The sequence below is a fragment of the Lynx rufus genome, unplaced genomic scaffold, assembly GCF_022079265.1.
Source record: "Lynx rufus isolate CCGP_SWC_20201006 ecotype Redwood Valley unplaced genomic scaffold, mLynRuf1.p SCAF_2, whole genome shotgun sequence".
Lineage (NCBI taxonomy): Eukaryota > Metazoa > Chordata > Mammalia > Carnivora > Felidae > Lynx > Lynx rufus.
The window spans coordinates 38511291-38651308 of NW_025814834.1; the positions used below are offsets into that span (position 1 = coordinate 38511291).

A 140018-nucleotide genomic window follows, 5' to 3' on the forward strand; every position below is an offset into this window, starting at 1 on the left:
ATCTTCCCAGCAATCGCCAGGGTAGAATTATTCTTCCTATTTTGAAGTTAAGGAAACAGAGACTCAAAGAAATTAAATAATTCCCCAAATCATAAAAATAAAGGTAAAACTGAAACAGGTCTTCCTATATTATACTATTAGTTGAGAAAAGTTCAGTTTGGAGTTGGAACTCCTTGGAAACTCACTCTGCTTTTCACCAAGTCATAAATAATTCAACATTAAAAAGTTAATCAATGGAAATAAGATGTCTACAATTCTTTCTAGATATGTCAATTTCCTTCTACCATCATCCCTCTTTTACTGAGATTGTGTCTCAAATAGACATTTGTCCCTCAATTATGATAGAAACCTTCTGCTAACCCTATTTTTAGCATTAAAAAAGTTTAAACCTAATGTGTTTTTCTTTAGTGGCCTAGCACCAGGATTAGGGAAGATATACATTGATAATTTTGTAGATGAGACACTCATATGATAATAAAGGCAACTGTGGAATGTTGTGCAGACTTGGCCTTCTGGTACCACTCTATAAATGTCCTAACATATGAGTAACTATTACTTTGGTCCTGTAGCCCTTTAAGAGGAAACTAAAGATTCTTAAAAATTAACAAAATTCCCCCAAACAAACATCAAACAAAAATTAATGAAATTTATTTTGCCTTAAAGTTCTTACAGATATTTCCTATATCCCTATATGTTTGAATATGCTTAATAAAATATATTAGTTATTTAAAATGGATCTGTTAATAAAATTAGCCATAATACTACGTCAGACGGTGTCACAATATTTCATATGTATGTACAGTGACAGAATTCTAGTTAAAGTGACACACATTTAGCTAAAGTTTGCATTACACTAAAAGCCCAAGTTTTCTGCTATCTCACCATTAATCATACTTCTTGACCAATGTCTAATGAGTTTGGAAAATCAGAGAATCCATGTTGGCTAATGTTACCATTCATAGGTACAGAATTTGAATGTGGAATATTGAATAAAGGATTTCCTATTCCAGGGGTAAGCAAACAATAGATAACAGGTCGAATCTGGCCTGTTGTCTATTTTCATAAATAATGTTTTATTGTTTACCTTGTTTACCTATTGTCTATAGTGCCTTTCACATTACAACAGCAGAGTTGAGTAGTTGTAACAGAGACCATATGCCCCACAAAGCTGAAATATTTATTATCTGGTCCTTTACAGAAAGTTTGCTAACTCCTCATTTAGTTCAATCTTCCCAATATGTAGATAAGGACATATATCTAGATCCTTTGGTAATATTTTCATAGATCTCAATAAACATCATGCTCTGCCTAAATATATGAACATGTTCTTTAGCCAACACTCACTATCTTTTCCCACATGTCTTACCATTCTCAAGACAAGTACATATTTGTGTCACATATTGTTGTATTCTTTTTTAACGGTTCCAGACCACCACAATAAAGCAAATATTGCAGTTAAGCAAGTCACATGAATTTTTTGGCTTCCTGGTGCATATAAAAGTTATGTTTACACCATACTGTGGTATATTAAGTGTGCAATAGCATTACATCTAAATATATGCATACCCTAATTTTAAAATATTGCTAAAAAATGCTAAGCATCATCTGAGCTTTCAGCGAGTCATAATGTTTTTGCTGGTGGAAGGCCTTGCCCTGATGTTGATGGCTGCTGACTGATCAGGGTGGTAGTTGCTGCAGGTTTGGTGGCTGTTGCAGTTTCTTAAAATAAGACAGAAATGAACTTTATCACATCAATTGACTTTTCCATTCATGAACGACTTCTCTACAGCATGTGATGCTATTTGATAGCATTTTACCCACTTCTCAAGTTTTATCATGAGATTGCAGCAACTCAGTCACATCTTCAGACTCTACTTCTAATTCTAGTTCTCTTGCTATATCTACCACATTGGCAGTAACTTCCTCTACTGAAGTCTTGAACTCCTCAATGTCATCCATGAGGGATGGAATCAACTTCTTCCAACTTCCTGTGAATGATGATATTTTGACCTGTTCCCATGAATCACAAATATTCTTAATGGCATCTCGAATGGTGCATCCTTTCCAGAAGGTTTTCAATTTACTTTGCCCAGCTGCATCAGAGAAAACACTATCTATGGCAGCTATAGCCTTATGAAATGTATTTCCTTGACCTGTGGGCTGCAGAATGGATGTGTTAGCAGGCATGAAAACAACATTAATCTTATTGTACGTCTCTACCAGAGCTCTTGGGTGACGAGGTGCATTGTCAATGAGCAGTAATATTTTGAAAGGAGTATTTTTTTCTGAGCAGTAGATTTCAACAGTGGGCTTAAAATATTCAGTAAGCCATGTTGTGAACAGATGTACTGTCATCCAGGCCTTTTTGTTCCATTTATAGAGCACAGGCAGAGTATATCTGATTAATTCTTAAAGATCCTCAGATTTTCAAAATGTTCAATGAGCTTTGACTTCAACTTAAAGTCACCAGTTGCATTAGCCTCTAACAAGAGAGTTAGACTGTCCTCCAAAGATTTAAAGCCAGGCATTGACTTCTACTATATAGCTATGAAAGTCCCAGATGGTATCTTCTTTCTATAGCGTGCTGTTTGGTCTACATGGAAAATCTGTTGTTTAGTGTAGCCACCTTGATCAATTATCTTAGCTAGATCTGGAAAATTTGCACAGTTTCTATATTAGCTCCTGCTCCTTCACCTTGCATTTTTATGTGCTATAGATGGCTTTTTCCCTAAAACCTCATGAAGTAAACTCTGCTAGCTTCAAACTTCTTGTTCAGCTTCCTTACCTCTCTCAGACTTCATAGCATTGAAGAGAGTTAGGGTTTTGTTCTAGATTAGGCTTTGGCTTAAACCTTGTTCTAGATTAGTTTGTAGCTGGTTTGATCTTCTGCCCAGACCACTAAAACTTTGTCTATATCAGCAGTAGGTCTATTTTTCTTTCTTATCATTTGTGTGTTCACTGGAGTAGTACTTTTCATTTCCTTCAAGAACTTTTCCTTTGGGTTCACAATTTGGTTAACCAGTGCAAGAGGTTTAACTTTTAGCCTACCTCACTTTTGACATGCCTTCTTTAGGAAGCTTAATCATTTCTAACTTTTGACCTAAAGTGAAAGACAAAAGACATGTGACTCTTCCTTTCAGTTGAACACTTAGAGGCCATTTTAGGGTTATTAACAGGCCTAATTTAAATATTGTTGTGTCTCAGGGAATAGGAAGCCCTGAGGGGGAAATGCACAGGAATGGCTGATTTGTAAAGCAGTCAGAACATGCACATTTATCAGTTAGGTTTGCCATCTCATATGGGTGTGGTTTGTGGTGCCCCAAAACAATTACAATAGTAACATCAAAGATCACTAATCACAGATCACTATAACAAATATAATAATGGAAAAGTTTGAAATACTGCGAGAATTACCAAAATGTGACACAGAGACATGAAGTTAGCAAATGTTTGGAAAAATGGTAGTAATAGTCATGCGTGATGCAGGGTTGCTACAAACCTTGAATTTGCAAAGAACAGAGTGTATGTGAAGTGAGATAAAGTGAAGCATAATAAAACATGTATGCCAGTATTAAATAAATAAAAAACATTATTCAAAAACACTTTTCAAATACCTCTAATTACAAGGTCCTGTACTGAGCCCAGGTATTAAAAATGACCGAGACCCTCTTACAGCTCATGCCTTTGAAAAGCTAAAGTCCTTTGGAGGAAAATAGACATACAAGCAGAAAAACTGATATAAGGAAGATCCCAAATAATGATTACCTTGATCATTCTTCCCATTAGTGTTATCTGAGTTTCGGTATTCATTAACTGAACATATTAATATGCCATCTAAAGCTTCTTAAACTGTACTTCCATTAAAGCAAATTTCTATTGCACACTTCACCCTGAAGGGGATCCTCTGGCTTTAACTACATTTTTAAAATACAGGAATACTGGTTTTTTTTCCAGCTTTATTGAAATATAATTGACCCATAACATTTTGTAAGTTTATGGTATACAGTGTGTTGATTTGAGAGAAATACTGCTTTTATAAAACACATAGTATCACTAAGTAATATAATAATGCTAAAGCAAGCTTTTGTTATCTGTAGTTATTATCAGGATCATGATTTTATTTATTTTAGACAACAATCTGTAGGAAAAAACAACTATATTACAAATGGCATTTTTCTCTATTGAATAGAAAGAAATCCAATTATTTTCTCCTTGACTTCTATTTTTTCATCCTGTCCCCTCTCTCCTTATTTCTTTAAATAAAACATTTCCTTCTAAAATTTTTAAAAATTAAAAAAAAATGTTTATTTATTTTTGAGAGAGAAAGAGCATGAGTGGGGGAGGAGCAGAGAGAGAGGGAAACACAGGATCTGAAGCAGGCTCCAGACTCTGAGCTGTCAGCACAGAGCCTGATGCGGGGCTCAAACTCATCAACTGTGAGATCATGAGTGGAGCCAAAGTTGGATGCTTAACCGACTGAGACACCCAGGTGCCCCTAAAACATTTCATTCTAGAAGTCTTTTTATTATAATATCCCATTATTATATCATTCCCAAGAAATGTTAAATCTGAGATTCAGTAATTTAAACACTTGACCTAGTAGGTCAATAACATACTAGAGTATTCAGCAAATGTACATAGTGCTTTATATTCAAAACATTTTCTTTATTCTTCTGAATGAACTTTTTAAATTTTCTCTATAAGAAAACCAATATAACCCAAAATGTTAAAATTTTTTGCCTGATTTTAATGGTGAGAGACAGCACAAATGTAATTAAAAATATGGATTGCAAGGCTGAGGTTCTGTTGTCTTTCATTTTGCAGTAACGGAGAATGAAGTGGTGAAAAAAAGGATAATCAGGCTGAAAATCCATATTTTGTTTTTGATGATCTACTCTCAGTTTCCTTGGAAACAGAACTGACAGCCACAGAATTGCTGGCATTATGTTTTCTTTTCTTTTTAAGCTTTAAAGCACCCAAGCAAAGGCAAGGTTTTATGGCTATAATCTGTAGACTCTGACTTATTTTCAAACAAATTAAAAACAAGTATTTATTGAATGCCTATTACATATAAGGTACTATGAGGTAAAATTAACAAGTATGAGAGAGGGCTTTAAACCAACTAAGTGGAATAAATTTTAGTTTCTAACAGCCAATCTATTATATTTTGGGGTTTTGTTTTGTTTTGTTAAGAAAAGGAGAGAGGAAATAGGCTTTATCTAAAAAAAAAAAAAACCTATAGAGTGAGCATAGTACATTGAAACTAGTGTAGTTTAGTGAAATTAATTTAATTTAATTAATTTATTTATTTTTAAATATGAAATTTATGGTCAAATTGGTTTGCATACAACACCCAGTGCTCATCCTAACAGGTGCCCTCCTCAATACCCATCACCCCCCCCCCACCCCCCATCAACCCTCTGTTCTCAGTTTTTAAGAGTCTCTTATGCTTTGGCTCTCTCCCTCTCTAACCTCTTTTTTTTTTTTCCTTCCCCTCCCCCATGGTCTTCTGTTAAGTTTCTCAGGATCCACATAAGAGTGAAAACATATGGTATCTGTCTTTCTCTGTATGACTTAGTGAAATTAATTTTAGAAAACAACTAGATTCCTACACAAGACAGCATGATTCCATCTTCCTGTATGCAAAAACTGGGGAATATGTGGGTCGTTACTATGTGTTGAGGAAACAGTTTTTGCTTCCAAGAAATAAAACAAAAACTAAAGCGAGCTTAAATAGTTTAAACCTAAAATGTTTTCTGAGAAACTGATATATTAATGAATTTGCTAAATATTTCAGTTGAGGGGTTACTGTCAAATGACTATAATATAATCTTTTCCTTTATGAAAACTTGCATTCATTTAAGTTTTAAGAGACTTAATTCAATTAAAATATCATAAAGTTTCAGAAATCATTTGTCAAATATCTTCATTTTACCTACGAAAAAACTGAGGCCTAAGGAAATGGAGACACTCGCCCTAAATGATACCTGGGTGGCAGAACTAGAAGTGCTAAAACTGAGATTTCTTGATTACCAGTGTTCTTTAGTGCTCTATTAGTAATAAAGTTCATTGAGGTTTCATTTTGCAAATATTTTAATTTTACACAATTCTTAGCAACTCTTCTATTGTTTAAAAACAAGATACAATAAGAAATAAAAATACTTTATGAACATGTATCCAAATGAAAGAACCAACAAATGTAGCTTTAATAGGCACATTTAAGTTCTGAGTGAACTATGAAGCTGTATGCTTTTCAGAAAGTGTCAGAAGTAAACATCAGAATGATCAAAAAGCCTCTCATTACTGTGAATTGTGGGAAGCTCACCTTCTTAATTCTTCCAATAGTAGCATCTATCTATCAACTCAATCACTCAGTAATTCAAGGAGCACTCTTTGAACCCCTGTTACATTATGTATATAAATCATTTTTCTCTGGGATCCCTTTCCCCCTAACCAGTTAAATACTTCCTCTCTTGTGCTCCAATACCCCTTGTTCATATCTCTATTCTAACACTTACCATACTATAGTGCAGTTATGTTATGTACTTACCTTAGATTCCTTGACATCAATGACTCATTTATCTCTTATAAATCAGACTCAGTGGTCTCATTTCTCTTTTTCCTAATCTCTGTTATGGAGCTTGGCACATAATAGTCAATTAAATGTCTCATCACTACATAATATCTATTTTTGGTTTTCCCTTGATGAGAGAGCTACAGGAAAGCAAGAGATCTATGTTAGCTGAGAAGACCAGGAAAATTGCAGAGCAAGAGTATGGAACACTGTTGACTAGGTCCTCACTATTGATCACCTCTGGCTGACTGCCAAGTTCATTTCTTAAAATGGTAATTCCCAAGTATTTCCACTCCCTTTGAGCATTAACCCTTCCTTCAATCCCTTATTTCCACCCAATGGGTTTTATTCCTACATAAACATTAAGTTTATCCAGTGAAATTTTCCTCATCTTAATCTTCTCCATCTCAATATTTTCTTTCTTCTCAGGTTTCTGAAAAAGATAGATTTCTCCTCCTTCTCCTTTTCATTTAAGATCGTTCTTTACTAGCTCCTATTTAACTGCTTAAAAATGTATTTTGGTGAACTTTTAGCCTAGAAAAAAGTTTAGTGAACCTACTACTTAAACTGCTTTCATATATTCACGAAAAGGAGGGTAGAACTGCTTATATTTACAGCTTCCATTTTCTTAGACTTATTTGTTTCTTAAAACACTGTAATCTGCATTTTCTCCTCACTGCTCAAATGAAATAACATTCTTTATTATTATTATTATTATTATTATTATTTTAGAGAGAGTGTGGCCAAAGGGGGAGAGTACCTATTAGGGAGAGAGAAAGAGAATCTTAACCAGGCTCCCCGCTCAGAGCAGACCCCAACACAGGGCTCAGTCCTATGATGCTGGGATCATTACCTGAGCCAAAATCAAAAGAGGCTCAACCAACGGAGCCACACAGGTGCCCCTGAAATAACATCCTTGAAGCGACTTTTCCTTTATGATTTAAAATTTGTGCAAGAAGTGCTAGATACTACCAAAAGAACTAATTTATTTTTTAAATGTTATTTATTAATTTTTGAGAGGGGGGATGGGCAGAGAGGGGCAGAACCTCAAGCCCCTCCGATGTGGGGCTTGAAGGCACAAACTGTGAGATCACAACCTGAGCTGAAATCAAGAGTCAGATGCTCAACTGACTGAGCCACCCAGCCCCTCCCCTCAAAAAACTAACTTAAAAGAAACTTGTCACATACATCCTTTATCTGTTCTCATTCTAAACACACAGAACTTCTAGACTTTTTTTTTACTTCATTACTGAATGCTATAGAAAGAAATAAAAATCTTTAAGTTCCATAGAGAGAATTCCATAACAGTATGGAATCTCTTGCTCATAGTGATCATTGACTAGGATTGAAAATAAAAAAACAGCATCCCAGACCACATAATTTGTGGAGGTGATCCCAATTATGCATACTGCTTTCATTATGCAGAAACTAAAAAAAAAAAAAAAAAAAAAAAGCCAAGAAATTAATATAAGTGGGCCCAGCCAAAGAAAATCTCTACAACCTAGGAGAGGTGCAGGACCCTGACGTATGTAATTCATCTTGAAGATGAGTTTACAAACCAAAATTACAAAGCAGTTGAGGAAATCTGACATCATGAGAGATAGCATGGATAGCATCATGAGAGATACGTATGGGAGAAATAACAACGAGGAATTCTAGATAACACATAAATGATCTTTAGAATGAAGGTGTTTAAAATATTTTTAAAGAGATTTAAAAAGAAATTTTTAATGGTTGTTTTTTATTTATTTTGAGAGAAAGAGATAGAGAGCAAGCAGGGGAGAGGCAGAGAGAGAAGGAGACAGAATCCCAAGCAGGCTCCACACCATCAGTACAGAGCCCGATGCAGGTCTTGAACCCACAAACTGTGAGATCATGACCTGAGCTGAAATCAAGAGTGGGGCACTTAACCAACTGAGCCACAAAAGGGCCCCAAAGAGATTTTTAAATACCAATGAACTCCATAAGGTAAGAGTAGAATCTTATGAGAGACCAAGGACAGATGAATTTGAATAAAAAAAGAGAAATTTTAGACATAAAAAAATAGTCATTGAAATAGGACAACTTCTCAGCATATAGGATAAATAATAAACATTTAAGACCATGAATTGGGTGAACTAGATCACATGGGATAAAGACTGAGAAGCCAAAGGAGTAGGAGAAAACCCAGTGGAAAATGGTATTAAGACAACAGAGGACAATGTTTTAAGGAAGTGGCAGAAAGATCAAGTTTGACTGAAAAGTGTCATTTGGATTTGGTAATTTGGTCAGTGGGTACCTTTGCCAGAACAGGTTCCTTGGAGTGATAGTGGGGGAGACAAAAATTATGGTGTGTTGAGGCACGGATGGGAGGTGAGGAATTGGAGATAAGTATTGGCACACCTTTAGGAACCTTGACTGAAATAAGAAGGCAAGAGCTACAGGTGATAATTGCAGGGAGGATTATTCTCTTTTGAAATGAATAAGATTTAAGCATATTAATATGCTTTGGGGGAGGGAAGATAGACGGCAAGTGATTGACAGAGACTTTAACTTGATAGAACTAATTTCCCAAAGAGAAAGGAGGAGGGGATGGAACTAAAACACAACTAAAGGGATTTGCTTTTGATGTCCTCTGAGGAACAGCAAAGTACCATAATAATGCTTACTTCATGCCAGGTATTGTTCCAAGCATTTTAGATATATTAACTGAACTGGATGGAAATGATGAACTTGAGAGTGAAAAATGAATGTTTATCTGAAAATCAAAATGATCTTTTTTTTTAAATTTTTTTTAACGTTTATTTATTTTTGAGACAGAGAGAGACAGAGCATGAACGGGGGAGGGTCAGAGAGAGGGAGACACAGAATCTGAAACAGACTCCAGGCTCTGAGCCATCAGCACAGAGCCTGACGCAGGGCTTGAACTCACGAACTGCGAGATCATGACCTGAGCTTAAGTCGGACGCTTAACCGACTGAGCCACCCAGGCGCCCCAAAAATCAAAATGATCTTTAGAAATACGGAGATAAAACTGTGTAGTAATAATTTCTAAAAGAGAAGGAAGAAGAGATGGTGAAGTGGTGGTTTGATGAACAGGAGAGGAAGTTGACCAGAAACATAAAAGTATTTCAGAATAGTAATGCAAATGATTGTGTCACTTTCTCCTATAGTGCTCAGATATACTAGTGTCAGAGCTCAGACACAGACTGTAATGACCCATGGCTGGAAGTCTGTAAGCAGCCTAGGATGGCGAGACAGAGTTCAGGAAGTTGACAGCACTGGCAGAGGGTGGTTAATTGAGGCTCACTGGGGTTAGGTTAGATATGAAAGGAGGTGAGGCCAGGAGGGGGATAATAATGGATAGGAAAAAAGAAAGTAAAAGAGTTGAAACAGAAAGATTACAAACGTAAAAAGTCCATTAACTCTCTATCCGACGACTCCTTTCTCAGGCATCAGGTTGCCACAAGCCGTGAAGGCCACCAGAAGAGTATGCTATGTCATCTTCAAGTTCAGGGTTTTCTCCATGTAGCATTATAGTCCACTGACCAGCGTTACTGGCATCACCAAGGAGCTTGTTAGAAATGCAGAATCTTGGGGCACCTGGGGGGGCTCAGTTGGTTAAGTGTCTGACTTCAGCTCAGGTCGTCATCTCACAGTCAGTGAGTTTGAGCCCCGCATCGGGTTCTGCGCTGTCAGCACAGGATCCTCTGTCTCCCTGTCTCTGCCCCTTCCCCCACTCACTCTCGCTTTCAAAAATAAACATTAAAAAAAAAGGAAAGAAATGCAGAATCTGAAGCCCCACTCCAGAAATACTGAAGCAGAATCTGCTTAACAGAATCTCCAAGTGATTCATACCACATTAAATTTAAGAGGCACTGGGGTAGAGAGTGTAGATTCACCCTCGGTTTGTATGTGCTGCTCATGATATGCTAGAAGAAACAAGGGGCAGACATTCTGTGATGCTCTTGAGCTCCCAGACTTTATTACCTATTTTGTATTCATTATTTATATTGTATTTTGTACTTATTACCTATTTTATGTATAACTTAAATCGTTTTCCAAATGATTTGTCATCCTGTACACTAACTCCTCCCTAATTCCATCCCACAAAACTGAAATGAAGTGAAATGAAATTTAGTGTCAAAATTAATTCTAGGGAAAAATTTGCAATTAGCCACACACACGCATCTGTTCTTCCTTCAACTTTAAAGAGTGATACTGTGTCTTCGCATAACATTCTAGCGTAATGAAGTCACTATTCATGATTACGAATGGTTTTTGAACTGCTTTTCACCCCCTTCTTTGTGCAAAACCAAACTGAAATTCTTCTAAATTTGAAGTAAGTCACTTGAGAGTCTGAGTGGAAGCTCGAGCGAAATTGTCTCTTCACATTAATTTGTAACCGAATTCCGAAGAGGTGAAGATCCTGGGGAGCAAAGCAAGACAGCGTCCAACTGGTCACGCTGACAACTGTTGGAAGCTCAGTGTTCATGGAAATTTTAATACCGTTTCCTAAAGACTCGCAATGCTTTTTGTGATTCAGGCTTTCATCTTACACCAAGAACTGAGTCTTGTCGACCTGCTGGCTGTTATTTATGTGCTGGTGCTTTTAAGTGCTGTTCCCCACTGGGCCAAGGTCTCTGGTCAAAGAGCGGGAAAAAACCATTTGTTCCCTTCTCAAGCTAACTGGTCCTGAGAGCTGTGAACGTGCCCCACCATCACTGGGAGAACCGAAATTGCGGAGGCCTGAGGCATTTCAAAAGCGAATGTGGCTTTCAAACTGCGCAGGGCTAGAGAGGTTTGCGACGTGACAGCTGACGGTCCCCTTCCCCCCGCGGGGTCAGCTCCCTACCAGTAAGCGTCTCTCCCTCTCCAGGTTAACTCACCACACACCCACGCCCCCCCACCCCCTCCCCCCGCCAGCCCTTCCCCCTCCTCGCCTCCTAGGTTCCCGCCCCCTCCTCTTCATTCCCTCAGCCAGCCTCTCATAGCCTTTCGCGCCCCCTTCCTCCTTTTCCCTCTCATTGTTCCCTCCCTTTTTTCCCTTCGGTCTCTCGCCCTGCCCACCCCGCTTTCATCCCTTCTTTTTTCCCCTTGGATTCGCGCTCGCGCCGCAAACGCCGCCTCCTCTCTCCACCAGAAGCAGCCCGGCGGGAGACGCAGCAGGCCGACTTCGCGCAGGCGCACTGTGGGGCGGGCGTAAGGGCAGGCTGGGCGTCCGCGCAGGCGCTCGCTGTCCGGGCTTCGCTCAGGCGCTGGCTGCTAGGCGTTCTTCGCGGCTCTTGGTCGGGGTTTGGGGCCGCGCGCCGGCGGCGGCAGCATGTTTCTTCATTTAGTCAATCTCTGGAACCTGGCGTTTTATGCCCTTATGGTCTTCATGGCGACCCTGGGGCTGTGGGACGTCTTCTTCGGCTTCGAGGAGAACAAGTGCAGTATGAGCTATATGTTTGAGTACCCGGAGTATCAGGTGAGGTTCGGCTCTCTCCTCACCTGGGCGCTCTGAGACTCGGGCCCCTCCTGTGGGTTTCTCCTGCTTTGGCTCCCCGCGCCTCTGTGGCACCCGTATGCTAACCTCGTCTGTTTTTGGTTTTTTTTTTTTCCTCCCAGAAGACTTCCGACCACCCGCCCTCCCTGCTCACCTCACCTACCCTTTGTGTCCTCTCTTTTTTTCTTTCTTTCTTTCTTTCTTTCTTTCTTTCTTTCTTTCTTTTTAAGATTTTTACTTTTGGGGGATCTCTACACACGATATGGGTCTGGGACTTATAACCCCAACATCAAGAGTCTATGCTCCTCCCACGAGCCAGCCGGGCACCCCACCTTTGTGTCCTCCCTTAAAGTGGGGTGTTAGGTAGACGGTTCCTTGAGCATCCTCCCCGCCCCCCATAGTTGCTCCCCTGTCTCCCGCCCCCTTCCCGGTCCCAAATCCCAGGCACTGGTTGTTTTGACTGCCCGGGCCCACCCCGCCTCATTCCCAGAGACGCAAACTCAGCGCCTCTCCCTAAACCTAAACCCCATTTTCCCTGCGTTCCTGCCTTCACAGGTGCCCCTGGACCCTCCTTGGCTTTCCACGCACCTAATTCTTCCCCATCCCGCGCAGTGATTTGCACGTCAGCTTTCGCTTTTCTGGAAAGGGACTGAGCTTCCGCAGAGTTTGTGTTGGCTAGATCCCAAGACTGCCTTTGAGACTCCAGGGTCTTACCTCTGTGTGAAAGGCTAACCTGGGGAGGAATTAAATGGAAAACTGTTGAGGTTCCGTCCTGTAAAGTTTTGCAGAACCTCCGGTTTTGTAGGTTACCGGCCCGTGCGTGTGCATGCAAGCCTGTGTTTATGCTTGTCGCCTCTTAGCAGTTGTAGACAAAATCTATTTCATAGTGTTGTTTTTGTTTTCTCGCTGTGTTTGCAATTTAGGAGAGACCCGGCCCTTCTGTCTCGAGAGCGTGCGCGCCGTCCCCCACCTCTTACGTTCCATTTTGAGATTTTTCTATCACAACTGCTTCATCAGTTCAGCTTAGGAGAATTTGGAATTTCATTCATGACCAGCTGTGGTGACAAATTACACAACTGTCCAAAAAAATTTCTCTCGAATATGATTGTTTTATTTCTAAACGCATCTCCTAATTATGGAATACATGTTATAATGGTAACCCATCATAGGAAGTATGTGTACTATAATACATTACTGATAAAACGCATTCTTCGTATATTTTTAAAACCATAGCAGATTTTTTTTTTTTTTAAGGTGTAGAATGCAGATCGTGATTGCCTCTGCCCAGGGCATTGTGGATTAGCATATTATTTGATTAATGCTGCTATTATTTAGATCGTAAAAATACCTAAGGTTTAAATTGTTGAAGAACATCTTTTCCCGTGGGCAAAATTCTAATTTAGATTTCATTTGCTTTGAGATCCTTATCTTGGTTTTGCATCAGTGCTTATAAAGGAGTGGAAGAACTTGATACCAGATGCTACTGAAGGAGAAGATATTAATGTGTTACTGTTGTCTCAGTTTCTAAGCACGTATGCCGGTTTATGTTTATCAGAGTCTATACATAGTTAAATAGTGGGCTTTTAAGGTTTTTTTTAAACCGAAAATAGAGCCCTTATAATCTTTCATTTTTCTATGGTGTAATAATTGAGAAACTCAATAGTCACTTTAGTTTTCTACTTCATTGAAGAGTTTGATTAAAACAAAATTATCTGTAACAATACAGAACTAATTCCCATTTATTTTGAGATTGCCCACAATTATTGAAGCTACTTTAATATCTGCAGTAGTGGAAATTGCTTAGTGTTGGGAACAAAGCATATGGACCTCACAGATGCATTTCTTGCCTCATAAAATTAACTGGCAAGACAGCAAATTAGCTAATGCAAAAGAGCTGTTTGGGTTTTTTTGTTGTTGAGTAGTCTATTTAGCTCTTTTGATTCAAATTACTTTTTTGTGGTTTTACTGTTCCGTTACTGTTAATATTATTTGTCAGTACAGTAATAATTACAGTGGCAGGAGTTTCTGATTCACATTTTCAGTAGATATTTATTTTTATGATGTAAAAAGAGGCTGTGTTAATTCACTACAGTATTATATTCGATTCTTGTATCTTACATTGTGTACACCAGGTCATGTTATTTTAGAAATATAGTTAAAGCCTGTCTATAGAATTGAGTCATCTTGAATATAGTGAGATTTCTGGATAACTGAGATCGTTCTATTAAGAACCAGTGGTTTTTAATGAATAAAAGTATTCTAAATACGTCCATCATATGTATTGTTTACTTCTAGTTATATCTCGTAGTAAGCTTTCTAATTGTTCACAGGTTGATATCTGCATATAAGCTGACATATTCGTTGGCTTTTCAGCTTCTTGACACTTTTCTTCTTTTTTACTGTTAGTTTGCATATTTGTTAGCTGAATTTTAGAAAAAATGATAGTTGAAACACACTCTATTTTATTCTTCATTTAAAAAATAAAAGGTGGGACAGGAATTTGAACCTATTTGTAAGAATGAAGTTTTGAATTTAAAATTGAGTATTCATTTTCTACCTTTGGTTTTCGTAGATTCACTTACTCAGAGTTAACTGGACATCTCACAGACCTACCAGGCAAAATACACATTATCCCTTAAAGCTTCTTGCTTTATTATGATAGCAAGGCACAGCTTTTATTTGGTAGCAAACAGTTTTAGGCAAATTGTAGAATTCAAGAAGAAACATCTGTGTTGTTTTTCTCCCATATAGTAATTTATTTAACCGTCTTCAGATAAGTGACCTAGCAGTTGCTATCTGAAGAAAATGTTGATATTGGAAAATACAAATGATAGCATTTTGTTATTAATGTGATGTTCATTTGGCAAATAATTTATTGAATAACTACTCTGTGTCCAGTATATTCTAGATACAAGGTATGGGTAAGAAGGAATTAGAGATGAATCAGACTTTGCCTTTATGTCTTTATAGTACAGTGGGGGAGACAGGAATGTAATGGATGGTTAAAATGTACTAAATGTTATAGTTTCTTTTTTTTTTTTTTTTTTTAATTTTTTTTCAACGTTTATTTATTTATTTTTGGGACAGAGAGAGACAGAGCATGAACGGGGGAGCGGAAGAGAGAGAGGGAGACACAGAATCGGAAACAGGCTCCAGGCTCCGAGCCATCAGCCCAGAGCCTGACGCGGGGCTCGAACTCATGGACCGCGAGATCGTGACCTGGCTGAAGTCGGACGCTTAACCGACTGCGCCACCCAGGCGCCCCGTAAATGTTATAGTTTCACTGTAAGAGCGCATATGAGGTTCTTCACAGAAGACAGTGTCCAAGTTCATCTTCAGTAGTCAAAGGCTGTAGCCAAGTTGTAGTGAATTAGAGGATATATGTGTGTGTGTGTGTGTGTGTGTGTGTGTGTGTGTGTGTGTATATAGTTTACATTGCAGGAATAGGGGTGCCTGGGTAGCTCAGTTGGTTAAGCATCCAACTTTGGCTCAGGTCATGATCTCACTGTTCGTGAGTTTGAGCCCCATGTTGGGCTCTTGTATTGTGTCTCCCTCTCTCTCTGTCCTTCCTCTGCTTGTACTCTGTCTCTCAAAAAATGAATAAATGTTAAAAAAAATTTTTTTAAAGAAAATTGCAGGAATAAAGAATAGCATTTGTGAAGGTGGGAAGGCACCAGGACACATTGTATAAGCAGTATGTATATATATAAACTGCTAACACTGATTGCCTTCTGGGTGCAAACTACTAGGTGGCTAAAGGACTAGTGGTGGAAGAGAGCCTTTCAATGTACATTCTATTGAATCTTGAATTTTGAAGCATATTAAAAATAAATTTTAAAACATGGCATATGTAAGTTGTAAGAAAGGTAAGAATAATTAGAGCCAAATATTAGAGGACCACTGTCTTAAGCCTTTATAAATGCAGTCAGGAAACACAGAAGTTGTATGTTTTAACAAGGTATTTCTTGACACCACTATGGACTCTGGATTGTAGCAGGGAGGTTATGACAGGGAGAAAGACCAACCAGTCTAAAAGATTCAGTTGTCCCTAGGTGTTTTTATTAAGCTGGAGTTTTTAGGGGTGGGATGAACAAAGAGCCAAGAGCTCTTTGTAAGATCTTTTAAACTGCATTGTGATCAAAATCTCTTTTTTCTCCTTTTTTTCTTAATTATGGAGCTCAAATTTGAATTTTCCAGTTTTGATTTACAAGTAAAAGATATGTGTCATAAAAAAAGACATTTGTGTCTTGAATTGGTATTTTTCTAGTACTTGGGAACTTATTAGAATTTTTGTCTTTTGAAAGAGTTTGGGGTTTAGAGATTAGAAGGACCTGTACTAAGGCAGAGTCAAGAAGGGATGGACAGCAGGGGCAGGATTGTGGACATGTTATTTAAGTATAAGTGTAATTTGTTTTGATTGAAGGTCTGTTTTTGGGAAGGTGTGCTCATTTAAAATAATATATGCAAAATAATTTAAAATATATGGGACTCTTGTTACTATAAAAGTTTTCTTTTAAATCCCTTGACCCTCATCTTTTTCTTCATCAGCATCCTTTTCATAGGCCTATAATTTTCTGTCTTTAATCTGGTCAGAACCCTTTCTTTCTCTTCCTGCCACTCCCAACTTGAACTTGTTTTTCTATCTCTAGAGAATTAAATATTTCTTTTTCAATATATTGATAGTTTCCTATTCTTCTGAGTTAAGTTTCAGCTAGTTCAAAACTTAATGTACTAAAAAGAATGATCTAGGGGCGCCTGGGTGGCTTGGTCGGTTAAGCGTCTGACTTCGGCTCAGGTCATGATCTCGCGGTCCGTGAGTTCGAGCCCCACGTCGGGCTCTGTGCTGACAGCTCAGAGTCTGGATCCTGTTTCAAATTCTGTGTCTCTCTCTCTCTCTCTGACCCTCCCCCGTTCATGCTCTGTCTCTCTCTGTCTCAAAAATAAATAAACGTTAAAAAAAAAATTAAAAAAAAAAGAAAAAATAAAATAAAAATAAAAAGAATGATCTAATATTCATGTACTGTCACATCAAAAGATGTACTAAATTGGGAGAAGTTTAGATTAACATTTTCTTGTTCTCTCATGTTTCCTTTTTGCTTAATGTATACTTAATCAAAATATTGCATCATTTTAGTTTATTATACATTGTGCATAGTCAGTATTGGGGCTAATTTGAGTTGAAGCCCATATATATATAAAGTGAATTGCAGGATTAGTATTTCTGCATTTTGGGTATTGGAGGAGATAAAATTGCTAATATTTTAAGCAATAAGTGCACAGTCTCTAAAGATGTTTTCAGGTGTTATTAACACAGATTGTTTATGGTAATATTTTTAAAAGAATCTTGAATGTGCATGAATAATCAGAATTCTGCTTCTTAGAACAGTGAGGTTTTTCAGTGTCATTACCATTTATAGGCTTTAAAATTCATTCAGTAGTTAAAATTTTTATCAAGCACATGTACAGCACTGCTAGATCATTAAATCTATTGATGTCTACTTAAAATCTATTCAATGTAACTGATTTCATTTTTAATGGTTCTATACTCAAAAAAGGGGCAGAAGAAGAGAAGAAGAGCTTATACTTTACCATCACATTCATAGATGCTTATGTTTTGGGGATGACATTAAGACCTAACTTCTGTTTTGTTGGAAAAAAAAATTGCGTGAATTACTGGCTCATTTGTTATACAAAGTATGAATTGCAGAGTAATTTAAGGCTTGCTGACAAACCATACACCTGGTCCGTGAAAACTGAAACAGATGCTAATTCATTGGCATGTTTATGGTGAGAAAAGTGTACATGTCTTGACCAAGACATGGCTGTAAGGTTCAGATTAATGTGTTAAGCACATTGCAGATCAAAGCATATTAAGTTGAGAGGTCAGAAAGCTGTATTACAAAACAAGCTTACTTTGTTTTGAATGGTATAACAGCTGGAATATATAGTTGGGCCTGAAAAAAAGGAGAGACATTACAAAATAGTTTAAAATAGCAAAAAAGAATTGATTTGATAATGGAAAGCCTTTATCATTTCTAAGTATAATTGATACTGATACTATATTAAGAGCATTCCCAATTATATTAACATGTAACTTGCTGACATACCTCAGTGTTTTTCTTTAGTCAGTGGCTACTTTGAGTAATTTGCATTCATTAGAATTTCAGGTGGTTCCATTTTATGCGTTCTTGAAAACTGCATGGTTCAAAACTCACATAATTCAAGACTAATTCTGCATTCTACGTATGAATAGGCTAAAAGTAAAATTTGTTTGGAACATTAAGTGCAGTTTTATCATTAGTAGTATTTTTATGCTATGCTGTTTCAAATGTGTGTAATACAGAAATGGACACAGTAGGCTGAATTGTATTAATACAACTAATTAAAGTGAAATTGCTTTTTTTTTCTTTTTGCTGTAGAAAATAGAACTTCCAAAGAAACTGGCAAAACGCTATCCTGCATATGAATTATATCTTTATGGAGAAGGATCCTATGCTGAAGAACACAAAATTCTCCCTTTGACGGGTATTCCAGTTCTCTTTCTTCCTGGTAATGCTGGAAGTTATAAGCAAGGTAAGTCTTGGGGTTTGGGAGTGAGTCAAATGAGTGAAGGGAGCCAGCTGTATGTTGATGGATAGTAAATAAGTTTGTGGTGATGATCACTTTGTAGTATATACAGATGTTGAATTATAAAACTGTACACCTAAAGCTTATATAATAAAAAAGGAATGAATTAACTGATAACATGAATTACATGGTGCAATGTGGATAAATCTTAAAAACATAAGTGAAAGAAGCCAGTCATATAAAAACACGTATGTGATCCCATTTATAGAAATGTCCAGAATAAGCAAGTCCATGGGACAGAAAGTAAATTAGTAGTTTCCAGAAATTAGAAGGAGACGAGGAATGAGAAGTGACTACTAATGAGTACAGGGTTTTCTTTTTGGGGTAATTAAAAATGTCTAACATTAGATTAGAGAAATGATTTTAGAACTCGATGAATATACTAAAAGTGATTGAATTGTACACTTTACATAGTGAGTTGAATAATATGTGAATTACGTATGTTAAAAAAATGGAATGGCACATAGGTATTTTGTTTGTTAAACCATACACTGCAATTTTTAATGCCAGTTAAGGCAATCAGTTCACAAATTCTGTGGAGTTAGCAGAACAAAACCTGAAACAGTGATGGAAGCAGATAGACCAATGAGGAAACTATTAGAGTAGTTAAGGCAAGAGATGATGGTGCTTACATTAGGAAGACAGTAGTGGAAATGATGAGAATTGTTGATTGGGGGATATGTTTGGAAAGTAGAGTATGATAAGATTTACTGATGGATTGGATATCATGTGTAAGAAAAAGACAAATCAAGCATAGGTATCTGAACCAAGTGAGGAGCATATTATTTCTTGTAGGGATTTTCTCATTCTTAAAATCCTCAAGCGTGACTCATACAGATGACTAACATTTCTTACTCTTCAAAGAAATCTTCCCCTCCCTTTTAGCTGTTGTCCCTATTGAAGTGGAAGCAGGTAAAGAATGAATGACCTGTTTACTTTCTATTTAACTTAAATTTAAAAAACATTTAGGGCACAAGACATACAGGGCACAAACAATGGTTTGTTCTTCTGAATTGATAACTGTTGAAGGATGTCACCCTGAAGTAGGTTGTTTATACTTGGGAGTGTGGGATAAAGTTATTTGTTAAGAGACTTTGAAGCAACTTTTGAAAATTTTGTTTGGGGCACCTGGGTAGCTCAGTCAGCTAAGTGTCCGACTTTGGCTCAGGTCATGATCTCATGGTTCATTGGTTCAAGCTTCACGTTGGGCTCTGTGCTGACAACTCAGAGCCTGGAGCCTGCTTCAGATTCTGTGTCTCCCTCTCTCTCTGTCCTTCCCCCACTCGTGCTGTCTCTCTCAGAAATAAATAAAACGTTAAAAATGTTGTTTAATGTGCACATTGTATTTTCCTCTGCAGTCCGTTCTGTTGGCTCTATTGCACTTAGAAAAGCAGAAGACATTGACTTCAAATACCACTTTGACTTCTTTAGTGTGAATTTCAATGAAGAACTCGTGGCACTGTATGGTGGAAGTCTTCAGAAACAGACCAAGTTTGTACATGAATGCATTAAAACAATTCTCAAACTCTATAAGGTAGGAGATAAGCATGCAAATTAATAGTGATCACCTATTAACATCTTTTTTTTAAGACATTCAGCATATTTTAAATCATGTATTTGTTTATATGGAAGTTACAGATGGCACAAAGGTTTGTTTTTTGTTTTGGTGGGAGTCTTATTTTGCACTCCGTGGTTTTGAAATTTGAATTGGATTTATAAGGGGCGCCTGGGTGGCTCAGTCAGTTGAGCGTCCGACTTTGGCTCAGGTCATGATCTCACGGTCTTTGAGTTCGAGCCCCACATCAGGTTCTCTGCTGTTAGCATAGAGCCAGCTTCGGATCCTCTGTCCCCCTCTCTCTCTCTGTCCCTTCCCCGCTTGGGCTCTCTGTCTCTCTCAAAATAAATAAATAAACTTAAAAAAAAATAAGAGAAAAAAAAATAAATTGAATTTATAAGAAATGTCTCTTGTGAATTTAAGGGAAAAAAAATTTTTTTTAACTTTATAAATCAGAAGTGCATTGAGTTTCCTAAAGATCATTAGTATGGATTTCTGCTTCTAGTTATGAATAACTTGTACTAGGGTAGACCACTTCCGTATGTAAGCAACTATAAAGCTAGCCAGAATATTGAAATACATGTTTTTAAGTGTTGGCCAAGGACCTTGATCCCTGAAAGAAGGAAAACATGTGAGGTGAGCTTCATGATTGCCCTGATTTTCTGCCTGAAAGCATTTCCCAGACCATGGGACAAGTGGGTAAAGATCAAGCAGAGCACATTTATATAATTGAACTGAAGAAGGCAGAGATTGGAATTTGGGGCTACTGGAGTGGTTAAATCTGTGGGCATGGTATTAGAAAGAAGAGAGTCAGGCAGAAATAGAAGCTCTAGAAATTTGCATTTTCAACTTCGAATGCAGTGCTGAATATGCACAGGGCAAGAAGCTACAGGGCAATGGTATACCGAGGAGGAAGTGATGGGATGTATCTATCTCAAGTTCAAGGAATAAGGAGCAAGATATATCTTTAGAGAAATTTGGAAGAGTGGTAAAACAGTCTAAAAATCATTCTGTGCCAACACTTCTAAACAATGTCAGGGATAAAATACTACTGCCTACTGAGGTGGAGCCACTGCCTCCCATAGTATGCCACAATGAAACTCCTGGCCAAAAAAAAAAAAAAAAAACAAAAAAACTACCGAAGGAATTATGACCTGAATTGAGATTCCAGAGGTCACATGGTGCTAGGAAATAGGAGTTCTGATCAGCTGGAGCAGGAAGACCTATTTGAACACTCTGGGCATTGTTGAGATCCCAGAAAGGATGCTATTTAGGCATAAGACTATTCTATATTCTAGGTCTAAAGTAAGAGCTATTCTAGGATCCACCTTAATGCTTAAATAGAAGCCTCAAAAATACTCAAGGGTAAGGGGTTAAGTAAGGTAAGGTAAGTATGTATAACAAGAGAACAGATGAGGAGTCTCAGCAAAGACATGGAAACTATTAAAAAAGAAGAACAAAAAGGAAAATATAGAACTGAAGCAATACATACCAGAAATGAAAATTTCAGTACATAGGCTTTAAGCCGATTGAATACTACAGAATAAGAGATCATTGAATTTGAAGGTACGACAATAGAAACTATCCCAAAATGAAACACCGGACCAAAGAATGAAAAAGAAAGAGCCTCAGGAACCTGTGGGACAATACTAAGTAATCTAAGATTGATATAATTGGAACTCTAGAAGAGAAAGAAATTGGAAAGGAAAAAATATTTAAAGAACTAATGGTCCCCAGTTGGTCAATTTTGATTAAAAATTTTCAACCCACAGGTCCAAGAAGATCAGTGAGTGTTAAGCAGGAGAAATACAAAATCACACTTATATGTATCATAGTCAAATTGTTGAAAACTAAAGAGAAAAATCTTAAAAGCAGCCAAAAGAAAAAGATCCTTTACCTAACATACAGAGTAAACATACAGAGTAAAAATTACCAGTGCTTTTACATAAGAAATAGTGAAAGCCAAAAAACAACAAGATAACATCTTAAAGATCTTGGAGATGAGGTTAGGAAGGGTACTCTTCAACCTAAAATTGCATACCCAGCAAAAATATCATTCAAAAGTGAGGGCAAAATAAAGATATTTTCAGAGTTACAAAAACTGGCAGTTTGTCATTAGTAGACAAAGGGAAATAAAAGATTAGCATTAGGTGAACAGTACAGTAATACTTGCTGTAGACAAGATGAATGCTAATTAATGGGTGAAAGTTTGAGGAGAAAAAGGATATTTACATGATCTCAAAGAATCTTTTCTGAAATATTCATTAACAACAAAGGGGAAGAATAACTTTACAGTGGAGAAACCTGGCAGATACCATCTTAACCAAGATTAACATCACCAGTAATAACACATATTGATAGAAACCTCCTTGACATGTGTAATAAGACATATTGATATAAATCTCCTTGACGTGATGCATTGAGAAGGTTGCAGCATAATTTCTGTGGCATTGTCAACCTCACGTTAATCATGAGAAAATGGCAGGAAAACCCAAATTGAGAGTCATACTACAAAATAATCAGTACTGTTTAAAAGTATCACGATCATAAAAAAATGAACACTGAAGAACTGTCACAGGTTAGAGGAAACTAAGGAGAAATAACAATGCGAGGTAGGATGTTGGATGAAATCCTGAAATAGAAAAAAGTACATTTGTGAGAAAATGGATGAAATTTATATTAGGTCTACAGTTTAGTTAATAACAGTTGAGCTGAAGTTAAAATGTTAATTTTTTTAAGTTTTATTTATTGTGAGAGAGAGAGAGAGAGAAAGCATGCATGGCAGGGGAGGGTCAGAGACAAGATAGACAATTTCAAGCAGGCTCCACACCATCAGTGCAGAGCCTGATGTGAGGATAGAACTCATTAATTGTGACATCAAAACCTGAGCTGAAACCAAGAGTAGGACACTTACCTGACTGAGCCATCCAGGCACCCCACCGACATTAATTTCTTTGTTTTGATAATTGTCCTATGGCTATGTAAATGTTAATAATAAATGAAGTTGGATGAGAGGCATAGGAGAACTCTCTTGTGCTATTTTTGCAACATTTCTTTAATTTGTTCAAAATAAAAAGGTTAACAATTTGTTTACAGCAAAAAAAAAAAACCCATAGTATGAGGTTTATAACTTATTTAGAAGAAAAGTATATAATAATGGTGAAAAGGATGGGGAGAGGAATGTATAGAATTAATCCTTTGCATTAAGTAAGTGGTATAATATTAATTCAGAGTAGACCAATATGGTTGCATATTGTAATTTCTAGAATACCAGCAACAAAAGGGAGATATAGTAAAAGAGTAAAGAGTAAATGGAGAAGAAATAGAAGGAAAGAAGAAAGAAATAAGCTGGGACAAATAGGAGACAAGAAACGAATGACAAAATGATAGAGTTAAACCCAACTATATCAATAATTACATTAATTACAGATGGATTAATCACTCCAGTTAAAAGGAAGACATTGTCAGACTGTATAAGAAAGGCAAGACCAACCCAATTATATGCTAATCTATCTACTAGAAAGTAAAAGCCACTTTAAATGGAAAGATCCTGATAGATTACTTTTATTTTATTTTATTTTTTTTAATTTTTTTTTTAACGTTTATTTATTTTTGAGACAGAGAGAGACAGCATGAACGGGAGAGGGTCAGAGAGAGGGAGACACAGAATCCGAAACAGGCTCCAGGCTCCGAGCTGTCAGCACAGAGCCCGATGTGGGGCTCGAACTCACAGACTGTGAGATCGTGACCTGAGCCGAAGTCGGCCGCTCAACCAACTGAGCCACCCAGGCGCCCCCTGATAGATTACTTTTAAAAGAACGGGAAAAAATATACGTACACAGATCATTGGAAAGCTGGCATGGCTGTCTTAATATCAATTAAATAGATTCTAGAACAAAAGATATTAGAGTTAAAGGACGTTTTACAATGATAGAGTTCATCAAGAAGGCAAAACAATCTCAAGTGAGTATGTACCTAATAACAAAGTTTCTAAATTCATGAAGCAGAAACTAACAACACAGAGAAAGAAATAGGTAAATCCATGATTAGATTTGGTAATTTCAGCAATCTTATCTCCATAATTCATAAAATAGACAAAATCAGTAAGGTATGGAAGATTTGAACAGTATTAACCAGCTTAACCTGTTGAAATTTATAGTATACTACATCCAACAACTGTAGAAACTTTTGTTACCTTTATTTTTTTAATTTGTTTTTTTGCTTTTAAAATTTTCTTCCTCGCATTTGTATTTAAATTCAAGTTAGTTGGGGCGCCTGGGTGGCTCAGTCAGTTAAGTGTCCGACTTCAGCTCAGGTCACGATCTCGCGGTCCGCGAGTTCGAGCCCCGCGTCGGGCTCTGGGCTGATGGCTCAGAGCCTGGAGCCTGCTTCCGATTCTGTGCCTCCCTCTCTCTCTGCCCCTCCCCTGTTCATGCTCTGTCTCTCTCTGTCTCAAAAATAAATAAACGTTAAAAAAAAATTAAAAAAACAATTCAAGTTAGTTAACATACAGTGTAATAGTAATTTCAGGTGTAGAATTTGACAATTCATCACTTACATACAACACGAGTTCTCATCCACAGCAAGTGCCCTCCTTAGTACCCATCACCTATTTGACCTATTCACCTCCCTTACGTTTATTTGTTTTTTCTTTTTTTTTTTTTTAATATTTATTTATTTTGAGAAAGAAAGCTCATGTTCATGTGAGCAGTGGAAGGGAGAGAGAGAATCCCAAGCTGACGGTGCAGAGTCCGACTTGAGGTTCAGTCTCACAGAACTGCGAGATCATGACTATGGCCAAAAATCGAGCCGATGTTTAACCGATTGAGCCACACAAGCACCCCCATTTGTTTTGTTTCTTAAATTCCATGTATGAGTGAAATCATATGGCATTAGTCTTTCTCTGACTTATTTCACTTAGCATAATAACTCTCTAGCTCCATCCATGTTGTTTCAAATGGAAAGATTTTTTTTTTTAATTTTTTTTTAACATTTATTTATTTTTGAGAGAAAGAGACAGTGCAAGCAGGGGAGAGGCAGAGAGAGAGGGAGACACAGAATCCAAAGCAGCACAGAGCCCGACATGGAACTTGAACCCATGGACCGCGAGATCATGACCTGAGCTGAAGTTGGATGCCCGACTGACTGAGCCACCAGGTGCCCCAAAATGGAAAGATTTTGTTCTTTTTTAATGGCTAAATAATACTCCACTGTGGGGTGTGTGTGTGTGTGTGCGCACACGCGCGCGTGTGTGTACATACACACATATATACACCACATGTTCTCTATTCATTTATCAGTCAGTGGACATTTGGGCTCTTTCAATAATTTTGTTATTTATAATGCTGCTATAAACATTGGGGTGCATGTGCCCCTTAGAGTCAGTATTTTTTATCCTTTGGGTAAATACCTAGTAGTGCAATTGTTATATTGTAGGGTAGTTCTATTTTTAACTTTTTTTTTTTTTCCATTTAAACAGTCCACTGTAGTTGTGAATTTATTTCATATCATTTGAGGGAGGTGGAATTTGGAGTTGATTACTACACAGTCTTCAACTACCTGGATATCCACCATAATATGTCTATTTAAAAATTTTTTTTTAATTTTATTTTTTTAATTTACATCCAAGTTAGTTAGCATATAGTGCAACAGTGATTTCAGGGATAGATTCATTGACACCTTTTTTACTCATTTAGCCCATCCCCCTCCCACAACCCCTCCAGTAACCCTCTGTTTGTTCTCCTTATTTAAGGGTCTCTTATGTTTTGTCCCCCTCCCTGTTTTTGTATTATTTTTGCTTCCCTTCCCTTGTGTTCATCTGTTCTGTATCTTAAAATCTGCACATGAGTGAAGGAAATCATATGATATTTGTCTTTCTCTGACTAATTTTGCTTAGCATAATACCCTCTAGTTCCATCCACATAGTTGCAAATAGCAAGATTTCATTCTTTTTGATTGTCGAGTAATACTCCATTGTATATATATATATATATATATATATATATATATATATACCACGTCTTCTTTATCCATTCATCCATCGATGGACATTTGGGCTCTTTCCATACTTTGGCTATTGTTGATAGTGCTGCTATAAATGTTGGGGTGCACGTGTCCCTTCGAAACAGCACACCTGTATCCCTTGGATAAATACCTAGTAGTGCAATTGCTGGGTCATAGGGTAGTTCTATTTTTAATTTTTTAAGGAACCTCCATACTGTTTCCCAGAGTGGCTGAACCAGCTTGCATTCGCACCAGCTTGCATTCCCACCAACAATGCATAAGAGATCCTCTTTCTCCACATCCTTGCCAACATCTGTTGTTGCCTGAGTTGTTAATGTTAGCCATTCTGACAGGTGTAAGGTGGTATCTCATTGTGGTTTTGATTTGTATTTCCCTGATGATGAGTGATGTTGACCATGTTTTCATGTGTCGGTTGGCCATCTGGATGTCTTCTTTAGACAAGTGTCTATTCATGTCTTTTGCCCATTTCTTCAGTGGATTATTTGTTTTTTGGGTGTTGAGTTTGATAAGTTCTTTATAGATTTTGGATACTAACCCTTAATCTGATATGTCGTTTGCAAATATCTTCTCCCATTCCGTCAGTTGCCTTTTAGTTTTGCTGATTGTTTCCTTCGCCGTGCAAAAGCTTTTTATTTTGATGAGGTCCCAATAGTTCATTTTTGCTTTTGTTTCCCTTGCCTCTGGAGATGTGTTGAGTAAGAAGTTGCTGCGGCCATATTTTTAACTTTTTGAGGAGCCTCCATACTGTTTTCCAGAGTGGCTTGCACCAGTTTGCATTCCCAGCAACAGTGGAAATGGATTCCCCTTTCTCCACATCCTCGCTAACACTTACTGTTTCCTGTGTTGTTAATTTTAGCCATTCTGACTGCTGTGAAGTGATACCTAGTTTATTTTTGCTTTTGTTCCCTTGCCTCAGGAGATGTATCTAGTATGAAGTTGTTATGGCTGATGTCCAAGTGGTTACTATCTATGTTTTCCTCTAGGATTTTGATGGCTTCCTGTCTTATGTTAGGTCTTTTATCCATTTTGAATTTATTTTTGTGTATGGTATAAAACAGTGGTCCAGGGGCACCTGGGTGGCTCAGTTGTCTGACTTTGGCTCAGGTCATGACTCGGAGTCTGTGAGTTCAAGCCCTGCGTCAGGCTCTGTGCTGACAGCTCAGAACCTGGAGCCTGCTTCAGATTCTGTGTCTCCCTCTCTCTCTGTACCTCCCCTGCTCACATTCTGTCTGTCTCTCTCTCTCAGAAGTAAATAAACATTGAAAAAATTTAAAAAGAAAGGAAGGAAGGAGGGGGGGAGGGAGGGAGGGAGGAAGGAAGGAAGGAAGGAAGGAAGGAAGGAAGAGGTCCAGTATCACTCTTTTGCATGTTGCTATCCAGTTTTCCGAACACTATTTGTTGAAGAGACTACCTTTTTTACATTAGATACTTTCTCTGCCTTAAAAAAAAATTTTTTTTAATGTTTATTTATTTTTGAGAGAGAGAGAAAGAGAGACAGAGCACAAGCAGGGGAGGGGCAGAGAGAGAGGGAGACACAGAAACTGAAGCAGGCTCCAGGCTCTGAGCTGTCAGCACAGAACCCGACACGGGGCTCGAACTCATGAACTGTGACATCATGACCTGAGCTGAAGTCAGACGCTTAACCAACTGAGCCACCCAGGCGCCCCTTTTTCTCCCTTCTTGAAGATTAGTTGGCCATATAGTTGTAGGTCCATTTCTGGGTTTTCTATTCTGTTGCTTTGATCTATGTGTCTGTTTTTGTGCCAGTACTGTCTTAATGACTACAGTTTGTGATATAGCTTGAAGTCTGGAATTATGATGCCCCCAGCTTTTCTTTTCTTTTTCAAGTTTGCTTTGGCTCTTCAAGTGTTTTGTGGTTCCATACAAATTTTAGGATTGTTCTAGCTGTCAAAAATGCTGGGGGTATGTTGATAGGGATTGTATTAAATGTGTATATTGCTTTGGGTAGTATAGACATTTTAACAATATTTGTTCTTCCAATCCATGAGCATGGAATATTTTATGTTTTTTTGCTCATCTTCAATTCTTTTCATCAGTGTTTTATAGTTTTCAGAGTACATTATCCTTCTTTAGTTAGGTTTATTCCTGGTTATCTTACGGTTTTTGGTGCAGTTGTAAATGGGACTGATTCCTTGATTTTTCTTTCTGCTGCGTCATTATTGATGTATAGAAATGCAACAGATTTCTGTATATTTTGTATCCTGCAACTTTACTGAATTTGTGTGTCAGCTCTAGCAGTTTTTTGCTGGAATCTTTGGGTTTTCTACATAAAGTATCATGTTGTCTGCAAATAGTGAAAATTTGACTTCTTTCTTGCTGATTTGGATGCCTTTTATTTCTTTTTGTTGTCTGAATGCTGAGGCTAGGACTTCCAGTACTATGTTAAATAACAATGGTGAGTGTGGACATCCCTGTCTTGTTTCTGACTGAAGAGAAAAAGCTCTCAGTTTTCCCCCATTGAGGGTGATACTAGTTGTGGGTTTTTTGTATATGGCTTTTATTATGTTGAAGGGTTTTACATGAATGGATGTTGTACTTTGTCAAATGCTTTTTCTGAATCTAGTGAAAGGATCATATGGTTTGTCCCATTTTATTATGTGGTGTTTCATATTTACTGATTTGTGAATATTGAACCACCGTTGCAGCCCAGGAATAAATCCTACTTGATCATGGTGAATGATTCTTTTAATGTACTGTTGGATTCAATTTCCTAGTATTTTGTTGAGAATTTTTGCATCCATGTTCATCAGGGATATTGGCCTGTAGTTTTCTCTTTTTTAGTGGAGTCTTTCTGGTTTTGGAATGAGTTTGGAAGATTTCCTTCCATTTCCTTTTTTTTTTTTTTTTGGAACTGTTTGAGAAAAATAGGTATTACCTCTTCTTTAAATGTTTGATAGAATTTGCCTGTGAAGCCATCTATTCCTGAACTTTTGTTTGTTGGGAGTTTTTTGATTACTGATTCACTTTCTTTACTGGTTATCGGTCTGTTCAAGTTTTTTATTCCTTTTTCAGTTTTGGTAATTTATATTTTCTAGGAGTTTATCCATTTCTTCTAGGTTGTCCAATTTGTTAGGATATACTTTTCCATAATATTCTCTTATAATTGTTGTATTTTTGTAGTGTTGTTTGTGATCTCTCTCAGTCGTGATTTTATTTATTGGTGTCCTTTTTCTTTTCTTTTTGATAAGTCTGCTAGAGATTTATCAATTTTATTAATTTTTTCCACAGAACCAGCTCCCAGTTTCATTAATCTGTTCTACCATTTTTTAGTTCCTGTGTCATTTATTTCTGCTCTCATCTTTACTATTTCCCTTCTCTCTTTAGCCTTCGTTTGTTTATCTCTTTCAGCCTCCTTTAGGTATAAAGTTAGGTTGTTTAATTGAGATTTTTCTTGCAACTTGAGGTAGGCCTGTGTTGATATATACTTTCTTCTTTGTGATGCTTTTGCTTCATCACAAAGGTTTCAGACCGTTATGTTCTCATTTTCATTTGTTTCTATCTATTTTTAAAATTTCTTCTTTGATTTCCTGTTTGACCCATTCATTCTTTAGTAGCATGTTGTTTAACCTCCATGTATTTGTGGTCTTTCCAAATTTTTTGTTGTGGTTTACTTCCAGTTTCATAGCATTGTGGTCAGAAAATATGCATGGTATGATTTGTGTTTTTGTGCTTGTTGAGGCCTGATTAGTGACCTAATATATGATCTATTCTGGAGAGTGTCCCATGTGCACTTGAAAAGAATGTTTATTCTGCTGTGTTAGGATGAAATATTCTGAATATATCTGTTAAGTTCATCTGGTTCAGTGTGTCATTCATTTTTTTTTTATGTTGACTAAACCTAATTTTATTTTATTTTTTTTGACTCAGTAAATATTTTATTTTTTGCCCTTTTTTATATTAAATATAATTTATTGTCAAATTGGTTTCCATACAACACCCAGGGCTCATCCCAACAGATGCCCTCCTCAATGCCCATCACCCACTTTCCCCTGTCCCCCACCCCCCATCAACCCTGTTTGTTCTCAGTATTTAAGAGTCTCTTATGGCTTGCCCCCTTCCCCTCCCCCATGGACTTCTGTTAAGTTTCTCAGGATCCACATATGAGTGAAAACATATGATATCTGTCTTTTTCTGCCTGACTTATTTCACTTAGCATCATACTCTCCATTTCCATCCACATTGCTACAAATGGCCAGATTTCATTCTTTCTCATTGCCAAGTAGTATTCCACTGTATATATAAACCACATCTTCTTTATTCATTCGTCAGTTGATGGACATTTAGGCTCTTTCCACAATTTGGCTATTGTTGAAAGTGCTGCTATAAACATTGGGGTACAAGTGCCCCTATGCATCAGCACTTCTGTATCCCTTGGGTAAATTCTTAGCAGTGCTATTGCTGGGTCATAGGGCAGATCTATTTTTAATTTTTTGAGGAACCTCCACACTGTTTTCCAGAGTGGCTGCACCAGTTTGCATTCCCACCAACGGTGCAAGAGGGTTCCCATCTCTCCACATCCTCTCCAGCATCTATAGTCTCCTGATTTGTTCATTTTAGCCACTCTGACCAGTGTGAGGTGGTATCTCCGTGTGGCTTTGATTTGTATTTCCTGGATGATGAGTGATGTTGAGCATCTTTTCATGTGCCTGTTGGCCATCTGGATGTCTTCTTTAGAAAACTGTCTATTCATGTCTTCTGCCCATTTCTTCATTGGATTATTTGTTTTTCGGATGTGGAGTTTGGGGAGTTCTTTATATCAGTGTGTCATTCAAAATCATTGTTTCCTTGTTGCTTTTCTGCCTAGATGATCTGTCCATTGATGTAAGTGGGGTGTTAAAGTCCCCTAGTATTATTGTATTATTATCTTGAGTTCTTTTATGTTTGTTATTGATTGTTTTATGTATTTGGGTACTCCAGTATTGAAGGCATAAATATTTATAGTTATTAGATCTTTTTGTTGGATAATCTCCTTTATTATGATATAGTATCCTTCTTCATCTCTTATTACAGTCTTTGGTTTAAAATCTACCTTGTGTGAAACTGTGCAGCCACTCTGGGGAACAGTATGGAAGTTCCTCAAAACAAGTAAAAATAGAACTACCATATGATCCAGCAATTGCACTGTTAGGTATTTACCCAAAGGATACAAAAATACAGATTTGAAGGGGTACGTTCACCCCAATGTTTATAGAAGCATTATCAGCAATGGCCAAACTATGGAGAGAGCCTAAATGTCCATCAACTGATAAATGGATAAAGAAGATATAGTGTATACACACAGACACACATACACACACCCTGGAATATTACTAAGCCATCAACAAGAATGAAATCTTGCCATTTGCAGTGACGTGGGTGGAGTTAGAATGTATTATGCTGAGTGAAATAAGTCAGTCAGAGAAAGACAAATTCCATATGATTTCATTCATATGTGGAATTTAAGAAACAAAACAGATGAACATATGGGTAGGGGGGTGGAAAAGGAGAAGAAAGGGTAACAAACTACGAGAGACTCTTAATGATAAAGAACAAACTGGGTTGGTGGAGGGAGGTCGGTGGGAGATGGGCTAGATGAGTGATGGGTACTAAGGAGGTCACTTGTTTTGATGAGGACTGAGTGTTGTATATAAGTGATGAATCACTGAATTTTACTCCTGAATCCAATATTGTACTGTATGTTAACTAAAATTTAAATTAAAAATACAATAAAATAAAATCTAGCTTGTCTGATGTAAGTATTGCTACAGTGTCTTTCTTTTGACTTCCTTTGCATGATAAATATTTCTACATCCCCTCACTTTCAATCTGTGGGTGTCTTTTGGTCTAAAATGAGCCTCTTATAGGCAGCATATAGCTGGGTCTTAGGTTTTTATCCATTCTGACACCCTCTATCTTTTGATTGAAGTGTTCAATCCACTTACATTCAGAGTAACTATTGATAGATATGTATTTAGTGCCATTTTATTACTTGTTGTGACTTCTGGAGATTTTCTCTTCCTTCTTTGTCACTCTTGGTCTTTCCTTCCCACTCAAAGAATCCCTTTTAATATTTCTTGCAGCGCTGAGTTAGTGGTCATGGACTCCTTTAGTTTTTATTTGGGCAATCCTTTGTCTCCTTCTGTTGTGAATGATAGCCTCGCTGGGTAGAGTATTCTTGGCTACAGATTTTTCCCATTCAGCACATTGAATAAATTATACCACTCCCATCTGGCCTGCCAAGTTTCTGTGGAGAGGTCTGCAGCTAGCTTTATGGGTTTTCCCTTGTAAAGTTAGGGACTTCTTCTGTCTTGCTGCTTTTAGGACTTTTTCTTTATCACTATTTTTGCAAATTTAACTACAATTTGTCTTGATGTTTGCCTGATTTTAATGGGAGTTCCCTGTGCCTCCTGGATTTGGATGTATGTTTCCTTCCTCAGATTAAGGAAATTTTCAGCTATATTTCCTCAAATAAATCTTCTTCTTTTTCTCTCTCTCTCTCTCTCTCTCTCTGTCTCTGTCTCTCTCTCTCTCTGTCTCTCTCTCCTTCTGGAACTCTTATGATACAAATGTTACTACATTTAATGGAGTAATGGAGTTCCCGAAGTCTATTCTTGTGATCCATAATTCTTTCTCTCTTTTGTTCAGCTTCATTATTTTCCGTTATTCTGTCTTCTATATCACTTATTCATTCCTCTGCTTCTATTCTTGTGGATTAGTATTATCCAGTCTGTTTCGAATTTCAGTTATTGCCGTTTTCACTTCTGATTGTTTTTTTAATTCTTTTATCTTAGCAGCCAGGGTCACTCTGATGTCTTCTATGCTTTTCTCAAGTCAGTGAATGTCCTTATGATCATTACTTTAAGGTCTCCATCAGGCATACTACTTATGTCTGTTTTGATTAGATCTCTGACCATGCGATCTTTTCTTGTTCTTTCCTTTGGTATGATTTCCTCCATCTTGGCATTTTGTCTAAGTCTCGGTCTTCTTCTCTGTGTTGGAAAAGCCTGTTGTTTTTCCTGCTCGTGAGAGTAATGGCTTTATGGGGGAGAGGTCATTTAGTGTCCAGGGACTGGTGCTTCCGGGAATGTTTCTGGTGTGTGCTGCCTGCATACTGCTGCTGTGTTTTGGCTGCTCTATCCTTCAGGCCAGTGGTCTACAGAGGCTCTCCTTGCTTGCAGTGGGCAGTTTTTGGACTTTGGCCAGAGTGTGGTAAGTTTTAACTAGGTGTGTTCTGATCTGTTTATTGAATCAGACCTGATACTACTTCCACAAGTACTGAAGCCTTGCAGAACTCTCTGGTTGGTAGACCTCATATGTGTCGGGTTTGTGCTGATCTTTGGGGAATGGGCCCACTCTGCTGGTACCGGGCGGGTGTTGGTGTAAGCAGGTTAGGCAGCCAGTGTTGGTGCTGTGCTGTTTACTATAGGTGGTTCTGTGCTTATGCTAAGTGGGGGGAGGGAAAGGGAAATGGTACCAGCCAGCTCCTTTGTCCCTGGAGACCCCTCTCCTGCGCTTGCTGTGCTTTCAGGGAAGCACTTTCAAGGACAAACAATTTCCCCTTGTTTTTCCCAGGTGTTTTTCATGCTGTCTGCCTCGGGTTGCTTGCCTGCCTAGACAAGTGCAGTGCACTTTGGGCTCTATCCCAGCCAAGCCTGCTGACTTTTGAAACATCAGATTTTAGGGATGTGCTGTGGCAGGGGCCTGTGCTGGTCTTTTGAGGTAGAGTTTCACTGTGCTGGGATAGGTACAGGTTTGACTTAGAAGGGCAGTTGTACACAGAGCACAGGGATATGGGATTAGGAGCAAAGCAGGCTAAACAGCCAGTGTCCGATTTAGCTGCCCTTAGCAGGTGTCTCTGTGCCTATATGAGGGGCAGGGGAAGGAAATGGCACCTGCCAGCTGTTTTGTCCCCAGAGAGGCATCTCTCTGAATGCCCCCTCCCACAGATGCCCTCCTAGAAGAACAAATAGTTTCTCCCCCTGTGCCTTAAGTGATCTGTAGATCGTGTCTTCTACCCTGGGGTTGTTTGCCTTCTTTCCAGGTTTATGGCAGTGCATTCAGGGGTCTCTCCCAGCCAAGCCTACAGACCTTTAAAACTCTGGTCTTTGAGCCCTGCTAACTTGCAAAACTCATGAAAATCAGCCCCTCTCGTTTTCTCAGCCAATGGCTCCAGTGTTCTCCTTGTGTGTATCCCTGTATGCTCCACCCTCTCTTGCCTTGCTCCAGGACCAGGGCTCCCTTCTCTCTGTAGCACCAGCGATTGCTTTCTCCCCCAAACCATGTTTCTGTACTTCCTATCTTTCTTCCTTCCTCGATGTGGCCTCATTTCTCCCTCTATTGTGCAGTGTGTTCTGTCAGTCCTCAGGTCGATTTCTTGGGTATTCAGAATGATTTGATAGTTATCTAGTTGTATTCGAGGGACGAGACAAGCTTAAGGTCCTCCTACTGTGCTGTCATCTTAGCTCCCCCACTAGCTATGTTCTCTTTAAATGCAAAAGGAACATTTACAAAAAATTTCATATGCTAGGCCATGAAATAAGTCAACATAAATTTCAAAGGATTCAAATCATACAGGGTATATTTTCTGAACATAGCAGAATTAAAATTAAAATTAACAAAAACATATCTGGAAAATCAGCAAATATTTAGAGATTACTTCTAGACAACTCAGGTCAAAAAGAAACTAACAGGTGAAATTTGAAGATGTTTTGAACCTAATTAAAATGAAAACACATCAGAATTTATAAAATTAAAGTAGTGGTTAGAAGACATACTGTAGTCTTAAATGCTTATGTTAGAAAAGAACAAGGTTTAAAAACAGTGATCCAACTTTCAACTTAAACTATAGAAAGAACAAAGTAAAACTCAAAGTAAAAGGAAGGAAACAATAAGGAATAGAAATCAAGGAAACAGAAAATAGACAAAATTATACCAATGGCTCATTCTTCTAAGAGATCTAAGAATTGATAAACCCTTATCTAGACTGATGAAAAAAAATACAAATTAACAATATTGGGAATGAAAGAAGGGACATCTCTACAGAGCCTACAGGTAGTAAGAAGCTATTAAAGGATTATTATGAACAACATTACACCAATAAATTTGACAACTTGGTTGAAATTCTCAAATCTCTTGAAACAAATTACAAAACAGACACAAGAGAAAGAATCTCTGACTAGCCCTATATGTTTAACATTTTTTACATTTGTAACTAAAAATCTTACTGCCAAGAAAACCCTAGAGTTAAATGACTTCAGTGGTAAAATCCATGACACATTTAAGAAAGAAATAATCCCATCTCATACAAGCTGAGAAAATAGAGGAAGAGACAATACTTATAGTTCATTTTAAGAAACATGCAAACCTTATCAAAATCAGACATTAATATTGTTTGGAAAAAAAATAGAGAGTATTCCTCATGAACATAGATGTAATATTCTCAACAAAAAATTAGGCTATCAAATCCAGCAATATTTTAAAGTACAGTATGACTAGATAGGATTTATCCCAAGAATGCAAAGTTGGTTTAATATTTAAGTATCAATCAGTGTAATTCATCGTAGGATCATCTTAATAGATGAAGAAAATCATTTGGTTACATTCAGTACCCATTCATGATGTAAGGAAAACCCACAAAATTCAGTGCATTAGGAACAGATGCAAACTTTCTCAACCCAAGGAAATTAAGTATTATGCATTACAGGAGGAAACAAGCTATTAGGTTAAGAACTATTTCTGTATGTGATAAAGGTGTTTATTGGATGAGATAAATAAGATGTGATCACAAGATGACAGAAATATACAGAAACATTTAAAGATGATACAAATATACAGAAACATTTAAAGGAATTTACAGAGAATTATAATTCATGAGTGAATTTAACAATTTCTCAGGGCAAATGGTCAGTCTTCAAAAATCACTGAACAAATGGAAGGGGAAATTTTAAAGTGCATTTTCAATAATATAAAAATACAATTCTTATGGATAAATTTAATGAGAGATATACAGTATCTGTACACTGCAACCTGTAAAACTTGCTGAGGGAAAGGAATCCAAATAAATGAACCAACTTTAAGGATTAGAAGACTTAAAATTAAGAGATAAGTTCTCTCCAAATTAAGCAGTAGAGTTAATGCAATACAAATGAAAATACCAGGAGGTGTTTTTGTAAAAATTTACAAACTTATGTGGAAATGCAAGGTACCCAAAAAAGCCAAACCGTCTTGAAAAAGAATAACGTTGGAGAACTTGCACTGCCTAATTTGAAGACTTAACTATATAGCTATAGTAAAATTCAAGCAGTATGATATTCTTATGCATCTTAAGAATGAAATTTAGGGGCGCCTGGGTGGCGCAGTCGGTTAAGCGTCCGACTTCAGCCAGGTCACGATCTCGCGGTCCGGGAGTTCGAGCCCCGCGTCAGGCTCTGGGCTGATGGCTCAGAGCCTGGAGCCTGTTTCTGATTCTGTGTCTCCCTCTCTCTCTGCCCCTCCCCCATTCATGCTCTGTCTCTCTCTGTCCCAAAAATAAATAAACATTGAAAAAAAAAATTAAAAAAAAAAAAAAAAAGAATGAAATTTAGACTTCATGGTTCTTTGCGTTAGCCAGCATTTTAAAGTTACTTCAATAGCAAGTGTTTTTTAAACTTAAATCTGTACTGGATAATATAGGAGGAGACAAGCAAAATTAGGTGCAGGACCTTTTAAGTATTTGATATATATTGGGTAAGATAAATATGTTTTTACAGAATGAGATTTATCTCCATAAATGTCATTCACAATAAATAAGTGTATATTTAATGTGTTATGCTAGGTAGTTTTTCCCTTCTGTATTTTTGTTTTCATATTTTCCCTAATGACTACATATTAAATTTATAATAGAGCTAATAAACTCGCTTTTAAATTGAGGCTTTTAGAACATAAGATTCGTTTTACAACCAGGTGCTGTAGGAGTTCGAGACAACTGAATTTTGTTGAATGGACAGGATTTGAGTGTGAGAAAGTGAGAGGACATTACACATGGAAGAAACCTCATTTATTCAGCACCTGAATCTACATGCAGTTATAGCAGTGAATAAAACAGAAATCCAAGCCCTCATGGACCTTATGTTCTAGTCAGGAGAGGCAGATAATAAATATAAATAATAAAAATATATACTATCTTACAGAGTGATAAATGCCAAGAAGTAAAATAAAACAGGAAAGGGACATAGGGAGCAAAGGGTAGAGGACTACAATTACAAATAAGGGTCCCCAGCAAAGGTCTCTATTGAGAAGCAGACAGTTTATTATAAATTAGAGGGCATGAGGGTATTTAGGAGGAAAGTATTTCAGATAGAGGAAACAAGTAAAATATTTGAGGCCAGCACATGTGAGCTGTATTAGAAGAAAAACAGGGAGACTGGTATGGCTGGAGTAGATAGAATAAGTTAATAAAGGAAAATTTGGCAGGGGGAGACAAATGATAGAGCCTTGTAGGCAATTTTAAGAATATTACCTTTTATTTGAAATGATAGGGAAAGACATTGCTGAGATTTTTGAGCAAAGGAGTGACATGTCCTGATTTAGGTTTTAATATTATTCTGTGGATGGTTTCAAGGATAAATGAAGGGATGTGAGAGAAGTAAAGAGACCAGTTAGGAGCTCATTGCAGTAATTCAGGCATGAATAATGGTGGCTTAAATCAAGTTGGTAACATTGGAGGTGATAAGAAATAGATTGGTATAAATCTTAAAGGAAACAAGATTTGCTGGCAGATCAGATATGGAGGGGCAGTGTGAAACAAAAAGAGTTGAGAATGACCCAGAGTTTTTGGCTGAACAACTAGAAGGATTGAAATGCCGTTATCTAAGATGGGGGAAAAGGTAAGAAGAATATATTTGGAGGAGATTAATAATTTAGTTTTAGACAGGTTTGATTTAAGATGCATGTTAGATATCCCAAGTATAGTTAGGATGCGATTGGATTTTAAGTTTAGAGTTCAAGAGAAAGAGGTCCAGTCTGGAGATAATAACTTGAGGTTTGCCAGTATATGGATGTATTTAAAGCCATGAGATTGGATGAGATCACTATGGAGTCAAGATATGAAAGAAGAGACCTAAGGACTGAGGCCTGAGTCACTACCTTATTGAGATGGGGGGTGGGGTGCCTGGGTTTTTTAAGCATCTGACTTTAGCTCAGGTAATGATCTGCTCATGAGTTCAAGTCCTGTGCTGGGCTCTGTGCTGACAGCTAGGAGCCTGGAGCCTGCTTTGGATTCTGTGTCTCCCTCTCTCTGCCCCTTTCCTGCTCACACTCTGCCTCTGTCTCTCTCTCAAAAATAAAGTAAACATTAAAAAAAAAAAAAAGACATGGGGGAGATGAGAAGGAAACAGCAGGAGACTAAAAAGAAGTAGCCAGTGAGGTAAGAGGAGAACCAGGATAATACGTTGTCAAGGAATCCGAACAAATCATTTCAAAGAGGAAGAAGTGATCTATGTCAAATCCTGTTGATAGTTCATATAAGATGAGGATTGAGAATTGGCCATTAGATTCCTTGGTGACTTGATAATTTTGGAGGAGTGTTGAAGTGAAAGTGTGATTGGAGTGGGTGTAAGAGTGTATGGAAGTTGAGAAATTGGAGACAGCAAGTACTGTATAGGCAGTTGATTTTAGTGAGTTACACTATAGAAATGTAGAGAAAGATGTGCTCACTAAGGGTAAAGTTGGTGTCAAAAGAGTAGTTTTTATTTTTTAAGGGATAATAATATATTTTTATACTAGCAAGAATAATCTGGTAGAGAGCGAGAAACAACAATGCAAGAAAAAAGTGAGTAGAATTGCTGGAGTGATGTACTTGAGAAGGCAGAAGGGGATGGGTTTCAGAGCACAAATGGAGAGTTTGGCTTTTTTTTAAGATCAGCTCTGTGTTGGGAATCACCAAGACCATCCCCAGGCTTGATAATTGTCCAGAAGGATTCATAGGATTCAGCATGTACTTGTACTCATGGTTATGATTTATTACAATGAAAGAATACAAAGCAAAATCAATAAAGAAAAGGTGCATGGGGTGAAGTCCAGAGGAAGCCAGGTACAAGCCTCCAAATGTCCTTAAAGGGGAGTTACACTGGATCCATTTAATTCATACAGCAATGAATTGTGATGTGTGAAGTGTTGTCTGTGAGAGAAGCTCATGAGAAGTTCAGTGTCCATAGTATTTACTGGGGGCTGGTCATGTAGAGACCCTGTGCCTAGCGTGTACTAAAATCCCAACCAGAAGGACAGCAGGTATGCAGTATAAACTGTATTATTTGCAAAACAGTTTCAGCATAGTGAGCCATTCTTCCATTTAGGAAATTATGGGAAAATCCAGGAATCTAAGGTTCCAGACTGTATCCCAGAGCCAACTTATATGCAGTCCATTATAAGGATAACAGTCTCAGGCTTACTGTGTTAATTCTTTTCTGTAAAAAGCCCAATTTATTCATAGTTATGAGAGAAGGCATAGATGAAGGATTAGTGTGGAGAGTGATAAGCAAAAGTTTGGCAGTGAAACTAAGGATACTATATGGAGACAAAAGATTTTTGTAAAAGCAATACTTATTTTAAAAATAAAATATGTAATTGTCAGTGAATAAATATTTTGGAATGCTGGTTTCTTTTTCAACCCAGGTGCACAATAGAGAAGTAACTTGATAAGATATATCAATATGATGAGGTATCATGTTGTTATGGCAACCATAATTGTTCTGAATTTTTGTGATGTTTTCAGTTTCAAATAAATGATCTGACTTCTATGCTATAAAATCTAATATTTTGGAATAAACCAAATATAATTACACCTTTTACATCCAGTGTAACATATGGTAAGACATAATATGGTAGACAAAGAGTTCTGATTTTGGTTCAGAAAACCAAAGCATAGCCATTAAAAATATTAGGCAGGATACAAAATGGTAGCATATACCAATTATAAGTAAATGAAAATATATTTCTGTATCTTATGCAAGTTTATGTAAGTAGTTTAATTTTCTTTTTTTCTATAAAATTGCTCATATAGAGAGGTAAGTATTTGGAATTTTTGTTATGATAAGCCTTCATTATGCCTTGGTGATTTTTTTTTTTTATAGGGTCAAGAATTTGCTCCAAAAAGTGTGGCAATAATTGGTCACTCTATGGGTGGCCTTGTTGCAAGAGCATTGCTTACATTGAAAAATTTTAAACAAGATCTGATAAATCTTCTTATTACACAAGCTACACCTCATGTTGCTCCTGTGTTGCCATTGGATCGTTTCATAACAGGTAAGTACTATTAGATAAACACTAACTGACCTCCTCATTATTGTTTAGGATTAAACAAATCCTTGCTTCTGCTTTCTTTAGAGTGTGCTGTAGATTTATCCATGTGTGAAGCAGCTCAGTTTCAAATTAACACCTCCATTTCTGAGCATCTTTCTTTGTGACTTTCAGCTTAGGCTAATAATTGGAATTTTTGTTTTCTCTGTCAGTAGCATCTTACTGTGGAGAACATGTATCTTATAATCCCTAGACACTTGGGCTTCAGTTTAATTACTCTTAGAGATGACTCTGTCTCTTAAAGTATGTTTGTTAAACTTCCTGTGTTTTGTTAACTCTTAGAGTATTCTATTCAAAATAAGCTTATATTTTAAGTAAAACAGTAGAAATGCCTTGTTTTAAAATAAATAGGTCACCATGTAAATTTTAAATAAATTTTCAAACAAATTTAGAATTTGCGATAGAATTCCTAATACTTATTACTATACTTTGCTATATTTTGGGTGTTGTATTAAGGACTTTACATGATGTATTATTATTTCACTTGAGACTTAGAGCAGTCCTGTGAGATAGGTACCATTACTATCTGCATGTTCAAAGAAAAGTCTAGTATTGGGGTGCCTGGGTGGCTCAGTTGGTTGAGAATCTGACTCTTGATTTCGGCTAAGGTCATGATCTCACAGTCAGGAGATTGAGCCCTGTGTCCAGCTCTGTGCTGGGCATGGAGCCTGCTTAGGATTCTCTGTCTCCCTTTCTCTACCTCTCCCCCACTCATGCTTTCTCTCTCAAGGTAAATAAATAAATATTTTTAAAAGAACTGTTATCTTCACTGTTTATTGAAATGTTATATGACAGAAGAAAGTCTTTGAAAAAGAATTCTTTTTTCTGAGCAGTAAATTTATGCCACTTCTTACCTTATCGAAATTTGCATTATCTTAATTGTGATAAAAATGAGAAATACACCTTAGTGACTCCAAACCACAGTACCCATTTTAACATAACATTGCCAAGGGGTAATTTATTTGCTGGAATATCTGGTGCAACAGTACCTACAGTGAAGTTTAATTTTTTCCCTTATTACATTTAAAACTTTGCTTGTAGAAATCTTTCAGTATAAATTTTTAGTTTTAATGAAGTTGCTTAAATTTGCTTTATTAATTCTAATAATTACAAATGACCTATAGGTTTAGAAAAAAATTCAAAGGCATAGACTAGTCATAATACTTGTCATCACAATTGAGAACTTTTTTATTACATTTTATGTCGATGAGCCATGTATGTTAAGTTAGAATTACTCAGAATACATCTTAAAAAACTCTTTGAGGAAAGAGCTTTCAAAAGAGTCCAATTTTACTGTTTTTGAAGGCTACTGATGATCTGTCTCTGAAAGGTTCAGGCTGAAAGTAATTCTTAACGTTAGGTGCCTTTCCAGTAATTAGCAACCCTCTTTCTTATTTATTCTGTATTTATTTCATATTTCATTAAGCCAAAATTGGAATGAAAAAACAAAAGTTCTAGGGGTGGTGGATTTTTTTAGGAGGTTTTTAGGAGACCCATATGACCTCCAGAAGTGCATTCCCTGTTTATACTTGATGGAAATACTGCCCTTCAATAGGGGAATGGAAGCTGTGCACTGGGCTCTGCACTTTAGGGGTCCCTGCCCTGGCACTGCCATTCACCACAAGGCGAGGAGTATATAGGCCAAGCAGCTTGGCCTATATTTGCAGCTGTGCCTTTACTTTTGGACCATGATCCAGGTAACCCCGCCTCCAGGCTTTTCCATGGCCTGTGTGGGCCTCTTACCTGGATCTGTTCTGAGGGCAGGTATATAAACTTGAGTTGTGGCTAAGGGATGGCTCTGCATGAGGTACAAATAGAGCTTGGGTATCCTTCATCCTCGTAATGCAGGATGAAATTGAGATGGGAAGAGAGGATAGTACAGTGATGGATTAGAGATCTGCTCTTCCTGTGCTGTCATCATCTAGTCTCCATCTCTGAGATGTCCTAGAACTTGTTATTTGAACTTGGTCTTCCAGGTTATTTGGAAGATGTATATTTGTCAAGATAGGCAGAGATAATTGATTTAACAGTTTGTTAGCTGAAATTTTTACTGTTAAATATTTAGACATATATTTAGACATATAGCATGTGTTCCTTGGTCCTCTTGTCCTAGGACCTGCAGATGTTAGGAATGGGTCTGCTTAGTCATATTCTAATTAAATATTGCTGAGATCTTTAATGGGAGAAGTTTGCTGTTCCAAAATGTTTGAAGCCCTCAATAGGATCAAATGCCAGGGTAAAAACACATTAAGTTCTGATAATCAGAAAGGAAAGGAGAACTCCCCTGCCCTGGCCTCAAATCTTTGACACTGTATTGTTTTCATCTTCCATAGATAAAGTGGAAAAATTGCAGATTCTTCCCTTTGAGCTACTTGTTACTTACACTAAATGAGTTTTTTTTTTGTTTTGTTTTAAGTTTATTTATTTATTTTGAGAGAAAGGAGAGGGAAAGAGGACACACAAGTAGGGAGTAGGGGAGGGGCAGAGAGAGAGAGAGAGACAGAGAATCCCAAGCAGGCTCTACCTTGTCAGCACGGACCCCAATGTGAGCCTCAATCTCACAAACCGTGAGATCATGACCTGAGCCAAAATTAAGAGTCACACACTCAACCAACTGAGCCACCCAGGAGCACCCTGAGTAGAACCTTCTTAACCCTTAGAGTTTTCCATAGCAGCATCGAGTCTCAAGACTAAAATGATTGTTGTTGTCCTGATTGTATTTTAATCACTTAAATAGTACTTTGTATAGTGGTAACTGGCCACAGTAGAGAGCTGCTAAGCTCTCATACTGCCATGATTAGGAAGATCTACCATTTTTTTAGCATAGTGAACTTTATCTTTGGTAGAATTTTAGGGGTTTCTCCTTATTACACTGTGTGGCTTATGGTCTAGCAGCATCTTTGTGGGATGTAGAGACCTGTTTTGTGTATGGACTTGACAAAACTAATGAAGTTTGAATATCTTTTTTCTTTACTGAGACCTTAAGTAACTCCTAGTATTTGTACTCTGATTTAATGGGAAAATAGACCATGTATAAAGATACTGACTACTCAAAAATGAGAAATGTGAATAACATTGTTTGTAGGCAATTCAGTATGGCTTAAACAGAAATTCAGTTTAGTATTAGTATCATAGATACTTTATTGTTGCAGGGAATGACTACTAATTTTTAATATGTGTCTTTATTTCCTACCAGATTTTTATATGACTGTAAACAACTATTGGATTCTAAATGCTAGACACATAAATTTAACCACACTTTCTGTAGCTGGAGGATTCCGGGATTACCAAGTTCGTTCAGGACTGACTTTTCTTCCAAAATTAAGCCATCATACCAGTGCCTTATCTGTTGTGGTAATCTTTTTTTAAGATTCTACTGAAATAGTAACAGGATGGATACAATGGGGTATGAAAGGAAAAATATATACTTGCTTGAAAATGACTACTGAGTTGGTGTAGTGCTATGTGTGTGTGGGTGTGTGTGTGCACGTTTGTGTGTGAGAGACAGAATATGAAAGAATGAATATGCTGGGAAGGCAGAGGCATAGTGCTTATGTCCACAGAAAGTGAAAAGGATCTTAGAAAGCTTGTGAAAATTACTTATTTATGAAGGTGACTCGTAAGAATAATTGTTTCTTGTTCAAAATAAGTATCTACTCATTGATGAGTTTTAACCATAAGAATTTGTGGACTGAAGTCCAAGGGCCCCTTGTTACATCTGAGTGGTATGCTATTTATAATGGAAGTCGAATATCAAGCATATCACATACTTATGAGTGTTGAACTTGAATAAAGGTTTACCAATTTTATTATTTTTATTATTTTTTTTAACGTTTATTTTTGAGAGAGAGAGACAGTGTGAGTAGGGGAGGGGCAGAGAGAGAGGGAAACACAGAATCTGAAACAGAATCCAGGCTCTCAGCTGTCAGCACAGAGCCTTATGCGGGGCCTGAACCCATGAACTGTGAGATCATGACCTGAGCTGAAGTCAGATGCATAACTGACTGAGCCACTCAGGCGCTCTAAGGTTTACCAATTTTAAAATTAAAAAAGTAGCTTTGATAGTATAACAGAACCCTGATTGATTAATTTGCTAATTATTCTCCCCTGCTAGGACATCAAGTATTTGGTCTTTAACTGGGATACATAGCCTCTGTAAAGTGAGTTCAAGTTTTCTTTTAGGATTTATAGTATTTCTTATATATTTTACCTTGAAATCTTCAGTTATCATCTTAACTTTTTAACTGTACACAGTGTGTAGATATTGTATGTAGTATGTATACATGTGTATACTACACATCATTTCCAAATATAACTTAATTTCTTTTTTTAAATAATTTTTTTAAGTTTATTTATTTTGAGAGAGTGAGAGAGTGCACTCAGGGCTGGGGCAGAGAGAGGGAGAGAGAATCCCAAGTAGCCTCAGTGCTGTTAGTGTAGAGCCCAATGCAGGGCTCAGACTCATGAACCTTGAATTCATGATCTGAGCTAAAATCAAGAGTCAGACACCTAATCGACTGAGCCACCTAGGTGCCCCATATAACTTAATTTCTAAAAAAATCCATAGAGTTCTTTTTGCTTTTTAAGAGATCGTGCTTTGTTTCATGGTTGTTCTCTTCGTACATAACTCCCTTGCTCAGTTCATCTATTGCCCCACCTTAGGTTACTGTTCGTTTATTGAACAAGTATTACTGAATACTTGCCACACATAAAACAAAAATTATTAAGCCATTTTGTAGTTACCCACCATTTTCTTATTACTGGAGGAGTTGTGATATAACCATATAATAGCTTTGCAACTAAATTGGAAAATCTCTCAGACCTCATTATTAGTATGAATCTTGTTATTTGGTGTTGAATATTTTGGGCAGATATTTGCTTGAAGTCCTCAAAGCATGAAATATCAACTCTTTAGTAAAACACAAATATATATATAATTGGATGTCTTATTTCCTAGACTTGGTTGGGGCATGATGCTCTATTGGTGTCCTTTCCTCCAGCTTATCTTTTAAAGAACTTTGGTTTCTTTAAGGGGTGTGTGTGTGTGTGTGTGTGTGTGTGTGTGTGTGTGTGTCCGTGTCCCTCTTTTCTGATGCGTTTGATAATTTGTTGTTTGAGGAGCTTGTAATTCTGTATCTCTGATGAAAATATTTTATCTCTTAATGGAATTTTCTCAAAGCTGGTTATTGTCAGAATTTTATTTAGTATTTTAGCCCCTAAATAGTTTATAGTCTTTTATATATCTGCATGTATGTTTACTTTAAAAAACAATTATTAAGAAGTAACAATTTTTTAATGATTATCTCAAGAATAGTTAATTGACATTTACATCCATTGGAACTAGAAAAATTAAGTTAGAGACCTCGATTGTATTAGTAAAGTAGGCTGAAATGCTGTGATACACACTCACACAGAACTGGCACTTAAACACTATACAAGTTTACATTTTACTCCTATAACTGCCCTAAATACGTATTTAAGTTGGTGGATGGTTTTTGAAGGAGTCCCATTAAGGGACCCAGGCTGACAGTAAACAATCCTTTCTTGAATGCAAAGAGAGACACTGTGAAAAATAATAATCAGATTTACTTAATGTTTCCCCATTGTATGTAAGATGTTGTTCACAGGGAAGGAAGTCATTACCTGGTATGAAAAGGAGTCTAGTTCTTGAAGGGGGTACTGTGCCATTGTCAGGAAGTTTTCTTCAAATAGTTATATTTTTTAGGAGCCTTTTCCTATTCTGTCTCTAACTAGTAATACATATCCTAATCTAGGGATTTTTTTCAAAATAGGTAACCTTGGGCCCTACTTGTAAGAGTCTGATTTAATAGTTTTGGAATTGTGGTCAGGCATGTTAATTTTGAAAAATCTTCCCAGGTCTGGGTATTTCTTAAGCACACCTGATTAAAAAGTAACATCTTAGACTTTATCAAAGAATAGTCAGAACTAAAACTACTAAAATAGTTGTGATTTATTAAAGAATCATAAACAGCCTCTTAATAGAGTAATAGAGTTAGACATTAAACTTCAGTAAGGAATCTGTGGATACTTAAATAATTTTTTTAAGGGTAATTTAAGCTTGACTAAGGAGTAATGACAGTGATTTTATGCAGGGACTACCTTAATATTTTTGGATCACCTTTTATAATCATCATTTAAATATGTCTATGCATCATAAAGTAGTGAAACTAATGTTACATGTTTCTAAATATTAGCTTCTGGGAATTTCAAACCTTTTGGAGAATAACAAATGTGCTTTTCTTAAGTTGGATTTTTTTTTCCTGTCCTTTTAGAGTTCAGCAGTGCCTAAGACCTGGGTCTCAACAGACCACCTCTCCATTGTGTGGTAAGTTAATATAACTTATTTTGGTGATTTGTGGTGCTCCTTTTTTCTCATCAGTGCATTGATTTATCCACAAATAATGATATGGGAGAAAGATTGACTAAAGTACCTAGAACTCTAACCTTGGTTTTTGTCTCAGTATGACCAAGGTTCCTTTGGCAGCCTGTAAAATCATTTCTTGAAGAACCAATAGCATCAGTCTCAAGCTAGACTCAAATATCAAAATTTTCGAGTTTGTCATAGTTTAGCAAAATTAAAGGTATTTGCGATAAGACCACTGAGCTCTTGGCCAGTCACCAAACTCAGGAACTTGATTAATGTAGCATTGACTATTCTAGAATAGTACATGGAAAGCCAAGTAGGAGTTAGATTTATCCTTTACAAAAATAGATTACGAGTAAGAAATATGTAGACCCTAGTTATCTTCTCTCTATATGATTTAGCTTAAAGTTTCTTTTTTCACTTTCCTCTGGCTGTTTAGTCTATGGTGTCTGAAAGAAGCACAACAGTTTAGGCATAGAAAGATGGGGCAGATATTGTCTATAGCTGGGGTAGACAAGGAGACTTAGGGAAAACAGAAGGACCCTGATAGTTCCACTGTCAAACATCCAGGAAGATTTAATTTGCTTTATTTTTATGTTTCAACTTTAAGATATATACTTGATAATAATGATTTGTTAAATACTTTTAGAGTTTAGAGCAGTAAAGGAAACCCAGATATTCCATTAAATAATAGAATTGTGCATGTTTGTATCAAAAGTATACTTTTAAAGAATGTTTCATTTGTAACTTTATTCTTTAGGTGTAAGCAATTGCAGTTGACTACAATTCGAGCATTCTTTGATCTTATTGATGCTGATACTAAACAAGTATGTATTTTTAAAATTAAATATTACTTCAGTAAAGTAAAAGCTTTTGTTACAGCAGGGAAGGATTTAATACATTTTTTTTTACTTTCATAAAAGTAGATGCCTTATGTTATATAACTAATTAGTTTCAAAATAGAAATCTCTTTATTTGTATCTGATAATACTTTGATCACTATGAATAATTAATTGAATGCAGTGAAAATGAAAAAGTGAAAGGATACTTTAAATCTTCCCCCTAATTCTTCACCTTTACTCATTTAAAATTTGATATATATCCTTTTAACTTTAAGGAAAATACTTACTACAAGGTTATCTTTTTTTTTCTTAGTAATATGTTGTAGACTTCATGATCTATCTTACTAGACATTTTTGTTTTAATTTTTTTTGTTTAAATTTTTTTTAAAAAGCATCTTTACCTTTCTGATAAGAAAAGTTATTCCTATCATTGAATTCATTGAATAACCCACTCTGGCCAAAACTTAAATTATGTACTTCTAGAAGTTGAATCTTTTCTGTAATGAGATTTCACTTATCAACTCTCTAGGCCAGTGATTTACCAAGTTGTTCAATTAGCAGGACACCTGGAAGTCCTAGTGCCCTTTATAGTATTGCTCTTTCATCTCTTTCTTGTCTGCCAGCAGATATATAGTAGTGGGCACCAAGGATTCCAGCAAAATTCAGGGAATGAACTTACATATTTTTCTGTGAATTGGGAACATACTGCTGTTTTTCATCTTAAGCAGCTCTTTTTTTAACCTCAGGTCATCTTGGAGTCTTTCACTGTTTTATAGAAACATGTTTTGAGAACTATGGTTGTGGCTTCTCCTTTTGGAGAAGAAGTTCCTTGTGTGTTAGGTAGTTTTCTTCATTATGACAAAGTATTCAGCTCAGATATTTTTGGATTCTTTCTCTTGAAGGCTCCAATTCTTTGAGAGACTAGTATGTGTGGCTGTTTATCAATAGATCTCTAGGTAATGCTTTCCTTATTGTGTTTAGAACTTTGCTCTTTTGCTTTCTCTGTTGGGGGAAGTGGGGGGTAGCGTTTGTGTTTTTTCCTTAACCCTTCAGAAAGCTGCAGAACTACTAGTAGATGAGATGCTTACCTCTCTCCTGAAGAATGCAATAAAAGAGGGACTCCCCCAAAAAGGGAGACCCAGATTGTTGTGTTTTACTACATTTTAAGCCACAAAATACCATATTCAAGTTAGTATATTTATTAAAGTAAATCAGCTTTATAGTATTAACACTGAATTGGTCATGGAACGTAAACATTTTTTAGTTTTCAACCTTGTTTTAATTGTGAGTCTGAACTATGGTCAAACTATGAGTTTGTTTGAGAGAGTGCAACTAGATATAATAATAGAATCCCTTGAAATTGCAAGACCAGGTTGTATTTGGAATGACATGTGGTAGTCTTAGGGAAGAAACCATTTCAGCCCATGAAGAACAATAATAGACAGGTTTAATCCTTAAAAATTGTGCATAGATCTATTTTTTAATTGAAGTATAGTTGACACTGCATAAAACTAAGTTTAATAAATCTTGTTTTCCATTAAGTCCTGAGATGAGAACATATTAATACTAGTATGTAATATGTTATAATTCTGGATAGATAAGTATTTTACAGACACATTTTTAAGAGACAAATGAGAAATTTTTGATAACTAATATTGCTAAGAATCAAAATTTGAAACTGAGTTCTATTTCACAAACTCACTATATATAATAGACTGGAGTAAATATTAGACAATTAAAAAGTTAGGATATGATTGCTACCTTTCTTTAGTCCCAAACATGTGGTACGAAGAAATCAGAATTAGAGAATAATTTCTGATGGTTATCATAAAAGACCTAGCTCAGGTGCGCTTCGGTGGGCCAGTCGGTTAAGCATCGTAATTCAGCTCAAGCCATGATCTCACAGTCTGGGAATTCGAGCCCCATGTTGGGCTCTGTGCTGACAGCTCAGAGCCTGGAGCCTGCTTTGTATTCTGTGTCTCCCTCTGTCTCTGCCCCTCCCCAACTCACGCCCTGTCTCTCTCTCTCTCTCTCTCTCTCTTTCTCTCTCTCAAAAATAAATAAACATTAAAAAAATTAAAAAAAATAAAAGACATAGCTAAAAACTTATGAATGGATGGATTCCCCAGAGTAAGTAAGGATGGGAGAGTCCTGTCTTAACTAAAATTTTTGTCAAAAAGACCTATTACTTTTAATGTTTGCAAACAGATGTGGCTGCTTAAAAAAAAAAAGTCAGAATTAGTTTTATATTAGATTGAGTTGATTAAAGTCTTGAGTTTGCATCAATGAAGATAAAATTTCAGTGTCCTCTACTGTAGTTATATGATATCTGAAGAACTATATTCTATTTTATATATTGTATCATAAGGAGGACATTAACAAACTTGAGTTTATCCAGGGAAGGCAGCCAGGGTGGTGAGGGTTTGAAATAATTCTGTGAAAAACAGTTGATGTGTTTGGTGTTTTTTTTTTTTTTTTTTTTTGAAATTGTTTAATCTGTAAAGAAATGTTTCATTGGTCTTCAGTTTCTTGAAGGGCTGGCCTCTAACTTCATATAGCAAAGTAACAAGGAGTCAGATTTGGCAGACCATTCTCCATAAGAATTGTTGAAATCGGGTTGTACTAGCTTCCACAAGAGCAAGTTAGAAATAAATGTTCAAGCAAAAGGTGACTTCCTAAGGGATTGAAAAGATTTACTAGACATGGGTCCTCACTGTCGTTTCTTTTTCATCCTCTCACTATGTTACTGAGAAAATCGCTTACCTGTCAGAGCCTCAGTGCTTAAATTAGAGAATTAAATAGTGGTAGATTCTAAATGGATTTTATACCCAGTACTTTTTTTTTCTTTAAGGGAGAAACTGGTATAAAGTTGTAGATATTTATTGTGCTATGGTATTTTAAAACAGGCAATAAAAAAATCCTATTTTCTGCTTTCATTTTCATTTCATGAAAGAAAGGACATTTAGACACAATGAAAGTAAGTAGGACAAAGTAGAGGAAAGTAGTTTCTAAGGAAGTACAGTTGGCAACTCATATTTTCTCTAATGACCAGTGAATTATTTGTTGTGAGATTGGCACTGGCCTGAGTTTGGAATCAGTGTGTTGGAATCACTAGTCGGGTGGATCTCTTAAGTTCTCATCTGACTCTATACACCTTTGTATATTTTATTCTTAACTGTTACTTAAGAGGTACAGTTGCGTAATGATTAATGTCATGGGTTCTGGAGCCAGACTGCCTGGGTTTGAATCCTGACCCAGACTCTGAATAGGAATGTGACCTTGGGCAAGTTCCTTAATTTCTGTCTGCTTTTGGTTTCTTTGTAAAAATGCAAATGTAAAGGTTATTATCTCCTAGAGCTCTTGCGATGCTTAAATGAGTTATTAACATATTAAGTACTTAGAACAGTGCCTGACCCAGAGTAAATAACTCTTGGTTCTTATTGTTATTATTTGAAGCAAAGTTTTATTGAACTATCACAATGGATACAAAAAGATGCAGAATGTATCCTTCTTTCTAGATAACTCAAAATCCCAAGAAGAAATTGTCAGTTTTGAATCACCACTTTATAAGACATCCAGCAAAACACTTTGAGGAAAATCCAGCAATAATTTCTGATTTAACAGGTTGGTGGTAATAACATGTTTTTATTTTAAAATTTTTTTTTTTTTTTTTAACGTTTATTTATTTTTGGGACAGAGAGAGACAGAGCATGAACGGGGGAGGGGCAGAGAGAGAAGGAGACACAGAATCGGAAACAGGCTCCAGGCTCTGAGCCATCAGCCCAGAGCCTGACGCGGGGCTCGAACTCACAGACCGCGAGATCGTGACCTGGCTGAAGTCGGACGCTTAACCGACTGCGCCACCCAGGCGCCCCAACATGTTTTTATTTTAAATTAAGTTTTGATTATTATTTTTAGGTAAATTTATTATTAGCAAAGTCTTTGAAACTTTGGTATTTCAGGTATTGTAATTCTGTTATATCTTATTAATTTTTCTGTGATAGTTTCTGATGAGGTTCTTGGTTAAGGAAGGGAAAGAGTAGGAAAAACTATAAGATGTGGCTGATAAAAATTTTGTCCTGAAAATAACGTGACAAGTAGAAAAAACTTAAAGATAGAATTAAATGTCTCTATTCTCCTGACAGTCCCATAAAATAATTAATCTTTACTTAGGTTTTCAGTATCAGTCATTTTTCAGTCTTCTTTTAGTGTAACAGCGTATCTTTTGCTGTTAACATATTACCTGTCATACTCAGTTTGGAAAATGAAATAATTTATTTCCTTTTTATTGATACTTTCTTAGAGTTAAAGACACCAGATAGATTTAAGATGTTTTCCTTGATGTGAATGCTAGTTGCTAATGAGCATATAGATAACATCTTACTGGATTTTTTATTTTAAAATAGCCATTGTTCAGGAAACCCTGTTTTTCAAATCCTACTGTAATTGAGAAGTAGTTCAAAAAAAGAAGTATATTTCATGAGCGTTCAGTAAAAGAAATTGTTTAATGTTTCAAAATTAATTTCCTTTACCTTAGGGACATCTGTGTGGGTTCCAGTAAAAGTGTCCAAATGGACCTATGTGGCTTATAATGTAAGTATACCATCAATGGATTTTTTTTACTTTTTTTTCAAAAACATTTTACTATTTATCTTTAAAAGTTAAAGACCCTTTTTTTTTTAAAATTTTTTTTTCAACGTTTATTTATTTTTGGGACAGAGAGAGACAGAGCATGAACGGGGGAGGGGCAGAGAGAGAGGGAGCCACAGAATCAGAAACAGGCTCCAGGCTCTGAGCCATCAGCCCAGAGCCTGACGCGGGGCTCAAACTCCCGGACCGCGAGATCGTGACCTGGCTGAAGTCGGACGCTTAACCGACTGCTCCACCCAGGCGCCCCTAAAGACTCTTTTAAAAAGATAACTATATATCATTTTCCCACATTAAAACAATTTAATGAAAATTCCTTAATAATATCTAGTTAGTGTTCAGTTATCCACTTTTATCATAATTGTCAAATTTTTTGTTTCTCAGTTTGTTTAAATGAGAGTACAAGTGTCCACATACTGTCATTTGTTGATATGTCTCTTATTCCTCTTTTAACCTCTCATACTTCCTCTATCCCATTCTTTCCTTGCAGCTTATTTGTTGAAAAAACAAGTCATTCGTCCTCTGGAGTTTCACAGTCTTGATTTTGCTGATTGCATTCCCTTATATGCATTCCCTTATATTCCCCATTGCATGCCATTTATATATTCCTTTGTCTACTCTTCTGGTGACTTAGTTTGTGGATCAGATTCAATTGCTTGATCAGAGTCAGCTTTTGTTTTGGCTACTCTTTTTTTTGTGATGTTAGCAGCTATTGATGAAGAATGCCTAGAGTCATTAATTCATTTAGGGGGATGCAAAAATGGTGGCACTCTAATTTGATTACTTTTTCTTTATTAAGTAGAGCACTGTATTGGGAAATTTCTCATCTAAATTTATCAGAAGTGGAACATAATCACAAAAGGAAAAAATTAAAATTGCCTGTATCTTTGGGTCTTATATTTCTGGTTTTCAGAATAGCTAGTTGGCTCACAAGCCTCCTCCATCAGTAATCATAAATGGTTTGGGGGACTTTTTCTTCTAGTATTATTATGAACTCATACTTCAAACATGTTTGCACTTCCATCTAAACTATTAAAGTCGTTCTGTCTTTGACTAGTGGAAGGCATTTCAAGTTAGGCTTCTGAATCTTTTTGATAAAGCTTTTCTTTAGTTGTCTTTGATAGTTTACTCCCTATCTAGTATGAGAAGATATTTGAGCTCATTTTGCACATTTCCTGGTGCATACTTTGAATCAGCTTTTTCTCTAAGGAGCTCTTAATATTATTTGGTGTCTAAAAACCATAATTTGGGCACTAGAGATGTTTATGGCTAGTGGGTTAGCATTTCTAGGCCTTTTCAGTAGACAGAGTTAAGAAATGTATTTTATCTTGATCATAAGGCCAAAACCTCAACCCAAACAATATTTCCAGGACAAATTCGGGACTACAGGGTACTTGATACCCCTGTCTTATATCTGTCTTACATCTTCCCACTCCTAGAATGTTGGTTCTTAACAATACCAAGAATGATAAAACTAGAATAATTACTCATTGCTTTATCTGGATATTTGAACGATGAATTTATCTACTCTCTTAATAGTTTTATTATGTTTTCCCTTTTTTGTTTTTTAGGAATCTGATAAGATATATTTTACATTTCCTCTTGCAAATCATAGAAAAATCTACACTCATGTATATTGTCAGAGCACCATGCTGGTAAGATGATTGGCACATTTTATGTAAATTTAAAAGGTTAGGTTTTTAAAGATTTGACTAATATCTAATAGATATCCTCTAGCTATGAGCTATTAATCAAATCTAATAAGTTGAAAAATATTTGTCTGGAACGGAGTTTTGATTAAAAAATATTAATCATTGTTCCTTTGATAATTTACTACGAAATTATACTCTTGGTTCTAGTTTAGGTCTTTCACATTGTTTTTCTGCCTTACTTTCACTGTATTTAGGATGAAGGAATTCAGTTCAATCTCCTTTAATTTTAAAATTCACAGATATATTTAAGCAAAACTGTTCTGTATGAAGTAAATACTGTTTTCCATTGGCTACCACACTAAAATTGCAGGTTTTTTTATACCAAACATTTTCTAAAATAATAACTTTGTTACAGTGTTACCTAGACAAAGAGTTAACAAAATGATTATTTTTCTTATTTCTTTTTAATGAGTACCTACTATGTTAGACATTGTAAAAAATATGTTAAATGCTATAGCATGCCTTTGTTATATTAGGAATATTTAAGTAATAATTTATCAGCATACTTTCGGGAACTTGTTTCCCAGTTTGGGTTCTTTTCCCTCTTTTTTTGAAAAAAGTTTTTTTTTTCATTTCCCAGGATTCTTCACTTTGTCTATGCATTTTTCATAATTTATTTCCTCTTCTCCCTTTTGTTGGATTGTTTGTATTCTTTAGAACTAGAATCTCATGTGTCACTTTCTTGGTAAATACTGCCATTTGATATTTTGTAAAATCTTTAGAAAAGATTATAGGCAAGCATTGTGGGCTAGATGCTAATGAAAACTAATTTTAGTGGGATGACCAGAGTTTTGTGTCTCCCACAGAGACTAGCATCTCTTAGCCTAAAATCTGTATGGGCAGTTTATCTTAGGAGAATCTAGCCCTTAGACTGCTGTCTTAAAATATCCAAACTCACTTAATACTAAATTCCAAATTACAGTTTTAGTATTATATTGAGAAAAATCCTTGCCAAAGTTCAAATTATGCATTTGACTTATTGGAGGATTTCTTTTCTGTAATTAAGGTCCATGGGTATTAATTAGGATAAAGTCATGTAGTGAATTTTTAAAATATTTTCAATTTGTATTATAGAAGTTTTCTTTCAATCATATAAAAGTAGAATATGATAATGAAATCTCACATAATCATCACATAGCTATAACAACACTGCCATTCTTGTTTATACTTTCCTCAGTTTTTTTTTTTGACTGAACCATGTTTAAAGCAAATTCTAGGCATTTTATCATTTCATCGTTAAATACTTCAATATGTTTTTCTAACAGATAAGAATTGTGCATGTTACTATAATACCATTATTTCATCCAATAAAATTAATTATTAATGCCTTAGTATCATGTGATACCCAGTCCATGTTGAATTTTCCTCTCATTCAATTAATTCTACATTGGTTTATTTGTATCAGAATCTAAAAAGTACACATGTTGCATTTGATTCATGGATCCTAAGTCTCTTTTATAACAGCCCCTCTTTACTCCCTCCACCCCCGCCATTTATTTAAGAAAGTGGGTTATATGTTCTACAGAATTCCCATAATCTGGGTTTAGCTGATTGTATTCTTTTTTTTTTAAGTTTATTTATTTATTTTGAGAGAGCCAAGTGGGGGTGGGGCAGAGAGAGAGGGAAAGAGAGAGACTCTACCCACCCCCCCAACTCAAGGGCTCAGTCTCCAGAACCATGAGATCATGAGCTGAAATCAAGAGTCTGACACTCAACCGACTAAGCCACCCAGGTACCCCTAGCTGACTGTATTCTTATGGTATCATTTTTTTTTCAATGTGTATTTATTTTTGAGAGAGAGAGCGTGAGCATGGTAGAGAGAGGGAGACAGAGGATCCAAAGCAGGCTCTGGGTGAGAACTTTGATTTTTGATTAATTATCATTTTTTGTGGCAAGAATGTTTTATAAGTAGAACTGTGTACTTATTAGAAGATCTATAATATCTGGTTGTCCCACTTTAGTGACCTAAAGACTTATCAGTGGACTAGGGTGGTATCAGCATGATATATCTTTTATAAAGTTCCTAATCAATTTTTTACCTAACAGTTTTAGCAGCCATTGAGAGCATTGTTTTTTACTGTAGATGTATTTCTTTTTAGATCTATAAATTTTATGATCAAGTAGCATTTTCTGTATACCTTAGGAATTAGTTGGCATTTTTTGAGTGACTTTTTCTAAGATTTTTAATATAATTTTTATAATTAGTTGAGTTAGGGATGCTTACTAGATGACCTGAAATTGTTCTTTTGACACCTTATAGATTATATCAACATGGTGTTTTAGGATGGGCTTGAATAATACTTTTTCAATTTGTTAATAAATAAGTCAGAATTCACTATACACTGAAGTGTAAATAGTGTGGAATATTAGCAACTTTCATATTAAGGGTTATCTTAGGATAGGCTCCCTGCAAAAACCCATTACAAAAGTGGGTTGGATCTTTAGAACTTGCTGGACTTTTCTTGTCTAAGCTATGCAGATTTTTTTTTTTTTTTTTTTTTTGCCTTTTTAATATTACGTTATTCTGGGAAACACAGGCACCTGATACAGAAGTTCGGTAAGTATTTTGCCTGCAGTGGAGAGCAGACAAATACCACATTGTTTTTTGTTTCCTTTCAGCTTTCTTTTCTGTATTCTTGGAAAATGTCTTGAAATTGTATTTAAGCCCCATGAGGGCAGAGATGGTGTCTGTCTCATTTATCATTTTCCTTGGAGGCTTAGCATGATTCCATGGTTCTAGAATGGACTTTGTAAATACTGGTTGAATGAAGGGATTAATTTCTTTTTCATTGTCCTCTCTGTTTACTAAAGCAAATTTTATGTAGCTATCTGAGCAGTGTTTTTTATCCTCTTACACCTTGGTGTAGGATTTCAGTAGTTGGATCATCACATCTTGGAACATTGCTCTTACTACTTCCTTTGGTCTTTTAGTCCTACTGCTTTTAAACTACTGAAGATAAATAACGTAATATTGTTAAACTATCACTACCATCTCTGCAGCATTCCCCTGCTACCCGGATAAAGTAATAACTAGCTTTTGTTTTGAGCCCTTGCAGTTTTGCTTCAACCCAAACACATTCTCAATTACATAGAAGTTTTGCATGATAATCAAATAAGTACCCAACAATAAACTAACAAGCTATACTTAGAATAATTGCTATTTTTAATTACTTGGCTCTGGATTTTTTTTTTTTTTTCTATTTTTATAAAAGTCCACCTCGGGGCGCCTGGGTGGCTCAGTCGGTTGAGCATCCGATTTCGGCTCAGATCATGATCTCACAGCTCGTGAGTTCAAGCCCCGTGTTGGGCTCTGTGCTGACAGCTCAGAGCCTGGAGCCTGCTTCGGATTCTGTCTCCCTCTCTCTCTGTCCCTATCCCACTTGCATTCTGTCACTGTCTCTCTCAAAAATAAATAAACATTAAAAAAATTAAAAAAAAAAAAAAGTCCACCTCTAGGTGATCATTCTTCTGTTTTTACTTAAAATGTAGGTTACTTACTATGTAACTAATTAAAGTATGGACATTTCTGAACTCTGGAAGTGTTGGTTCAAAAATTAGAATTACTTAGGCAATATGCTGTTCAGAGGTCACTCTTTCTCTTACTGCTGTTCTAGGTTATTTGCTTACCTATCTATGTTGACATCAGACGTCTTTGCCTACCCTTGACCTATATTATATGACTTTTGACAACTGCTTGGAAATGTTTCTCAATAACAAGTTGCTATTTTATGTTTCCATTGTGCCTACTAACCCTGTAACATAACAGTAAAATGTTAAAGCTGACTATTTTATATAATTATTTTCTATAATATTTTATGTGCTTTGTGTTATTAATCAACAGGATACAAATAGTTGGATATTTGGCTGCATAAACAGCACTTCTATGTGGTAAGTGTTTTGAACCTTGATTGTTCATTTTTCTCAATATAAATAATACAAATCACACCGCACTTTTTAGAATAGCTTCATACATTATTAAACTCATTTTGCTGCTATACTAAATTGTAGTATTGATTTTAAAATGAAAAAGAAGGGAAATTAACACCAATAATATTTGCAAACATTGAAATAGTTTGTTGCTAGGAAAAACATTTTTTTTTTGTACCCTAAAGTCTTTATAGATAAGAGTATATTGGATTAGATTTACTGGACTTAACTTCATTAGAACTTTCACTGATAGGTCTGTAGCTGGTTTCTTTTTCCTCTGAAGCTTATTTATAAATTATAGTATTTTAATATATTTGTTCTTTAATTATATTTTCATATTCATTTCAAAGCCGGCAAGGGATTGATTTATCATGGAAAGCTGAACTGCTGCCAACAATTAAGGTAAATTATGGCTTTAGAATTTTAATATCCAGTGGAAAAAAATACTAAAAAGACTTGCGTCTATAGGCATTTTAGAGTATGGTCTTCTATGAATTCATCTAAGTATTAAGTAAACTTGAGATTTGCTAACATAAATTTTAGAAATATTTTCTCTGGTAATATATTTAATGGAGAATAACATGAATTTTTTTTTTTTTTTTTACTTTCAGAGGTAAAAACTGTAAGTTAACACTTTTCTAAATAAAATTTAGGGATGCCTGGGTTGCTCAGTCGGTTAAGCGTCTGGGTTAAGCATCTGACTTCGGCTTAGGTCATGATCTCACGGTTTGTGGGTTTTAGCCCCTCGCCTGGCTCTGTGCTGACAACTCAGAGCCTGGAGCCTGCTTCAGATTCTGTGTCTGCCCCTCCCCCACTTGCACTCTGTCTCTCTCTCTCTCTCCCCCTCAAAAATAAATAATTAAAAAAATTTAATAAAATTAAATCTGTATATTACAGCATCATACCAAGAGCTAGATAAATTTTTAAAATTGAATTTGAGAGTATGTTTGGAACGGTCTATCTTAAAATAGAAGCTGAGAAGTAGTTTGAGTTTTGGAGAGGACTTACAGTAGGGAAGTGAGCATCTTAAAGAGGTGCAAAGTAATTTTCCAGATCAACTTCAACATCACTTTGTGGTCAAGCACTTGGATAACTCTACTTTATCTAGTACTCCATGGGATTTATTTAATTGTTAGTGATTTCCTTAACTCTGACAGGTCAGCAAGTCTTTTTACAAAAGGTTAATATTGTTGGGAAAATAAAACAGTTCTAAAATTTGATGAAAATATCCATTGTAATTTCCAAATTGTATTTATTATAACCCATAATATTATATCAGGATTGGTAATTTTTAGTCTTCAAGTAAATTTATACTTTAAAAATGTATTTTCAGGGGCTCCTGGGTGGCTCAGTCTGTTAAGCTTCTGACTTTGGCTCAGGTCATGATCTCACAGTTCTTGGGTCCCAACCCCACGTCAGGCCCTGTGCTGACAGCTCAGAACCTAGAGCCTGCTTTGGATTCGTGTTTCCCTCTCTCTCTGTCCCTCCCCTCCTTGAGCTCTCTGTCAAAAATAAACATCAAAAAAAATTTTTTTTAAATGTATTTTCATAATGAATCCTAGCCTCATAAACTTGAAAGTGAAGCCATCTGGGGCACCTGGGTGGCTCATTTGGTTAGGCTTCTGATTCTTGATTTCAGCTCACATCATGGTCTCATGGTTCTTGAGTTCAAGCCTGACAACAGGCTCTGGGCTGATGGTGTGGAGGCTGCTTGGAATTTCTCTCCTTCCCTCTCTGCCCCTCCTCTGCTCTCTCTCTCTCTCTCTCAAAATAAATAAATAAATTTTTAAAAATAATAAATAAATTTTAAAAAAGAAAGTGAAGCCATCTGGTTGGTCCCAGTCATCTCCCACTCCAGTTTAGTTAGTTAATTTGTGTTCATGAATGTTTATATTTTTATGTATAGTCAACTTTACTAACAGAGAGGAATGACAGAATGAATAATTGCTAGTTACTTCACACTTGACTTTGAAATGGTTGCAATTTTTTCTGTCATCTTGGTCATCCTTACTTTGTGCATATTCAGTCATGTGGCTTTGTATTTAAGAGACAAGTATTTAAGACACAAGTATAGGAAAGTGATTACATTCACATGAACATTTTTAATGTCTCTCACGGATTCTACTTTAATGTAGGCAGGAGCAAAACAAACAAAAGTATTAGGGCATAACTCATAATCATTCATACATCTTTCCTTGAATTTCCAATTTGGATATCCTAACCAATCTGTTATTTTAGAGTTCGGAGGAAATAAATGATTAAAATCTGATAGAGGAGCACCTGGGTAACTCAGGTAAGCGTCTGACTCTTGATTTTTGGCTCAGGTCATGATTTCACAGTTCATGACTTCAAGCCCACTGTCACCGCAGAGCCTGCTTGGGATTCTTTCTCTCCACGCCTGCCCCACTCATGGCTCTCTCTCTAAGTAAACTTAAAAAAAAAGAAAACCCTGATAGGATATTACTTTGCTCCTATTTTTAAAAAGTTAGTTCTTAAATAATAATATCCTTATAATATATGTTTGATCTCAAAGATTAAACAATGTATTCATCTAGTTCTGGACCCCTATGTGTTTCTTCTAAATGTAAGAAATAGCTGGCTGAACAGCAGGAGAACAAGCTATTCCAGCTGTTTTTTATAGTGAATGCTGAAAGAGGTTGTCAGACAATGTTAAAAGCCTACTGAAATTTAGAAGGGGGAAAATGGAAGAAGGAAGTTTAGAAAACAAGGATTATAATATTCTTCAATCTTTGGTGTTCTCATCTGAAGAGGATTATAATTATTAAACATAAATTTTTCCATTTTCATGAAAATCAAAATTATATATGTGTTAGCCATTTGTAAAAAGAACACAAAATTATTTTGTCATCAAGTTGAAGGGAAAAGATTAATAAGATTTTGTGGATTTTATTTATATCATCTCAATGAAAGCAATGTTAGGTTCATAGAATCATACCACTTTTAGCATTGCTGCTGACTGAACTGTAATAAATAGAAGAGTCCAGCATAGCACTTGTAAATTCAGTTTTTAAATGCCAATCCCATGGAATGTTTCTTCCATGGGTACAATGAAGAAGTTTCTTCAAAACACAACACAGCAGGCCAAGAATTTGGTAAGCCAAAATGGATTTATTGTTGAAAACAAACACAAAAATTAACTTTCTAAAGATACCTACCTTATATGAGAAAACTATCTTTTTTTTTTTTTTAATTTTTTTTTTTTTCAACTTTTTTTTTTTTATTTATTTTTGGGACAGAGAGAGACAGAGCATGAATGGGGGAGGGGCAGAGAGAGAGGGAGACACAGAATCGGAAACAGGCTCCAGGCTCTGAGCCATCAGCCCAGAGCCCGACGCGGGGCTCGAACTCACGGACCACGAGATCGTGACCTGGCTGAAGTCGGACGCTTAACCGACTGCGCCACCCAGGCGCCCCTATGAGAAAACTATCTTGTCACCATTTTGCCTTAATCATACTTTAGCATCATAGCCTTGCTCTGCAAACAGCAGCAGAACTTAGAGGGTTTCTGACATCAAAACCTGGAGCCCAACGTGGGACTTGAACTCATGACCCTGAGATCAAGACCTGAGCTGAGATCAGGAATTGGACACTTCACTGACTAAGCTGCCCAGGCTCCCCAAAACTTGGTGTTTGATTTCCAGTGTGTATTGTCCCAGCATTAAGGGCATTTTAAAATCCCTTAAAACACTGAAAAATTTCCAAACTTCATATTAATCTTATTTGTCAATATAACAATTGCATGAATTATTATATTGTTCATACCTACTAACATTATAACTATATGAGAATTTTATAAGGAAATTTTTTGGCACTGTTACCTTTTCAGAGTATTCTGATCCTAAAAATAATTCTTGAGAAAAAATTATTCTTGCAAATAAATAACAAAAGCTATTTGGATAACTACACAAAGTAACCATGGTTCTTTCTAATTAATCTTTCATAATTAATCTACCATTTGTCTGGGTAGTCTCAATTGCCTGTCACTGTGATTTTTGAGACCTCTTTAAGGCCTTTTCATTTACAGTAGAATGTATTAAGTCTTGTTGAGACTGCCAAGTAGAGGTGAAGCCTAGGAGTTTAAAAACACTCACAGGTGAATCTGCTCAGGTTGTTAGAGGGCCACTCGTTAACAGTTCTGTAGCTTCAGCACCTTTGTTCAACTTGCCCACATATGTGCTTCTGAAAAACACTGGAGAAAGTTAACTGTCTGCAGAAATTTCTTAATGCATACAAATTGTTATCACATATAACTACTTCCATCCCCACTCCTACTTCCAGGAAAAAAAAAATTGGATTTAAAAACTATATTTGGGGGCACCTGGGTGGCTCAGTCGATCAAGCGTCCAACTCTTGATTTTTGCTCATGATCTCATGGTTCATAGGATTGAGCTCCCCAGTGATCTCTGCACTGACAGCGTGGAGCCTGCTTGGGATTCTCTCTTCTTTTCTCTCTGCTCCTCTCCTGCTCATGGTCTCTCTCAAAATAAATAAACTTAAAAAAGAAATCCCTGTATACGGTGGCTTCGTTTTTCATTAAATCGACCAGTCTCCTATCTAATCATTCCTCAAAATATGGACTAAAGGATCTGGTCTTAATTTTGAAAATAGAGATGTTCATTTGATAAGGTACATTATTAGTCGTATTGTGTCTTCATGTCATTTGCTGAATAATTTCCAGGAGGTGATGTTTATATACATCGTTAGATGGCAAGTCTTTACTGCTTGGGCTAGATCAAAATCATTTGAGGTTAAGTTGCAACTCTTCCATTATTTTTAGTATTCATTTATTCATTCATTGAATGCTCTTTGTCATATACCACCAAAATAAATGTAGAAATCATAGTATGTTATAAAAAAACAAATGGACAAGTTATAAAAGATACCATATCTGGAAATGATTATGTAAAACCACTAAATTTAGTATTAAGTGTCATTTGTTTTACAAGAAGGGATATAGTTCAAGGAATATTTTTGGTAGTCTGTACTTACAAAATTATCAGGAATTTGACTTCAGCAGGATTATTAACCTGAAAATGTAAATATGGGAATTTTACGAAGTCCTAAATGTGAAGTTTGAAATCAGTTTCTTTAATAACAAAATAATAAGAAATTAGTGTTTGTAATTTATCTTTTAACATGCTTAAAGCTCTGTGTACCATCAGAAATCAGCTGTTTATATTGTGGGGGTTTTTTTTGTTTTTTTTTTTTAGTCTCTGACATTAAGACTTCAAGACTATCCTTCTTTGTCTCATCTTGTGGTTTATGTACCATCTATTCATGGAAGTAAGGTAACAAATGGATTAAGGTTATTATCAGAATGTTTTATGGATACTCATGCTAAATATTTAAGTTATTTTTTGATGACTTCATTAGTATAATGCTTATCTAAAACAGTGGCTAGTTCAGTGATCCACCTAAGACTGTTAAATCATAGGATCATCTATTCTAACATGAACTAAGTAGAATAAACCTAAGTCTCTGTGTTCAAAGTGGGAACTTAATTTATATATTATTCTTTCAAAATCTATTCATTATTGAGTACCCTTTTATGTTAAGACTCTACCAGGAATTATAGGAGGCCCACAAATCAATCTTATTCTCAAAAAGCTACGTACTGTTGGGTAGGGGAGAGAAACATTTGGAAGCCGAGGGAAGAGTGAGATACCCAAAAATATAATACAAATCAGAATATAGTAAATAAATAAGTATAAGAAGGGGAGCTATCTCTGAATGATGGAACGAAGAAACGCTTTATTATGAAGTGATATTTAAAATTGCCTTGGGGTGCCTGGGTGTCTCAGTCAGTTGACCATCCGACTCTTGATTTTGTCTCAGATGGTGGGATCGAGCACTGCCTTAGGCTCTGGGCTGAATATGGAGCCTGCTTGGGATTTTCTTTCTCTCTCTTCCTCTGCACCTCTCCCCTGCTTGCGTCCGCTCGCTCTCTCTCTCTCTCTTCCCCCCCTCAAATAAATAAAAATGAAAAAAAGATTTTTAAATAATAAAGTAAAATGCCTTAAAGGATAGTTAAGATTTTTATGGGTAGAATGAACATTGTAGACCTGTGCTATCCAATATGGGTGTTATGAGCACATGTGGCTATTTAATTCAAAAACAAAACTAAATAAAATAAAAAATTAATTTCTTTGGTTGTACTAGCCACATTCCAGGTGCTCAATAGTAACATCATTGCAGAAAGTTATAATGAACAGCACTGCTGGGTCAAAGAAATAGATCCAAGTATGCAAGTGTGAAAGTGTAGGATATGTTTGGAAAACAATGAATAAGTAAACAGTAATTTTAAAAAGATGGCCACCATGGGTAGAATAGTGGTGGAAGAAAAGTCTGGGAAAGTAGTCCATGGCCATATTATGGAGGACTTTGATTGGAAGATTCAGGACTTTATAGAATTCACAAGTTAGTAGACAGCTGAAAGATTTTCAGAAATGGAATCAGCCGTTTTGGAAGATGAATCTATAGTGTGCATGGATTAGAAACAGACAAGATACTTCATAAGGGGTTATGAGGACTTGGAATATGGAAGTGGGAATAGAAATACTCCCACTTGGTAGAGATGGTGATTTTTAAGAGAAGTTGGGGGAGGGAGAAGCAAGAAAATGGAGGTAAAAGACCCTCTATTCCCCTTTCCATATTTCACCCAACAAATTTATCCTTCAAAATCTAGCTTAAGTGTCCCCTGTTTTCCATTTCATGACTCCTTTAGGCAACCTCTTGCTTCCATGACACTTTAACTTTGAGGGATTTATTATACTGAATTACAATTTATGTCTCTATTCCCACCACCATATTGTGAATTCTTTGAGACTAAGACCAGATAGATTTTATTCTACTCAGCATCCTCAACCTTTACCAACTCACTACCATATAAATGCTCAAAAAATGTTTTTTGAATGAGAAAATTGTAGAAATTTGAGGCCAAAATCATTAGGAAAATTTTAAAGATAAAGGAAAAAGGGGATGTAGTCAGAGATTAACTCAAAGACTGAATCTAGAAGTACCTTATAATAGATTGATTGTTTTGTTTTGCTTAGCTCAAGTGAGAGATAATTCAACATCTTCAATTCTAAAAGCTCTCTTTAGGGGGTTTTCTGTCAGGTAAGTTGGTTTTGAATGAATTAAACATCTTTCCCAAACTTGGAAAGGCCGTCTCTGGTTATTCCAAGAAATGAATGAGCCTTTCACAAATAGGCAGCCTTAGCAGCCTAATGAATATTTAATATGTCTTAATGCTCTTTGGAAAGTACCACTTGCTGACTGTACTGTTACACACCCATTTAGGCCTTTCATAATTTCTCTATATCTGTTATAACCCATCATCAGAAGGATACATATATTTAAATAGTTTGAATTTATTTTTCAGTCAACTGATAATACAATTTTCAATATACAAATATGGAATTGCATTTTTTTGATGATAGAAAACAAATAATTAAGTTCATTAGAAAGAGAACCTTGAATTCTTTTCTTGGGTATGGGTTTATTCCATTTTAAAGGGCATAGCCAAATTTTTAAAGCAACAATAAAAATTATATTATTTTAAATACCTATACAAAGTGATTTAAAATGCTCTGTTGGAGTCCCTGGGTGGCTCAGTTGGTTGAATGTCAGATTCTTGATTTTGACTCAGGTCATAATCTCACAGTTAGTGAGATCAAGCCCCACATCAGGCTCTGGACTGTCAGCTCAGAGCCTGTTTGGGATTCTCTCCCTCTCCATTTGTCTCTGCCCCTCCCTCTCTCGCATGCGCTCTCGCTCAAAATAAATAAACTTAAAAAAATAATAAAGTTAAAATGGTTCTCTGAGGCAATGTCTCACTAAAAATGCTTTGTTAAAAATAAGATGAATAATCCTATTCAGTAAATGATTGCCCTAACCTTGTAACGGTGGTTTTCTATAAGGAAAGTGTCTGATGGTATTCTTGGCCATGTAAGTATAGAAGCAGGGAATAAAGCAAAGCCCCTTGACAAGTATTTCCTTTTATTCCCTTGTGTGCACTGTAGTCAAATAGCATTTTCCCACATCTGCTTTTCACTTTCAGAAACAAAAAATCCACCTAAGAGGCAAACAAAATAACAATCTATTTGAGCTTCAAGCACAATCCAAGGTGCACTTATTGGAAAACCCTAGGATAAACCTCACTGGCTTTCTACTTCCTATCAACAGCAAACTACTTGCTCACTACAATTAAGCATCAGATTAATTTTTTTCTTTGGCTCCTATAGACCAAAGAAATTTGGTTTCCTTTTGGAAATTATTTTAATGATAACATTCTAATTGCAGACAGCTTAGGGCAAAGTTCCTTTATGCTGTTGTAGAAATGTTTTTACAAAAGAAATGCCATTACAAAAATTTGTAATCATGCCAATGTAACATTTTAATTTTACTTTTTTTGAGATGGCATCTTTTTTGGTATATTTAGGGGCACCTCTGGCTCAGTTGGTTGAGTGTCTGACTCTTGATTTTGACTTGGATCATGATCTCATGCATGGTTCATGGGCTCGAACCCCACATTGGGCTTTTTGCTAATAGCACACAGAGCCTACTTGGGATTCTCTCAAGTTTTTAAACTTAAAAAAAGAAGTTTATTTATTTTGAGACAGAGAGAGTGTACAAGCAGGGGAGGGGCAGAGAGAGGGAGAGAGAATCCCAAGCAGGCACCATGCTGTCAGTGCACAGCCCTACACGGGGCTCCATCCCATGAACTGAACCATGGGATCATACCAGAGCTGAAATCAAGAGCCAGACACTTTTAACCAACTGAACCACCCAGGTGCCCCAAGATAGTATTTCTTTTTCTTGCTTTATACACACTAAACCTTTTTTTCCATTTATTCCAATCACTGTTTAACCTGAAATAATCATACATATAGCGTTAACGATTGGTAGATGAATGGTAGTATGTCTGCCTCCAAGTCTTTTGTAAGACTTTTCTCTAATTAAAGTGTTGTAGATACATAATAAATATGGGATTTTTACAAAAGTAAATGTAACAAAATCATTTCTTTTTGACTTTGAAAGTATTCAGAGATTTTTATTTAAATCTCTAATTAATCTTGAGTTAACCTTGGTTCTTAATGCTTTGATCCATCTTTTAAAGTCTTTCTTCTACGAACACCTAAAAGTAACCTGAAGAAAACTGCTATACATCAGCTGTTACACAAATGATCCTCCAATAATTTGTCTATGAAATTAAGATAGTGCATCAGATTTTGTTAGTTTAGTATCCCTCCTTGAGTAATTGTTGGCCATCTAAGTATAGCCAGAGTTAGAATGTGATAGGTAATAACTTCCGCAAAGCTAGTTTATAGACTTTTATTTTCTACTCAAACATCAAGTGAAGATATTTTACTATAAATTTAATTCTATTTTTTCTAATAAATCAATATTTTATATTTTAGTTTGTTGTGGATTGTGAATTCTTTAAAAAAGAGACGAGAACCATTCAGCTTCCTGTAACTCATCTTTTTTCCTTTGGTAAGTACTTTGATTTTGGAAATCTTAAGAATTGCTTTTATTTTTAACAGAGTGATTTATTTTATGCCAGTCAGTTGCAGTAATGGAGAGACTGTAACATTAAATGTTGTGCGTTTGAAGTATAGTTCTTAGAATAAATATATGATGTGGTTCAGTGTTCTGATTCTTATTTAATACTGGGCCAGCAGGCATCTTTTGAAAATGGAAAGTTTAATTTTCTCCCTAATCATGTACATTTGTTGGTAATCGTGTGTGTGTGTATGTGTGTGTGTGTGTGTGTGTGTGTGTGTGTGTGTGTATGTGTATGTATGTATGTGTGTTCTTCCATGAATTTATACTACATATTGGCCTTTTTAATAAAATACTACATATTGGCCTTTTTAATAAAATGTTTATTTATAAGTTAGGGGCATCTGGGTGGCTCAGTCGGTTAAGCCCCCAACTCTTGGTTTTAGCTCAGGTCATTATTTCATGGTTCATGGGTTCAAGCGCCATGATGGGCTCTGCACCTGACAGCGTGGACCGCTTGGGATTCTCTCTCTCTGCCTCTCCCTTGTGCGCATGCTCTTTCTCTCTCAAAGTAAATTAAAAAAAATTTTTAATGTTTATTGTAAGGTATAAATAGCTGCCTGCCGTATGGAAGTTTTAAGATTTCTCTAATTCTTCTATGGTTTCTTTTTCTTTTCTTTTCTTTTCTTTTTTTTTTTTTTTTTTACTGTGGTAAAATACACATAACTAAATTTTTTTTTTAATTTTATTTTGAAATAATTTTGAACACTCAGGACAGTTATAGAAAGAGCACAAAATTTTTATATATCCTTCATTCACCTTAACATGAATAATACGATTTTCAAAACTAAGAAATTAGTACAATAGTATTGACCAATTACAGGCTTTATTTGGTTTTCATCAGTTTTTCCACCACTGTTCTCTAGGTTCCCACACTGCATTCAGTTGTCATGTCCTATTCATCTTCTCTAGTCTTTTTTTGTTTTTAATGTTTATCCATTTTTGAGAGAGAGAAAGAGAGTGTGAAAGGGAGACGGGCAGAGAGAGAGAGGGAGACACAGGATCTGAAGCAGGCTCCAGGCTCTGAGCTGTCCGCACAGAGCCTGACACAGGGCTCTAAACGATGAACCATGAGATCATGACCTGAACTGAAACCAAGAGTCAGATGCTTAACTGACTGAGCCACCCATGCACCCCTAGTCTTTGTTGGTTTTTTTAATGTTTATTTATTTTTAAGGGGGAGAGCGTGAACAGGAGAGGTACAGAGACAGAGAGGGAGACAGAGGGTCCAAAGCGGAGAGCCCAATGTGGGGCTTAAACTCACAAATCATGACATAATGACCTGAGCCAAAGTCAGATGCTCAACTGACTGAGCCACCCAGGCACCTCATCATCTCTTCTAGTCTTGATAGTGCCTCAGGTTTTCCTTGTCTTTCATAACTTTGACACCTTTTGAAGAGTATTTGTCAGTTGTTTTATAGAATATCGAATATCAAATATTTGGATTTGTCTGATGCTTTCTTATGATTAGATTAAGATTGTGCTTTTTTTAACAAGCATATCACCAAAGCGATGCATACATCTCAGTGTATCATATCATTGCACACATAACTAGCAACGTTAACCTTGATTACTTGGTTAAGGTAGTGTCTGCCAGGTTTCTCCACTGCAAATTTACTCATTTCCTTTTTGTACTTAATAAATATCTTGGGGGGACTACTTTGAGAATATTTAAGTACCCTGTTTATCTTCAAAATAACCCACTAATTTTAGCATCCTTTTTTTTTTTAAGTTTATTTATTTTGAGAGAGAGAAGGGCAGAAAGAGAGGGAGAGGGAGAATCCCAAGCAGGCTCCGCATTGTCAGCAGAGAGTCCCATGTGGGGCTCAAACTCAGGAACCACGAGATCATGACCTGAGCCGAAGTCAGATGCTTAACCGACTGAGCCATCAGGCACCCCTGGTTCTTCTAGTCTGAGGCAATTATTACTGGTATTCTGTATTATAATTTTTGTGAAAGTAAAGTTGTCCCTTCTCTATTTATTTACTTACTCAGTTTTTATTTATGTCAGTATGACTCATGGATATTTACTTTATTCATTCTATTATATTTAAATGTTTTTATTTATTTTTGAGAGAGAGAAAGAGCACAAGCGGGGGAGGGGCAGAGAGAGAGAGGGAGACACAGAATCCAAAGCAGGCCTCAGACATGGCACTAGAAATCGTGAACCACAAGGTCATGACCTGAAGTCGGCTGCTTAACCGACTGAGCCACCCAGGCTCATTGGATTATAATTTAATACTATCATTACATTTTTTTTTTAAGTTGTTCCAGTATTGGATATTAAGAGCTCATTTTAGATTGGCTCCTTACCCTTTTGGCATGACCCATTCTTAAAATATATTTTTTTAGTATTCCATTTGTTTAAAGAATCTGTTACTTGAGAGAGGAAACTTCCTTTTCCTTTAGATTTTTATCCCTCACCCACCTTATTTATTTGTTTATTTATTTTTGGTAAAAAGGAAACTCTGAATCACTCATCTCATTAAAGATAACAAACTTCTAAGAGATCTACCAAGAAAGCATACCTTTTTGAAATTGGAAATTTATACTTGACTTTTTAAAATACATACATTATAAATGTTATCTAGAATTTATTGAAGGAGGATAAGATTTTTAGTTCACTCTTCCATACCAGAAATGAAAATCTTTAAACTCTTTTTTAAGATTAAAAATGTGCTAGCATTATTAAGCAATCAGTACTTTTTAAAAAAATTCTTTGGTGTTCTAAGTAATACAATGCTTTCAATTCAACAGGACTCTCTTCAAGGAAAGTGTTATTAAATACAAGTGGCCTGTTTTATAATATAGAACTTCTAAACTTTGGACAGGTAATTATCCTGATTATAACAAGGATTTGATTTTACTTTACTATGTAATTAAGCAAACAAATAAACTTTTATTTTTTTGTTTTTGTTTTGCTTATTAGATATACCAAGCTTTTAAAATCAACGTAGTGAGCAAGTGCTCAGGAGTAAAAGGTAAGTGTATTTTCTGAGAAGAATAGTATTGTCATTTGAAGAATCAGTAGGTCTTTACTTGAATTTTCTGTAGTGCTTATTATTTTGTGTATTTATGTGAATTAAAATTAAATAAATGATAGTAGAAAAACTGTTTGTTTCCAACAGATTTAACACAGACCCTTTCTTAACACTAAGCATCTTCAACTGTATCAGTTTAAATATCCACATTTTTAAAAAATACTATATATCTTTCTGTCTCACTATAGTAATTCAGGTTTAGCTTTTTTTCAGTTTCTTAGTATTTCCCATATGCTTTAATATCTCTTGTTAGTCTAATTAAACATTATTAGTTAATAATTCTCCATAATTTCTTATGTGATATAATTCTTACTGGTTATTTTTTATGAAATGGGTAACTAGTTAGTTAGGTATTATAGTAGTTTATGTAACATTTAACGTAACATAAGGTTACTAACATGTATTTCCTTTATGTTTTCACAGAAGAAATAACTAGTATCTATAAACTTCATATTCCTTGGTCTTATGAGGATTCACTAACTATTGCACAGTAAGTATATTAAAGAATTTATCTTAAACTTTGGTGTTTTTGAATAATACATATTCTGTTTATTTAAATCATAGTGAAATTTTAATGAAACTAAGTGCCTCTTAATAAAATGTAACTATCCTTTATGTAGCATTGTGCTCATAAGATAATGTAGTATTCTTACCTAAATGATCTAGAATTTAAACCTTACTAGGGGCGCCTGGGTGGCTCAGTTGGTTGAGCGGCCGACTTCAGCTCAGGTCACGATCTCGCGGGAAGCCCCGCGTCGGGCTCTATGCTGACAGCTCGGAGCCTGGAGCCTGTTTCCGATTCTGTGTCTCCCTCTCTCTGACCCTCCCCGGGTCATGCTCTGTCTCTCTCTGTCTCAAAAATAAAAATAAACCTTAAAAAAAAAAAATTTAAACCTTACTTGCTTGGAACATCAACCCCTTCCTAAACCATCCTCCAACTTCTCTCCTAGTTGAACGAGCAAATGACTGTGATAGGATTGGAAAAGTGTCCCATTTTTAATAACATGTCTGACATGTGTCTTCCTCTCCATTCTGTCATTGTGTTGTGCAAGGATTGAGTTAGCCATGGTTATTTAACAGTATTTTGTATTTGAGAAATGATACTTGAATTATCTTTTCAGGGTACCATCTTCCACAGAAATTTCTCTGAAACTCCATATTGCTCAACCAGAAAACGAGAGCCAGGTAGCATTATTAAAAATGTACACATCTTCAGACTGTCAGTATGAAGTAAGTTGTATGTTTGCTTAATTTTTAAGATTTAGTTATAGAATAAATAGGAAATATATTTTTATATTAGTCTCAGATATATGGCAATGTGGAAGCCAATAAATACACAAAATAGACATTTATGATGCTTTAAATATTCTGCATTTTGCCTGTTAGCACCACCCTAGTATTTTCCTAGGTGGACTATTAAAAATATACATCTTAATAAATAGTAGAAAATAAGCAAAAAATTGAGACTGTAGGCTAACCTTCTAAATTTAGAAACCCAAAGTCCAAAATCCTCTGTAAATTGAAGAATATCATGAAATCAGCTGACACGGCTTTTCTGCAATAATTGACATGATGTGTATTGGTTTCCAGCTCTATTGGATAAGCTTAAGAATTTTCTTTCCTTTTCATTAGCTTTTTAAATCTGTTAGTCATTAATGTGCAATGTAGTGCCTATTGTGTTTGTTTTAACAACCAACAGATCTCTGCTATAAGAGAAGGGAAATAGACTTGAGCAACATTTACCCTTATGGATTCATGGACTATAATAAGAGTCCCTATGTATCCAAATATGCCAGGTTCTAAGGATTCCAGGTTTAAGGGATTGAAGTATATATACATTTAATGGTGGTTTCTGGTTTATGTGAAATAACTTCTTTCCATGCAATTCCTTTCAATCAACCTTATTTGGATTCTTCATTAGAATTGACTTTCTTGGAGTAAACTAGAATTGGTAGGTTACATGAATAGAATCTGTTCGTAGCAACAAGTTTCAGTTGAACCTAAATTATGAGTTATTTTAGATTTCATGGAATTTATTATTGGTTTGGTATCTTCATTGTTTCTAACATTGAAGGATTTTGTAGGGCTGTAATGGTTTTTAACATGTCTTCATAGTTCTAATAGTGATAGTGAGAATTGCATAATAATTTGGCTCCATGTACTGCACACTCTGAAAATGTCAATATTTTTTAACTACTTTACATTTTTAAAAAGTCAGTATTATAAATAGCCATTTTATAATTTCCTTATGAAATACATATTTCCTTTTCCCAGACTTGCTAATATCAAAAAGGGTATATTTATATATATTAGAGATAATTAATGATGAATTTCTTTTTAATACATTGTTTTGGCTTAAATTTTACCAAATACACTCCATTTGTTCCTGGTCTTATATCATGTGAAACTTGTTTTTATGAAATTTACTCAGAATTGGCTTAGCTTAACTATACTTAGTGCTGTACAGTTGTAGGTTTGAGGTTTTTAAAATATCAGTTATGTAGTAGGTTAATTTGTGCCTAATTATTCAGACATATGTATAGCTTCTGGACTCAATCAGTAAATTCCTTTAAATTATATGACCCAATAGTAAGATTCTGGTTAATCAAAAATTCTAGTTAGTAAAGGGTTACCTATCACATGTACCATAGCATTCATCCAATTATCAAAGAATTAGAAGGAAAATATATTGAATAATAAAACTATACTTATTATTATTTATATTTATATTTATTTATAATAAACTTACTTATTGCAAGTTAAAATTTCTGGTTCAGAGGATCCTTTTAAGACTGTAAGTGCCTTTAGGTTGGTTATTATAAAAAAATTAACGATTGTGTTTAGTGATGTGCAGAAGTGTTCAATTTAATAAAATGTGAACTAGAAGAGTTTAGGAGAAATAACCTCTTTTTTTATGATTATTTTAAACTAGGTGACAGTTAAGACTTCCTTTTCACAAATTCTTGGACAGGTAAGAGATTCCTGGTTGATTATTGATTGCCTTGTAAATAGATACTATAAGGCATAGGTTACAAACTTTTTCTATAAAAGGGCCAGATAATGAAATATTTTAACATACCAAATATGGTCTCTTGCTGCTGCTACTGCTACAGTTGCTTCTTCCCCGCCCCCCCCCAATCTTTTTCCGTTTCCTTCTTTCTCCTGCTTTAATAATATCCAAAAACCATTCTTCACAGATAGGTCATAGTTGGCCACCCCTGGCTTTAAGGTGATGGTTTCATTCCTAAGAATTGAGAGCTGATTCTTGATTTGCAAACAAACTAATATTTTTGGCTAAATGAATGTCTTATAAAGATTTTATGTTGCTCATACTGTGCTATAAGTCATAATCCAATAAAATTTTAGACTCTCATATAAACAAACATTTCCAAATGACTTTTTATGTTGTGTGTGCTTAGTTTGTAAAAAATAAAAAGTAAATTATATTAAAAATAAATATGTTGGGGGCGCCTGGGTGGCGCAGTCGGTTAAGCGTCCGACTTCAGCCAGGTCACGATCTCGCGGTCCGTGAGTTCGAGCCCCGCGTCAGGCTGATGGCTCAGAGCCTGGAACCTGTTTCCGATTCTGTGTCTCCCTCTCTCTCTGCCCCTCCCCCGTTCATGCTCTGTCTCTCTCTGTCCCAAAAATAAATAAACGTTGAAAAAAAAAATTTACAAAAAAAAAAAAAAATAAATAAATATGTTGGAGTGCCTGCGTGGCTCAGTCGGGTTGTGCACAGCTCTTGATTTCAGCTCAAGTCTTGATCTCCTGGTTTGTGAGAGCGAACTTCATGTCAGGCTCTGCACTGACAGTGCACAGCCTGCTTGGGATTCTCTCCCTCATTCTGTGCTCCTCCCCGACTCACACATGTGCTCACTCTCTCAAAATAAATAAACTTTAATAAATAAATAAATAAAAACATGTTGAAATATTTTAAATTCTTTTGGTGAGTATAATTCATAAGCAAATAGTGTTACAAAAATAACTTATCAAGTAACAGAGCTACTAAATTATTCAGCATCATTATAATTTGCAGAATTGTATAACCTGTTATATTTATGTATAACATAAATAATAGTATTGATTAGTCAGAAAAATTATATAGTGGTTTTAAAATTGACTAAAATTTTTTTGTGCCTTCTATTAATTTTACTTTATTTTTTGGTCTGTTGTGTTTTGTAATTCGGGCAGAGCAGAATTTTTAAGACTTAACTCATTCTATATTTATGAAATTTACAAACCAAAATTAAATTCAAAATTTTTTTACATGCATTATCTCATCTGATTCTCACAGCAACCTGGTGAGAGCTAGGTTGTAATTATTTTTAAATTTGTGATCATTGGAAATTTTAAGTTAATGTGTCAAATGTGCTACATTAGGAAGAGAAGATTAAATGTTGGTATAAATTGGAAAATAGCATCATGGATGATAGTTCTAAGAAATATTCTAGATTGTTAAGGGACCTTTATTAAGAAAAATTATGCCTTGGAATATAGGGGAAGAATTGATGCTGTTGTATATTTAGTATGTCCAGAAGGCATGTTAGTGTATACAGTGATATAGGCTGAGGATATAACATACTCTCTTACCCATGTCATCCCTGTGGCTCATAATTCAGATTAGTGACCAAAAAAGTCAAGTTAGCTTGATACTTGATAGCAAAGCATAATTATCTGTCCACCAAAGAAGGATATGCTAGTATTCTTGCTTAGGCATGGAAATTTATCTAAAAAAACAAGATATGTAGGTGTTACAGAATCAATGGTGGATACTTTTTTAGAATATCAAAGAATTTTTAGTAATTAAGTTCTCAGATTACTGGAAAGATACCAGATGCTCTTTCTTCATGTTTGTTTAAAAATTTAACTTGAGAACAGGAGAATGAATTGAAGTTATATATATCATTCATACATATTTTCAGTGTTGCTGATTCAAAGAAGACTGAGAAGAAGAATAAAGAGAAAGCTTGCTTGAGAGAATCTTTAGCTTCTGATTAGACAGTTTTCCATAAAATTAATTTTTTTCCAGAGAAAGGAAAGAGAAAATTATTTACATACTCTTTAGTCTACTCTAATGAAAGAGAGGACAAAAACCAGAAGTTACTTTCTCAACAGAATTATATAAATTAGTAAATCATTTTGGTGTAGGAATAAAGTCTAATGTTGCCAAATCTTTAGGTCTTAAGAGAAGCTGGAAGTCTGGATTTTTAGATTAAAAATTTTTTTGATTTTTTTAATCTTTATTTATTTATTTTTTTAACATTTATTCATTTTTGAGACTGAAAGAGAGCATGAGCAGGGGAGGGGCAGAGAGAGTGGGAGACATAGAATCTGAAGCAGGCTCCAGGCTCTGAGCTGTCAGCACAGAATCTGACACGGGGCTTGAGCTCACGGACCGTGAGATCATGACCCGGGCTGAAGTCAGACTCTTAACTGACTGAGCCACCCAGGTGCCCCATAATCTTTATTTATTTTTGAGAGAGAGAGAGACAGAGTGCAAGTGGGGGAGGAACAGAGAGAGAGAGAGGGAGACACAGAATCCAAAGGAGACTTCAAACTCTGAGCTGTCAGCACAGAGCCCAACATGGGGCTTGAACTCACAAACAGAGAGATCATGACCTAGCAGAAGTCAGATGCTTAACCGACTGAGCCACCCACGGTGCCCCTTTTTAAAAAAATTTTTAATGTGGGCCTCTAATTTGAAATGTAAAGAAATACTGTGCCGAATACTAAACCAAATGAACCATGTCTACAATTTAAATATGATCCATGAAAGCCAATTTAAGATTGTTGGATTCTATTTTATATGAGCTATATCTGTGGCCCAGTATAATACTTAATACTCAACAATGACAGTCACTACAAAGAACTTATATTCAGAATACTATATAAGAAGTCTTAGAAGATTTCCAAAGATAGTGAAGAACATTAAAGGTTAATAATAACAGCTAATATTTTCTGATCCACCTATGTGTGCCAGTTACTATTCCAAATACTTTATACAGAGGAACACATTTAAGCCTCAAACTCCCTGTGAGATAAGTGCTGTTTATCTCCATTTTACTAATAAAGACAGAAAAAAAGAGGGGTAAAGTAACTTGCCCAAGGACACAGCGCTAGTGAGAGGCAGAGCTGTAGTCTAAACCCAGGAGTCTGACTCTAAGGCTGAATGCTGCTTAACTTTCCTTCTATGCTATTGATAATTAAAGAATGCTATATATTTCCTAGCATGTCATTAGCAGGCATTGAGTATCACTTAGTAATAGAAAAATGACCTTTTCCCCTTTGCTCAACTCTTCTCCTTCCACTCAAAGCTATAATTGTAAATTATGAGTATAGGCAGTAAGTGGGGTTTTCTTTTTGAGTCTTTCTAATCTTAACCTGGAAATCCATGAAGGAGATTCAGGGAGACCTTGAGCTTCTTGAAATTTTACATGCCATTTTGTGTAAACATGCATTTCCATGGCTTTCATCAGATTGCCAGGAGAGTCTATACATTTTTTTTTAATACGGTGGTTGGAGAACATGCTTTAAGGTAAATTTCTTTTAAAACTTCAACATTAAAAGGTGCTTACAGAGAAGAATAAATCTTTTTTATGCTGAAAAATAAAACTTTAACATTAAAAGAATTTAACACTTTCTTTTTGTTGTATTTATATATTTTTATAGAAATTAGATTAGCTGATAGAATGTCTTGAGGCACTAACATAATGGTTATGAATTTAGTCTCTGAGTTAAATCCCATTCCACACAATTTCCAAAGACACTAAAGGACCTAAAAGCCTTATACAGGCATACCTCAGAAAAAGGGTCCATGGAGCATTAGTGTTATTTTGGTAGATGCAAGCAAAAGATTAGGAGTAGATAAAGAGGAGAGATAGTACATCAAGCTCTTGAGAAGTTTAGCAACGAGAGGGAAGAAAAAGGCAGTAACTAGAGAGAGAAGGGGAGTAGAGTGAAGGGAAGGTGTTGTCACTGTTCTGAGGGTGAGACTTGGATTTGTTTAAATGTCAGTGGCTAAGTGAGTAAATGAATACCCTGGAATTCCATTGCCTCATCTGTCCTTAAAACTCCAGGACTTTGAAGTTAAAGCACTTAATGATACTGAAGTGTTAAATTGTTAATGAGATTACAGCAAAGTCACTACATTGTAAACTCCTTAGTGCTCACCCTTATATTCCCAGTGCCAAGCACATTGAGCGCAGTACATAGATGGAACACTTTCTAAATTGGGAAAGACCAAATAAATTAGATTTTCATAGTCATTTATCTATGAATAATTTTTGACTTTAGTTCCATTCACATAAAAACAGCTCATCCCTCCCTTCCCCCCTTAAACAGCTCCCTATTTAAGAAATATTAACAGGGTTATACTTGGAGTTGTGAGTTCAGTTCCACCACAATAATGCAAATATTATAATAAAGCAAGTCAAATGACATAAAAGTACATATAAAAGTTATGTTTACACTATACTGCAGTCCATTAAGTGTGTAATGGTATTATGTCTAAAAAAACCATGCATACCTTAATTTTTAAATCTTTATTGCTGCTAAAAAATGTTAACCATTATTTGAGCTTTCCATGAGTCGTCATTAATCATCATAGATCATTATAACAAACATAATAATGAAAAAGTTTGAGATATTGTGAGAATTATCAAAAGTGACAGACACCAAGTGAGCAAATTCTGTTGCAAAAATGGTACCAGTAAACTTCCTCAGTGTCAGTTGCCACAAACCTCCAATTTGTAAGAAAAAAAACAAAACACAAACACAATTATCTGCAAAGTACAATGAAGCAAAACAATAAAATGAGGTATGCCTATAATAGCTAATATTTTTTGATAGCTTTTCATGTTTAAGTTAATATTCTAAATGCTTTACACAAATGAACATCTTTAAACCTGAAAACACCTATAAGGTAAGTACTGCTGTTGCCTCCATTTTACTGATGAGAACATTGAGTTAACAAGTAATTTGCTTGTCTTTTATGTTTTTAATTGTGCAAGTTACTTGGGCTCCCTGTGCCTGAATTTCTTCATTTGTAAAACAGGGATAAGAATTACCTCAAAGGATTTTTAGGAGGAGAACATGAGATAATGCATATAAAATGTTTAGTATCAAACCTGAAACATATTAAATACATGCTCACCAAATGTACCTTGTAAGAAAACTTTGTAACATACATATGCTGCTTAATTATATATATTTTGTTACACCTTTATGAAAAAATCTGATAACATGTTTCTAGCATGCTGTATATTCTTCACATTTATTTTACTTAGAGTTTTGGTATCCATTACTGGAAGTATACCGCTGTGGCAATGTCAGGAAAGATAAAACGAAGAAAGACATTTTTATTTCATGTGAAAGTACATTTATTTCATTAACACAAATATTCAAAAGTTGCCTTTTGATTTGCCTGTTTTCTAGGTAGTTAGATTTCATGGTGGAGCTCTTCCTGCTTATGTTACATCTAGTATCCTTCTTGCTTATGGAGGACAGTTGTACTCTCTTTTCTCAACAGGTAAGAATGTTTCTATTCCTCCTCTCTCTCTCCCTTTCTTCTTTAGTGCTTCATTTCTACTTCTTTATCTGTCATGTGGTTAAGGAATACCTCAATTTCTTGAAAATTTATGACCTATCTCTTAAGTTTACAAGGGTTTGAGATCCTCTAGTTTTAGGAAATACCCAAGAAGATTCCTTACTGGGCTTTTCCAGTAAGGAAAAGATACTTTTGTGTCTGAAGTTTTTCCCTCTCTTCTGAGGATGTCTTAACAGGTGGAGTCTCACTGATGGGGATTTTGTTCTTCATTCCATTCCTGGTGCCTAACATAGTGTCAAGCACATAGTAGGCATTCAGCATATTATTTGGGCTGTTTTCAGCTGTATCAGGTTCTGGCACACTGAATGGAATAATTGAGAGTTAATCTTAATAAAGGGACTATTTGAAAGGTATGTGATGGGTTAGGGGAAACCAACAAGAAATGATAAAATGCCAGATTAGCAACAGATCCATCTGATACTCCTCAGGACTAGGGCAAGAGAGGGAGCAAGCCTAGAGAGAGCTATATGAGAGGGCAGCATTACTGCAGCTCCAGCCACTGTCAGCAGGGAGAAAGATGGGGAAGTAAATACACTAACCTTATTTCCTCTTATCTTCCAGTGCCTATCATTCACTGAACCGAAGTCAGCCTCCCAGAATTCAGAGCAAAGTAAAGGGTGGCGATGGAATGGATCTGGAGAGGCAAATACAGAATAGACACTACATTGCACAAAACCTTCCCTAGTCTATTGCAATTAGAATAGTTTCCCAGGAGCCTACTTTGTAAGGCCCTCACACACTTGTTGGGCTTGGATAGTAAGAGATAGGAAGAGAGTAGGACCAAAATACATAAAAGCTGTCCAGAAATAACCTTTACCATTTCCATCTTGCCAAATCCTTCTCCAGCTACTCATTCCCTTTCAATAACTTACAATTTCAAGTCTACTTTTAGTATTCATTTTAACCTTCATGCACTGTTGTTGGGAATATAAAATGGTATAGGTGTTTTGGAGAGTAGTCTGGCGGTTACAGTATGACTCAGGAACTGTACTCCTAGTTGCACGAAAAATGTAAACATACACCCATACTAAACTTGTACATACATGTTCACAGGAGCACTGTTAATAATATCCAAAAAGTGGAAACAACCCAAATATCTATCAGCTGATAAATGGATAAATAAAATGTGCTGATAGGTGCTACAACATGGATGAATCTTGGAAACATGCCAAGTGAAATCCCATCATAAAGGACCACATATTACATGGTTTCATTTATATGAAATGTTCAGAATAGGCCAGTCTATAAAGACAGAAAAGATATTAGTTGTTGCCTGGGAATAAGGAGACATTGGAGGTGACAGTTAAGGGAACAAAGTTTGTTTTGGGAGTAATGAAAATATTCTAAGACTGATTGTGGTGAGGAAGGCATATCTGTGAATGCTTAAAACCACTGAATTGCATATATTTTGAATGAATTGTGTAGTATAAGAATCACATCTCTATAGAGTTGTTGTTTTTTTTAAATCACCTTTGGAGCTTTGTGAAAATACAAATGGTGAAACCCCAGCTTTGGCTTCCTGAAGCTGTTTCACAAGTGATTGTGTCCTCTTGTATGAGATCTGTTGAATTACAGTGATTTTTAATCTTTTGAAGATAGTGTCTTTGATAGTAATGACCCTTGCTTTGTAACAAGAAATATATTGCTCTTACAGGTAATGCAGTCAGTGTATGATAAGTCTATACTTAATCACTATGAATTCTTTACTACATATAATTTTTTTTTTTAATCACCAGGTCATTGCTTAGAATATGCTACTATGTTGGATAAACAAGCCAAGCCATATAAAGTTGATCCTTTTGTACTTATGATTAAGTTTCTGTTGGGGTAAGTTTTATTATCTGTGAAAATGATTTTAATTGTTTTATATATAAAAAACATGTTTGGCCCCATAACATAATATAAATTTTCATAAAAATATGTTTTATTAAATGAGGTTTTTCTCTTAGGCAGAGGCCTAATTGGTATATCAACATTTACTTTAATACTATAACCAATTCAAAGGTTTTAAAATTTTATATATATATATATATATATATATATATATATATATATCAATTGTAGAAACTTAGTCTGTAAACATACCAGACTTTTAACGTTTGCAAATGGATGTACATGGTCCATGATCTCTGAGTATCCCAGATTCATGAACACAAACCATTATAGAGTATTGATGAAATCATGTCTCAGATCACTTTCTCTTCCCATACAAGTATATTTTGGATCTCTCTACCACACATAACATTCCTTTTTTAATTTATTCACATTTTGTGGGTTTTTTGGTTAAGAACCAATATACTTAGATCTCTTTTCTTCTGTCAACAATTGTTGGTTTTCTAACCTAAAAAAAGATCACTTGTTACTTCATTACAATGATCAGTAGAGAGCAGTGGAGTTATATTGAGACTCAGGATTCAGATCCTTGAAGATCAGTAGACTTACTTGGAAGATAAATGACTTTTTCTCTACAAGGAATTGAAATGTGTTTTTCAGTATAATTATGAGTTGAGTATCATTGAACTTTGGGGACTGTAGTAAATGGTCAAACACCTCAGACATTAAATATTTGAAAGTTGTTGATTTTTTTTTTTGCTTTTATTGTATGTTTTCTTTTATCCACAGATATAAATGGTTTAAGGAATTATGGGATGTGTTATTGTTGCCAGAATTAGATGCCATCGTTTTAACTAGTCAGAGTATGTGTTTCCCCCTTGTATCCTTGATTCTCTTTCTGTTTGGAACATGTACTGCCTACTGGGGTGGTCTACTTTCTTCTACATCTGTGAGACTCCTTTCTTCATTGTGGCTAGCTTTGAAAAGGTAAAGAATGACCAAAAGTTTTCTCATTGCTCTTAAGGAAAAAATTATATTTTGATAAGGATCCTCAATATTAATTTGCTTTCACTAAACTGTAATTTCTAAGGAAAGTTGTATGACTAGAAAAACATGGATTAATGTTCAAAGCTATATCTAAATAAAACTTTTGTTAAAAATATATTATCGCAAGATAAATGCTATATTTGAGTTAGACCTTAATGCCAGGAGTTAATCAAAAAAGTTTGACAGAGGGATGTTGTGCTGGCTCAATTGGTAGAGTGTGTAACTCTTCAGCTTGGGGTCACGAGTTAGAGCCACATATTGTGGGTTGACATTACTTAAAAAAAAATACTGACAGATTACAGAAGTAGTTTTAATGTTTATGGCTGTAAATCTTTCCAAGGAAGAAGTGTTTCTCTGGCAATGCTTTTATATGCTAACTTTCAGTCAAACCTGGGGGCAATAGATTCCAGTCAAGATACTTAAGATCAGATTAGGTGAAATGCATAAAAATTCCAAAAACATTGCCTAGAGTTTTATTACAGGCCCATAGACAAAGTTTGAAGTTACTGGTAGGCTTTTCTGATAAACCACTGACCTAGTTTCCATTGCCACTGCTCCTCACCAGACATATTATATGATTACTGTCACAGAGGGGATTATGGTCTGCCTTCTTCCTTCACCCTTCTGAAATGCTTCAGACACTACTAGCATCACGTTGTCTGAGTGATCTCAAGACTTTAAGAAATAGAAAACTGTTTTTCCTCTTAATCAAGATCAGAAATACATGGCACAGAGCCTATTATTAATGATTATTTGTAGCAACGTTTTTTTCTTAGTATCAGCCATAGTGTATCTACGTGAAAGAGGAGCTATCACAGTGTATTACAGAATTTACAATCAAATATGTGTCATCCCTTGCCTTTATGAAAAAACATTTTAGTGCTTACCTTATGGTATTTGCATATTAATAAGCAGGAGAGCCTGGCAGAGTACTGAATTGTTTTCTTCTTATATGTGACCATGTAAGTAACTGTTAATATACTTGTAAAAGCTTTATTCTTATTTTTTCCAGGCCCCCTGAACTTCCTAAAGATATCAAGATGATATCACTAGACTTGCCCTTTTTGACCATTGTTTTGATCGTAGTTAGTTGGACAACTTGTGGAGCGTTTGCCATACTTCTTACTTATCTTTATTATGTGTTTAAGGTATGTCACATCACTGAAGTCAGAATGGCTGGGCTTTGGGTCAGGCAGGCATAAAATTTCCTTTGCTGTTGTTAACAAAAATTTTAATTACAGCTGTAGTAACCTTCTATTCTCTAACAGGCTTAAGTGTAAAAGGCTTTTTTAAACATCTTAATTATTTAAAATACGTAGTTCACTGTAAAGCTGAAATTATTAATCTGAGTTTGGTTAGTGTATTTAAAAAAGGGGGGAAGAAGATATAACCTGTTTCACATTGCTTCTTGCTCTTACAAGTAATGTTAGCTTTTTAAAAAATATTTTACTAGAGCAGTTTTTATTCACACCTCTTTAAACATGGGTAGTAAACAAAAAATTATGTCAGTGGGATCAAGCTATCAAATGTACTGAGATAATATAGAATGTTAACAGATGTTGCTGGAGAATCAGAAGGCAAGGATAAAATAGTCTGATAATTTTACTGGGAAACCAAAAAACACTTCCAAGAAGGCTGACAGCTTTGCAGGAAAATCTAGGTTATACAACTGCATACTCTCCACATGAGGCTTATGTAGAGACGGTTGATAACAGAATGGATCATCTTTTTTTTCTTTTTTTAAACAAAGTTGACTTATGTCTGTTTTTAACACTAATACATACACATTATTTTCAGTTTTCCAAAGGAATTTTGTCTATCAGAAAAATCTGTTTACTACTTTGATTTATAAATATGATATTTTTAGCTTTTCAAATTGGATGTTTCAAATAATTGATCCAGTAAGCAAAATTTTCTCAAATACTTAGCTTAAGCAAACATAGCAAATTAAAAGATTTTCTCAGGTTCTTACAAACATTTCACCAAGTTCAGATTTTCAGTGATGTGGAATGTGTGAAACATGTTAAATTCCTTATGCTATAATGAAGATAATCAAATATTTTACTCACAGGACATGAAGCTTCTAGAGCAAAGCATTATTCAAATATAGTCTCACAGAATATAGGAGGTATAACAATATATCCTGGCCCTATCATACTCTGAAAGTTTGTTCTTATTTTTTTTTCTCTTTTTTTATCCATGATAGCAAGTATGTGTAGTTATTATTTACCTTTTCTGAAAGACTGTTTGTAAATGTTTAAGTGTGTTTTTAGTTTTCTAGATTTCTTTAAATTTCAGATTATAATACTTCTCAATTGTAATAAAAATGATTGTTTTTTGTTTCAAAATAAAAGTGAAATTAAACAGTTTTTTCTTTTTCTTAGATTGTTCATCTGCAAGCCAGCCTAGCAACTTTTAAAAATAGCCAGACTGTGGTAAGTTTTATTTTCAAAGCTCTACATCACTTTAATATAAAAGAACATGAGGGAATAAAAAAATTGTTTTGTGTTTTTTTTTAAGTTAGGATTTTACAGTGTTTAAAAAAAGATGTCATGAATTTAAATAATTTTAAGATAAGTGAACCTAGAAATTAGATTGTCTAATTTTAAATTGATCTTTGTCAGTAAATGTCATTTTTATTGTTACAAATTATCTTTTAAATTTTAAGTAATTACTTAGAAGATACATTCTCAGCAGTGGAAATAGCAAGTCAAAGGAACAAAAGTTTTATAATGATAACCACTTTAGATTACTTTTGAGCAAGGTAATTTATACTTTGAGCAAAGTATTTTATATCAGTTTGGTAATAGATGTGTTTATTTAGCTGTTAAATAATGGAGTGATTCTAAGTAAAATAATAAACTTAAATTTTATGCAATACCTTAGTATTTTTACTTTATTGCTTTGTAGAATCTCAAACACTCTAGAAGAAATGAAAAAAAAACAAATCACCATAAAGACTCTACAGTACACTATCTTCATTTATCTGCCAATGATGCTGAAGATAGTCTTCGTATGCACAATACTGTGATTAACTTATTAACATGGATTGTATTACTCAGCATGCCATCTTTAATTTACTGGTTAAAGAATCTCAGGTGCGTTTTATTTATATAATTATAATTTATGTGGCTAAAACAATAAATGTCTGTAAGTAGAGACTTGCCAGATTCCTAACGATCCATCAAACATCCTCAAGAACAGGAAGCTATATATCACCTGAAATTTATTTTCAATACAATCACATTTTTTTCCCTTACTGTGAGAATATAAACTTCCTCAAAATCTGCCCAAAAGAGGGAATTGTGTTTTATTTATTTTACCTTTAACCTTCTGTGAGTCTAGACATATGTGAAAATGTGCTTTGTTTTGCTGACCCAAGGTGTTCATAATGCTAGTGCTTTAAGTATTTTTCAATTCATGATCAGTTTTATGTTTCCTTAAATTGGGGAAGAAGAAAATGCTTACATTTAAAAATATTGGAAATAATGAAAAAAAAGTGTACTTTTCTAATGAGCACCAAACATTAAACTAAAATAAATGACCATCGTTTGCCTTGCCACATGGTAACTATTCTAGGTTAAATCAGAGTCTGAGATGCCCTCTAAGATTGTTTCTAGAATATTTAGTTATAATTTGTTTTTGAATAGGCCACATCATCCAATAATTGAACTCCTCAATATAGTTTTTAGAAACAATATAAAAATTTCAAATTATCTAAATACTGAAAGTATATTTTTTGAAAAGTCAAAGTTTGATAAATCAACAGGTTACCAGATGTTAATATTCTTCCTTTGTCCCTAATTTTAGTCACGATCCAGAGTTTTTTGTTCAAAGGTTTGGGGAGAAAATTATTTGAGGAGCATAAATTTATGATTCTAAAAGGCTGTAGATGTCTCACTGTCAGTAAATGCCAGAGATGAGAATTTAGATTTAAAAGAAAATAAGAGACAATTTATATAAATCTTCATTTTTTTCATCTTTTTTATAAACTAGAGCAGCCTTAATATATTTTGAATAACTTGTTTTATAAAAACATTATTTCTGTATGACCTTTCAGACATACATGTACCTATTATTAAATTTTTTTAAGTTCATTTATTTTGAGAGAGATGGAGTGAGTGAGCAGGGGAGGGGCAGAGAGAGAGGGAGAGAGAGATCCCAAGCAGGCTTCACACTGTCAGTGCAGAGCCCAGAGTGGGGCTCAAACTTAGGAACTGCAAGATCATGATCTGACTGAAACCGAGTCAACGCCCAACCTACTGAATCACCCAGGTGCCCCATACCTATTATTAGAAAAGTGCTGAGGTGCGTGGGTGGCTCAGTCGGTTGATTTCAGCTCAGGTCATGATCTCATTGCTCATGGGATCAAGCCCTGTATTGGGCTCCATGCTGCCAGTGTAGAGCCTGCTTGGGACGGACTCTGTCTGTCTGTCTGTCTCTCTCTCTCTCTCTCTCTCTCTCTCTCTGCCCCTCCCCCTCACGTGTACACACTCTCAAAATAAATAAACTTTATAAAAATAAAATAAAAGGAAGTGCTCCCATATTGGATATTTTCATTTCCCTTAGTAGTTTCTGAACATAATTCTCAATATAAAGCCTTAGGTATAAAGATGATTTATAGCAAAAATTATTTATCAAAAATTTCATGAGCTGTTTAGAGCTCTCATATCAATGCAGTATTCTGAAATTTAATTAATTTGTTTGATTCTGATAATTTAAAATGATTGAGTATACTTTGTTGATTTGTTTTTGTTTTTTGTCTTTGATGTAGGTATTACTTTAAACTTAGTCCTGATCCGTGTAAACCTTTGGCATTTATCCTTATTCCAACTATGGCAATTCTTGGAAATACTCACACCGTTTCAATAAAATCCAGGTATAGTAGTTCAGTCTTTCTTTTTCTTACATCTCTTCTTAGTCTTTATCACTCTTTCTTTGATGCCTGAAACATGTTCTTTATTTCTAATTATTTTGACTGTTCCTAAAGTTAAAGCTATAACTGTAGAGTAATTATGGTTTGTATGCAGATGTGGTTTATATGCAAGTACTATATTTGTTTTCTTAATTATCGGGTTTGTTAGGATATAATGATTTTTTTTTTTAATTTAGCCCTTAAAATATATGATGTCTAATAAGATTTGTTTCCAAAAAGTACAGAAGGAGGGCCACCTGGGTGGCTCAGTCAGTTGAGTGACTTAGTCTTGATTTTGGCACAATCAGGATCTCACCGGTTCAAGCCCCACGTCAGGCTCCGCACTGACGGCATGGAGACTGCTTGGGATTCTCCCTTGTTCCTTCTCTCTTTACTCCTCCTATGCTCACTCTCTCTCTTAAAATAAATAAATAAACAAACAAACAAACAAACTTTTAAAAAGTACAGAAGGAGTGAAGTGGATAGGATTATAGGTGAAGTAAGATTGGCCATCACTTGATACTTTTTGAAGTTGGATGATGGGTACATGAGGTTCATTATACTATTAGTAGTTCACTAATACATATGTTTAAAGTTCTCCATAATAAAATTTGAGTTTTCATTGCCTGGTTGTTTGCTCTACGAGCCTGTTTTCAGTTGATTCTGGCAGATGTTTGTAGACATTGTAGAATAAGGCAGACCTGGGGTTTAAATCTTGCCCTGCCATTTAATAGCCCTATGTCCTTAGACAAATTTCTTTAACCCCTCCTATCCCAGTTTTTTGTTTTCAGAATAAAAAAAAGTAATAGTCTTTTCTGTATTTTTCTTTTAATAAGATTTGGTGTCATTTTAATACTGTTCCTGTTAGTAATTAAGGATCATTCCCTTTTTATTTGGTTGAGGCTTTTTGTTTTGTTTGCTATTACAAGTAGGGTTAAAATAAATATTTCTATAGGTATGTCTTAGTAAATATTATTTTTGCAAGGGTAAATTTTTTGAGGTAGAATTGGTGAATAAAAGTTCGGCTAGTATTTTTCTCTGGCTAAAATATAGCTTGTATTGATCTTTTTAAAAATTACGTATGGTTAAATTCATTATATGAAAAATTACTCCATCTAACACCATTTAGAATACTTTCTCAGAACTGTATAAAATATCAGCATATTCTGGTTTTTCCTACAATGTTGTTTGCATAATATATATTTCTCTGTCTCTTTACAGTAAATTGTTGAAGACTACTTCACAATTTCCACTTCCCCTGGCTGTTGGTGTAATTGCTTTTGGGTCAGCACACTTATACAGGGTTCCATGCTTTGTTTTCATTCCTCTTTTACTCCATGCGTTATGTAACTTTATGTAAGACTGGATTTAAGGAATGATAAAAATAATTTATATCATTAGAGTCAGTGTTAAGAGGGAATGCACACATCCATGAATGTGGATGACAAGATCCTTTGGAGAAGACAGGTCTATTTTTACAATATTGAAAATAGGAAATTAGTTTTATAATGCTTGAGGAAAATAGTTGAAGCATGGTTTAGTTTTGTGGTATGGCATCTAAGTACTAGTCATTTTTGAAAAATTAGTAAAAGGATATGGTGGCCACTGTTTTTGAGGACTTCTCTGCATAACAGCTGTTCTGCTTGATTGGCCATACTGGGGATCTTCTAAACACTGAGTAAATGTAGCATTGCTTGTAATCTCAACTCAAGCATTCTGCTCATTTCATCAAACTTTCTTCTGAAAAGTAGATTGCTTTGTATTTGCTACAGTATGCATATTGAGAAATCAGTCTTAAAAGATTGATGAAATTCACAACTGTTTGGTTTCCCAAAAATGAAATAACCACAAAAAGTCTTTGGTCAGTTTTTGGCAGCCACAGTGATCAAGGCCTATCTTTTGTTTTCTTACATCTATGAAAATACAACTTTTAATTTTAAGGAGACATGTTTTCTTGGTAACCAATGCAAGATTAATTAACATAATTTAAACTCAAAATTCAATGAAATTTTCTTGCTGCTTTTCAAATGCAGATCTTATTTTGTACTCTTGGTAAACATCAGGAGACTATTAAAGAAATCTGTTGTTAAATTTAAAGAGAATTCTCCCAAATATTTACTTACTAGCATTGGAGCAGTACAGTTGTCCAGCATATGCCATTTTATTTAATTCATTGACCCCATGGTTGCCAAAAGTGCCTCAGATCATGGTGGATTGTTAACATAACTAAATTCCAGTGGTCAGAAAGAACTCCAGGTTTGCACAAGTTTTGTCTACTGTAGAGAAAAAGCACGATTAAGTGCTGTACCACATTTGATAAATAAAATTATACTATTAACGGAATAACCACTACTCCATTAATAGCGTAATGTATAAACAATATACTTAAATAGATTGGAGGTTTTAGCCACTAGTTTTAACAATGGAATCTTAATTTGCCAAGATGATTACTGTTTCACAGAAAAGAAAGTAATATTTCTTTCATTTCAGACTTCAGCTCACTTTTAACTACAAAAGAGTAGGTAATAGAGCTAAGTATTTTGCCTTAAGATAGAATAAACTCAGGCTGAGGTGTACTTGGCTCATGGAGCCTTTCCTTTAGATGTATATGCTCTACATACCCAAAACCTTTTTAAGTAAAGCCCTTAACTCCCAGTAGTACCTGTGAACTTGTGTCTTTGTTAGTACCCAGGAATGTCCTAGAGTACCAGATTCTTTTTATCGGCTGTTGCATCTGGATTCCATTACAGTCTCTCAGCTGTTACTGCCTGTGGAGGGTTACCTCACTTCTCGTCTCAGTTATTCCTCAGGTCCTTGCTGTTTTGGCATCATTTGAGGGTTTCAGTGTCGTCTGTGAGGGTTTGTAAATTTGTTTGATTCCGTTGTTTCTCCCAGCCTCATGCCTGTTGTTCAGTATTTATATTTTCACTTACGAAGATCATTAAAGGGAAGTGATAATCTCATAGTAAGACATGGCAAATATTTCAGGTTCTTGTTGATTTGAGAGAGGTAGCAAAGGGATAAAATGCAAAATGCTTGTTTGTTCAGTACCTGAAAGGAAAGATGTCCCATGGCATACCACATGTATATTTAAATAAGGACACATGTGCCTATGTTTATCTATTCATATACCCATAAGTTTATGTACATTGTATCTTTGTTTTTTTCACTGATGTATTTCAAGTTATAGGTTAATTGTGTCATTTAACTATTTCTGAATTTAAACATATTTATATACAGAAAGAACTTTAGAAAATTCATTAATTTGGATCTTCTATTGACAGCCATAATCATGGTGTTTACATGATATAAAGTCTTGTTCAGTCAGGACCGTTCATGACTAAAATATAACAAGCTTAAATTTCTCATTTGTGAGTAGGAGATTAGCTTTTTAAAGCAGCAGACTAGGCATATTGTATCTCACTAGACAATTTCCATGTAAGTGTAGTTATCAAGTCCTAAAGTCTTATTTATTCTAACAGAATATTTCATTTTAGGGCTATAAAAAGGATTCTAATTAAACATTTTATAAACAACAGGTTGGGTCTTCAGCCATTATGGGTACATATATATACAGATACACGCATGCGCGCGCGCGCGCGCGCGCACACACACACACACACACACACACACACACACACATTTTGACAGAGTCTTTATCAAATCCTGATGCACTTTAAACCCAAGTAACTACCAGAGATGAGAAGGTAGGCTCTGTCTGAAGATTAGGGAAATTGATGTTTCTGTCACTTGAGAAAATGAAGGTCCTTTTGCCTCTCAATTATACATTGCTCCTATCATGCTTGCAGCTTATTTTATTAGCTAGTAAAACAGCACAGCTTTATTAGCACTGTTACTAAAAATGAAGTTGTTTATTGGCAGTTACAGTGTGTCCAATTCGGCAAACTTCTGAGCTCTAGTACTATAACATTTTTATTTAGAATTTGAGTTTTGAGTAAGTTTTGTGCTTATAAAAATTATTCTTGGACCCTATCATTGATAACTGCATCAAACATATAGACCGAATAGTAAAAATACTGAGTAATTTCAGTGTTTCTAAAGCCTCAGTTGGAGTTACTGTTATAACTTGGAACTGATAATACAATAGAAAACATTAACCTCTTTTTTCTGGATCTTTTGCCAGAAATTAAACAGGTTCTGCTAACTCTTCTTGGTTGTCACCAGAATGAAAATATTTAGAACAGTGGTCCTAAAAAACCATGTGTGCCTCGTTCACATTGATTTTGAGTCTCTTCAGTATATATAGATCATGTATTGATTAGTCGTTAATTTTTTTTTTTCATATTTCGGTCAGATAAATTCACATGTATATAATGGAATACCTTTTCTTGATTGAACTACACTACAATCTACATGATTATACAGTAAAGAAAAATAAAGAGCTATATAGTAGGCCCAGTAAATTTGTTTGTTGTTGATTTTCCTATCAGTTGTACAGATGGTACACGTTTCCACCACACACACACACACACACACACACACACACTCATACTTAATAAAGGCAGATTATCTAATTTGTTCATTCTCTAGTTTTACACTTTTCTTAATGCTTCAGACTTGTCATTCATAACACAGTATATTTATATCACCTCACTGCTCATTAGCACCTCTTACACTAGTGGCCAGGGGAAATAAAAGGAGATAAAACTGATTTTCAGTTTAGTTCTAGACAGCTGTAGGGAAAATGGGAGGAATTGATTCCTGAATCCCAGGATAATTAATTTGACCTGTATTTTCATCTTGGGCATTAGGTCTGAGTGTAACAGCTTGCTTATTAGGAGGTTTAGTGCAAAACTTTACATTGCTGCATTTGCAATTTTAGTAACCTAGTATTAAAATCAGTTGGGAAAAAAATTTTTAGTGTGTTGCAACTTTTTATGATGAGGCATCTGTTGATTATTTTTCATCATTTTTTTTTCAGTGTTACTATCATAGGAAACTAGATACCTTGTGCAGTTTTTCAGGGGGAAGTCAATTCGGAGAGCATGACACACTTCCAGGAAGTAATAAAAGTATCTTTGTGTTATGCAGGGCGCCTCGCGGTCTCAGATAGTGGAGCGTGCAACTCTTGATCTCAGGGTTGTGAGTTTGAGCCCCACATTGGGTGTGGAGATTACTTAAAAATAAAATCTTAAAAAAAAAAAAAGGATATCTTTATATTACTAAATTAGACCCTGACAGAAAGCTTCCTTGCCTCCCAACGTAAATGTAGAAGGTACTTTTATAAAACAGATGATTGGGAGCTGAAATTTCATCTCACTCTTGTTGAACAGAGGGGACAACATTACCAAGTCTGTAATGGACTTCTTTTTTTACATATTACTCATTCATTTTTTCACAGTAAGTTTCAACAGCCTGAGGAAATAGGAAGTCTGGGAGGCTATTTGTGTCCTTTACGTTTAATAATGATGATAGGAAAGAAAAGTCAGGCCAGTAATCCAAATCTGAATATGTGTACTGTAAATGCTCAAGAATTCACATTTTTGTGATGTTATATTATGAATATAGAAGACTGGATTTTGTATATTAATAACAGTTTTAGAACAGAATGAAGTTTGGAAATAGTGAGAATAGACTAACTTGTTATATTAATAGTATAAATGTAACAGTACACCTGAATCAATAATGTCTTTCAAAAGTTAGATGATATTCTAACGTACATCTTGATTACATTGTCTGTAGTTGAAGATGAGTCAAATACAGGACTTTCTAAAAGTGTTTGTTTTGGCATGTTATGCTGTCAAAAATGACTATGGTTTGAAATGCCAAGTAGCCAATTTCTGACGATTTTGTATAGAACTTGAAATGTATGAGTCAGAATTATTCTGTAATGATTCTGTACCTTGTAACTTTGAACACTCGTAAAAAACAGTTAGTGTAAATTTGTTTGCATATTTGAATTTAATCTTAATTTAGGAAGTCTAAAAATTAGCCATTTTTGTAAAGTTCGTGTGCTATTTTTTAATGTTATTTTTGCTTTTAGTATTTGTATAGTGGTAATATTACTAGCACTAGTAAAAGATTTATAGACAAAGCATAGAACTATTAACTATTCAAAAGCCTAAATTGTAGGCATATTTTGTATTTCATGTTGTACTTGTTTCATATTGGACTTTTTGCATCCCTTTTACAGGAAAAAAACACATTTGAATTTTTTTGAGCGTAAAACACTACATTGAAAAATATAACTATATTCGTATGGTTAGCAAAACATGCTTTGCCACCAAAGGCTAAATGAAACTGTAAAATACCTCCAGATATTTGTGCCAATGAATTTTTCTTAACATATTGGGATTAAAGCAGAAATATTATTCTCAGTATTTTACATCTAGGACTTATATTAAATATGTAAATCTTCAAAATTTATATTCCATACTCTAATGTTTCTTTGAAAACATGTAATGTAGCATAGTATATTCTATTTTGTCTGATTTCTGGGATAATGTTCTCTGGTTTTAGTGGGTTTAAAAGTTAGTTTACCCAATAATGATCTTTTATTAATTAATTGAAGTAAGCATTTGAAGTAATCTTGCTTTATTTATCACAGATTCATTCTGTGTTGTAAAACTTCAAGTTTTGTTGTACAGATCATTTTTTGGTACAGGTGTCTCTTATTTATGTAACAGTGCTTACTGTGAAATTTGTTTTGTCTTCTGTGTATTTCCATTCCCTTTTTAAATCACATGTTTCAAAGGGGAAAATTATCTACTAGATCCTAACTTAATCCAATGAGATAAACATTTCAAAACACGTATTTTAACAGAAAATATAAACAATCAATGGTGATAATGCTGAAGTGTTAACGTTGATGGGTGTTATATTCATGAGAGAAAAGTAGAAAAATGATAGACTCAAAAACATTTTTATCTGATTCGAATTCTTTAATTTCTTCCCTCTGGAAATTCTCAAAAGGAATTTCATTCCTTCATATTATAGTTTTTCCCATTGAATCATGTAATTGATTTAATCATTTATTGTTTCTCTGCCCAGTAATGCTGATGCAGTTTGCAAAAGTAGCCTTGGAAGTAAAGAGGCAAGAGAAAACCAAATATTAAAATGTTTGACTGTGGTGACGGTTTATCCAATTATCTGGTAGTGACTGGATATTAGTAAAAAGATGATGTACAAGACCTAAAATTTCAGTTAACATTGTTTTTTGGAATGAATTTTTCCTCTGTGTTAAATAATTTTATCCTAAGTAGGAAATACCTGTATTTTAATATAACTATGCTGTCTACAGAATTAAATATGTGTTTGTTGGAATATTGGTAGAAATAAACTCTTCCTCCACTATAGAGGGGGAAACAAACTTTCAATTTTTAGCGTATATAATTTATGAAATTGTATTGTGTATTTATATTTTTAAAAATATATAAATGACTTTAAATGTATTATTTTGAAGTAGTTGTATTGCAGTTTCTTAAACTTACGTGACTAACTTGCTTACATAAATGGTTACATAAATGTAGCAACGTACCCACGAGAAAATAGACCAAAACTGGATGCGTATTATCACTGTGACCTTGAACTTTTAGTTGGTTGGGGTAAAACAGACTGTGCCTTAAAATGATGAAAGAATGCCCTGCAGTTTTATAACTATATTTTATTATGGGTCATCTTCTCAACCTGGCACCAAATTTTTTTCTTTGAAGTTGGTTAAGTAAAATTGTTGAAGTTGACTAGCATTTCCTGTTTTGCTCTAGAAACCTTTAATTTCCAGAGTTCTCATTTTGAATTAAAATTGACTTACATTTCATAGGTGTAGCAAGTAAGTTTGGCTAAAGTTTCTGAAAATAAATTTATTTTAGGAAAATGTGGTGGCACTTCTGTTTTGTATTTATTTACACATGGAAAATTAATCTTCAAGTATATTTCTTTGTCTTTTTAATGAATAATCTATCAAAGACATGAAGTAAGACCTGTACTTATTTTTCCTCAGATTATTGAGGCTCATACTTGAATATTAGAGTTAGTTTACCCAATAACAATTTTTTAGTACTTAAACTCAGATTTATGCAGTATATTTTTAAATATTATTTTCCCCCTTTTCTCTTTTTCTTTTTCCTTCCTAATACTTATTTTTAAGATCTCAAGAAAGAACTGGCTCTAGTTGTTTTTGTTTTTATTTTTTAATGTAAAAACTTGGATTTTTACTGTGCTTATTTAAAATAATTTCTATTAAGACAAATTATTCCATTCAGAGGATATCATGGTCTCTGCTAAAAGATACTCCCATCTCTGTGTACTCAGAATTTGTTGTGTATTTTTCAGTTTCAATTTTGAATGTAAACTCAACACATTTCTTCTTCCCATTTTGCTTTCACTACCTGCACCCAGAGACAAAAATCTAGGATTCTCTAAAAATAGGTAGAAAGAAAACATGTCTTTCCTTAGAACATGGTAAAATTGAGGTGAAAGTAGTTTGCCAAGGAAATGTAATAAAATACATGGCTGTCAACCTGCATCTGTGTTTATAGTATAGTTAAAAATTTATAAAGGACAAACTATGTATTATACTGAGATAGACTCAGTAATATTTTATTTGCAAATTGATACTTTTGTCCAGAAAATGCAGTGTATAGTAACAATACTTAGTGCAAAGGAATTTGTCCTCTGGCATATACTGGAAAATGATTGTCACCTTGCAGATTTTTCCTTTTAAGCATGCCTGATCTTCTCCAGTGCTTTGTATAATATATGGTGTATGAAATACACAAATGTGATTTTGTGTGTATTTTTTAAATGATATAAGTAACATTATTACATTTAACTGGTTGTAATTCACAAAAAGTGCTATTTATTGTACTCTGTAGAGTGTTGTGTATGTTTTCATGTGTGTTTCGGCATTATGGTGTGGAGTTTAATGAATATTTGCCTTCAGTCTTTCCTCAGGTATTAACGTGTAGCAATTTTTGGTGCTTTCTTTTTAAATCTGTCATAATCTGGTGTTCTGAATGTTCAACAATAAATTTGGTGAACAAGGGCATGTGGTGCAGAGATTGTTTGCCAGTTCACATACTCCACAATACCATCTCAGGAGAAAATCCTTCAAGATTACTTCTTTACAGCACATCTGGATTTCAGAAATTTGAAGGCCTATGCATGGCACATAATGACACATTACAGGTAAATATTGGAAGCCAGATAAATTCTAAGATTTCCCAAGTTGGTATTTTGTAGCATTTGTATGGACATCTCATGGTTCATGTTCCATTTTTAAGGAATTGAACAGTTACAATCTCTCCCAAATACAGGTTTCTCCCAAAGATCATGCTTTCAACTTTTCTTATGCTAACTTGATATATGTTCTTAAGTGACCATTTTCTCAAATTACATGAAAATGAGAATGATCTAAACAGTTTGTAAACAGATTCCCAGGTCACCCTAACACTACTAAATTTGATCTGTAGGGAAGAAACCTGGGATTCTGTTTTGTGTCCCAAATAGTAATTCTTAAACTTTGCTCTAGTCAATAAAATTAACTTGCTAGGGCTCCTAGAAGCATCTAGAAAGACTTAGGATTATAAGATGCCAAAAGAGACACTACATAATTTGAGAGTTTAGTATAGATTTAAACTTCACTAAGAATGGATGAGAGGAGTTAAAAATGAGGCAGGACATCTTTTGAGGGACAAGGGGTACACTCTCCCTCTGATGAGAAGAGTGTTTTCTAAACTCTTATAATCAGCATCTCTGCATATATCAACATTTACAAATCATCTGCATGTATTAACGTTGTATATGTTATTACTAAATAAACCCTGAAAAGTAAATTTTTTAAAATGAGAAATATACAGCTAGAAGTTTTAATAGTTTCCCTTGGGCCTTTAAAGGATTATCTTTAAACCACCAAATGTAGAGGCCACTGGAGTATACAAAATGAAAGCTTCATAAATCATTCCCACTAGTTTTTCTCCCTTTTTTGAATAACCATTTCATCTTCACTCCCTTTCACTGCTGCATAGCAGTGAAAAATTTAATGGCTTTCAACAACACCTGTTTGCACACAATTATCTAGGTCAGAAGTCTGAGTACAGACTACCTGGGTTTTCTGCTCAGAATCAAACTTCTGAAACCATGGTATCAGCTGGGACTATCCAAGTTATCCTATCTGGTATATTCAGGTTGTTACGGCTAAGGTTCCTCTTTTTGCTGGCTGTTGACAGAGTGCTGTTTTCTGAGCTCCCCAGTCTGCCTGCTATGTGGCCCTCCACAAAATGGCAATTTGCACCTTCAAGATGAGTAGAATTACTTTAACATTTTGAGTGTCTTCAACTTTCTCTCTGACCTTTAGACCCAGATGAGAGGGCTCATGTGAGCAACTCAGATCCATTACGGTAATTTCCCTTTTGATTCCCTAGAGGCCAACCTTACATCTGCAGAATCCCATTTGCCACATAAGATAACATACTCCTATTCCCATCATACTCAACAAGTTCCATCCACCCTCAAGGGGCATGGATGATAGAAGACGGGTGCACTAATAGATGAGAATCTTGGGGCCATTTTAGAAGTCTGCCTAGCATGCATATCAAGGAACAAAAGTCTTTTTCATAATTGCTATACTTAAGTAATATTTGATTCCATAGTTCTTTTTTTTATTTAAAAAGAAAAGTTCAGGGGCACCTGGGTGGCTCAGTCGGTTAAGTGTCTGAGTTTGGCTCAGGTCATGATCTCGTGATTCATGGATTTGAAGCCTGCTTCAGATTCTGTCTCCTTCTCTCTCTGCTCCTCCCCTGCTCATGCTCTGTCTGTCTGTCTCTCAACAATAAATAAATGTAAATAAATAAGTTCAATGTTCATTTTTGAGAGAGAGACAGTGTATGAGCAGGGGAGGGGCAGAGAAGAGGCAGACAGAATCCAAAAAATGCTCCAGGCTCCAAGCTGTCTGCACAGAGCCTGAGGCAGGGCTCGAACTCATGAGCCAGGAGACCATGACCTGAGCGGAAGTCAGACATTCAACAGACTGAGCCACCCAGATGCCCCATAGTTCTTTTTGTTTGTTTATTCATTCATGAGAGAGCGAGTGGGGGAGGGGCAGAGAGAGGGAGACAGAATCCAAAGCAGGCTCCAGTCTCTCTCTCCTCTTTCTGCCCCTCCTGTGCTCACATGCTCACTCTCTTTCTCTCTCTCTTTCAAAATAAATAAACAAACATACGTTTGAAAAGAAAGAAACTTGGTTTACGCCTTTTAGGAAAAAAACTATACTATCTAATTGAATTTTAAAATAGGAATGTGTAGCATTCACTGCATTTAAAAATCTTTTTTGTAACTGGGGCACCTGAGTGGCTCAGCTGGTTGGGCATTGGACTCTTGATTTTGGCGCGGGTTGTGATCTCACAGTTGGTGAGATTAAGACCCACATTGGGCTGTGCAGAGCCTGCTCAGAATTCTCTCTCCCCCTCTCTTTGCCCCTCCCTCCTGCACACGTGCTCGCTCTCAAAATAAACAAACACTTAAAAAAATCTTTGTCCTTTGGGGCGCCTGGGTGGCGCAGTCGGTTAAGCGTCGGACTTCAGCCAGGTCACAATCTCGCGGTCCGTGAATTCGAGCCCCGCGTCGGGCTCTGGGCTGATGGCTCGGAGCCTGGAGCCTGTTTCCGAATCTGTGTCTCCCTCTCTCTCTGCCCCTCCCCCGTTCATGCTCTGTCTCTCTCTGTCCCAAAAATAAATAATAAACGTTGAAAAAAAAATTAAAAAAAAAACCTTTGTCCTAACAAATATTTAAGTGGAATTAATAAAAAAATTAGTCATAAATTACAGATCCACAGAGTACTGTAAAAGGAAATGTGGTTGTTTTAGACAATGATCTCCAAACTTTGATTAAACACTGATATTGTTAAAAATTTTTGAACTTTCGGGCGCCTGGGTGGCGCAGTTGGTTAAGCGTCCGACTTCAGCCAGGTCACGATCTCGCGGTCCGTGAGTTCGAGCCCCGCGTCGGGCTCTGGGCTGATGGCTCGGAGCCTGGAGCCTGTTTCCGATTCTGTGTCTCCCTCTCTCTCTGCCCCTCCCCCGTTCATGCTCTGTCTCTCTCTATCCCAAAAATAAATAAAAACGTTGAAAAAAAAAAAATTAAAAAAAAAATTTTTTTTGAACTTCCCCCGCCAAAATACTACTATACTAATATGTAAATAGAAAATTTAGAATGACATTTTTTAATGTATTGCTACTTAAAGCTTTATAATATCAGTAGCTAATATCTCAAGGCAGAAAATATATTCATGGCAACAGTCAATATAAGTTGATTTTTTCAAACCTTGATTATTTTAAAGTAATTTTTAAATTTTTTTTAATTTATTTTTGAGAGAGAGAGAGAGAGGGTGAGCAGGAGGAGGGGCAGAGAGAGAAGGAGGCAGAATCCAAAACAGGCTCTAAGCCCCACACTTCCAACAAAGAGCCCGATGCAGGGCTCGAACCCATGAACTACAAGACCATGACCTGAGTCTAAGCTGGACGTTTAACCAGCTGAGCCACCCAAAGTGCTCCTAAACCTTGATAATTTTAAATGAAAAGAGTAATTTTTTGTTGTACATGATATTAGTATCAGGTGTACAAGGTCATGATTTAATACTTCTATACATTATGAAGTGGTCACCACAGTAAGTCTAATTACCATCTGTCACCATACAAATTTTTTACAATATTATTGACTATATCCACTGTGTTGTATATTACATCCTTATGTCTTATTTTATAACAGAAAGGTTATATCTCTTAATCTTCACCTATTTCGGCCATCCTCCCACCCCTCTCCCCACTGGCAACCATCAGTTTGTTCTCTGTATATGAATCTCTTTCTGTTTTGTTCATTTGGGTTTTTGGAGTTTTTTTGTGTGTGTTTGTTTGTTTGTTTTTAGATTCCATATATAAATGAAATCATAGGGTATTTGGCTTTCTCTGACTTACTTTATTCAACATAATGCCCTCTAGGTCCTTCCATGTTGTCACAAATGGCAAGATTTCATTCTTTTTATGGCTGAGTACTATTCCCTTGTGTGTATGTGCGTTTGTCTTTTTCTGACTTATTTAACATGATATCCTTCAGTTCCATCCATATTGTCACAAATAGAAAGATACCATTCTTTTTTATGGCTAAGTAATATTCTCATATATGCATATGTGTATATATCACATCTCCTTTATGCGTTCATTTATCAATGTACATTTAGGCTGCTTCCATATCCTGGCTATTGTAAGTAGTGAACATAGGGGTACATACTTTTTTTCAAATTAGTGGGTTTTTTTTTAATATCTAGAAGTGGAATTGCTGGATCATATGGCAGTTCTCTATTTTTAATTTTTTTTTAGGAACCTCCATACTATCTTATATAATGAATGAACCAATTTGCATTCCCACCAAAAATGCAGAAAGCTTCCATTTACTCCATATCCTTACCAATACTTACTTCTTGTCTTTTGATAATAACCAGTCTGACAGGTATGAGGTGATATCTCATTGTGGTTTTAATTTACATTTTCTTGATGGTTAGTGGTATTGACCATCTTTATTACCTGTTGGCAATCTGTATGTCTTCTTTGGAAAAAATGTCTATTCAGGTCCACTTCCCACTTTTTAGTTGGATTGTTTTTTGATACTGAGTTGTATGAGGTCTTTAAATATTTTGGATGTTAACTCCTTATTGAATATGTCATTTGCAAGCATCTCCTCCCATTCAGTAGGTTGCCTTTTCATTTTGTTGATAGTTTACTTCACTGTGCAAAAGGTAGTTCCATTTGTTTATTTTTGTCTTTGTGGTCCTTGCCTGAGGAGACAAATCTAAGAAAATGTTTTTAAGACTGATGTCAGAGAGTTTACTACTCTATTTTCTTCAAGGAATTTTATGGTTTCAGATCTCACATTTAAGTCTTCAATTCATTCGAGCTTATTATTGTATGTGGTATAAGAAAGTGGTCAGATTTCATTCTTTTGCATGGAGCTGTCTGGTTTTCCCCATCGTATGTTCTTGCCCTCTTTGTCATAGATTAACCATATAAGCATGGGTTTATTTTGGGGCTTTGTATTCTCTTCATTAATCTATCATGTCTGTTTTTGTGCCAGTACCATACTGTTTTGATTACTATAGCTTTATAGTATAGTTTGAAATCCAGGCATGTGATAACTCCAGCTTTGTTCTTTCTCAAGATTGTCTTGACTGTATGGTGTCTTTTGTAGAAAGGAGTAACTTTTTGTCAAATCTTATTATTTTTAATTCCTAATAAGCCTGATAAGAGGGTAGAAATGTTAGCACTGATATTTTCTTTTGTTGGTTTGTGTTCACATTCTAGTATCATCTTCAACTTTTTGTTGTAAGTAGTAATCTCTTATAAGGAGTGTTTTTAAGCTCCTTATTTGTGATAGTTAAAAGCAGATACCATGATAAGTATTTAATAACATAATCCATGAATCCTTTAACTGGCTCACATATACTGCAATGTTATAAAATGTTTGGGGCGCCTGGGTGGCGCAGTCGGTTAAGCGTCCGACTTCAGCCAGGTCACGATCTCGCGGTCCGGGAGTTCGAGCCCCGCGTCAGCCTCTGGGCTGATGGCTCGGAGCCTGGAGCCTGTTTCCGATTCTGTGTCTCCCTCTCTCTCTGCCCCTCCTTCGTTCATGCTCTGTCTCTCTCTGTCCCAAAAATAAATAAACGTTGAAAAAAAATTTTTTTTAAATAAAATAAAATGTTTGAAGTGAATGAAGAAATGAAACAACTAGTAATGTGCCCTGTCACCTTCATCCGTGCTGTAGAATTCCTCGTCTTCTCCCAGCACATATCCCACACACTTTCTATAATTTGCTCTGATAAAGTTTGTGAAGCCATTGTTAGCAATCCTTTTATAAAATGTCCCTATATTAATCTGTTAGATTAAAAACCTGAAAATGAATTTGGTTTTCCTCTCACATTCCATTGGGTTGTCTTGCACACCACTTAATGCGCACAACCCCCTTTGGAGAAACTTAGTTTAGAATATATTTAATAACCCTTTGAGGTTGTCTTTGGTAAGTTTTAATATCTATATTTATGTTCTCATGAAAGCAAAAATGAGATTTCTGGATCAGGAACAGACTATTCTTACTTAAAGCAGTATACACATTGGTTCCCCTTGCCCCATTCTTTCTCCTTCAGGGCAATGTGAGGAGAGCAATGTGAGGAGAGCCAGGTTAACGCTGTACGTGCAAGGGTTGTTTTGTTTTGTTTTGTTTTGTTTTGTTTTGTTTTGTTTTGTTTTGTTTTGAACCAGGGAGATGAACCCTGAAATTAGGAATCTGGAAGTTTATATAAACTACACACTGCCTCCTTTCCCCTCCTGAGAGAAGAAAAGTCTTTGCTTCCAAATGTTTTACAATTCTGGAATGTAAACAAATGGCTTCAGGTTTTATCTCCCCATAAAATGTAAACATGTGGCTATACCAAACAGGAGGCAAGGAGAAATGGAGCACTGAAGAGTAGATATTTCTGGGGAAAGGAGACATTATCTTTATAGCGTGTCTGTTTCTTTTGCTCAGGAAGCCAAATTATGTTGAAACATGGAAATATTCATGAAGCATTGTTGCCTTAATAGTCTTAGCGGGGTATGGAAATAATGCCTCACTCACTCCTGGCATTACTTTTAGGCACACTTAATGTCCAGATGAATTGAGTAGGACAACTTAAGTGTCATGACATATAATCCTCCAGTGGTGCTCTGTTGGGTACAGTAGGCAGGAAGGAAACTGGTGGAGCCAGCATTGAGGAGGTCTTCTAATACTGAAGCTTATAAGAATCTTTATTTAAAAAAAAAAAAGATTCATGGTAATATAGTATGCAGGATAGAAGGGAAATGGATGAGGCAAGGAGAGGGAGATTGTTTATGAGGCCACTATAAAATTTGGAATGCTAGTGGGGCACCTGGCTGGCTCAGTGGGTAGAGCATTCGTCTCTTGATATTGGGGTCGTGAGCTAAAGCCCCACGTTGGATGTAACAATTACATAATTAAAAATATTAAAGTTAAAAACTTTTGGAATGCTACTAATAGTGGTCTAAACTGGGGTAGTAGCCAGAAAGGAGAGTGCACCAGTGTAGGATGATCATAAAGTGGTGGACTTCTTAGGGCTTAGCAACGAATTAGATGTGGTAGGCAAGCTTCTCTTTGTGTTACGTTTAACCTAGGACCTTGCCAGACTCACATGACGCGAAGAATCACTAACAATTAAAATGTAAGATGCTGCCAGCCAGCGGCCTATCTTAATTTTCATTATCTACAAGATCTTAGCTACCATAACTACAAGGGAGGGAGTGAAGAGTGGATTTTTTGAATTGCCATTTTGTTCTTTCTTCATCTTGTTCCAGTACCATACAGTTTTAAATTAACTTTTTAAAGAAAGAAGCCCATTGTCCCAGTGAGACTATAAGGCAGTAAGTTCTTCAGGTGCCAGAATACAACTAACTGGAATCCTTAATCAGAAATATATGATGTAATTGAACTTTAAAAGAGAAGAAATTATAGGAAAATTAAAGGAATAAGTGATTTTTTTTTACTGAAAACATTCCACACTGTATTGTGGGGTTTGTTACAGACTGCTTTGTCACCTATAATTTATCCTTTTAGCAGATACTCATTGAGTACCTGTTGTACCATAATCCACACCAGACACATTCACATTTAGCTTCTCATTTCATTCCCTTAGAGGGAAGATGATTATCCCCACATTACAGGAAAGGATCTAGTATCAGAGGAAACCATTTACCCATCATAGAATTCAAAGCGGATTGTCTATCTAAGAAATAGAGTTCTTTCCACTGAAGATGTGCAATGTGTATTAATCCTCACTTCCTACTCAGAATCTTTCCTGACCTTACTAGTGATTCCTCTTGCCTTGGAGACAAAAGTTTCCAATGATCTTACCCCAGCCTTTTTTTCTTTTTTTAAGTTTACTGATTTATTTTGAGAGAAAGAGAGCACAAGTGAAGGGGAGGGGTCAGAGAGAGAGGGAGAGAGAGAATCCCAAGCAGGCTTCGTGCCCACTGTGGAACCTGATTCTGGGCTCAATCTCACACCTGTTAAGATCATGACCTAAGCCAAAACCAAGAATCGGACACTGAACTGTTTGAGCCACCCAAGTGCCTTCCCCAGCCTTCTTTGTTACTCTTCCTATACTTTTCCTTAGAGATTTCCTCTAACTCTGTGAGTCTGACATTATTTTTTTGATGGATGATTCACCAAGTCAGACACTTTCCCCTCAACTCCATATCTAAGTAACTCTGAGTCAATGGCAGTATATTTAGCCTCCCTGAGACTAAATATTCATCCCTAAATTATGGCTAGTAATATTTTACAAACCTGGCATGAGGACTAAGTGAGATAATAGGCAAATGTACCTGACTCCTAGTGGGTGCTAGAGAAATGATCAGTGATTTCTTCCTAGTTCTCCAATCTCTAGCTTCTCTAAACTAAACAAATCCGTTTCAACTCACTGTTGAAATTTAGCCTTACAACTTCTTTCCCTCCCTAATTAGCAACTCTTTAGTTTCCAAATTTCTGTTAAATCTTACCCAATTTACACAAATTGAAAACCCACTATTTTGATTTCTTGTTTACTATGTGCAATAATTTCTCCATTGCTTACCACGTGCAATCAGTTACTAAGCCCTAATCAATCCACCACTTTAGGGTCACCCTTATATTGGTACACTCCTTTGTGGCTCCCACTGTCATTCCGACTATCATTACCAGCATTCCACATTTTACAGCAGGTTCATAAATGATCTCTCTCCTTGTCTCACACACTTTACTTCTAACCTGCATGTTATTTTACCATTCATCTTTTATTAAACAGCAAATTAGTATTATCACTCTTGTGTAAAACCTTTTATTCTTCCTGCTATGTTCTTTAAGATACAGTACAAACTCCTTCTTTTGGCCGCTTGACCAATCTACATTTCCATTCCTTCCACCATTTTCCAGACACCCATCTCCTCCCCACACAAACTGTTTGAGTTAGGATTAGTTTGCAAGAAACAGAAAATTTGACAAACAGTTGATTCAAGTAGAAAGTTGAGGATAAGTCTCCCTGAAGTCATCAAGAGCTAAAGCTCCTTGTAGCCCGTTAGTTCTCCATCCTTAATGTGTGGCTTTATTGACAAAATGGTGGCTACATGATATTTCCATTTGAAGAGGAAGGAGGGGAAAAGAACAAAAGGAGCTCTGCTTTTATTTATAAAAGATTCTCTCTCTCATCCCTTTTCCACCTTAGAGACTTCTGTCTACAGCTCACTGGCCAGAATGATATCATATGGTGACTAAGGAATACAAGGGAGACTGGAAACAAGTTTTAAGTTGGCTATGTTGCTTCCCCAAACAAATACGTCTAAGAAGAAAGATGTGTTAGTCTGTTTGGCTACGATGACTGAATACCACAGACTGGGTGCCTAAAACAACAGTTATGGAGGCTGGAAAGTCCAAAATCAATGTGCTGGCGTATTGGAGATTAGGGATTCAACGTATCAATTTCGGGGGAACACAATTCAGTCCGTAGCAAAGGGATAAAAGGAAGCAACAAGTGGGATCTGTCACACAAGCAAAGTGGGCTACTGTATCTTCTTTAAGTATCTGCTGCCTTTTGCTACTTTTCTGCCTTTGCTTAAGAACTTCTTTCCCACGGGGCCCCTGGGTGGCTCAGTCAGTTAAGTGCCAGACTTTGGCTCAGGTCATGATTTTGCAATTCATGAGTTCAAGCCCCATGTCAGGCTCTATGCTACAGAGCCTGGAGCCTGCTTCGGATTCTGTGTCTCCCTCTCTCTCTGCCCCTCCCCTGCTCGTGCTCTCTCTCTCTCTCTCAAAAATAAACACTAAAAAAATTTTATACCTTCCCACAACTCTGTTGTCAAATTTTTCTTCACAAAAATCATCAACTGCTACAGTCAGAACTAATCTACTTGTCCCTACTTCCAGCTCTTACTGTCATAGTTCCATACGCTGTGAGAGTCATCACATTAGGTGCTGTGTGCTTTTTCTGTGCAGCTCTTGATAGTGACATTTATTTGACATGTCTACATGTCAGGTGCTGTGCTCCCAACTTTATATGTATCGTTTCTAATTTTTATGACAGCTGCAAAGTAAGATTACTAAACGAATGAGGAAATTGAGGTGCAGAGTGATGAGATAATTTGCCAGGGAATGGCAGAGCTCAGTTTTGAGCATGTTAAATTTGGTTCTGAAACCCTTTCTACCACACCATAGTATTTCTCCAAGTAGATTGTCTGATCCTAGAAGGCAGGAATTTTATCTTGCTCCATATGCCACCTCTTTGTATTCCCACACTTAGCAATGCATATTTCACATCGTGGAAATTTGCTCAATATTTTTTTTTTAAGTTTTTTTTAATGTTTATTTCTGAGACAGAGAGAGACAGAGCATGAGTGGGGGAGGGGCAGAGAGAGAGGGAGACACCAAATCTGAAGCAGTCTCCAGGCTCTGCGCTGTTAGCACAGAGCCTGATGTGGGGCTCGAATTTACGGACTGTGAGATCATGACCTGAGCCGAAGTCGGTCGCTTAACCGGCTGAGCCACCCAGGCACCCCTGCTCAATGTTTTTTAATAAACAATAGTAACAATGACCCAAGATACCTCAAAAACCTAATTTAATAAAAAACGATTATGTTCATAATAAATTGCCTATGTGTTGATAAGTGTTGAAGCTGAGTGATAAGTAACATGGGTTTGCATTATTCTATTCTCTTTACCTTTGTATATGTTGGCGTTTAATATAATAAAAAATAATTATGGTCTAAATATTATATTCACTAGTAGATTAATATATTTAGAAAAACTCAGAAGTTATTTTTTTTTTAATTTTTTTTTTCAACGTTTTTTTTATTTATTTTTGGGACAGAGAGAGACAGAGCATGAACGGGGGAGGGGCAGAGAGAGAGGGAGACACAGAATCGGAAACAGGCTCCAGGCTCTGAGCCATCAGCCCAGAGCCTGATGCGGGGCTCGAACTCCCGGACCGCGAGATCGTGACCTGGCTGAAGTCGGACGCTTAACCGACTGCGCCACCCAGGCGCCCCAGAAGTTATTTTTTAAATTTATTTCTGAGTAATTAGGTATATATACACAATGGAATATTACTCAGCTATGAAAAAATGAAAACTTGCCATTTGCAACATGTTTGGAGCTAGAGTGCATTATGCTATGTGAAGTAAGTCAGCCAGAGAAAGGCAAATACTGTCTTTTTGCTCATGTGGAATTTAAGAAACAAAACAAATGAGCAAAAGGGAAAAAGAGAGCGCGAGAGGCAAACCACAAAACAGACTCTTAACTGGAAAAAAACTGACAGTTACCAGAGGAGAATTGGGTGGGGAGATGGGTGAAATAGGTGATGGGAATTAAGGAGTGGCCTTGTGATGATCACTGAGTGTTGTATGGAAGTGATGAATCACTATATTGTACACCTGAAACATACAACACTGTTTATTAAGTGGGATTTAAATAAATACTTAAAAAAATAAATTTAGTTTTAAAAAAATAGAAATAATTGAAAACAGTTTTTCTTTTATCAATTACCCTAGCTAATTCTAATGGATTATTATCTGTGGCTATCCATATGTGTAAGATTATACATTATAACCCCAAAAGCAACCACTAAAATAATAATCCAAATAGGTACAGCTAAGATGCTAGTGGAGAAGTTAAAATAGAAATTTAAAAATATTTTAAAAGCCCAAAGCATAAAGAAAAACTTGATAAATTGGACTTCACCAAAAATAACAACTTATGTTCTTCAAAATATCATGTTAAGAAAATGAGAAGATAATTCACAAGTGTGAAGAAAACAAACACATACCCGATAAACAACTCGCATCCAAAATATATAAGGAACTCTCGAAGTATAGCAATAAGAAAATAAACCAATTTATAATTAACAAAATACAAGACTGCATCGCTCAGGGGTCAGAGCATTGGTCTTGTAAAATTAGCAAAATACGTAAGTAGACCTCACAGAGAAGATAAATGGATCGCAAAGTAAGCACATGAAAAGATGGGGCACCTGGGTGGCTCATTCGGTTAATTGTCCAACTCTTGATTTTGGCTCAGGTCATAGTCTCAAGATTTGTGGGATCTAGCTCCATGTCAGGCTTTGCACTGGGTGTGGAGCTTGCCTAAGAGTCTCTCTCTCTCCCTCTGCCTGTCCCCCCTCTCTAAAAAAAATACATAAAATAAAAAATAAAAATTAAAGAAAGAAAAGATGCTCAACATAGTCATGGAGTAAATGCAAATGATAACTACAATACCTAAAATAGAAAGTTTCAAAAACTGGCAATACCAAGTGCTAGTGAGGATTTGAAATAGCTAGAATTCTTACGCACTGCTGGTGGGAATGCAAAATGTTATGTCATTTTGTACAAAGTTTGGCAATTTCTTATAAAGTTAAACATGCATTTACCATATGAACCAGAAATACCATTCCTATATTTGCTCAAAAGAAGTGAAAACCTATGTCCATATGAAGACCTGTATGTAGATATTTATACCAGCTTTGTTAATAATTTCCCCAGACAGGAAGCAAGCAAGGTTATCTGTCACCTGGGACATGGGTAGAAAAATTGTGGCACACCCATTGAAATGGACCATTACTTCACCCCCCCAAAAAATGGGAAAGTGAATAGCTGATAACATGAAATAATATTGACGAATGTCAAACACATTATGGTAAGTGAAAGATCCCATACTGGATGATTCTACTTTTATGACAGTCAGTAAAAAGGAAAACTACAAACAAAGCAGATGAGTGGTTACAGGGACTCCAAAAGGGCTTAAGGGAATTTGAGGAAGTGAGGGAGATGTTCTAAATCTTGATTGTGATGATGGTTACAAAACTATAAGCATTTGTTAAAATTCAGGGAACTGTTCATTAAGAATAATATGTAAGTTGCATATTAATAAGCCTGACTAAAGAAATTAAAACTTACAGGGACTCCAAAAGGGCTTGAGGGAATTTGAGGAAGTGAGGGAGATGTTCTAAATCTTGATTGTGATGATGGTTACATAACTATAAGCATTTGTTAAAATTCAGGGAACTGTTTATTAAGAATAATATGTAAGTTGCATCTTAATAAGCCTGACTAAAGAAATTAAAACTTCCCACAAAGAATACTCCAGGACTAGATTATTTCAGTGGTAAATTATATTGAACTTTCAATTCTATTGAACTTTGAGTAACACCAATGTTGTACAGCTCTTGCAGAAAGTGAAAGAGAAGATGCTACTTTCCAAATCATTTTATGAGGCAACTGTAGCCTAAAAGCAAAGCATGACACAGAAATTACTGACCAGCATTCCTTTTTAACATGGATGTGAGCATCCTCAACAAAATGCTAGCAAATCAAATCCAGCAATATGTAAAAAGTTCTCAGGAATGTACAAATGGACTACTAAGACTAATAATTTAATATAGCAAGACCACAGAATACAAGGTCAATCAACATACAAAAAAAATTTGTATACATTAAAAGCATTGGGGATACCTGGCTGGCTCAGTCAATAGAGCATGTGACTCTTGATCTCAGAGTTGTGAGTTCAAGCCCCATGTTGGGTGTAGAGATTACTTAAAAAAAATAAAATCTTAAAAAAAAAAGGATCAAGCAATTATAAAATAATTTTAATAAAATGCCATTTATATGTCACAAAAATAAGATACAGAGGAATAAATTAAAATATGTATGAGACCTCTACACCAACAGCTACAAAATATTGCTTAGAGAAAAATTTAAAACACTAATATAAAGAGAAATATAGTATTCAATGATTGGAAGACTCGCTATTTTTAAGATGTCATTTTCCTCCAAAATGATATGTAGATTAAATGCATTCTCAATCAAAATACCAGCAGGCTTTTTTTTTTTTAATCTACAAGCTGATTCTAAAATTTATACGGAAAAACAATTTTGAATAGTCACCACAATTTTAAAAAAAGAATCACACTACTTGATTTCAAGACTTACTGTAAATCTACACAAATCAAGGCAGTTTGGTGTCGGGGAGAGGATAAATACAACAGTGGAACAGAACATTTTTATTGTCAATTGATTTTGGCAAAGGTGCCAAAACACTAATGGGGGGAAAGAGTCTTTTCAACATATAGTGCTAGAATAAATGGACAGTTACCTGGGAGGAAAAAATAAACGTGGATCCTTCCTCACATCACACACAAAAGTAATCTGAGGTGAATCATAAATATCAATGTAAAAACTAAACTTAAAAGCTTCTAGAAGAGGGGCGCCTGGGTGGCACAGTCGGTTAAGCGTCCGACTTCAGCCAGGTCACGATCTCGCGGTCCGTGAGTTCGAGCCCCGCGTCAGGCTCTGGGCTGATGGCTCGGAGCCTGGAGCCTGTTTCCGATTCTGTGTCTGCCTCTCTCTCTGCCCCTCCCCCGTTCATGCTCTGTCTCTCTCTGTCCCAAAAATAAATAAACGTTGAAAAAAAAAATTAAAAAAAAAAAAAAGCTTCTAGAAGAAAATATAAGAATAGTTTGTGACATGATAGAAAGCAAAGGTGCTTAGACAGTAAAGAAAGCAACATGATTTAAAATTTGGCAAATTATACTTCATCACAATTAAAGTCTTCTCATCAAAAGATATCATTAAGAAAATATACTGAACCACCTGGACGATTCAGTCAGTTAAGTGTCTGACTCTTGATTTCGGCTTGGGTCATGGTCTCACGGTTGGTGAGTTCGAACCCCGTATCAGGCTCTGTGCTGACAGTGTGGAGCCTGCTTAGGATTGTGTCTCCCTCTCTCTCTGTCCCTCCCCTCCCTGCTCGCTCTCTATCTCTCTCTCAAAATAAATAAAAATAAACTTTAAAAAAGAAGCAGAAAAAGAAAGAAAATATACAGGCAAACCACAGACAGAGAAACATACTTCTGATAATGGGATTGTTCTCAGAATATGTAAAATACTTATGTAACTCTATCATAGAACCTCAAATAACCCAATTTTTACAAGTGGAATTTTTTTTAAAGTCATCAGGAAATATTTTAGCAGAAACTTAGAATGTCCTCACTGCCACTTGGGAGCACATTATTGTGGGAGGATTAAGGTGAAATCATCTCTGATGCCAAGATTTAGGGTAGATTATCTCAGGGCCAGACTTACCCAAAATGAATGCACGTTTGAATGGAGGAGGAAAAGTTTTGCTATTCAATTTTGCTTAAAATAACTGGATGATATCTTATGCATCTAGAGTACTAATAAAAAGCTCCCAGAATACTAGGAACTAAACATTTGGAGGGTGGGGAGCTGTTTGGGGTTTTTTTTTTTGGAGGGAAGAGAGTTTGTTGATTTTTAAAAAATAGAACAACAGTTCACTGGTTCTATTTCAGAGCTCACAATTGATGAATAGCACCAAGAAGAGAATCATTTGCCCATTATGCCCCAAAACATCCAAAGATATGCTCATCTAAATTGTCCTCTATTTTTCCCTTCTCTGAAACTACTCTCTTTATCATGTGAAATATATACCTGGAAATTTAGGTAATATTTTAAGAATGGCTTTTCTTCCAAATACTTACCTAATTTTATTAATGGGTTAAAATATGTGGTCCATTACAAAATCATGTGACTCATGGATAGGGTCTTATCTAATTTAATGGTCTAAGATGGATCCTTATTTTCATTCCTTCTGTATCAAAAAAAAAAAAAAAAAAAAAAACAACAAACCCACAACATCTAGTTTTATTCACATAAAACTCAGGTTCCTAATAAACCTTTCAATCCAAATCTATTTTGTATTGTGAATTGGATGACAAGAAGCTCCACCTTTCTCAAAAGGGAATAAAGAATTTAGATCCAGCTTCTATGTCTGTCCATGTTCAATGTATTCAGGAGAAGCTAACACAGTTATAGTGAGTTATTGGGTCTTCCTCCTTTATGATTGGCCCGACATCCTAACACCTCTTGTATTAGTTTTCCTGTGGCTACTGCCACAGACTGCTAGACGTAGGTAGCCTAAAACAACAAAAAATTATGCTGTCACAGTTCTGGAGGCAAGAAGTCTGAAATCAGTATCAGTGAACCAAAATCAAGGTGTGGACAGGGCCACACCTCTGGAGGCCCTGGAGGAGGCCCTCCACCTCCGGAGGAGTCTTCCTCTGGAGACTGTAGGGAAGAATCAGTTACTTTCTTCTTTGAGCTTCTGGTGGTTGCATGCATCCTTGGATTGTGGTCTCAACTCCAGAACAATATTTCATTTTTCTTTTTTTTTTTGCAACAGGTAGATTGAATATTAAGTTATACTTTACTGGTCCTTTGAATATTCAAGTCAAATCAATAAATATCTATTGGTCAGCTATAGTTATCTCTTCCCTTTTCATTAAAATATGACAAGTTATAAATCTTTAGATTAACAATACAAATAGAAATGTAACAAAGCTTAAATTTCAAAAGAACATTATAATAAGCTAAGCTTCAGTTTTACCTAAAGAATTATTAATTCCATAAATATCTGTGATATGTTTGCCTACTGTATATCAGGCATTATGCCAGTGATAAAGACTGAAGAAGCTATGATAAAAAAGACTTGGTGCCTCCTTCAAGGAGCTTAGCCTTGGGAACAGTAAAACATGTGGAAGCAAATCTAGTCATTCTAATTCAACAAAGTAAGAGCTGTTGAGGTGACTAAGTGGTTTCTTTTTCTGAGAAGAAGTAACATTTGAGGTGAATCTTGAAGGTCAAGGATAAGTTCTGAGGGTATGCAAGGGTTAGAGAAGGCATTCCAAAGCAGAACCAAAAGCCAAGTTCAAAGGCACTGAAATAGAAGTATGGATGATGTTCCCTGGAAAGATCACATGGCTGGAATGGTAGGATTGGGATATATTGAGGGCCTCTGCATAATGGTCAAGAGCTCAGAGTTTATCTTTTTTTTTTTTTTTAATTTTTTTTTTCAACGTTTATTTATTTTTGGGACAGAGAGAGACAGAGCATGAATGGGGGAGGGGCAGAGAGAGAGGGAGACACAGAATCGGAAACAGGCTCCAGGCTCCAAGCCATCAGCCCAGAGCCTGACGCGGGGCTCGAACTCACGGACCGCGAGATCGTGACCTGGCTGAAGTCGGACGCTTAACCGACTGCGCCACCCAGGCGCCCCCAGAGTTTATCTTATGAGCATCAAGAATCCACTAAAGGCAGCTGTGATCTTGTAAGCTTTTACTTATCAGTGTGACCTTGTTTTTCTGTTGCCTCTGCTCCAGGGTCAGTTGCAAAGCCAAAGATACTGCCAGCAACTTCAGACTCTCTGCTGCAAAAGCAGACTGACTACAGAAAAGCTATTTGCAAAGTCCTAAGGAATTGTTTAGCTTTCTATATTTTAGGAAAATTCCTTTACTCCTTTATTATGACCTTGGAGATACTGGCCTGGAATGACAGGGAAATCCAGATTGAGAGAATTTGGTTTATATCGCAGGCACTGTGTGAATCTAGATATCTGCTTTCCTGCTGTTTCTCCAAGTTGGCTTCAGATCAAGCATCATTATCATGATTTTTACCTTTTGTTGCCTCCATTCCTTCATCTTAGTTAAAGGAGAAGTAGCTTGAACTTAGGGTAGGATTGAAAAGTATGTGCTGGCTGGCCCTTTGTGACTAGCATTTGTTTCTCAGGAAGGCTGGTGCCAGGGAGGAAGATGGCCAGAGGAGGGACCATGGCAGAAGGGAAGGCTGCTGCTGAAGCCCCAGCAGGTGACAAGAAACACCTGATGAAAGCAGAGTTCCTGAGGCCAGGCAGCAAGAGCAATGCTCTTAAGGAAGGATTGCCACCCCACTTGGCCTTTGTCCCCTTCCTTTATTGATCCAGGCTCCTAAAATTGGCTCATACTCTGGTCTTTCAGAGATAAAAGCAGGGGTGCCTAGGTGGCTGTTCGTTAAGCGTCTGGCTCTTGATTTCAGCTCAGGTCATATCTCATTGTTTGCAAGTTTGAGCCCCGAGCTGGGTGGGCTCTGCGCTGACATACTTGTGCTCTTGCGCTCTCTCAAAATAAATAAACTTAAAAAAAAAAAAAAGGAAGTAAAAACAACTGTAACTTATTTCAAACAGAGGAAGATTTTTTGTCTTCTTAAACATATGCATTTAACATTTTTTTTAATCTTTGAGAAAGAGACGAGCAGAGTGCAAGCAGGGGAGGGGCAGAGAGAGAGGGAGACACAGAATCTGAAGCAGGCTCCAGGCTCTGAGCTGTCAGCAGAGAGCCTGACACAGGGCTTGAACTCACCAACTGCGAGATTGTGACCTGAGCTGAAGTCAGATGCTTAACTGACTGAGACACCCAGACACCCCACCCCTTTGACATTCTAAAAGCATTTAAAAACAAAGCAGAGCATAGCAAAGAATTAAAGAGATTTCTGCATGGTGAATGACTAGAGAATTCTGAAGGTCAACTTGATAGAATCAGAGATATTTTATACAATGTCACTAATGCCAGAATGAGACAAAGGGTTAATCGTATTGTGGAGGTGTTGGAGTGTGGAGAATGTCACAGATTTTTTAAAACTAATTTTGTCACCCCTATCTGAATGGAGGAGGGAAGGAGTCCAATTTCATTGGTTTCTGGGCCTTCCCACACCTCTCCAAGGTCTCACAGGATCTGGAAACGATCTCACAGGCCTCCAGGATGAGAGGTGAGGCTTTCTTGTCCCATACAGCATGGGCACCTTGGCTCCCCTGAGCACACTTCTTTGCTTCTGTTCTGTATCTAGCAAGAGGCTTGTGTTTCTTCTCCCCTCTTCTCTTTGGTCTTCCTTCAAACTGAAATCTGCCCACTGCCAGAAAAAATAGTCATGATTGCTATGAGCAGAAGCTGCCTGGTTTACTCTATTAATCACATGAACAACCTTTTCACTATCTTTGAAGTTCTCATCATTAGTGAGGAAGCAGTCAATGGACAATAATTTTCCCTTTCCCTGATTCAGAGTGGGGAAAAGAAAAGGAGATTAAATTCTTGTCCCTGTTCATGATACAGCTAAACAGCTATGTCAGCTCTGTCTTTTTCTACCTATTAGAGACCAGAAGGACTTGAAAGGGTTGTATAGTCCAACAGAGATCATCTTAAAACCTCCCGTGCCTCCTGCAATATCCTCTTTGTTTAGCATCCTTTCCTTATCCTTCCCGTCATGTTGAATTTATAATCTAAGTTTATAATTTAATCAGCACATGTTTATTGGATTTCTTTTATGTGTGTAGCCCTGTGCTGAGTATGCTATTTTCTCCTCAATTTCTAATAGAGAAATGCCAGTAAAGGTCTGCATTCAGATGCCTCTGGGTGTGGAAGAGTCTTTTGCCTAGAATATTCCAACTGCCAACTTTTATAAATGCCCTGTTTATTGACAAGTCCAAATGGGATCATTTAGACCTGAAACTAATAGTTTGGGAACCTAACCTCCCTCTCTCTAACTCTCTCTTTCTCTCTCTCTCTCTCTCTCTCAAAATAAATAAATAAATAGCTTATTGGAAAAAAAAAAAAGGAAGAAGAAGAAGTAAAAACAGCAGTAACATGTTACAAACAGAGGAAGGTCTTTTTTCTTCTTTAAACTACCCAGGGTTTTTTCTCCTCTCCCAACTGAATTCATTGAACAAATACTTGCAAAATATCTACTTAGTGTTATGCTAATACATTCTGGAGAAAATGTCATCATTAGCTTAATCAATAATACATTCTGCTCTTAAAGCAGAGATTTAGGGGCACCTGGGTGGCTCAGTCGGTTAAGCATCCAACTCTTGATTTCAGCTCAGGTCATGATGACATGCTTCATGAGATTGAGCCCCCCATCAGGCTCGGCGCCAACAGCCCCGAGTCTCCTTGGGATTCTCTCTCTCCCTCTCTCTCTGCCCCTTCCCTGCCCATGCTCTCTCTCAAAGTAAATAGACTTTAAATAGTTATAAAAATAAAACAAATTTAAAATTAATAAACAATTAAAACAATTAAAAACACTAGGTTTTTTTTGATGGGCTCCTTTTTCTCTTTTAATTTTTTTTAATTTTTTTTTAACGTTTATTTATTTTTAAGACAGAGAGAGACAGAGCATGAACAGGGGAGGGGCAGAGAGAGAGGGAGACACAGAATCTGAAACAGGCTCCAGGCTCCAAGCTGTCAGCACAGAGCCCGACGCGGGCCTCGAACTCACAGACTGCGAGATCATGACCTGAGCCAAAGTCGGACGCTTAACTGACCAAGCCACCCAGGCGCCCCTTAATTTTTTTTTTTTTAATTTACATCCAAATTAGTTAGCATATAGTGCAACGATGATTTCAGGAGTAGATTCCTTAGTGCCCCTTACCCATTTAGCCCATCCCCCCTCCAGCAACCCTCAATTTGTTCTCCATATTTATGAGTCTCTATGTTTTGTCCCCCTACCTGTTTTTATATTATTTTTGTTTCCCTTCCCTTATGTTCATCTGTTTTGTCTCCTAAAGTCTTCATATGAGTGAAGTCATATGACATTTGTCTTTCTCTAATTTCACTTAGCATAATATCCTCCAGTTCCATCCATGTAGTTGCAAATGGCAAGATTTCATTCTTTTTGGTTGCCAAGTAATACTTCATTGTGAATATATACCACATCTTCTTTATCCGTTCATCCATCGATGGACGTTTGGGCTCTTTCCATACTTTGGCTATTGTTGATAGTGCTGCTATAAACATGGGGGTGCATGTGTCCCTTCGAAACAGCACACCTGTATCCCTTGGATAAATACCTAGTAGTGCAATTGCTGGGGCATAGGGTAGTTCTGTTTTTAGTTCTTTGAGGAAACTCCATACTGTTTTCCAGAGTGGCTGCACCAGCTTGCATTCCCACCAACAATGCAAAAGAGATCGCTTTCTCTGCATCCTTGCCAACGTCTGTTGTTGCCTGAGTTGTTAATGTTAGCCATTCTGACAGGCATAAGGTGGTATCTCATTGTGGTTTTGATTTGTATTTCCCTGATGATGAGTGAAGTTGAGCATGTTTTCATGTGTCGGTTGGCTATCTGGATGTCTTCCTTGGAGAAGTGTCTATTCATGTCTTTTACCCATTTCTTTACTGGATTATTTGCTTTTTGGGTGTTGAGTTTGATAAGTTCTTTATAGATTTTGGATACTAACCCTTTATCTGATATGTCGTTTGCAAATATCTTCTCCCATTCTGTCGGTTGCCTTTAGTTTTGCTGATTGTTTCCTTCGCTGTGCAGAAGCTTTTTATTTTGATGAGGTCCCAGTAGTTCATTTTTGCTTTTGTTTCCCTTGCCTCCAGAGACGTGTTGAGTAAGAAGTTGCTGCGGCCAAGATCAAGGAGGTTTTTGCCTGCTTTCTCCTCGAGGATTTTGATGGTTTCCTGTCTTACATTGAGGTCTTTCATCCATTTTGAGTTTATTTTTGTGTATGGTGTAAGAAAGCGGTCCAGGCTCATTCTTCTGCATGTCGCTGTCCAGTTTTCCCAGCACCACTTGCTGAAGAGACTGTCTTTATTCCATTGGATATTCTTTCCTGCTTTGTCCAAGATTAGTTGGCCATACGTTTGTGGGTCCATTTCTGGGTTCTCTGTTCTGTTCCATTGATCCAAGTGTCTGTCCTTGTGCCAGTGCCATACTGTCTTGATGATTACAGCTTTGTAGTATAGCTTGAAGTCTGGGATTGTGATGTCTCCTGCTTTGGTTTTCTTTTTCAAGATTGCTTTGGCTAGTCGGGGTCTTTTCTGGTTCCAGAAAAATTTTAGGATTATTTGTTCTAGCTCTGTGAAGAATACTGGTGTTACTTTGATAGGGATTGCATTGAATATGTAGATTGTTTTGGGTAGTATCAACATTTTAACAATATTTGTTCTTCCTACTCAGGAGCATGGAATCTTTTTCCATTTTTTTTTTTTTGTGTCTTCTTCAATTTCTTTCAGAAGCTTTCTACAGTTTTCAGGGTATAGATTTTTCACCTCTTTGGTTAGATTTATTCCTAGGTATTTTATGGTTTTTGGTGCAATTGTAAATGGGATTGATTCCTTGATTTCTCTTCCTGTAGCTTCATTGTTGGTAAAAAACACTAGTTTTATTTAAATGTATAATTTTTTTAATGTTTATTTTTGAGAGAGAGAGAGAGAGAGAGAGACAGTATGTGAGCTGGAGAAGGGCAGAAGGAGAGGGAGACACAGATGCTGAAGCAGGCTCCAGGCTCTGAGCTATCAGCACAGAGCCCAATGCAAGGGTCAAACTCAAGAGCCACGAGATCAGGACCTGAGCCGAAGTCGGTCGCTTAACTGAATGAACCACCCAAGTACTCTTATAATTTATTTAAACAATCAGGAAGACTCCAGTCTTCCTTTTTTTAAGTTTATTTATTTATTTAAAAAATTTTTAAGTTATTTATTTATTTTGAGAAACAGAGCAAGTAGTGTAGGGGCAGAGAGAGAGGGAAAAGAGAGAGAATCCCAAGCAGACTCTGCACTGTCAGTGCAAAGCCTGATGCAGGGCTCAAACTCATGAAGTGTGAGATCATGACCTGAGCTGAAATCAAGAGTCAGACACTCAACCAACTGAGCCACCTAGGCTCCCCTGGAAAACTTCAGCCCTTGTGAATAAGATGATAATATGTGTATGTTACCTTTAGCCCATTTCTCTATTGAGAAACTCTACAGGCATAGTTCATTGTGCTGTGCTTCACTTTATGACACTTCACAGATACTTAGTTTTTTTACAGATTGTAGGTTTGTGGCAACCCTGCATCTACCAAGTCTGTCAGTGCCATTTTCCCAACACATTTGTTCACTTTGTGTCTCTGAGTCACATTTTGGTAATTCTCACAATATTTCAAACTTTTTTATTATTATTATATTTGTTATAATATAACAAATCAGTGATTTGTTCAGTGACCTTTGATGTTCCTATTGTAATTGTTTTGGTATACCACAAACTGCACCCACATGAGAGAGTGAACTCAATAAATGTGTGTGTTCTGACTGTTCCACTAACTGGCTGTTCTCCTATCTCCTTCTTCTCAGTCTTCCTTATTCCCTGAGACACAACTATATTGAAATTAGGCCAATTAACAATCTACAATGGCCGTTTGTGTTCAAATGGAAGGGTCACATATCTCTCACTTTAAATCTAAAGCTAGAAATGATTAAGCTACGTGAAGATGGCATATTGAAAGCCATAAGCTAGGTTAAGATGTGTTCCAGTTGGCCAAGTTACAAAGAAAAGGAGAAGTTCTTGAAGGAAATTAAAAGTACTACTCCGGTGAACACACAAATGATAAGAAAGCAAAACAGCCTTATTGCTAATATGGAGAAAGTTTGAGTGGTCTGGATAGAAGACCAAACCAACCACATTCCCTTAAGCCAAAGCCTGACCCAGAGCAGGGTCCTTACTGTCTACAATTTTATGAAGGCTGAGAGAGTTGAAGAAGCTGAATAATAAGTTTGAACGTGGTAGAAGTTGGTTCGTGTGGTTTAAGGAAAGAAGCCATCTCCAGAATATAAAAGTGCAGGGTGAAGCAGCAAGGGCTGATGTAGAAGCTGCAGTAAGTTATCCAGAAGATCCAGCTAAGATAATTAATCAAGGTGGTTGCACTAAACATTTTTTGAAATGTAAACGAAATAGCTTTCTATTAGAAGACTATGCTTTCTAGGACTTTCATAGCTAGAGAGAAGTCAATGCCTGGTTTCAAAGCTTCAAAGGACAGGTTGACTCTCTTATTAGGGGCTAATGCAACTGGTGACTTTAAGTTGAAGCCAATGCTCATGGAACATTTTGAAAATCCCAGGACCTTTAAAAATTACGCTACATCTACTCTTCCTGCATTCTATAAATGGACCAAAAAAGCCTGGATGACAGCACATCTGTTTACAAGATGGCTTTCTGAATATTTTAAGCCCACTGTTGATACATACTACGCAGAAAAAAAGCTCCCTTTCAAAATATTACTGCTCATTGACAATGCACCTGGTCTCCCAAAAGCTCTTATAGAGATGTACCATGAGATTAATGTTGTTTTCATGCCTGCTAATACATCTATTCTGCAGCCAATGGGTCAAGGAAATACCTTTCATAAGGCCATAGCTGCCATAGATAGTGATTTCTCTGATGGATATGGACAAAGTAAATTGAAAACCTTCCTGAAAGAATTCACCATTCTAAATACCATTAAGAACATTCGTGATTCATGGGAAGGGGTCAAAATATTAGCATTCACAGGAATTTGGAAGAAGTTGATTCCATCCCTCATGGTTGACCTTGAGGAGTTCAAGACTTCAGTGGAGGAAGTTATTGCTGATGTGGTGGAAACAGCAAGAGGACTAGAATTAGAAGTGGAGCCTGAAGATGTGACTGGGTTGCTACAATCTCATGATAAAATTTGAGAAGTGGGGGGCGGGGGGGCACCTGGGTGGCTCAGTTAGTTATGCATCCGACTTTGGCTCAGGTCATGATCTCATGGTCTGTGAGTTTGAGCACCACGTCAGACTCTGTACTGACAGCTCAGAACCTGGAGTCTGCTTTGGATTCTGTGTCTCCCTCTCTCTCTGCCCCTCTCCCACTCACAGTCTGTCTCTCTCTCTCTCAAAAATAAATAAATATTGGGGCGCCTGGGTGGCTCAGTCGGTTAAGTGTCTGACTTCAGCTCAGGTCATCATCTCACTGTCTGTGGGTTTGAGCCCCGCATCAGGCTCTGTGCTGACAGCTCAGAGCCTGGAGACTGCTTTGGTTTCTGCATCTCCCTCTCTCTCTGCCCCTCCCCTGCTTGCACTCTGTCTCTGTCTCTCAATTATAAATAAACATTTAAATAAATAAATACATAAATAAATAAACGTTAAAAAAAAACTTGAGAAGTGTGTAAAATTCTATCAAGTAGCATCACATGCTGTGGAGAAATCATCAGTTGAAAGAAAGAGTCAATTGATATGATGAAGTTCATTTTAGTCTTATTTTAAGAAACTGCCACAGCCACCCTAAAGTTCAGCAACTACCACCCTGATCAGTCAGTAGCCATCAACATCAAGGCAAGACCTTCCACCAGCAAAAACATGACTCGCTCAAAGTTCAGATGATGGTACCCTTTTTTTCTTCTTTAGCAATGAAGCATTTTTAAATTAAGCCATGTACATTGTTATTTAGACATAATGATCTTGCACACTTAATATACTATAGCATAGTGTAAGCATAACTTTTATATGCACTGAGAAATGAATAAATTCATTTGACTCACTTTCTGGTGGTATTCACTTTATTGTCATGGTCTGGAACCTAACCCACAATATCTCTGATGTATGCCTGTAAATACTTAATTTAAGAAATGAAAAGGGGGGAAATTAGCTGTGTTTTTATACAAATGGAGATAAAGTTAAAAAAATATTCACAGATAAATGGCTATGAAAATCTATTCTAATTTATTCACTCTTTCCAAATTTAAAAAGTGTATCATCTAAGTATTGGGCTCCATGTGCACGGCATTGGAAAATAAGGGTGAGCACTGTCTAAGGAGTTTACGATGTAGTGACTTTGCTGTAATCTCATTAACAATTTAACACTTAAGTATCATTAGGTGCTTTAACTTCAAAGTCCTAGAGTTTTAAGGACAGATGAGGCAATGGAATTCCAGGATATTCATTTACTCACTTAGCCACTGACATTTAAACAAATTCAAGTCTCTCCCTGGACACCTTCCCTTCCCATCACTCTCCTCTCCAGTTACTTCCTTTTTCTTTCCTCTCTCTCACAGCTAACCTTCTCAAGCACTTGTACCATCCCTCCTCTTCATCTGCTCACTCCTAATCTTTTGTCTGCGTCTACCAGCACTAATGCCCCATGGACCCTTCTCAGCCCTCATTTTACCCAGTTCGTCCTTTCTTAAAACATTTTCCTCTCTTGTTTCAATACCATCCTGGTTTCCCCTACACAAGGGTCTCCTTGTGTAGATTCCTGCATATGGCTGTTCTGTGTAAAAACTTCTCAAAGCTCAAGTCCTAGGCCACCTTTTCTCATTTTCTAATTTTTAATTTTATGTTTACTTATTTTTGAGAGAAAGCTAGACAAAGAGCAAGTGAGGAGGGAGCAGAGAGAGAGGGGGACACAGAATCCGAAGCAGGCTCCAGTCTCTGAGCTGTCAGCACAGAGCCAACCCATGAACCATGAGATCATGATCTGAGCCAAAATTGGATGCCTAACTGACTGAGCCACCCAGGCACCCCTCTAATTTTTTAATTTTTACTGAGGTAATCTCATCCACTTATATGCTAGCAACTCCCACATTTACATTTTTTCCCCAGACCTCCCGTCTGAGCTGCAGACCTATGTATCCCACAGTATACTTTCCACTCCTCCACCCCTTGGATATCTTGTTTTTTTGTTGTTGTTGTTTGGTGTTTTGTTTTGTTTTGTTTTAAGTAGGGGCTTCATGCCCAGCACAGAGCCCAACACAACCTCAGATTAAGACCAGAGCTGAAAGGCTGTCATTCAAAATAGAAGGAGAGATAAAAAAAATTTCCCAGACAAACAAACAGTAAAGGAGTTTGGGACACTAAACCAGCCCTGCAAGAAATGTTAAGGGGGACTTTCTGAGGGGAGAAAAGATGAAAATACATATATAAAAATAAATAAATACCAAAACCAACAAAAGATCAGAAAGGACCAGAGTACACCACCAGAAACTCCAACTCTACAAGCATCAAAATGGCAATAAATTCATATCTTTCAGTAGTCACTCTAAACATCAATGGACTCAATGCTCCAATCAAAAGACATAGGGTAACAAAATGGATAAGAAAACATGATCCATCTATATGCTGTTTACAAGAGACCCACTTTAGACCTAAAAACACCTTCAGATTGAAAATAAGAGGATGGAGAACCATCTATCATGCTAATGGTGAACAAAAGAAAGCCAGAGTAGCCATACTTATATCAGACAATCTAGACTTTAAAATAAAGACTGTATCAAGTGATGCAGAAAGGCATTATATCATAAGGGGTCTGTAGACCAAGAAGACCTAATAATTGTAAACATTTATGTGTCAAATGTGGTAGCACCCAAATATATAAATCAATTAAGCACAAAGAAACTCATCAATAGTAATACCATAATAGTAGGAGACTTCAACACCCCACTCACAGCAATGGACAGATCATCTGATCAAAAAATCAACAAGGAAACAATGGCTTTGAATAACACACTGGACCAGGTGGACTTAACAGATATATTCAGAACATTTCATCCTAAAGCAGCAGAATATACATTCTTCTCCAGTGCACATGGAACGTTCTCCAGAATAAACCATATACTGGGACACAAATCAGCCCTAAGTAAGTACAAAAAGATAGAGATCATACCGTGCATATTTTCAGACCACAACACTATGAAACTCGAAATCAACCACAAGAAAAAATTTGGAAAGGTAACAAATACTTGGAGACTGAAGACCATCCTACTAAAGAATGAATGGGCTAACCAAGCAGTTAAAGAGGAAATGAAAAAGTATATGGAAGTCAATGAAAATGATAACACCACAACCCAAAACCTCTGGGACGCAGCAAAGGCGGTCATAAGAGGAAAGTATATAGCAATCCAGACCTTCGTAAAGAAGGAAGAAACATCTCAGATACACAACCTAACCTTATGCCTTAAGGAGCTGGAAAAACAACAAATAAAGCCCCAAACCAGCAGAATACAGGAAATAATAAAGATTAGAGCAGAAATTAATGCTATCGAGACCAAAAAACCGGTAGAACAGATCAATGAAACCAGAAGCTGGTTCTTTGAAAGAATTAACAAAATTGATAAGCCACTAGCCAGTTTGATCAAAAAGAAAAAGGAAAGGACCCAAATAAATAAAACCAAGAATGAAAGAGGAGAGATAACAACCAACACAACAGAAATAAAAACAATAATAAGAGAATATTATGAGCAATTATATGCCAATAAAATGGGCAATCTGGAAGAAATGGACAAATTCCTAGAAACATATACACTACCAAAACTGAAACAGGAAGAACTGGAAAATTTGAACAGACCCATAACCAGTAAGGAAATTGAATTAGTAATCAAAAATCTGCCAAAAAACAAGAGTCCAGGGCCAGATGGCCTACCAGGGGAATTCTACCAAACATTTAAGGAAGAGTTAACACCTATTTTCTTGAAACTGTTCCAAAAAATAGAAAGGGAAGGAAAACTTCCAAACTCTTTCTATGAAGCCAGCATTACCTTGATCCCAAAATCAGACAGACACCCCTCTAAAAAGGAGAACTATAGACCAGTTTCTCTGATGAACATGGATGCAAAAATCCTCAACAAGATATTAGCCAACCAGATCCAACAATACATTAAAAAAATTATTCACCACGACCAAGCGGGATTTATACCTGGGATGCAGGGCTGGTTCAATATCCGCAAAACAATTAATGTGATTCATCACATCAATAAAAGAAAGGACAAGAACCGTATGATCCTTTCAATAGATGCAGAGAAAGCATTTGACAAAATACAGCATCCTTTCTTGATAAAAACCCTCAAGAAAGTAGGGATAGAGGAGCATACCTCGAGATCATAAAAGCCATATATGAACAACCCAACGCTAATATCATCCTCAATGGGGAAAAACTGAGAGCTTTCCCCCTAAGATCAGGAACAAGACAGGGATGTATGCTCTCGCCACTGTTATTCAACATAGTATTGGAGGTCTTAGCCTCTGCAATCAGAAAACACAAAGAAATAAAAGGCATCCAAATCAGCCAGGAGGAGGTCAAACTTTCACTCTTCGCAGATGACGTGATACTCTATATGGAAAACCCAAAAGATTCCACCCCAAAACTGCTAAAACTGATCCATGAATTCAGCAAAGTTGCAGGATATAAAATCAATGCACAGAAATCGGTTGCATTCCTATACACGAACAATGAAGTGACAGAAAGAGAAATCAAGGAATCGATCCCATTTACAATTGCACCAAAAACCATAAAATACCTAGGAATAAATCTAACCAAAGAGGTGAAAAATCTATACCCTGAAAACTATAGAAAGCTTCTGAAAGAAATTGAAGAAGACACAAAAAAAAAAAAAATGGAAAAGATTCCATGCTCCTGAGTAGGAAGAATAAATAAATAAATAAATATAAATGTTGATACTACCTAAAACAATCTACATATTCAATGCAATCCCTATCAAAGTAACACCAGTATTCTTCACAGAGCTAGAACAAATAATCCTAAAATTTTTCTGGAACCAGAAAAGACCCCGACTAGCCAAAGCAATCTTGAAAAAGAAAACCAAAGCAGGAGACATCACAATCCCAGACTTCAAGCTATACTACAAAGCTGTAATCATCAAGACAGTATGGCACTGGCACAAGGACAGACACTCGGATCAATGGAACAGAACAGAGAACCCAGAAATGGACCCACAAACGTATGGCCAACTAATCTTGGACAAAGCAGGAAAGAATATCCAATGGAATAAAGACAGTCTCTTCAGCAAGTGGTGCTGGGAAAACTGGACAGCGACATGCAGAAGAATGAGCCTGGACCGCTTTCTTACACCATACACAAAAATAAACTCAAAATGGATGAAAGACCTCAATGTAAGACAGGAAACCATCAAAATCCTCGAGGAGAAAGCAGGCAAAAACCTCCTTGATCTTGGCCGCAGCAACTTCTTACTCAACACGTCTCTGGAGGCAAGGGAAACAAAAGCAAAAATGAACTACTGGGACCTCATCAAAATAAAAAGCTTCTGCACAGCGAAGGAAACAATCAGCAAAACTAAAGGCAACCGACAGAATGGGAGAAGATATTTGCAAACGACATATCAGATAAAGGGTTAGTATCCAAAATCTATAAAGAACTTATCAAACTCAACACCCAAAAAGCAAATAATCCAGTAAAGAAATGGGTAAAAGACATGAATAGACACTTCTCCAAGGAAGACATCCAGATAGCCAACCGACACATGAAAACATGCTCAACTTCACTCATCATCAGGGAAATACAAATCAAAACCACAATGAGATACCACCTTATGCCTGTCAGAATGGCTAACATTAACAACTCAGGCAACAACAGACATTGGCAAGGATGCAGAGAAAGCGATCTCTTTTGCATTGTTGGTGGGAATGCAAGCTGGTGCAGCCACTCTGGAAAACAGTATGGAGTTTCCTCAAAGAACTAAAAACAGAACTACCCTATGCCCCAGCAATTGCACTACTAGGTATTTATCCAAGGGATACAGGTGTGCTGTTTCGAAGGGACACATGCACCCCCATGTTTATAGCAGCACTATCAACAATAGCCAAAGTATGGAAAGAGCCCAAATGTCCATCGATGGATGAACGGATAAAGAAGATGTGGTATATATTCACAATGAAGTATTACTTGGCAACCAAAAAGAATGAAATCTTGCCATTTGCAACTACATGGATGGAACTGGAGGATATTATGCTAAGTGAAATTAGAGAAAGACAAATGTCATATGACTTCACTCATATGAAGACTTTAGGAGACAAAACAGATGAACATAAGGGAAGGGAAACAAAAATAATATAAAAACAGGTAGGGGGACAAAACATAGAGACTCATAAATATGGAGAACAAATTGAGGGTTGCTGGAGGGGTTGTGGAAGGAGAGATGGGCTAAATGAGTAAGGGGCACTAAGGAATCTACTCCTGAAATTATCGTTGCACTATATGCTAACTAATTTGGATGTAAATTTAAAAAAATAAAAAATAAAATTTAAAAAAACAAAATAGTGCAAAATATACTTTCAAATAAAATTTAAAGAAAGAAAAAAGAAAAAAAAAAAAAGACCTGAGCTAAGATCAGGAGTCGGACACTTGGGGCTCCTGGATGGCTAAATCTGTTAATTAAGCCAGTGACTCTTGATTTTGGTTCGGGTCATGATGTCATGGTCATGAGATCGAGCACCTCCATGGACTCTGACCTGGGTGTGCCGCCTGCCTGAGATTCTCTCTCTCCCTCTACCTCTGCCCTCCCTAGCTCGCACTTGTCTGCATGTGCACACATACTCTCTTTCTCTCTCACACAAACACAAAAAAGAGTCAGATGCTTAACTGACTGAGCCACCCAAGGTGTCCCTCTACCCCTTGGAGATCTTAAAGTCTCCTCAAACACAACATGTCCCAAATGGAACTCATGATCTTTGTCCCTCTATGCCAATGTTCGATATCTCAGTGAATGGCCCTGTCATCCATTCAGCTATACAATCCTGATTGTTCTTGAAATTCTCTTCCCCTGAGTTCTGCCTTCCGTAGTATTCAGGACATTGCCAGTACCTTCTAAAATATCTCTCAGATCCAGCCACATCTCTATATCTGTGATGCCATCCTAATCCAATTTAACATCTTCCTGCCTGGATTACTGCAATAGGCACCCAACTGTTCTCTCACATCCCTCTTTTCTAGCTCTATCTGTCCTCACTGCAAGCAGAAAAATCTTTTAACACTGCAAATCTGAGCAAGCTGTTTGGATACTTAAAACCCTTCAATCAGCATTGCTTGTGGCAGAAAGATCGTGATCTGACTACCTCTCCAACCCCATCTCACAGCACAGTCCCCCCTCTCTTTCTGGCATTGTAATTTATCTTCATTTGCTCCGATGTGCCATGTTGCTTTCAGCCAGAGTCTTGTTTGAAACTCTAGTCCTTCTGTCCTTGCTAGGTTGCCTAGGTAACTCCTACTCACCTACTAGATGTAAGGTCACTTCTTCACAGAAGCCTTCCCTGACCCCTGAAACTGAATCATATCCCCCTCTGCTACAGTCTCACAGCACCCAGTTTCTCTTCATAGATATTATCATCATTCGTATTTATGCATTTTGTTGTTTAATGATTTGATTAATCTGTCTTGCCCTCTAATGTATTAGTTTAATAAAGGCAGAGCCAATATTTATTATTCTTACCATTTGATCCTCAAAGCCTACTTGAACAGATGGTGACCACACTCATCGTGGTAAGCTTTTCATAATGTAATTGTCAAATCACTATGTGATACACCTGCAGCTAATATAATGTTGTATGTCAACTATACCTTAATTAAAATTTTTTTAAATACATAAGGTCATTACATTAAAAAAAAGGCCTATTAGAGTGCCTGGCACATAGTAGGCACTCAATAAAAGTTTGTTGAATTGGGGCACCTGAGTGGCTCAGCCAGTTAAGCATCCGACTTTGGCTCAGGTCGTGATCTCACAGTTCATGGGTTTGAGGCCAGTGTCGGGCTCTGTGCTGACAGCTTAGAGCCTGGAGCCTGCTTCAGATTCTGTGTCTCCCTCTCTCTCTCTGCCCCTCCCCTGCTTGTGCTCTGTCTCTTTCTCTCTCTCTCAAAATAAATAAACATTAAAAAATTTTTTTTTAAGTTTGTTGAATTAATTAACAAAGGAATGAATAAATGAAGGTCATTAGTGACTTGCCCAGGATCGATATAGCAAGACAGACCATGGCCAGGTATTCTAAATTTTAGTCCATGTTACTAGCCTTCTCACAAAGACCTTGTCCTCAATTGTTCTGAATTACTGCAACCAAAGCAACTTCACAACTCATGTCCAATTTCTCGACCCTACCATTTTCTAAGGATGGAATTTATGCAGCAAGGAGATGCGATATGTATAGCAATTTTTTTTCCAAGAAATACATGCTATCTTTTTGCTCTATTTCGAAGGGTTTTTTTTTTATGATAAACCATGCCGCTATTTAAAACTTGTAAAGCTTTTTGAGATTCTCAGAAGAAATATAAGGCATAGATCACAAAGAACAGTTTTATCTCTTGCAATAGGATTTCCTGTTCAAAAAATGATGTTAATTTGAAAAGCTGATACCTCCAAAAGAGCATTCTATTAGGTGGGTAATCATCATCATATTGCCAGCTGCTGTGTATACCCTTCTCTTAAGAATGAAAAAGTAAAAATCCACTTTGTTGTGTACAAGTGCCTTGCGTGTTTTATAAAATCCACATAAAATGGTCAGTGGTTGGAGGAGAGGCTCCTGTATTTGTAAGACAAATAAGTTCACTGTCACCCCTGAAGAAGCTTGAAGATATGATTCTCAGGGGTGTTTGGTGCCTTGGATGAAAATGGAATCATTATTTTTCAACTTCCCCTGCTCACGTCATTGACTCCCACCTGCAGCCGGTCCATTGGTTATAAGTAGCCATAAATGGCCTTGCAGATTGTAAGCAGGGTAGCCAACCAGGACCAGCAAAGCCAAACTCCTGGTAAGCTTTATTAGCCCTTTCTGTGTATTTCATTTCCATTTCACATTTTGGAGTCAGAGACAATCCATACTTATGCTGATGTGGTGTGAGTCTGTCTGAGATGTGTGTATAAGGTGCATTTCTCAGTTTTTGGTATATCTTTTCTTTTTTCTCCTCCTCCTCCTCCTCCTCCTTTGTTTATTGAGACTGCTATCTTAATACATACGTATGCTTTTTTTTTTTTTTTTTTTTAAGACTTGCACTTTCTTTGGAGACAACAAAGTGCATTTTTTTCGAAGATGAAAAAGCGTACTCCGACTTTCTGGGTTGTATTCATAATTGCTTTTCTCATCACTGTATAATGTTATCATCATAGACTCCTTTAAGCTAATAAACTGGATTTGGGGGTCTTCATTTGCAAATAAACATGGGGAAAAAAGAGGGCTGCAAAATTCAGGTGCACCAATATACTATTTTTTCCTCCCTGTCTCTCTTTAAAAATGTTTCCTCTTTCTCTTTTTACTTTCGCCCTCCCTTCTCTCCTCCTCCCTCTTCCTTCACCTTCCTCCTACCCCTCCAACTCCTCCTTCTTCTTTTCTTTCCCTCTTGTCTCTCAGACCATTGATATCTCCCTGATCCTGCCTTCCACTCAGCTTCGTTCCACCATGCCCAAAGCACTCCTGCTGCTGTGTGTTGTCCTGGTGCTACTTGGGCTTGTGCCTGGAGCCACAGTGAGAAACGGAGAGAAATGGAAGCCGCTCAACAATCCCCGGAACAGAGAGCTGGTAAGAGCATACCCTGGGGCATGCTGGGCTGCAGGGTGAAATTGGCACCTCTCTGGATTTATGCACACTGCACTCTGTTGGAGCACGGTGGTGAGGAGGCTACCAAGTGCCAAGGCGATTCCTGCCGAGAAATCTGGTCAAGGGCTTTGCAGCCTAGTAGCTGGTATCCTATTGTTCTTCTGCCCAATTTATATCTGTCCTGTAAGGAGAAGCAAATTTATATATAGAAATGATTTTATGTACACACGACACCTTACATTTGTAAATGATCGTACATACACATTGACTTTATAGCCTGTATTTCTCACACATATACAAAATCGAGTATCGTGGGGAATTGATTTTTGCATAGCTCAGACTGAACTGATAATAAAATCAATTCTCATATGACCAACACGTGCAAAGCTCAATTACAAAAACTGAAAGTTGACCTGCATTCTTTTCAATTTACCAAACGTTCTTTTCTTTATTTTTTTTTAAGATTTATTTTTAAGTAATCTCTACACCCAATGTGGGGCTCAGTACCACATCCCTGAGACCAAGAGTTGCACGCTCTACCAGCTGAGTCAGCCAGGTGCTCCCCAAGCATTATTTTCAAGATAAATCTATCTAGGAAATAGAATGCAAAACATCAGTAAAAATTCTCTTTTGAAAATATGCCAAATACAATAAACATGCTGGCATTACTATTTCAAAAAATAGTTTCCCTAAAGAAAATGATGTGAAATATGACAGTATAGGGTTAAAACAACCAAGCAGCCCTTTGCAAGCTTCTATGTATCCATTTTATAAAGGAAAGCTTTTTGAAAAACGCATGCCTGGGGGCGCCTGGGTGGCGCAGTCGGTTAAGCGTCCGACTTCAGCCAGGTCACCATCTCGCGGTCCGGGAGTTCGAGCCCCGCGTCAGGCTCTGGGCTGATGGCTCGGAGCCTGGAGCCTGTTTCCGATTCTGTGTCTCCCTCTCTCTCTGCCCCTCCCCCGTTCATGCTCTGTCTCTCTCTGTCCCAAAAAAAATAAAAAAAAATAAAAAAAAAATAAACGTTGAAAAAAATTTTTAAAAAGAAAAAGAAAAAAAAAAAAAAAGAAAAACGCATGCCTGAAAGAACTGGTGCAGAAGACAATGGCCAGGATCTCACCTTCAGAGAGGAGGCCCAGAGCTTGACCACTGTGAAGTTCCATTTAATCTCTGACCTAAGTGGTTCAGAGGTGGTTTACAAAGGACCCTCTGACCGTGATGCTATTAAATAATTGATATTCCTCTCTCAATCTCCACCAAGAATGTTGAATTATCTTGTTTAGGGTTGAAATGTCAAAAACAAGGCAGGGTAGGGGCACCTGGGTGGCTCAGTCAGTTGAGCGTCCCACTTCAGCTCAGGTCATGATCTCACACTCCGTGAGTTCGAGCCCCGCGTCGAGCTCTGTGCTGACAGCTCAGGGCCTGGGGCCTGCTTCGGATTCTCTGTCTCCCTCTCTCTCTGCCCCTCCCCTGCTCATGCTCTGTCTCTCTCTGTCTCAAAAATAAATAGAAACATTTTTAAAAATTAAAAAAAAAACACAAAAACAAGGCAGGGTAAAGGACAGTGGAGGGGAAGTAGGAGAAGTAGCTAAAGTTTGTACTTGTATTTCTGGATTTTCTACCTCCTGCCTCCTAGATTAGCCCTAAAGTCAATTCACGGAGGAAAAAAGAGGGGGAAAATATCCGTCTCTGAGTATTTTTTATATTTAATTTACATACCGCATTGAACACTTTCTTTCTCTCTTCAGTTTTTCAGAACCCTTCAGGCATATCTTAAGGGAAGAGGTCTTGATCTTGGGAGATTTCCGAACACTTTCTCCATGAATGAGAATCCCAGACCCCTCTCTTTCCAATCAGAACTTCTTGCTTCTGCATTTGCAGATTATGAGGAGCAGAAAAACTCCTTTCCTAATTACATCAAAGGCTGAATGTTTCCTCTGAACACAGGTAAGTTATCCCTTTATTCCCAGGATCTGTCCAATTATAACAACTCAGTCATAAAGAGATTTTGAAAGTATTTATTTGAAAAAATGATTTTATTTCCTCATAGAAATATGTGCTCAGTTCTGATGATACTCATCACCATTAATATTTGGATTTGGTTCATGTATTTCGCTGCCTGGTTTTAAAAAGAAATGAAAGTTGGGGTGCCTGGGTGGCTTGGTCGGTTAAGCGTCCGACTTCGGCTCAGGTCATGATCTCACGGTCCGTGGGTTCGAGCCCCGCATCGGGCTCTGTGCTGACAGCTTGGAGCCTGGAGCCTGTTTCAGATTCTGTGTCTCCCTCTCTCTCTCCGCCCCTCCCCTGTTCATGCTCTGTCTCTCTCTGTCTCAAAAGTAAATAAACGTTAAAAAAATTAAAAAAAAAAAGAAAAGAAAAAAAGAAATGAAAGTTTATAATTTTATAAGCATAGTTTTCTGGGAAGAGATATATTAAAATAGAATGATCACTCTTTTTTTTTTTTAATTTAAAGTAGTCTGTATGCCCAACATGGGGTTTAACTCACAACCCCGAGGTTAAAAGTCACCTGCTGTATGAACTGAACCTTCCAGGTGCCCCTAGAATTATCACTTTTAATAGGATTAGTAAATATAGTGGAATATCACACACTTTTACCTATCTTTTTTGAATACCAGGTCATATAGCTAGTTATGTGGAAATCATATACAAAGAAATAAAGTGGGGCATCTGGGTGTCTCAGTGGTTAAAAACATCTAACTCTTGATTTCGGCTCAGGTCTTGATCTCACAGTTCATGAGATCGAGCCTGAATTCAAGCTCTGAGCTGTCTGCTTGGATTTTCTCTCTCTCCCTCTCTCTCTCTCTCTCTGCTCCTCCCCTACCGTCTCAAAATAAATAAATAAACTTTAAAAATGTCAAATTGTGCAGTTGGATTTAATAGAAAGAAAAGTTAAAAAAATTGTCTTCTTGGAAAAAAGTAATAAACATATATTTGAGCTTGAACTTCCTCACCTAAAGAAAAAAAAAGTAAAATATTGTAAAGATGGCACTTTCCTCATGGAAAAAAAAATTAGAAATTTATTTATGTTTAAAATTTGTGTTTTATTATTCTTTTTTTTTTTGAGAGAGAGAGAGAGAGAGAGTGAGAGAGAGAGAGAGAGAGCACACATGCGCAAGCAAGCAGGAAAGGAGAAGAGAGAGAGAGTGAGAGAGAGAGGATCTCAAGCAGGCTCACGCCCAGTGTGGAGTATGACAGTGAGATCATGAGCTGAGCTGAAATCAAGAGTTGATCACTTAACCAACTGAGCCCCCCAGGTGCCCCTATTCTTATTACTTGAGCATTCCTATCAAATAAATATTTACCATTTAGGAAAAAAAAAAAAAAAACAAGAAACAGGTATGGTGTACTCCAAGAAAACACAATGTGATTCTAGTCTATTAACTTTTTGTTTGGCTAAATAATAAAGGGAACTGAATCATGATTAAAATCCACTCCCATTCTTCCAATGGGTAGGGATGAAATTGTGAGGAATATACATACTATTACTGTACTTTATTGTGTATGGGAAAGCATTTTGATTATTAGTTCCTTTAAATGTGATGATTTTTTAAAATAATGATTGTTATTCTAAATGGAAGATGCAATTTACTATGTGGCATATGTGCTTGAAAGCTCTTACAATGAGAAAATGAAATAGAATGAACGGGAAGCCATTATGGAAGGGTTGCCTTGACTAATATTCACTCTTGGGCCCTAGGCTATTAAACACTAAAGTAAAGAATAGTTATTAATATCACAGTATCTGCTTTAGTATGAGACAGAATTGCATGCAATCTGGTTGTGAGCCTTAGTTTCTTCATTTATAAATTGCAGACACTGATCTCTAACTCACAGATACTATCAGAGAAAATATCAAATAAATAGTGTCATGTGAGCATGGAATGAGGTAATGTTTAAGGGCAGGAAACGGAAAAAACACCAAGTTGGTAGTATTGTAATGTGATGGGAATTTTTCAACTTTGTGAGAGAAGTTAAGCTTCTATTAGGAGAATATTTCAATTTTTTTTAACATTTATTTATTTTTGAGACAGAGAGAGACAGAGCATGACCAGGGGAGGGTCAGAGAGAGGGAGACACAGAATCCGAAACAGGCTCCAGGCTCTGAGCTGTCAGCACAGAGCCCGACATGGGGCTCGAACCCACAGACCGTGAGATCATGACCTGAGCCGAAGTCAGACACTTAACCGACTGAGCCACCCAGGCGCCCCAGGAGAATATTTCATAATTACATGCGCTCCTTTCCTAACATCTCTGATTAGAAAAGAAAAACAAAAAGAGTCTTTGTTGAAATATGTTGCCCTTTGGGTCATTGTGTTGCTTGAAGAGTCTTCACTTTCTATTTCATGATAACATTTTCTTGTTCTTTCAGGTGTCTGGCTATTTTAAAACTACAGATCAAGCTTCTCATCAGAAAAATTCAATCATGGTCATGGCTAAACCTTTTCCCCCTCCACTTTTGTCAATTTATAATGGTTTTATTCTACATTTCCAGATTTACATATAAATGGGTCGAGCTTTGGGACATATGTGACTTATGTGCATATTTTTGGAGTCTTTTTTCCATTCTATAAACCATAAACATCAATGTAGAGCACTGGACATATTTCTAAGAGTTACAAAAATACTGTAGAGTCCAAAGAGATGATGATCTTTCAAATTACCTTTCCTTTAAGCTTGTCTTTCAAGCTTGTGTGCTTATTACCTTTTATCAATAAACATTAAAAAAAATTTTTTTTAATGTTTATTTTTGAAGGAGAGAGATACAGAGTATGAGCGAGGGAGGGGAGGAGAGAGAGAGACACAGAATAATGATACAGGAAAAGCAGCTATTCCAAATGAAAATATGAGAATCAGAATATTTCAGCCTAAGTTGGTGGAGAGAGGAGAATGTCAGTTGGTTGTAAAAAAAGGGACCTGTTTCTACTCCAGGCTCCAGGCTCTGAGCTGTCAGTACGGAGCACGACTCGGGGCTCGAACTCACGGACCCCACAGACCATGAGACTATGACCTGAACCAAAGTCAGACCTTTAACCAACTGAGCCACCCAGGTGCCCCTATCAATAAACATTTTTTACTGGAAAAGGACTCTGCTCATTTTTAGTATCGTTCATTATATATAATAGAGATTTGGGCTTAAAATTGCTCTTTTTCCTGAAAAGAGGCTGCATTCCCACATTCAGCATATGCCACTGAAAGACCTCACAATGTTTGTTTCACACCAAGGGAGAGGAAGTGATAAATATCCACAGTTAAGTTGAAATGGAAAGCAAAGGCACTGGGGATTCTAGGAATTGCTAGAGTCTTTAGGAGATGTTCCCTGCCATCGTTCAGAGGTGGACATTGTGTTACACCAAATATCCCAGCTGCACTCAGCTCTGGTTCTTCTGCACACACAGCTTCTTAAGAATGGCGAGTGGAAACAGGTGGAGTAGAAACAGGTCCCTTTTTTACAACCAACTGACCTTCTCCTCTCTCCACCAGCTTAGGCTGAAATATTCTGACTCTCATATTTTCATTTGGGATAGCTGCTTTTCCTGTATCATTATGGAGAGCCACATCATTTTCTCTGTGATTCTTGAAAAACGAACATTATACTAGAATGCAAAAACATTGGCATCCTAGAAACATTAGTCTGTACCTTTCACGATAGTCTTCTGTGGCTTTCTTGTGGATGATTGATACTGAATATCAATAATAAAATATTTATGGAAAAATAGATTTCTGCATCTGGTTTAATCTGTTCTGTTTTAACTAGTTGTGTGTGTGTGTGTGTGTGTGTGTGTGTGTGTGTGTGTGTCTTTTCTCTGGAGGGTTGTGAGGTCTTTGGGAGCAGAGATCATATCTAAGCCATTTTTATTTCTCCAGCACCTAGCACAATGCTCTACATGTAGTGAGTGTTTAATATGTGTCGAACTGAAGGTGTGCTATTGTGCTATTATATGGTAATAGAAGCTGCTTCTAGTTTATATCAAGATTATGGGTTTTTTTTTTAGCGTTTAAATTTTTTTTAAGTTTATTTCTTTATTTTGAGAGAGAAAGAACGTGAGCAGAGGAGGGGCAGAGAGAGAGAGTGTGAGGGAGAATCCCAAGCAAGTTCTGTGCTGTCAGAGCAGAACCCAATGCGGGGCTTGATCTCACGAACCATGAGATTATGACCTGAGCCCAAATCAAGAGTTGGGTGCTTAATTGACTGAGCCAGCCAGCTGCCCCTGTGTTTAACCATTTAAAAGATAGAACTAGGGGCACCTGGGTGGCTCAGTCAGTTAAGCATCTAACTCTTGATTTAGACTCAGGTCATGATGTCAGGGTGGTGAGATCAAGCCCTGTGTTGGGCTTCGCGCTAGGTTTGGAGCCTGCTGAAGGTTCTCTCTCTCTCCCTATACCTCTCCCACTGCCCCCCTATTCACATTCACTCTTTCTCTCACTCATAAAAAAATAAGTAAAAATAAAAGACATAAGTAATTACTGACAATGAGCTATTCCTCATAAAAAATAAAGTATTCAAATAAAGGGTAGAGTAGTAAGGAGTGTTGTACCACCCTCTAGTTCCACTCAAGTAGCAGTGACTGGTTTTCCTTTCCTTTTACCAACCCTGTTCTGGGTGTCAGTACTGCCACAAAGGGAATACTTATTAATTTCAGGGCCTTGAAAAGGAAGAGCATCCACACGGACTTTTAACTATGAGCCTGCAAAGTCTCAAGGCAGGAGCATGCATCCTTCTGCTGGAAAACTCACATTGGGAGATAGCTGTTGATGGATGACCTACACTCCATACTGACTGGAGTTTCTTGGTGGTGATGCCATTGGCCATTGGGGAAGGACAAGTCTCCACTTGTATGACCATTTAGCACACCTGGTCCTCAGACATTGGCTGAGAACCATTGCTAGGTAAACAGCAGAAATGTCATGTTTCTTCCAGTGAAATTCAATGCTTTGCAAGTGATCTAGGCTCTCTGGGGCCCATGGTAATTCTCTACATAGTCCTCTGACAGCCTTTCAACACTGACTCTGCTCCTCTTTAATGAGTCCCACATTCCCAGGCCATGACCTGTTGTCCCCTACCCCAGAACTAGGGTAGTCAAGAACTGTTAAGAGGAGCACCTGGGTGGCTCAGTCGGTTAAGCGTCCGACTTCGGCTCAGGTCATGACCTCACGGTCTGTGAGTTTGAGCCCCGCATCGGGCTCTGTGCTGACAGCTCAGAGCCTGGCGCCTGCTTCAGATTCTGTGTCTCCCTCTCTCTCTGACCCTCCCCTGTTCATGTTCTGTCTCTCTGTCTCAAAAATAAATAAACATTAAAAACATTTTTTTTAAAAAAAGAACTGTTAAGAGTGTGACTTCTAAGTCACACTTAGAAATGTGACTTGTAAGCCGCACACTATCCTACTACAGTTTCACAGATTCTAATAGACACATGAGACCCCTGGGTCTGAGGCAGCACATTTTATTACTCGTGGCGCTGCAGGCAGTATGAGTTGTACATCCACATTGGTTCTTATACCCGAAGTATCATGGGAGCCACATGGAGGTGAATCCAAGCACCTGCTGCACATGAGTGTGTTTGTGCTGAGGAACCCCAAACTTAGGATATCCCCACTTTTATATGGGGCTACTAGCAAACATGCCCAATCTTTGCCCCAGATGGAAGCATTGTATCTATTGTACTGGCCAGAAAACAAATCTGTCCTCTATCACAGAGAACGACAATATGTCTGTCTTTCGAGGTTGTTTGTTCTACAGACATCTTTGGAAATATAGCCCAGATTGAAAGTTGTCAAAAACTTTTGCAGAAAAGTGAGAGAACTATGGAAAAATTGTCTCCCCAAAAGGGTCACATCCCATTGTGGTTCGACCCCTTGAAAAGGAGAAAGGATGGAGTCATCTCCTCCCTGTGTACTCTTAATTCTACTGTCATGGCACCCATTCAATGTTCTGCTTCCTTCAGACATTCCATTTTGATTCCTCAAAAATCAGTCAGAAAGTCTGAAAAGTTTCTTCTTGCTATTTTTATTACCGCTGTAACAATTCCACTTCTTCTCAAAGTAATGTGGATGCCTCTGACTCACCAGGGTACAAATCACTTTCAAGGAAGTGGATAAAAGAAAAACAGAAAGATTACAATTTTAAGATATATTGCTACAATGTGACCTGTAAAAGAACTTTCATGTCAACAAGGTGTTCCATAGCAGTGTTAAAAACCAAATTCAAATTTTAAAGCAGATTTTAAAGATTTTATTGTATTTATTCAATGAACCATGAATTGGGCATCATCTAACAAATAGAAAGGAGCTCCAAAGAGCTGTACAAAATGAAAGACTTTGTAGCTAGAAGAAGGTGGGACAAGGAAGTCACCAAGCAGAGAGTGGATTGTTTGTGGCAAGGTCACTTCCCTTTAGGGGACAGCAGAGGTCTATCATGCAGTGAGGTCTATTACCTCACTAGCGCTGACCATGTAATTCCAGATTGACCACTCCTAAGAGAGGTTGAAACTGCAACTAAATTATGTATTAAGCCTTGGTTCCTGATGTGGTTTTAGCACAAGTGATTTTGGGTCTGTTGTCTCTTTAATAACGGCATAAAAACTATCCTTTTATCTCTTTCTCCTTGTTCCCTATTCTCCCCCAACATGAATGGATAGCTGCACAACTGTTATTCCATATTCCAGGCAGGTGATAGTGAAACAACCTAGTCTAAGCCATCTGGGTCTTAGTAGAGAATTCTCCTTATGAGGTACCATCTTTCTTGCCTTTGACTCCCTTCTTTTCCCCTAGGAGAGTTAGGACCAGAGTTTTGACTTCTTAGATGCAGTTCCCTGTCTGCCAGGAGAAGGCAGGGAGAATTTCCCTACAAGTGATTTTTGTTGAGTTCCTTAATCCAACCTTTCCTACTAGCCCCCATATTTTACACCCAGGCAGAGTCCTGAGGATCCTTCATCATGAGAAAGTGATGATTTCTAGCTGTGAGATTTTTTCCCCCTCTTATCTAGAAGTCTTGGGGTCACAGCTGTCATTCTGACATTCTTCTGTTCTTATCCTCATCTAGATTGTAACAAAGAGGTACCAATGGCTAAGTGATAGGCTCCCTGTAACCTGTCTCTAACCTTACCTTTATATCGAGCTTCATTCTCTGTACCTAAACACTCTTGCTCATTTCTAAGGTACTCTCAATTCCACCCAGTTTAATTCATAAACATGTTTTAAGCACGGATTACTAGAATTCACAAAGATGCATCAGGTAGTACTGTTCTCAAGATGTTGACAGACAGTGTGTCTAGAATAGGACAGCAGAGAAATATTTATAACACAAGGTAAAATATAAACCACAAGAGTGTTCAGCAAGTGAAGAATAGTTCCATTGAGGGGAGGCCATATGTCATATTAATTCCAACGCATGGGATTTGGGGTCAGATAGATCAGGGTTCACATCCTGGCTCTGCTACTTATTAGATATAGGACTTTGGCATTAATAATAGCAACATCCTGTGGTGCCTGGGTGGTCAGCTATTAAGCCCAGCTCTTGATCTCAGCTCAGGTAATGATCTCACAGTTTGTGGGATCAACCCCCCCCCCCCACCACCACCACTCCCACCCGCAGCAGGGGGAGTCTGCTTGGAATTCTCTCTTCCTTTCTCTCTGCCACTCCCTCACCCCCACCCCGGCACAAGCACGAGTTTGCTCGCTCTCTCTCAAAATAGATAGATAGATAGATAGATAGATAGATAGATAGATAGATAAAAATAAAATGAAAGCAACATCCATTTTTAAGGATTATTTTGAGCTATGTATGTAATATGCATAAGCCAGTACATGACCTATAGTAAATGGGCAAGAGTGTGTAGTAACCACATCAAGCATTTGATTCTTTCTAAAAGTTT

General features: G+C 36.5%; 2 protein-coding genes across 2 annotated transcripts; both read left to right on the forward strand.

Annotated features, from left to right (window-relative positions):
- The first annotated feature begins 11876 nt into the window (after positions 1-11876).
- PGAP1 (post-GPI attachment to proteins inositol deacylase 1) lies at positions 11877-88799 on the forward strand. Its single transcript, XM_047085176.1, has 27 exons — positions 11877-12023; positions 18461-18614; positions 20027-20202; positions 40356-40527; positions 43778-43935; positions 46875-46927; positions 47727-47793; positions 51327-51432; positions 52346-52401; positions 54027-54110; positions 58009-58055; positions 58445-58496; positions 63326-63403; positions 67535-67610; positions 70437-70510; positions 70609-70660; positions 71144-71210; positions 71842-71950; positions 73653-73691; positions 79154-79247; positions 81062-81152; positions 81948-82145; positions 83218-83353; positions 84590-84640; positions 85116-85303; positions 86980-87084; positions 88342-88799. Exons 1-27 carry the CDS (start codon positions 11877-11879, stop codon positions 88478-88480), a joined length of 2769 nt encoding a protein of 922 aa, XP_046941132.1. The 3' UTR covers positions 88481-88799.
- Positions 88800-129989: 41190 nt separating this feature from the next.
- Positions 129990-134593, forward strand: CUNH2orf66 (chromosome unknown C2orf66 homolog). Its single transcript, XM_047083657.1, has 3 exons — positions 129990-130109; positions 131874-132072; positions 134516-134593. Exons 1-2 carry the CDS (start codon positions 129990-129992, stop codon positions 132051-132053), a joined length of 300 nt encoding a protein of 99 aa, XP_046939613.1. The 3' UTR covers positions 132054-132072; positions 134516-134593.
- The last annotated feature ends 5425 nt before the right edge of the window (positions 134594-140018 follow it).

Excerpts from the sequence above, each read along its gene's own strand:
- PGAP1 (XM_047085176.1), top strand. The coding sequence starts at position 11,877 with ATGTTTCTTCATTTAGTCAATCTCTGGAACCTGGCGTTTTATGCCCTT. Across the intron at positions 67,611-70,436 it reads AACTCATCTTTTTTCCTTTG|GACTCTCTTCAAGGAAAGTG; the intron begins GTAAGTACTTTG and ends TCAATTCAACAG. Across the intron at positions 70,661-71,143 it reads CAAGTGCTCAGGAGTAAAAG|AAGAAATAACTAGTATCTAT; the intron begins GTAAGTGTATTT and ends ATGTTTTCACAG.
- CUNH2orf66 (XM_047083657.1), top strand. The coding sequence starts at position 129,990 with ATGCCCAAAGCACTCCTGCTGCTGTGTGTTGTCCTGGTGCTACTTGGG. Across the intron at positions 130,110-131,873 it reads ATCCCCGGAACAGAGAGCTG|TTTTTCAGAACCCTTCAGGC; the intron begins GTAAGAGCATAC and ends TTCTCTCTTCAG.